This window comes from Protobothrops mucrosquamatus, unplaced genomic scaffold (genome assembly GCF_001527695.2).
Source record: "Protobothrops mucrosquamatus isolate PMUCROS unplaced genomic scaffold, P.Mucros_1.0 scaffold2149, whole genome shotgun sequence".
In the NCBI taxonomy this organism is placed as follows: Eukaryota; Metazoa; Chordata; class Lepidosauria; order Squamata; family Viperidae; genus Protobothrops; species Protobothrops mucrosquamatus.
Genome location: NW_015388247.1, coordinates 57,808 through 173,563, shown reverse-complemented (window position 1 = coordinate 173,563; position 115,756 = coordinate 57,808). Strand labels below are relative to the sequence as shown.

The 115,756-nt window shown below is 36.7% G+C and overlaps 3 protein-coding genes across 5 annotated transcripts in view; 1 reads left to right on the top strand and 2 right to left on the bottom strand.

Annotated features, from left to right (window-relative positions):
• The first annotated feature begins 6,977 nt into the window (after positions 1–6,977).
• Positions 6,978–95,911, top strand: GNAL (G protein subunit alpha L). 2 transcript variants are annotated; one of them, XM_029285734.1, is made up of 12 exons: positions 6,978–7,542; positions 46,366–46,438; positions 47,189–47,243; positions 47,384–47,503; positions 78,181–78,278; positions 90,904–90,958; positions 91,475–91,548; positions 92,561–92,619; positions 92,849–92,969; positions 93,456–93,586; positions 94,309–94,376; positions 95,026–95,911. In XM_029285734.1, the coding sequence occupies exons 1-12, from the start codon at positions 6,978–6,980 to the stop codon at positions 95,170–95,172; spliced, it is 1,566 nt and encodes a 521-aa protein (XP_029141567.1). In that variant the 3' UTR covers positions 95,173–95,911. The 2 variants fall into 2 exon arrangements, with proteins under 2 accessions (XP_029141567.1, XP_015679666.1); XM_015824180.1 differs by lacking the exon at positions 6,978–7,542 and adding an exon at positions 45,823–46,072.
• A 2,307-nt stretch (positions 95,912–98,218) lies between these two features.
• MPPE1 (metallophosphoesterase 1) lies at positions 98,219–109,141 on the bottom strand. Of its 2 annotated transcripts, none has more exons than XM_015824177.1 (10): positions 109,104–109,141; positions 107,746–108,137; positions 104,889–104,997; positions 103,464–103,567; positions 103,246–103,326; positions 102,383–102,491; positions 101,207–101,278; positions 100,980–101,102; positions 99,881–100,021; positions 98,219–98,687 (listed from the first exon to the last, which is right to left on the bottom strand). In XM_015824177.1, the coding sequence occupies exons 2-10, from the start codon at positions 108,018–108,020 to the stop codon at positions 98,505–98,507; spliced, it is 1,197 nt and encodes a 398-aa protein (XP_015679663.1). In that variant the 5' UTR covers positions 108,021–108,137; positions 109,104–109,141; the 3' UTR covers positions 98,219–98,504. The 2 variants fall into 2 exon arrangements, with proteins under 2 accessions (XP_015679663.1, XP_015679664.1); XM_015824178.1 differs by lacking the exon at positions 109,104–109,141 and adding an exon at positions 108,996–109,095.
• Positions 109,142–113,055: 3,914 nt separating this feature from the next.
• The window catches only part of LOC107294906 (centrosomal protein of 290 kDa), an 18,334-nt gene continuing 15,633 nt past the window's right edge, over positions 113,056–115,756 (bottom strand). Inside the window, exons 7-8 of the mRNA XM_029285735.1 lie at positions 114,151–114,248; positions 113,056–113,317 (exon numbers count right to left, since the gene is read on the bottom strand). Of these exons, the coding sequence (XP_029141568.1) occupies positions 113,156–113,317; positions 114,151–114,248 (260 nt within the window). The 3' untranslated portion in view covers positions 113,056–113,155. The remainder of the gene's footprint in view (positions 113,318–114,150; positions 114,249–115,756) is intronic.

Below are 115,756 nucleotides of genomic sequence, written 5' to 3'. Positions count from 1 at the left end.
AGGAAGGGAGATCAGGAATCACCCTGATCTCTGGGGGCAGTTCGTTCCAGAGGGTGGGAGCTCCCACAGAGAAGGCCCTCCCCCTTGGGGTCGCCAGCCGGCACTGTCTGGCCGACGGTACCCTGAGGAGACCCACTCTGTGAGAGCGTACAGGTCGGTGGGGGGTAATCTGTGGCAGGAGGCGGTCTCGAAGGTAACCTTAAGGAATAGATAAAACAGTGGGGAAAAAAGAAAGGAGAGCAAGAGTAAAGAAACATAAAAAATAACATACTACTTAAAAGTATATATCCCTCCTAAGCTAATAAATATTTATTTCCTAAATTTTTTATTATTTTTAACCATAATTAAAAATATGTTTAATCTTTAAACATTCCATTTAATACATCTAGTCATCTAGCCCTTTAACTCTTATTCAAAATATTTTTATCCATTATAATTTTCTTAAATTCAATCACATTTAAATATCTAAAACATTTCCTTTAAGTCATTTCAACTTTTTTATATTACTCATATCAAGAAAGAGAACAAAAAAGGGAAAAAAGCATACTATATTATTTAGGGAATTCATCCCTCTTAGAATGACATATATATTCCAAAAGTTTTCTATTTATTTAACCATATTCAAACAAATGTTTCTTTTTTAAGTGTTCTCTCTGGTAAGTCCCATCATCTACTTTCTTAGTTTCTACTTTAGTCTTTTTCTTTTGCCCAGTATCTTTCTTAATCAAAAAGTTGATTCAGCAAGTTGCTGAATCAAAAAGTTTTTCTGTATATTCGTAAATGTTGCTGTAGATATAAAAAGTAAATCAGGAGAAGTGTCTTTGTACGGGGCTTCTGCCTTTCCATGTTTGTTGAAAATCTTTTTCTTTTTCTTTCTCTCCGCTTCTCTTATTATTTCCTTTCTCTCCGATGTTCCTGACATCTCTACAGTCCATTTTATCCAATCTGTTTTCTTGCCCTCAGATTTATTTTGTAGTCTTAAGGGATAAGTTGTTTTTTCCAATTCTTGTGAATTTTTTCCCACTAGGATTAAATCATGTTTCCTTGTTTTGTTAAGTTCCATCTTTAAGTCTCTATTCTCAATTCTACATCCATTTATCTGTTTTATTTGCTCCTCTGTTGTTGTTTTCTGGGAATATTTTTGTTGTAGAGTTAACTTGGAAATAGATTGATTTATATTTTCAAAGTTGTTTTGGATTTCTTTGTGGTTTAAAATCATTGTTGTTTGAATTAGTTGCAGTATACTATATATCTCCTCCTGTGAAGTATTTATGTTTTCTTGATATGTTCTTTCTACATATCTCTGATCCATGATGGCCAAGAATTTGAGGTTTTCTCTTCCTTTCTTTTCTCTGCAAATAGCTTTAGAGTCCCAATTAAATAGATATTTGTAATCCAAATAGTTCAAAAAAGATTTTTTTCCTGAAATTTATAATTCTCTCTTTGTCTACAGCCCAGATTATTGTCTTTTTTTGTCACAGCTGTTCTTTGTTGTTAAAGCTTTGAAGGTCACAAACACAGATTAGTTTTCCCAGGTTTTGCTAAATATTATATTAAAGTCATAGCTGTCATAGTCTTCATCAGCTACTAGGTGTCAGCAACTATTTGTTTTTCAATTTCCAAAATTAAAAATTATCTTTAGAATGAGAGTCTTAACCATTCAAACAATTTTAGATTTATCCAGATTTAAGTTTTAAGTTTCAGGTTTTATATTTATTTCACTTCCATATATTTTGATCCTCCATAAAAAGATTAATTTGCCGCTTCCATTAGTATAAGGGTGGGGCGGAAATCCCCCTCCTTCCTTTTCGGAGGTATTTTGCTTATTGGGGATCTTTTCCAGGAAATTAAATGTAGAATAGAAAATAGAAGATCGAATTCCTCACCCAGTTTCAAGCACGCTGTTCACAGTTGTGCTGATTAGTGCTTTTGGACTTCGGTTACTAATAGCTTTGACTGGTCGATGCAATACAGCCAGCCTTTCTCCTGTCGGGTTAGAAGGCTTTCCCCAAGTCGAACGGAACGGCTGCTGTTGTTCCAGAATCGCTGGAGCACCCTTCTTTCTTCGTTGCCTCTCTGGGGCAACTTAGACCCATTTAGGATTCCCTGGCAGGGCAAAATTACCCACGGGGGTGTGGAGAATCCGCAAGCCCACAATAGATCGCTACTGCGCAAAACCAGAAGTCCCTATATTTTGATAGCCAAGATAGATTTCAAATTTTGGAAGTTCACTAGGTGACAGTGGTCTCATCATACTCCCTTTATCAATCCAACGTAATTAATATATAGGAATAAATTGTGAAGAGAAACTATTTTCTATGCAACATGCAGTTCAATGAAGGAAGACATAAATCAAATGAATAAATTAAATATATGATGTTCAATCTGCTAATTTCCTCTGGATTATATTTCTGATTTCTTCAAACAGATCACATGCATCATAATTTTAAAAAGATCTGTCCAAAATACCTTTATTTGGAATTTAACCTCATATATTTATATACAGTTTACAGGGAGTATGTTACAAATGGAAGTCTAAACAATTAGGAATGTTACTGTACATTGTTAACATTAGTCATTAGTAACTTGTTATAAAAAACTGGGTTATTTTGTAAAAATATATTCTGATTTTAGGAAGACTAGACAAAAATTCCCAGGAAGTCAAACAAAGGTATGCTTAGTGGGGAACATGCACTTTTTAGCTCTAAAATTAGTTGGGCAGTGGAGGGAATCTTGAAAAAACACATCACCCTCCATTCAAGTAACTGCAAAAGCATGTAGGTTTTGCAGGTAGTCCTTGATGTACAACCATTCATTTACTGGGAGTGACCGTTCAAAGTTACAGTGGCACTGAAAAAAGTGACTTATGACCTGTTTTCATACTTATGACCATTGCAGCATCCCCATGGTCATATGATCAAAATTTGCTTGGCAATTGGCATATATATTTATGACAAATGCATTGTCCTGGGATCATGTGATCATCATCTGTAACATTCCCAGGCAGCTTCCAACAAGCAGAGTCCTTGAGGGAAACCATATTCGCATAACGACTGTAAGATTCACTTAAAAATTGTAGCTGAAAGTCGTAAAATGGGGCAAAACTCACTTAACAATTGCCTTGCTTAGCAATGGAAATTTGGGGTCAATTGTGGCTGTAAGTTGAGGACTACCTGTATTTCTTTACACCCTTGTTATTAACAACATTGATTTGGCAGCTCCTGCTTAGTTTAATGCTGAATCGCATCTTAAAAATACTTTTAATATTATTATTTGTGAAACATTACCTGTTAAATGCCCTTTCTCAAATATTTATGTCAGTTACTAATTTCTTATGTTTTCCCTCACTTTTTGTCATTGTTTCCTCGAATGAGCTGCAATTTCTGAAATCTTAACCTTCAAAAGGTTGAATTGGCTCTACTGATTCAGTGAGCAATTGAAAAAGTTGTGGGTTTTTTTGTAAAGGTAATAAATGACAAAAATTGACAGAAGAAATATTTTTACTCACTTGCCTTAACCAATGAACAAGCACAACTTTTAATTATTTTTTTTACAGCTGGATTGTAAAGAATTCATGGGAAACATAGTGTTATAAAATAATAATTAAAACAAGTCAACAACAAAATAATCACTTTATCATATGTTAAAGTAATTCCTCTGGGGAAAAAATCTAGAATTAAATGTTTGAGGGAAATTTTACACCCATCTTTTTTTTTTACTGGAGCACACAGCAATAATTCCCATGTAAAGAAGAAGCATCTCTATCTGCTTAGAAATATATTTGCTTTACTGGATCAGAATAAATAAATCTGATTCTTCCAGAGAAAAAATATGAGAGATAATATGTCTTCTCCAAGAAAAATAAATCAAATATAGAATCTGGGTGGGTTTAATGGCAAATTGATACATTCATATGTGTATGCATACCTACAATTCACACAATAGCAAATGAGTGCATTTCATGTATTGTATATAAGAAAAACTTCCATAAATATTCCTTAAATTTGAGATGCCCAAATGTGCCCAGAGATATATGCCTAGATTCCTGCCCCACCTCTTTAAGAAAAGTAGTTTAGAAAAATTGGAAGTTGGTCTGCTACATAGCAAACTAATAGTGTCAATATGATTTCTTTATTTCTAAGACCATCCAAATGGCCCAGGTGAATTGTGTTAAATAATAGAAATATCAGTGTCTTTGGAAGTGTGCACATTTGTCCAAAGAGCAAAAATAAACAAAAGAACATTTTAAAGGATGAGTTGGCCTGCAGACTGACATTTTAGTGCAGTGTTTCTCAACCTTGGCAATTTTAAGATGAGTGGACTCCAATTCAAGAACCCCCCACCCCTCAGCCAATTTAAAATTGCTGAGAAACACTATTCTAGTACATCAGTGCTTCATAACTGGTTATGTCTCAGAGAAGCTTCTAATGAGAAATGTCCTGTGGTTTGGAGGAAACATTTTGGATGAAAAGGAAATTAAATGCTGGATCTGGACCACTGAAAATCTTTCTGGAGAAAGAGAGACCTTGAGATGACTCACACATATACCTGACAGCTATTTTTTTGTCTGAGTATATGGCAGAAACTGATGTTTTTGTAGTCTTTTGCAAGTAGCTGGGAATCACAGGATTCCATCAAGTTCATAGCAGTTAATAGAGCCTTTTATGAACTTAAAGTTTCTACTAAACCTTGTGTTTTAATCACCATGGAGCTTACATTTTTTTCTTTTTTTACTGCTTGTTAAAATTTTCAGTCTGTTCTAGTCATATTTACTGGGTTAGTTTTCCTTCAACTCTTTAAGAAAGAAAATTATGATTTTAACATTTTTAATAATTTTTTATATAAAGCAAAAGGAAGATTACAGTGTTGATTTTAGAAAGTTTTAAACAGTGAAAGGGTTTAGATGGACTTCAAATACTTAAATAAGGTCTTTGGAGTTAATTAAAAGAATTAATTTAATTCTTAATTTAAATTAAGAATCAAATGATAGCCAATAAGAATTAATAAGAAAGAGATGGAAGTTCCAATAGATTTACAAATGAAACTGGATGATTTAATAATTACAAAAGACATACAAATATTAAACCAGAAGAGTGATGTAGATAACTTCTCCACATGAGATTAGGAAAGGATTTGCTGAAGCTTCAAATATTTCAGGAGAAGAAAGAGTGAGAATATGAACAGTGATGTGGATAACTTTCTTTTATTGGAATTACAAAAGGTGCTTATGAAAGATTTCAAGGATTCTGAGAGAAGAGACAAACATAGATTGTGAAAGCAAAGTCTTTTGGGGAACTAAATATTATTGGGGGAAAGAATACAAAACGCTATTTTGGTAATCTTTATTGGGTTTTTGTTGATTAGGATTGCATGATGAAGTGTTAAAGATTTTGCTTATTTGAAGAGAGGAAATAGGGGAGATATGTTTGGACAAAAAGGAAGATATAAATATAAAAGGAAAGATTCAAATTGGGTTTTAGTGGATATAATTTGTAAAACGTATGCTGTTATTTCTGATAACTCTTAATGGACATTTGTTAATTAAGATGAAGAGATGGTTTTAGTTTTAGAGATAATGATATTTTTTTCATGTTGATTATCCATGATGAGATGGAGAGGTTTCTTTTCTTTTTTTTCCTCCTTTTTCTGCGTTTTCATTTGTAAGGTTTTTTTTCTTTTTTAATATATTTTTATTTTATGTAGATTGTATTAATTTTATTTGTATAATGTATTCTTTAATAAAATTATTATTAAAAGTAATTGGTTATGTCTCCTTTATTAGACAATTGGTGAATCAGCGAAACCCATAAACTTCCTAAGTGACCAACCAAACCCAAAATATCAGAGACTACTATCTTAAGATCTGTCAGGTCTGGCTTTGATTAACACTTGATTATTTGATATTACTTGGATAAGCACTATTAAAAAAGAAGACATAGACAGAAAAGGATGTTTATTTGTTTATACACAGTACTGTTGAACAAAACTAGCACAGTTCCTGGGGTTCAGCAGTAAAGGACCTTTACTGAAATATTTAAAAGCTGGCAGCACATGCAAAAATTCACACAAAATATCTTCATTTTTTACGCTCCTGGAATCTATGAAAGAAGTATAGTATTGGTAGTTCTAAATCAGTATTAGAATATCCATAAAATGACTGAGAATTCTGGGTGTGCTAATCGTACATACATGGAAGGCAACGGGTGAAGAAATCGCGCGGTGTGTGTGTGTGTGTGTGTGTGAGAAATACTGACTTTGGGGGGGGGGGATAAGATTAAGCAATTCGCATGTGTCATTTGATAGTAGGAAGCGAAGGAGAACATTGTATATCTGTTTATTCTTCCTAAGATTTGTTGGCTGGGAAGAGCCACAGGGTGTGAAGCCTTTTGCACGGCAATGATTGCTTGGGAAAGGAGCCGCACTTAAGCATGGAAGAAAGACAAGGTTGTCCTCAAGGAACCAGCTGCTTTCGATAGATAACAGCTCCGTCTCTGTGGGATAACACAATTTGGCCTACTAGGTCTGCGGGCGCGCGCGTGTATGTGAAGGACGACCCCTCCTTGAACGAGAGGTCTGCGCGCGAGTTAACTACCCACACGTGTACACATCAGGTCTCCCCCCCCCTCCAATTCTTCTGTAGCCCGCGGCTCTTTTAGTTACGCGGTGGGCTCGCACCGGCGTATTTACGGTAAGGTGGAGTGGACCCGACGGCCAGTCCGTGTCAGGTGATCTGAGGCAAGGAACTATCGCCGCCGCCGCCCAACACCGCCGCAGCTGCTCCAGCTCTTGTCCGGAGGGGAGGAAAATGCAAAATGGCCCAGCAGAAGCTGCAGCGGGCTTATGAGGAGGGGCTGCCAGGCGGCGCCCCCCCCCCGGCCCTGACGCGCGGGGACAACGCTAAGCGTTGAGTCCCTCCTTTCCCGCCGCCAGCCCAGACGTGCGCCCGCTTCCTTCGCTCTCCGAAGGGCCATCCAGACATGGGGCTCTGCTACAGCCTACGCCCGCGGCTCTTTGGCGAATCCGGCACAGCAGCAGGCGGCGGCGGCGGCGGCGGCGGCTCCATCTCCAGCGCTGCCGCCACGACCACCTCGGAGACCGAACAACAGCCATCGCCACCGCCCTCGGCAGAACCCTCGGCCCGGGCGCCGCCTCTCCTGCCCGGAGCTCAGGCCGGGAAATCGAGAGGCAGAAGCGCAGGGAAAGGAAGCGGCAGCAGCAGCATCAGCGGCGAGAGCGAAGGAGCCGGTGGAAAGCCGCGCGTGGGGGAGGCGGACGGGACCCTGCTGCTCCTGCAGAACGGAGAGGGGAACGGGGCGGCTCCCCGGGAGAAAGAACGGGAATCGCCGCAGGGGCCGCCGGCATCTCAGGCCAAGCCCGCCGCTGGCAAACAACAGTCTCTGACGCTGCAGAGACCCTGGGAGAAGGGGCGCTTGGAGGAGCGGGAGGCGGAGAAGGAAGCCAGGCGAGTCAGCAAGAGCATTGACCGGGCGCTAAAGGAGCAGAAGCGGGAATACAAGCAAACGCACCGCCTGCTGCTGTTGGGTACGTAACTGCCCCGCCTCGCCTCGCCTTAGCGCACAGGTGGCGCTGGCTGCTTCCAAAGATGACACATGACAGTGTAAAAAAAAAAATTAATTAAAAATCAGCGGGTGCCCGAGTTGGGGGTGTTGCTTTGTGATGGGATGGTATTTAAACCCCAATTGCCTGCCCTCGCGCGGTTCACGCTTTGAACAAAGCACCTTTCTGTCATGCCTCGTCGAGTCGAAACTGCATTCTCGGTATTCATGCAGTTTCTTCAATCGGGTCATTCTTCCAGCCTTGTCCCCCCACTTCTGTGTATTATTTCCGGGTCTCCGGTTTCTTTTCTCCTCCAAATGACCTGATGCTTTTATTTCTGTCCAGCTAGAAAAATGGTATTATATGATGAAACTGTAGGTGTCCTAACCCAGCAGCACAAGAGAAAAGATGTCCCAGTTTATTATTGTTAGCATAAAAGTATATGGTCTATGGCAACCTTATTGATCAGACATGTAAAGAATCCCTGTGCTGTCACTTTGAGAATATAAGCACATATGATTGTTAATAAGAATGGGATTTTTTTAGTGTAAAATCTTAAATATGTTTTCCATCACAATTGGTTATGCCCTTTTGAGAAAATATGCATTTATAATGGATAAGTGAAGCATGGAAATGTTAGGATATAAATGGAATAATTAAGTGAAATAATAGTCATGTTTATTGTGGAAATGTGAGGAATTGATGAGCATAAAAAAATTCAAACTAAGATTTAAACCAGACCTGTTCAGCGTTTTGGACCTCATTCCAAAAAAGGATTTTGTACTAGAGGGGATGAAAATGTAGCCCCTGTGTGCATTAAGTCAGCCATATTTTTCTTTCAGGTTGACTTGGCAGCTGTCACATCCTAAAAAGAGAGATACAGTGGTACCTCAGTACTCACTGTTAATTGGTTTTGGGAGGCATGATGAAATACCAAAAATGATGAGTATGATGAGTACTAAATAGATTTTTCCCATACGGAATAATGTAGTGAGTCACAAGGTAGCCAATACCGACAGGTTCTAGCTTGTGCATCAAGTACCAAACAAACGATGAGTACTGGGACAAAATGTTCGCATCAAATTGCACTGAGTACCAAATTTGATGAGTTTCAAAGCAGTACCCCACTGTAGTTGCTTTAAAGAGCACCATTCTAGAGGTGTTATGCTTGCAATTTTGTGCACTCCAAAGCATCTTTTCCAAATTATTTCCAAAGCACTAAGCAGCCCTAAATTATTGCAGGTTTTTTACATAAAAGTATTTAAAGTGTTTTATATAAAGCATTTAAAAGCCTTATTGAGGACTGGAGAATCCATGTACAGTATGTCCAATTGGTTTAATAATATTCAGGTTAAACTATGTAATCAATCAATTCAAATTAATTTGGATACTTAGTAGTAGAAAATAGTTTTATAGTACTGTTTTTGAGAGGAATCTTTCAGATAAGTATCAAATACCTATCATTGGTTTGCTTCCTATAAGGCAATTTGCAACTCCCAGAAAATTGACAAGAAACATGACCTACTTTGAGATGCTTCCTCCTCAACATGTGTTGTAATGGTATCTTTAATAGGGAAGGACTTTTTTTTAAACAAGGGCTTTCACCAAAGAAGTAAGGGTAAAAGAGATTTTTTTGAGTATAGAAATCATCCAGTATTTTAAAGTTATAAAAGGTAAACTATTTTTCTATAATTAGCTTGTTGATACATTTTAATTAATAATTAAACTCTCTAGGAAGCTCATTATGCATGCTGCTTTTACAGCATGAATGCTACAGGGACAGTTAAATGAAGCATCTGATTTCCCTGAAGAAATAAATTGCAATCACATGTGTTTGATTTGTTCATTTTCAGTGGCTGTGTGTTCCAAAGTAAGATCAGATCAGACATTTTTCACACTCATTATTTTATTGAAAAATTGTTAAAATATCATTTTTTGTTCTCCAAAATTCCCTCGTATGTCTAAAAGAAAGTTAAAATAATTTGTTATGGTGCCTAACCATAATTGTTTCCCAGTTATAGTCTCTGTAACTGGTTGGACATAATCCTACATTATTAGGTGGCAGTAAGGGAGCAAATGGAAGCCTTATAGCAGACCTTGGCGTGATAGTGACAATTTCAAATGCAATTTTCAATGCAAGTGAAATATATTAAAAATGGAGACAATAGTTGCTTTGGATAAATAGGGCAGTATGTGATAGAGCTAGCAAGGAGGACTTCAGCTATAGTAAATAATTGCAGAAGTAGAGAGCTGTTCGCTTGTATAATTAAGAGTTGCCCCAAGGTTACTAACCAAATCTAATTCTAAAAGGCTAATAACTCCTTAAGATTAAGTGGGGGAAGAAGACATCTTAAGTGTGTATTGAAACAAGACTGCAGTCTGTCATCAGTAAAATCCATCTCATAATATGGGGGAAAGGTACATTTTAAACTGTCTCTTTAGAACTCATCTTGTTTATCTGAAGGATGGGTCCAGGGCCATTAGAGACTATTTATTTCTTTTAGAGTGCATTCCTCTTCAACACAGAGATTATGCTATGAAGGCCATCTAAGACCATTAATAGATGTTACTATACTATGCTGGCAGCTACTGATCTTTATTCCTTGTACCTTGTCATGAGATTTGTGTGGCTGTGGTCAGAAGGACCAGTCATTTTAAAAATGGATGATTTAGAGACAAGAATTGGGAAATAGTGAGGAGGTTCACTGGGGAATGGATTCAGTTGAATATGGTAATTCTGAGGGGTATGCAGTATTGTAAAATAGATATGGACATATACCGTGTTTCTCCGAAAATAAGACCCGATCTTATTTTTTTATTACTTTTTTTGCCTCCAAAAGAGGCACCAGGTATTATTTTCGGGGGGGTGTCTTTTCCACTCACCTAGCGATGGCAGAACCAACAGCCCCGCCCAGCCAACCCACTTCTTCTGCGGCTGAAGAAGTAGCTTCATTCTGCAGCTGAAAATGGAGCTCCGGCCTGCATTTTGCCGTCAGAGACCTTCTGGAAAGTGGGCCGGTGAGGAGAGGCAGGTGTCAATTCATGGGAGGCCTGGTAAATGGGTGCGGGGCACCTGGGGTGGCTCCACCCCCCTCCTGTCCTAGCTTGATTTTTAAGTGTGCACCTCGCCCCACAATAGGGCTTATTTGGGGGGGGGGGCTTATATTAGGCCTATCCCCAAAAATCAAGCTAGGGCTTATTTTCAGGGTAGGTCTTACTTTCAGGAAAACACAGTATTCATGCTTCAAGACTACTACTAATTCTCCTCTTTGGATTCAAATCCTCCAAATCTGTGTCAAAGGACTGAGGGGGCCTCTGGAGGAAGCTTTCAGGGTATGGAAACTTACATGGAGAAAGCTAGATTGTTTCTCTTCTATTCTGGGTACAAAGTTGGCTTCCATTCTCATAAGTATATTGTTTCTTTCTACCCTAATTAATCTTATTTTATGATTGCTCTAGAATATGAAAATTGCCCTATAATGTGATTGTGTTCCTTTGCTTTATTGTTATGAATTGTGTGTATGGGTGGAGCCATTTTAATTTCTTAAGGCAGTTATTTGGAGAACTGAATTCACTATTAGTATAGTTGATGATCAGAAGGCATAGCGGTGCATATAGTGTAAAGAATATTTTACATTTTAGATAGCAGAATAAGGATTATTTTATACTTCATCTGAGAAGAGACTGAGGGAGAACAGTATAAGGTATTTAAATGCTCACATCATAAAGTACATTGCCTTGTGATCATGTTTATAGTTAGCAATTCATTTATTGTGTGAATAATACTCTCTCCCTTCACTGGGTGCCTCTGTAAACATTTCTGCCAAAGTTGAATCTTGTAAATTTTAATTAAACTTTTCCATGGAGGGAGTTACCTTCTAAAGCCTACCTACAGTTTACTTACATTATTTCATGAAGTTTATTTCCATGAATAGATACACATATCTATTTATCTAACAATTTAAATATAAAACAAATGTATTTGTATTTTGTCTGTTCATTTGTTGCCTTAAACACATTATTTTGTACAAAATATGTACAGATTCAAAATAATTTCTAAAAATCAGTTCTGAAAAAATGGTTAAACTACAGGCTAATATAAATACTATATTGTTTCTCTGTTGTTTACAGTAATGTAGTTTGCTTATAGGATGTCATAGGTTACTCTTATAAACCACTGTTTTAATGGTATGCTGTATGCATACCATTCTTAGCGGTGTTACTATATTGTGGGATAGTACATATCTCATTGACTTCCTTATGGATAGATATAATTGTTCACATAGTAAAAAAAAGAAAAGTCTCAATGAACATAATTAACTTGAAAAAAATGTAATCTCTCAAGTACATTTTATTCTAAAAAGAAGCCAAACTGTACATTTTTGTACTGATGCATGGTTTAAAGTGGCACATCAATTAGCAAGTCTGCTTGCATTTTGTAAAAATTGACAAATGTATCCTGTTCTACAAATATTTGAGACTCACAAAAACTTGGAAAAAGATCAAATATTTGGAGGATGCTAATAATGGTAAAAGCAGCAAATGTATTTATTCCGTTTATTTAGCTGCCCAACTCTCATGTGTGACTGCTTGTAATTAAAACATATCAAACAAATCAAAAAGTAAAACTGCTATAGAAGCAATTCAAACATTAAAAACAAAATCATATAATACCATACCACAGAGATTTACTTATATAAAAATAAAAATAAAAATATTGAAAATTCCTCTCTTCAGGAGACACAATGAGGGGCACTGGAGCACAAGACTGCAGGGAAAGGCTTTCTGGGAAATAATGGTCTACTTGGATGTTGCTGTTATTTCAGAACAGACCGGAATGCTGATCTGAGTAAACGCAACCTATCTGGTTAGAATAGAACTTGAGATGTAAGCTTTCATTTAGACGTAATTCAGTTCTGGAAGCAATTTTTGAATGGGTGTTTTATGATTGATTGCTAGAATTCCAATTTCATAAGCTAGGACTGATTACTTAGACCAGATCTAATTTCTGCCCTGTTTACTCGTTTCTTCTATTTGATGATAGTATTTGAAATTTTCTTGATTCCCAACTGGCAGATCTTCTTTCTGCTATGCTCCTTGGCTGGAGGATGCTTAGCTAAAATAAGATCTCAAAATTAGCAAATCCTGATATAATATAAGTTTCTTTATAGGAATAGGATGAATTCAAAAACACACAAACCACACTACAGTTTAATGAGATGACTGAACCAATCCAAATTGCCTTTCTTTTGAAGGCATAATCTGAACTTCATCTTACAATTGTTGGTTATATTCTCAGAGGTCTGGGGATCATGAAGCTTTGGCAGAAGTAAATTGCATTAGACATAAAATAATAGAACGGGATCTTTAATATTCTGTGCTGGGGTGTATTTATAACTTTAGAAATATATTGCAGAAAGGCTACTGGCAGGGTTATCCATTTGATTTATAAAATACATACAGTAAACCTCTGAAAGTTGGCCACCCAAGGGACTGAACGAAAGTGGTCAACATACGGAACTGTACTATACGGAACTGTCAACATGCTGTACTCATACGTGCCTCATTTTACAGTACAGCTTTTATTAGAGAATGTCATACAGAAAAACACATAGAGAAAACACCGGAAAATCATTCATACAATACTGTATCATACAAAATCAATACATTTACATATGTATTGTTTTCTCATGGTTTGATCATTGTTTCTGAAAAAAAGAGTCAATTTTAGTCTGTTTCTTATTCTTTTTATGAAGGTAAGCAGAGAAAGACTTTAACTGCATTATCAAATGACTGACATCCTTTTATTTTGGAATATATGCAATTTCTGTGTCCTCCTCACTTAATTCTTTGGCTTCATCAGTTCCTTTCAACACTTTTCCTCTGGGTTGTACCTTGGTCAGTACTGATTGAAAAATTGCTTCTGGGTCAGAGTTAGGGTTAGGATTTTGCTTCTGCAGATAGACCAGTGATGGTGAACCTTTTAGAGACTGAGTGCCCAAACTGCAACCCAAAAACCACTTATGCATTGTCGAGTGCCGGGTGGGTGTGGCCCATTGGCTGGGGTATGGCCCATTGGGTGGGCGTGGCTGCAGTGGGTAACCCGCCCATTGGGTGGGACTAAAAAGTTCAATCAATCAATTCCAACTTTGCAAGATCTTTTTTTTCCCGCGAGAAGTTGAAATTGACTGATTGAACCTTTTTTTTTGCACATGGCGGAGGCCTAAAGTGAAAAGGTTTTATAAAACCCAGCTGAAGGCCTAGGAGAGGGCTCTGAGTGCCGCCTCTGGCACCCGTGCCATAGGTTCGCCATCACTGAGATAGACCATAGGTTTGCGTTTTGGCAATGACCCGCTGCAGAAGCTGGGCTTGGAAGTGCATTTTGAATGTTTTGATTATGGCTTGGTCGAGAGATTGAAATTTTGATGTAGTGTTTAGAGGCATAATTTTCAATTTCACATTTGTAAGATGATTCATTTGGGGATGGCTAGGATAATTGGCCACTACAAGGAAAATGGACTGTTTCTTCTTCTTCATTTCTCGGTCAATATCTCTTATCCACTCCTCAAAGAGCGTACCAGTCATCCATGCAAATTTGTTAGATTTCCAGGTGACGGGAAGGTCTTTGGGCTGCAGGTTCTTGAATGAGTGTGACTTTGCTGATTTACCAATCACCAAAAGTTTTAGCTTCTCTTCAGTTAAGCTATCACACAGCAGAACTATGAAACGTTATATAGAAAGTTTTCCATTCTTATATTTGTCACCCCTCATACCGAGGCTCCTGTCAGACATCACCTTGAAAAAGAGTCCACACTTGTCAGTTAAAGATATTGTCAGCTTTACTGCCCAATCAAAGTCAAAAATATTGTATTATTTGATATTCTTCTTGAAAGAAATTCATTGCTACCAATTCTGGAGTTCACTTTTTTGGCCCTTGGTGCAGACTCGACTCAACTGGTCAAGTTATATAGACATTAAATTAATACTGTCTGTCAAGATCCAGCTGGTCAAGATGCAACTTACAGGGATGGTCAATATAAAGAGGTTGGCTTTCTATTGTGTACATAATGTATATCCAGTCTACAAAAATTAGGTCAACTTAGGGAGGTGGTCAATGTAGGCTACAAAAATTAGGTCAACTTAGGGAGGTGGTCAATGTAGGGAGGTGGTCAATGTAGGGAGGTGGTCAACTATGGAGGTTTTACTGTATACTGTAGGACATAACTAATAAAATAGTATCATTTTAGCTGAATTCTATCTGCCATCACTTACAGTACCCATCCTGAAAGATTATTTCAATTACTCCTTTTTTATCATTTTATTCCACTTTTTTTTAGGCAAGTGTGTAGACATTAACAGTAAGTTATATTAGCCTTTCTTTTCTTTTTTGCATTTTTAAGAATTCTTATGGGGCCATTTGGGAGAAAGATGATGCTGAAAGTTGGCCAAATTTCCCTTTTTAAATTTTGTTTTAATGTAGAAGGTTGTATGGTGTCAAAAACCTGACAAACATTAAGGAAAATGTTTGGGCACCTATAAATCCATTCTCCATATTGTAATGGTAGGTAGAATAATATTTTGACAGAACAATATTTTTAAAGGAACTTGCCGGTCATATGATAAATTCATCCATAAGTATGCAATACAGGCAGTCCTCAATGTATGACCACAATTGAGTCCAAAATTTATGTTGTTAAATGATAAATTTGTTAAGTGAGTTTTGCCCCATTTTACAACTTTTCAGGTCACATTTGTTAAACAAATCACTGAAATTGTTAAATTAGTAACACAGTTGTTATGTGAATCTGGCTTCCCCATTGTCTTTGCTTGTAGGAGGTCGCCAAAGGTGATCACATGACTCCGGGACACTGCAACCGTCATAAAAATGAACTAGTTGTCATGCATCCGAATGTAAATCATGTGACCATAGGAATGCTGCAACAGTCATAAGTATGAAAAATGGTCATAAGTCAACTTTTTTCAGCACTGTTGTAACTTCGAATGGTCACTGAATGAACTGTTGTAACTTGAGGACTACCTGTAACTACTAGTCATAATGCCAAATAATGTTTATTTAAAGAACCTGAAGCTACCAGATAAATTGACATAGCCTTCTTGTTCTAGAATGAAGATAGACTACTAAGCTTTTTCAAAGGACATGTGTAGGTGCCACTGCCTGTATTTCATCATCTCTTGGCAAATCAGATAGTCTGCGGTTGGCTTTAGGTGCCTGTTTTAGTGTTTTTGGTCTTATCCTGCCTTCAGATGTTATATGTGGACAAGCATACAATATGATTTGAAACGATGTTATGTTGGCAGGCTTGTGGCTCCAATTGGTTCCAGTGGAACTATTCTTACCTGGTTCCTGAACTGTTCTCTCACCCCTAGTCTTCTGTGAGGGCTACAGTCACTTATGAGTTGGTTTATTGGCATCTGATTAACATAAAGCACAATGGTGAACCTATAACAGGTGTCAAAGTGACACACCATGATCCAATCCAAATGCAGCAAGCTATAAGGCTGCATGATTTCCTGCAGGCTTTGGAATAGGAGGGAGCTTAGCAAAGAAACAGCAGCTGTGCCCAGGAAGGTCTTTGCACGGCTTCATCTGGTGTGTCAGTTGCTTTATTTTCTGACTCGGGACCCTTCAATATCACAGTCCTCACAATTGCAGTGGAACTGCCCTTGAAAGACTACCCAGAACAGAGGTCCCCAACCTTTGGGGCACCAGGGACCAGTTACGTGGAAAGAGGTTTTTCTGTGGATTGGAGGGGGTACGGTTTTGTGTGCTACCTGCATCCTGCAGATGGGGCTTTGCTTATTTGTGCAGACCGATTGCTGGCATGCTGCGGCCCGGTACTGGTCCATGGACTGGGGGTTGGGGACTCCCAACCCAGAAGATTCATACAGAATGCAGCAGTAAGGGCAGAGATGGCCATGCCTTAATATGTCCATGCAGTACCTCTGCTTTGCAAACTTGTTTGCTAGTTAGCTTCCAGATGTGATTCAAGATCCTGGTCACTACTTATAAAGTTCTACATGGCAATAGGGGTCCACTTACAAGAGTGCCTGACTCCATAGTATTTTCTGCCTATTCAATCTTAAGGGTCAGCATGCTTTTAATTAAACAATTCCATTTATCAGGACCTCAAAATCCAGAGCTCTTCTAGATGGCAGCGGGCTGAGACTGTTGGTATCCAAGAAGGTGACAGCAGCAAGTAAGCATGCATGCATGACCTGCATCTAGCAGTAGTCTGAAACTGCTCTAGCCTGGCAGCCAGGTAGGCAGTGGGGACATGCATGCATGCATGACTCCTGGCTAGCACCAGGCTAAGACTCTGAAACAGGGTAGGCCAGCCAGGAGCCCAGTGACCAGGGTAGTGACAACTAGGTAGCAGTAGAGAGCCCAGCACCAACCTTGGTGTGGGGTTTGAACCCGTCTGGTGGAAGCAAGCCCAGGAGAGGGGAGGCGAGTGAAAAAGATGAAGGTTACCTGGGATCAGCTGCAGCAGGTATACAACAGCAGAACAGAGTAGCCTCTTCATCTTGACCATGCTGTCCAGGGTAGCAAAAGGTCAGAGTTGGTGGGGGAGATGGGTGTGGGTACAGTGGAGACAGTTCATGTAGGGTCGGAAATATGACTGTGGGATGCTGCAATGGTTGTAAAAGTGAGAACTGGTCATAAGTGCATTTTTCAGCAGTGTCCTAACTTCAAATGGTCACTGAAGAAGCGCTCATAATTTGAGGACTACCTGGATATTAAAAAGTGCTACATGATACAAATATCTGGAGTTAGGCGTTTGGGTGGGGGGTATGAAATAGAATGCATGCTGGATTAATTTAGTGAAAGAGAATGTGAGTGTGGAAAGATGCATATTAGGGAATTCATTGTTTCACAACTGAGGATGAAAGATATTGCACAATGTCTATAGTGAGAAAAATATAGCTTCCAAGAGGTAATTTCATCAAGAAAATTATGAAAGAATTTGAGAGGAAACTGAAGTGAAGCAACACTGAATAGAGAATTTTAGAAATGTGTATGGGAAATATAGTAATATGTTGAAGAACTGAATTAAATAGAACATAGAATCATAGGGCTGGATGGGGGTCAGAGGTCTTCCAATCCAACCCTCTGCTCAAGCAGGAGACCTTCTACCATCCAGTCACATGGCTGTTTAGTCTATTTTGGAAAACCTCCAGGGATGGAGCAGCAACAACTCCATGAGGCTAGCTATTCCATTGATTAATTGTTAGAAAATCTCTCCTTAGTTCTAGGCTGGATCTCTTTTTAATAAACTTCCATCTAATACTTCTTGTCCTACCTTCTGGTGCTTTGAAGAATAAGTCAATCCCCTCTTCTCTGTGACAGCCCCTCAAATACTGGAAGACAGTTATCATGTTCTCCCTAATCCTTTTCTTTGATAGGCTAGACCAGGGGTCTGCAACTTGGACAACTTTTAAGACTTGTGGACTTCAGCTTCCAGAATTCCTCAGCCAGTTGTCAAGGTTGGAGATCCCTGGGCTAGACATACCTAGCTCCCTCAGCTGTTCATCATGTGATATAACCTTCAAACCCTTTATCATCTTTGCTGCTCTTCTCAGCACACTTTCTGGAGTGTCAGCATCTTTTTTGTATCATGGCGACCCGAACAGGGCATAGTACCGATATTGCAAGCGTGCCCTCACTAGTATGTTACAAAGCAGTATTATCACTTCTTGTGATCTTGATGCTATCCCTCTGTTGATGTAGCCCAGGACTGCATTGGCTTTTTTTGGCAGCTGCAGCACACTGCAGGCTAATACTTAAGTGGTAGTTCCCTAAGACACTTAGATCCCTCTTGTAGTTATTACTAGTGAGCCAACTACCACCTATTCTATACCTGTGCATTTAGTTTTTCCTGCCAAAGTGCAGGACCTTACTTCTCTTACCACTGAACCGCATCTTGTTGGATAAGGCCGGTGGTCAAGTCTGTCAAGATCCTTCTGAATCTTGAGTCTATCTTCCAAAGTGTTAGCAATTCCCCCCAGTTTGATATCTGCAAATCAGAGTTCCTCTTCTATCCCTTTGCCTAGATCATTTAGGAATATGTTGAAGAGTAATGAGCTTAAAACAGAATCTGAAGGAACTTGACTGCACACTTCCCTCCATGTAGATTTAGTCCCATTAATGACTATACACTGGGTGCAGTTGATCAGACAAATATTAGCATCCAAGATAAATTTGATGTAAGGAAATGATATAGACTATGACAATGTTGAAAAATAGTCATTATTGATGCATTTATTTTATGCTGCAAAACAGCCCTAGTCTAATATTGATTACATTAATATTCTGCCTTTCCTTCAGGAAATCAAGGCAAATTACATGGGGCTGTCCTTCCATTTTATCCCCACAAACACACCAGCGTGGAAGGCTGGTTTAAGTGAGAGTGATCAGCTCAAAATCATATCAGTAACCTAGTCCAGGGGTAGGCAACCTTGGCTCTTTTATGACTCGTGGACTTCAACTCCCAGAATTCCTGAGCCAGCCATGGGAGTTGAAGTCCATGAGTCATAAAAGAGCCAAGGTTGCCTATCCCTGACCTAGTCCAACAGTTTAACTTTAAGCTTAAAGTAGCCTTGAAAATTAGCCCACAGGATAACTACTAACCAGCACATTTTTCAGTAACCTCCTAAGAAGTTTTTTTTATGCTGACTAGGGAGTAGATGGTAATAATTTGTTCTCTCTATTCAAAAGTCCTGCATGAAATTTGTTAGTTGTTTATAGCTATAAGCCACATTTTAATTAACATTCCTTTAAAAGGTTTTGTGCCTTTAAATTGTTAATGTTTTTAAATTTATTAGGAAGCAATAAAATGGGCTGAACACACATTTTGAAATGATCAAAATCAGTTTCTGTACCCATGGTGATAAAGCTTGAATAGTTATCCCCAGCTACTTCTTTTCATTTTTAACAACAACCTCCTGCCATTTCATTATAAAAATGGAAAGAACAAAATTAGAGTACAGTGCAATCATCTGCACGCCAAAACAGAATAAGCCTCGCCAAACTCTGTGTTTTTTACTCCCATGAAAATAAAAATAGAATTAAAAGAAAATAAATTAATTTAAGTCAACCCTTGCTGGAACAGCATCTTAATTTTAGGATTATTAAAAGGAGGTACTCATCTGAAACTAATGTTTATTTTTATTGTGTGGCTTCACACTTTGCTTTTCAGAAACAACGAAATGAAGTAAGGACCCTGTCATTAACACTTCTGACAACTTTTGCTAAACATGACGTACTTAATAATGAAAGCTATCCAGAGATAGGGATGGGGAGGATTATTTATTTATTTAACAATTATCTGTCCCACTGCAATCAAAACCTTCTCAGTGGCTTATATAGAATCAATTAAACTATCCATGGTGCAAACTTCCATCAAAGCCATGAAGTAATAGCACCAAAAATGAAAAAAAATGTAGAGGTGACGTGATAAACTCGGAGGAAATGATGTTCACATGTTCAGCTTCCACTTTAGTCCTGCTTGTAGGCAATTGTGAACTCCAGCAGCACTAAAAGTCATCTCTTTCTTTTCTGTTATATATATTATACAGGCATTTTTTCTCTTATATTTATTCTATCTTCTTAACTTTGAAATAATAGAAAATACTTGTAGCTCAGGTTTTAGATTTTGGCAGTGGTTTGTTCTCCTAGCTTGTTTTAATATAGTTTCTGAACGTTTTGTTACCAAACTAGGTAACATCATCAACAGGATTTTCTTGTCCTATTCCTCTTTAGCTTATAAATATCTTGTGTGCCAGTGTGGTCAGTTGGTGGTGCGATTGGTTGTTCGTTTGGAGCTATATTTAAATTCTGAGCAGCTAATTATTTTTTCTTAAGTCTAGAACAGGGGTCTTCAAACTTGGCCCTTTTATGACTTGTGGACTTCAACTCCCAGAATTCCTCAGCTAGGCATGCTGGCTGAGGAATTCTGGGAGTTGAAGTCCACAAGTCATAAAAGGGCCAATTGTGAAGACCCCTGGTCTAGAATAATAATGATTATGCTGTTTTATAATTCTCTTACTTTTCCTTAGTTTTTTCCATTATTAAAATAAAGTATATTGATTTTGTATTGCTGCTATTTGCAAAAAAAGCTTTTCTCATTTCAGTATATTAAAAATGTAAGTGCATTCATGTTTTCAATACTACAATATGCGTTAATATATCTGTAAGATGCAGAGACAGCTTACCATTTATATGTATTACAGGCAAAGCATTTTTGAAAGCTACCAAATGAAATAGTTTAATCTATGAAATTAAGCTAGTTTGCTTATATTTTATGCTTTTAGTTTTGCCTTATTAATTAGGTCCTGATGGTGGCAGCACTTGTTAAGATATAAAGATCATGTAGTATAGTCCCACTTGGAGAAATGCTAATGTAATGTTCTATTACTCAGAAATGTAGATAAACTAAAAATCCTCCAAATATGAATAAGGTACTTTTCTTTTTCTTTCAACAATTACTGTCACCCTGAAGATTTAATTAGAAATTCTAACTAAGTAGGTATAATGTGAACATTAAAATATGTCATGCAATATTAGCATAACCTTTGAATTTTGATCCATAAAACCATATTCATTTTTGTGTTGTTTTTAAGAATTGTAGATGCGAAGTTAAGAAACCATATTTTCAAATACGGACTGTTTGATGAACTAAATAACATAAGATTAGCTCTGAAAACAGCTAAGAGCCCTATTTTTTTTACCAAGTGTTTGTTCAGGAAAGCTTAAGATACCTCGACAGAGAAGGTGCAGGACAGATACACATATCCTTTGTGCCAGACAAGCCTTTTGGGCATCTTCAGAATGGTCTTTCCTTTAATATTCTTTCAGCTTAATAATAATAATAATGAGTCCCTCGTAGAATTAGATCCCGTTAGGAATTTTAAATTTAATTAAATTGTATTCAGATAATACAATTTATTGCCAAGTAATACAGATCTTTTATTACATTGTAGATATCAAATGCCGTTCTTGGGTTTTGTACTATTTAATAGCTTAGCTATAATTTTGTGTTAACTACACTTTTCAAAGGGAACCCCTATAAAACATGAAGCAGTGAAGATGAGGTGTGACCAAAACACAGATAATTATTGCCAAATCCATGCAGTTGAGGAACACTCACTATCTACACATCAGTTGTATTTGTGAAAATATACCCTTTGCCATAGCCACCACCTGTAAACCAAATAAAGAATAAACAAAGAGCATTCCCAAATTGTTTCCTTGCTTTTTTATGAGGAATACAACCATTCCAGAACAGAATCTCAGTTCCCGAGTCTATGTATATGATATGTATATATATTATATGTATATATGGGTATGTATAAAATCACATTAAAATTGCAATAAAATACATATTATAACTAATTAACTAACACATTAGCATAATGTGAAGCAAACAGTATTTCTGTATTTTGCCATCATAAGTTTTCTAAGTAACGATAGCCTTTTGAAAAATTTATCATTTATGAATGATAAATCAATCTTAAAACTAAGGAACATATTAGAAAACAATGATGTATCTGTTTAATATAGTGTGAAGTACTGTATAAGCTTGAGGAAAGGAGATGTGCAGTTATTGAAATATTTACTTGTAGTTATTGCTGCCCAAGAAGGAAACACCAAATATTGAAAGCAAAGGTTCACATACTTTTGCCACATATAAAAATATTATTTAGGACCATATTGATTTGGCAAGTGTGAATTTGTTTGCATTAAAATGTGAATTAGTCTAATTTGTATTTAACTTGCATTTAACCAAGCTCTGAAATTAATTTTCAAGTTTTATAATATATCACAAAAATGCTGCTTTGGCTTGCTTTAAAAAACAACAACAAAGTAGTAGGCAGCTTGCATAGACATGTTTGAAATAGGCAAAAGGAAAGTGGAAGAGAAAATTATGAATGAATTCCATTAAAACCTGGCAGTTGAGAAAGTTTTGTACTGAGAAGGTTAAAAAGAACGCATTCTAACACCTTTTTCTGCATCTTTTTCTTGGAATTAGTTATAGCAAAAGCAATAACACTTAGATTTATATAGTGCTTTTACAGTCCTCTCTAAGCGGTTTACAGAGTCAGCATATTGTCCCCAACAATCTGGGTCCTCATTTTACTGACCTCGGAAGGATGGAAGACTGAGTCAACCTTGACCCTGTCAAGATCGAACTCTTGGCCGTGGGCCGAGTCAGGCTGTGTACTGCAATCTAACCATTATGCCACCATGGCTCTTACAGTTTTATCCTTGTTCGGTTCTTTAATTTGATGTCTTATATTTCAAAATAATTTTTGTTCTGCTTCATAATGTAGTCCTATTTCCCTGAAGCTACATGTAGCAAAGCAATTTTTTCCCTTATTATGTCATGTAATACTGTTGCTGTAAAAGTCCAGGTAATTCAGATATTATTTTACCAGTTGCTCCAGTGATTGTCTCAGGGTCAGTTCATCTCGTCTGGGGCTAGACATGATTGACTTGGAAATAATTTGGAGTTTCACTTCTCTTTTTCACAAGCTATAAATAAGATTAACTACCTTTGTTTTAATAATTTCCCTTTGCATACATTATTAAAATTGTTTCTTTTTTCAATTGTACTGTGCAAACATAAGTCCAGTGCTTAATGTTCTGCTGTTCCACATTCATGTGGTTTTTAAGATTGCAACTGCTATTTAAACTTAGATGTTGCATGATAAATAGTTGCATGTATTTTATTAAAACAATACTTGTACTGATGTGATCTTGTATAGTCTTCAGTATAAATTGATTATGTTTACTAGAAATGTTTCTTATAGATAGGTATTATTATGATACAACAGTGTTAGGGTTTATCTCCAAGGGGGATGAGTCTGCCTACCGGGATGAGGTGGAGCGGTTGCTCTTGTGGTGCAGAGACAATAATTTGGTTCTCAACACAACTAAGACCAAGGAGCTCATAGTAGATTACAGGAGGAATAGATCAGACATCCAGCCCCTGATCATCAGCGGAGACTGTGTGGAGCGGGTGGCAAGCTTTAGGTTTCTGGGTGTTACCATAAAGGAGAACCTGACCTGGAGTGCTCATGTTATAGCATTGGTTAAAAAGGCCCAGCAGAGATTATATTTCTTGAGTCTTCTCAGGAAACAACAACTGAATGAAAAACTGCTAGTGACCTTCTACCGTTGCTCCATAGACATCATTCTAACCTATTGCATTTGTGTGTGGTTTGCTTGCTGCACAGTAGCAGATAGACAAACGCTCCAGAGGGTCATTACCATCGCCCAGAGGATTATTAGCTGCCCTCTCTTCCCCCCCCCGGACATACTGTACAGTTCCCGTTGTCTTAGGAAAGCTCAAAATATTCTTAAAGACTCATCTCATCCCGGACATTCTTTTTTTGAACTATTACCATCTGGCAGACGGTACAGGATAATAAAAACAAAGACAAATAGGCTGAAGAATAGTTTTTATCCCAGAGCTGTAACCATATTAAATACCACAGTATAGTGCAACATTGAAGTGCAATATTAGGGGCAGCACAATGGTGAATAGAATGTGCAGGATGTGTGTATATAATGTATGTTCTTATTTGTGGTTTTTACTTATGTGTAGCATGCACTGTGGACAGCACTTAATTTAGTTCTGAGTTATACAATGATGATAAAGATATTCTATTCTATTCTATTCTATTCTATTCTATTCTATTCTATTCTATTCTATTCTATTCTATTCTATTCTTAATAAAAAGTGGCAAGAATTGGGCTGGATAAAAAGAACACCTGGAGTTTTTCAGTATATTTTAAGTCTCTGTAAACAAATTTCTGACGGTTAATTTCTAAAAAGCAATAATAGTTTAACATATGGCCTTTTGATCTGACTTTCCTTATCAACATCATTTTCTATCATCTAGGTTTGTCTATCCACATGTAAAATTTCAGAATCCAGTCCAAGATCTACATTTGAAATCTACTCAGCTGTGGATAAACATATCTTCCTAGCATCACAATATTGTCATAAGTCCAAAATTATACAAACACCAGTGTTGTATTATAAGAATTATTATAGGAAAACTATCAATTCTCTCAGAAGGTACAGTTATGATTCACAAGACATTTATTTATTTTGAAATTCTGATTTTTACTTCTAGAGGAGATTAAACTATTTAGAATACAATAATTAAAACAATTCTAACAAACATAAAAAATAAATATCAAAATTAAAAGAAAAATTTATTTTAACAAACCAGAAATGCAAAATAAAACCAATCTAAAACACAGCTAGGATCTGGTATGCTTGTTAGCTACAAGTGATTGTGTGAACAAGCAAGTATTTAGTTGTTTTCTGAAGGAAGAGCCAAGCTTCCCTAGAAAGAGAAAGATTCATGTTTGATGTGCTGTCAGAAAAAAAGTCAACTCGCCACTGCACCATGATCTAAATCCAACAATGGAAACATAAGCTGTGCTTCCCTAGATAATCTGAGTGCATCAGTTGGATGGTGTTGGGCAAAAGCAATGTTTAAATATAGTAGTTGAGTCCTATATTATATAATATTAAATAGATGTGAATCTTAAATTGGGTTTAGTATCTTATAAGCAACTAATACAAAACTTTCAAGATTATTGTTAAAATATACCACTTATACTTTCCAAACCATCATCAAAATAGTTCCATATAAGATGCATTGCTGTAATGCAATTGTGAAAGTATTACTAAAATTAGATGGAACCATAGTTTGCATACCAATTGAACGGTATAATCAGGGCTTTTTTTCTCAGAGAAAAGGTGGTGGAACTCACCTCCCTCCCCTGGCCACGCCCCCACCCAAACCTGGCCACGCCCTCATCAAACCCTAGGACCGCCCCTTTAGAGAACAGGAATGCAAGTAAAATTTGGGAGGGGCTCGCGCTTGGTGGGAAACCCCGCCCTCCTCTGCTCCAGTCCGCCTGCTGATTGGCGCCCGAACGGCAGCATGTTGGCCAGCGTCCTCTTCTCCGCCTTCAGCTTTTGCTCTGAGAAGCCGCGCGCGTTTGGCTTTGAGGGCGCCGGCGTGAGAGCCTCTGGATTCTCTGCCGCTTCTTGCTGCCCGTCCCAGCGGATCCTAACGGGCCAGGGGCGCGCCGACCGAGCCTCCCTATGGCCGCGGTTGTGAGCCAGGCAGGGGCAGAGAGCTGCGAGTGCGAGCGCGCCCCCCCAGATGTTGCGCCCGGTGCGGCCGGCCCGGAAAAAGGTGCCGGAACGCGGTTCCGCCGCGTTCCGGCTGAAAAAAAGCCCTGGGTATAATGGCCTAGAGGTGAAGACGCTTGTCTCCCACTTGGAAGGTTGAGGGTTCAATCCTAGGCAGCAGCAGATATTTTGCTATCAGGACGCAAAGAGAAAATATCTACTGCGAACTCCGCGTAGACATCAGGAAGGGCTTCTGGCTAGTAAATGCTCAGGTCCACTTAGTCGCCTTGACACCACCCTGAAGCAAGGGATTAAAAGGTCGTTAAAAAAAAGTTTTTGCACAGATTGAAAATGGTCCTGACATGCTACTTTACCTATGCATCTAGTGAGAAATGAAAAACAATAAGATACTCCAAGCTCTGCAACTGATACTTCAGGCAGAATGCTACATTTTTAGAACAAATCAGGGAGGGAGGGAGGGAGGGAGGGAGGGAAGGAAGGAAGGAAGGAAGGAAATTCATGGGCTTCTGCAACTCGTATCATATGACTGAACAAAAAATATCCCACTAAAAGTCTCTGGTGGTGATTCTCTATAGGGGAATAAAAATGCCATAATGCTCATTTCAGTTCAAAATCCACGGAGTCACTTTGGCAATATCCCATCTGTGGTGTCAAAGGATGCTCAGAAATCCAGGAATATCAGCACAGTAGAACTGTCCATTTCCTGTCTTACAGTAGAGGTCACGGCAACCAAGGCTGATTCTGTGTTAAATCTGGGCTTGGAAATGGTTCAAAATAATTGGTTTATTCCAATCAGGATTGTAGCTGTATGATTGCCACTCCCTTCTAACACCTGGTCCATTTTTTTTAAAGCACTGCACCCCTACCCATAAATAAATATTTCATTCAAAAGGTAAGATCATCAACACGTGCTGAAATCTTTTAAGATTGCTATACATTATTCTCATGAAAAGCCTATGAGAGAATGCCAAGATACCTGTGAATCTCATTTATTGGAAGGTGTCTCAACTTTTTAAAAAAAGTTTTGGAAATTCCAAAGCTATTGTGCATGTCCTGGCTCTCTCCTTAACACCTAGATTAAAGGCATGCTAAATGATAACATTAGCTAATGCAATGTTTTATTTAGAAACACAGATATGTATTGTGCAGTATATTGACTTTTCGTGATCTTTGTCATGTTAATTTCCAGTGCACTCTGTTGATATTCTTATGATCAATTAAGGTATTTTTAGGTTCATTTTTAGTCCACCTTCTCTTTTGTGTATTTGTTTCTAGAGTTATTTTCCCAATACTGAATTAAGTATTTTGTAGTAAGCGCAGTATAATACCATCTTTTCTTTATAGAACATTTTAGTTTCAGATTAAACAATGAACTCCATTGTAAAGCTAAGATCTCAAAGTAATGGAAATGCATTGTTGTGCAAGACAGATGCTGCTGCTATTCCGTTGCTGGGTAACAGGTGCTTGGTTACATAGTTGATGATTGTCATACATTCTCTCTCCCCCCCTCCCTCCCTCTCACCATTTTATTTCTAGTATATAAGATTTATGAATATAATTGACATGATCTCAGTGGCAATTTGCAGGCCTATAATCATTTTAAAACTCAGACTTTGCTCAGGTTAAATGTAACTGTAAGTGATAATGGTCTGGGAGCTGTTGCAAAAAAGAGAACAATCCTTTTCCCCCTCTATACCCTGTGTTTCAAATTACAATAAACAGAAAAATAAGATAGTTGAAATAAATTTTCATTCATTTTTATTATAGAATATACAGACATTTGTTCTTTAATAACGTTAAAAACAAGAATCCCAGGCAGTAACGTGGCAGTAATAAAAGTATCCGAACACCAGGATAAAAATCTTAAACCAAAGCTGTTTAATCTACAAAGTACTAAGCTTTCGTCGGCCAAACTACCGACATCATCAGAGTGTAAAAACGCCGGATCCGGGAGTTCGTTTATATAACTGGCCGCTCTAACCCTTGAACGGGTTATTGGTCCACTCATTAGTACCAGCCGTGCTGTACTACAAATGCAGACATTTGTTCAAATAAAAAATGCATGCTTTCATTAATTTAACTTTTATTTTCACTCAATTGCATTTTAAGGCTTTTCAGAGTAAAGTTAGATGTATTCAGAATTAGAGATGATAGTTTGATGTTTGATAGTTAGGAAGCACATGCCAAGTAGAGTTCCCAAAATAGAACTAGTGTGATTGTTTTCATTTACTTCAGTTACACTAATACATATCCTAAATATTGATATATCAAATATTTACTGTGACAACAATACTTCCATGTTTCACTGCTTGATCAGCTGGCCAAGAATGTGGCACATTCCTTCCCTTGGATGTTCGTTTTTTGTGATATGGAATCGGAATGAGCATGTATTTGTTTTTAATTCTGATGGTTAGTTTGACTATTTTTAATGAGTTTTATAGCTACATCTTGTGTCTGTGCAGTTTTCTGCTTGTGCAGTGACATTTTCCTATCAGTCCTCACCTCCCCCGTATTCTCCTGCAGTACTTCACCAATTGGTACTCTTCAGTTAATGGGAAGTTACAATTTGATGTCAGCACACACACACACACACACACACAAATTTTTGCATTCTTAACCACACTTTTTATTCTTTCCTCATTGTATCAATTGATAAACTGATATTCATTGATAAATTTATTTCCATTAAGTACATTTAGAATATCTTTTCTTCCAATTTTGCATTTATTTGTTAGAGATTCCTAAGAGAATAAAGGACCCTCAGTTTAGAGCAGACATGTCGAACTCACGACATCACGTGACGTGCAATGTATCGGGACGGTTTTGCCATTGCCAGCAATGGGGTGGGCGCGGCTTCCGGATGATGCGTCCGGCCCGTGGGCTGGTAGTTTGACAACCCTGGTTTAGAGGGTTCTAATTAAAACATCTAATTAAAAGGATAAAAAGGCTTTTCTGATGTACCGAAATATAACCTATGCGTCTGCCTTTCTGTATGTTGCTCTAGCTTTAACTAATCACTAGACCAGGGATAGGCAACCTTGGCTCTTTTGTGACTCGTGGACTTCAACTCCCAGAATTCCTGAGCCAGGAATTCTGGGATTTGAAGTCACGAGTCACAAAAGAGCCAAGGTTGCCTACCCCTGCACTAGACAAACCATGGGGTCATTTTTCTTTTCACACATAGTACAGGCTTGTGCCATTTCGTCTCTCCTCACAACTCTTGGAGAGCCCCAGTGAAGCTGTCACCTCTTCCTGAACTCAAAACTGCCTGCTACTTTGCTGGGAGAGGGACAACTAAAGGAGCAGCAGACCACAAGGAAAACTGTATCCCTGTTCCAGGATGTACCAAGGGCCCCCTCTCTCCATAGAGGAAAAGGGCTCACCAATTGACTGCTGGCAGCCCCAGCCCAGCCCTACCTTGCCAGCAGGCATCTGAGTCACTCCCTTGTTCTGCCCAGGCCAGCCACCCACCATTAAAAGATTTCAGATTTTGGCCTCTGTTCCAAAGCAACCAATGACTGGTCACCCATTGAGCCTTGCTGCCAGCCAATTGGGCACAGGAGCCGGAGAGAGGATGGGGATATTTCCCCTCTTTCCTTGCACCACACAATCTATAGATTTCTGGGAAGTCTAGCCCGGAAGGCGTGGCGCAACAATTTTGCCAAATTTCAATTCCACAGAAATTATGGGTCTTGGATTTGGGATTCATTCAACAAGTTAGGCTATTTGAGGGCAAATTGATTCAAAAATTGTTGCTCTGTGATAATCATTTCACTCACTCAAAGGTTACAAAGTATCAAACACACAAATGCTTTAGTGCAGTAGTATATTGACAACAAGTGCTTAGGTAAATATTTTTCTGTTTTTTCCTTCCATTTGAGGAAAAGCTCTCGCTTTAAGGGTTTGTTCCCAAGGAAAAATAACATTTTAAGGAGATTTATGTAGTCCACGAGGAGGCGGAAAAGTGTCTGTATCTGTCTTTCATCACACATGACACTGCTCATCTGCGGCCTCTGATTTCCCATGCACTAATTAAATCCCAAAGAAAGATTTTGTGAGGGAAGTCTTCCCACAGAAGTTGCTTCATATAAAGAGCAAGAGCAATCAGGGACGCCTAGAGAGATGTATAACAAAAAAAGTATCTTTCAAGAATTGGAGGACAAATTTAAGATAACATTAATTTAATAAGTTTAAAGTTAATCTCAAAGCTTAATTCTCTGAGCACTCCTATTCTATAAAGAACCTATCTAGACATGCAGGAAAAGTTATAATGAAGATGCCCCATCTTTGTAGACCAGTATTACTTATCTTTTCATTCTTTTTTTAAATAAAAAATTATTAAAAATTTTACAGAACACACATAAAAACTAACACAAACTAATAAAGTGCAGAAGCAGTCATGAAAGAAATAAGAAAAGCAAAAGTGCAGAAAAAAGAATCAAAAAGAAAAATAGAAAGAAGCTTCCAATTGCAGCAAGTATAAATATATTTACAAAATTATCTCTTATACTGTTCATTAATCAGGTTTGTATAGTTGCCCATCCTATAAAAAGTGACTGAGTGGTATACGATAATCAAATAAAATGACAGATATAAAAACTACAAATATAAAGATATAAAAATCCATATTTGAAAGATAAATATTATAAAATATTTATCTTTTATACAAACCCTAGACCAGGGCTAGGCAACCTTGGCTCTTTCATAAAAGAGCCAAGGTTGCCTACCCTTGCCCTAGACAAAGAGAGGATAAAATTGGCCACCAATAAAGCCATTGAAGCATGTCGGTGATTCCCTGGGAGCCCCAAGCCGGATAATAATAGAACCAGGTCTTGAGGGACTTCTGGAATATCAAAAGGGAGGGAGCGAATCTAATCTTTGGGGGAGGGGAGAAAGAACATTCCAAAAGGTGAGAACCACACAGCAGAGAAGGCACATCTTCTGGGACCCTCCAAATGTAGCTTCCAATCTGATGGTACCTGCAGCAGGCCTTCTCTGCCAGATCTAATGTAACTGGGGAGAGGCAATCCTTCATCCTTTAAAAGTTCAAAGCAGCACCTTGGTTTGTTTCCAGAAGCAAACCGGCAACCAATGCAGCTTGTATAACATGTATTGTTCTGGGAGCGCACGTAACTGATTGCGCCGCTCCATCCTGTGCCAGCTGAAGTTTCCAGATACTCTTCAAGGGCGGCCCCACGTAGAACACATTGCAGTAGTCCAATCTGAAAGTGATTAGGGCCTGAGTGACTGTAAGCACACCCTTGGCCACATGCAGGTGTTAAAGAGGAGAGGAGAAAGCACCTAACCCAGTTGCACATCACATTGTAAAGGCCAAGGGCATGTGCTTTTAATACATTTAGGATAAGCTTTTTCTGGGGTCACCCTTAAGCTGCCGTGCTCTGTTTGAGGAATCATCCTCAAATAAGGAAGATTACCATGACAAGGAAGTTAGGGAGCTGGGTAAAGAAAGCTCAAGCTGAGACAACAGTGGGCATGGTAATAGATATGCTCAAACCAAACAGCGGACCCTGGTTCAATTGATTCAGACGTCACCAAATATTCAGTTGGATGCAGGCTGGGTATTTCATTTATTCAAGAAAATGGCTGATTGCTATACAGTGCTGGGACAATTCTATGTGATGGGCCAATCTTCTGTTCTTGCACCATTTTTTGAATATGAAAACGTCTTTAGACATTTCAACCTTGCCTGACGGTGCTGTTTGCTTGCCTCTTGGACCTTGATTTTCAGTGACAGTTCTGATTTCTTGTAAATGTGGACTCTTTGTAATGGTATGTGGAAATGGGAATCAGGAGGAAGAGCCAGAGACTGGACAATCATCATGTAACAGCCTGATTGTTTTATTATTTGAATTGCTTGAATTGCTTCTAGCCTCCAGCTAGAAGGCCAGGTCACAGGATGTGAAGTACATTTCCTTGGTCTGCATTCTGTTTTAGATCTGACTGACAAGATGTTAGGTATTAAATGTTTAATTTCATTGAAATTGTTTTCTAATGTTCATTTTGCAGTGTATATTTTAATTATTGTTAGCTATTTTGAAACTTGATTGAGTAGAGAAATAATGAAAATCAAATCTAATAATTTAAAGATAGACTATTATGTGCTCCATGTGAACAGATGTTACATCTTCTCTGTATTATCTAAATATTTGTTTTTCGAGCTTGTTGTGAAAGCTCTGATAGGGCTTCTTATTTTTCAATCAGGTGGGCACATTTGGAATTTTGAGACAGCTACAGTGGATATAGTCAGTCACAAGACTTTCATTTCTCCGAAAAGCGGATCTAATGAAGCTAAGTGACAAGCAGCTTATCTAATTACTTGAATATAAAGCACCATTGGAATCTAAATTCACTCCATATATCCCAATACACTCCCAAACACATACTGTAGCAAGCAATATTTCCACTGCACAATGTCCACTTCTCTTATTTCTTCATCTTTTCTAGGTTGATTTTTTTTCCCAATGATTATCTCATTTTCTCTGTCATTTCTCCTTTCCTAGCCATAACTCTTTCTACCACTTCTGTCTTTAACTTTCTCCATGTCATCTTGCTCTCCTCATCCTAGTCTTGGTCTCCCTACTTCCTGTTCCCATTTCTTCAAGTCTGTCCAGGCCCTCAAAATTGGCAGCAGTAATCAATTCTAGGTATCTATTTGTTCTTCCTGTTGATTGAGCCATCCTCTTTTTCAAGCAACTGGGAACAATTCAAAGCAAAATAATGTCAGCAATTATTTTGCATTATCTAAATGTCTGTTGATCCATCTGGAGACCAAAGACAATCCCAAGAATGGAAAGGATGTTTGAGACACGGACTTTACTTTGAAAAGCTCGTTTTAGAATACTTTTTTAAAAAATAAAACCTACAGAGATTAGCAGGGTGCCCCTCAGAAGCAAGGGGGAAATGTTTTTGCACCTGCAGCACCATATAGCTCTTAATTATTTAAAGTTGTTATTGTTGCATTCTTTTATATTTGTACATCATGCTGGAATCACAAGATGAACAAATAATTATATAGTTTTTTTAAAAAAATATTTATTGCATTACTGTTAGCAGCAGTAGAATACAAGGAACATTTATATGGTGCAAGTTTACTAATCATTGGATTAGTAGTTGTTTTTCCTGCTACCAAACTTTGTAGTACCAATTAGTGGGAAGGTTGCTAAACATTTCATAAAGAGGTATTGTGCATCCATTTCTTAATCTGCCTCACAAATCTTTCAATTAGCGAAAGAAAAGCAGCACATTTTAATAAAATCATAACATCTGGGAGGGAGGAAGAGCTTTATGTGCAATGCTGAGCGTGTTATAAGAAGAGTGAAGTCCTGGTACTAAAAGCCAAAAAAAACAAACAACAACAAAAAACCCCATGCTTTCACTACTTACATTTTGCTGAGCATGTTGACTCAGAGAGAAAGTCCTCAGACAATTTGTTTGTTGTGCTTCCATCATCACGGGTCTATTAGATCATTTTAATTGAAAAAACCTACTTTGTTATGCTGGCATCTTTCCAGTAATTGTTCATGCTAGTGCCAAAAACCCCTCTTTTCCTGTAACACAAAGGTCTACTGAATTCTATTGTTGGAATGGGTCAAATATAACAGGTTATATCTGTTAACCTTAGACCTGTATACTTCCAGGGTTTGATTCTGGAACTGGATCTTTTGCAAGTCCAGGAGTAAAGCATACTTTCATATTAAATGAAATCACTATCGTATTTTTTTAGAACATACTGTATACAGGAAGTTTAAATAGTTTCTTCTGAATTGGAGGTAGTTGTTAAAGTCTTCCAATTCAATTCCTTTCCACTTACTATAGCCAGAGAATTAGGAAATGCTGTTTTGTTAGGATTTTTTTTTTTAAAAAATTAAGTCGGTATTTTTCTTTTGCATTCATATTAACTAGTTTATCGTTTGTTGAAGACTTCTCTAACAGAGGCAAAATGGTCTTTATTGGGGGGGGGGAAGAACAGGAGATTTAATTGTCCTAGTAAGAAGAAACAAATCTCTAAATGATCAGGTTTCTCTCAAGATCAATTTTCCCATTTTGACTACTGTTAAAATAGAGTACTAATGTTTTGCAAAGACTTTCATATCATTCTGAAAAATTACATCCTTGTTAGTTATTTTTTAATTCGCGTTTTATTTAATCCCAAATGTTTTTTTTTATTTTAATGGGTAAAAATATATCAGAAATATCATTTATGTATAAATTTCATTTAGTTCCACCCTGACATGATGGGAAATTATTTTTAATTTAACATTTGCAAATATACCAGAAGCATAATCATGTGGTACAATCTGGAAATCAAATCATTGAATTACCTATGAGTAATTGCACAGTTTATTCCCTTACTTTCTTTCCCTTCTCTTTATTCCCTATAATACAGTTAAAAAGTTCATGTGGGCCAACTACTTGCTCTGTGCAGGAGTCCAAATTATAACATTCCCAACAAATGCTTGTGTACTCAACATCTGTGTGGATAATTGGCCTGCCAAAATTCTCGCCCCCCCCCAAGATTTTGTCAATTAGATTTTCCCTTTGCTTTCATTTGAGAGTCTCATAGACAGAAAGTGCTGTTTGCAGGCTTACAGCTGACCTCGATTTAACAACCATTACTTTAGTGACCGTTCAAAGTTGCAATGGCATTGAAAGATGTAATTTATGATTGGTTTTCACAGTTCCGACCATTGCAGCATCCCCATGGTTCATGATCAAAATTTGGGTGCTTGGCAATTGGCATGTATTTATGAGAGTGGCAGTGTCCTGGGGTCATGTGATCACTATTTGTAATCTTCCCAGCTGGCTTCTGACAAGCAAAATCCATGGAGGAAGCCAGATTCACTTAACAAACATATGATTCACGTAACAACCGCAGTGATTTGCTTAACAACGGTGGCAAAAAAAGTCATAAAATTGGGCACAGCTCACTTAACAACTGTCTTGCTTAACAGTGTAAATTTTGGACTCAATTGTGGTCGTAAGTCGAGGACTACTTGTACCATAACAATCATCTGCCCAAGAGGGATTCCACACAAAATTGTTCTTTTCTGTGGTAAAAGACGTATTGGATGGACGGTATGGGGCAAGCATAGTGGCCTGTTTCTTTACATTACTGGTGTGCCACACGGATAATGCTGATCTTCGATCAGTTGCACATATGATAAAAGAGCTTATCTAATAATTCCTAAATTAAACATAGTAAATAGCAGACACTCCTCTAAAGTGGCTAAAACCTGTACAAAATGAGGAAGTGGTGACTAATCATTCTTCCGTGAGAACATGGAGAAGGGAAATGAATTGGGAGTAAAGTTGATAATTGTTCCTACTTCCTTGCTTTTTAAACAAAAGCCTGCATTTCTATAAACAGGGACCTCTGTTTCAAGCAATGAGGATTAAAGAATAAACCTAGCTAAATGTGTTTAAAAAATTCTGCTGGATTTAAAAAAATTAGTTACAAAAGTTAAAATGCTGTAACTTGACATAATGTATACACAATGTATGCAAGTATAGAATGTTAGCGTATTTACATAGTTCACAGCCAGCTGCGATACAGTGTAATATATTCCTTTATGCAACTCTATTGTTTGGTATTCAAATAGGAAAATAAGCATATTGTATTTAAGCTATTTGTAATGTGTTTACTTTTTTTCATCGCATATACAGTAATTCCTAGGGCCTAGGATATAGAAATACACATGAAGTAGTGGTAGGGAATCATTGCAGCATAATGAAAATGCATATAGACAATGAATCATTTGAACACTGTTATCAAAAAAATTCTTTAAAAGATTAAAAATGTAAAAAAAATTGTAGGCACTAGCTTAAAAACAAAATAATGCTTCAGAATTAGCTACTCTACTCTGTAGAAGGATGATACGGTATCCTTTTTTGTTTTGAATGCTAGAGATTAGAATATAAAATAGTTGCTTTTAAATATGAACATTTTATGCATAAGTTTAGCGATGTATTCCAGAAAGAAAAAAATGGTAAGATGGGCGACCAATACATTTTATAAATAAATAAATTTGGGGTTTTAAAGGACATTTTAAGTGGTGCTTGGTAAGCAGTCATCAAACTCAGGGCTGCTTTTTCAGTAGAGGCATCGTTGTACTTTGAAAGCACTAACTGGCCCATTTTTCACCATTTACAGTTCCAGGCTAATTTTCAAGAATAGTCCCACATAGAGTGTACTGTTGGGAAATATGGACAATTCTAATCTGTCTCTGGATAGTCATAGCTGGTGAACTAACAATTTTTCAGATGTACTCCTTGCCATAACTGCCATCTACAGAACCAGTAACAAGTGAGGATCCAGACTATACAAAGAGACTGCAACCTCATTCAAAGCAGGTTGAAATGCAAGCTCCAAGTCCAGTTGTTTCCCGCCTTTAATTGTCTTGGGTTACATATTCTATATCCTTTTGTGTGTTGTGTAATGTTGCCTATCCAAAAGGCATTGAATAATAGTTTTGTGTGTGTAAGTGAGTGAGTGTGTGTGTGTGTGTGTGTAAATGTCTGCTGGAAGGGATTCTGAAGCTGCTGACCCTTATCTACATGTCAGAAATATGTTTTAACAAGATACCACTATTCTGCACTTTGAGGAAAATCATATTTATATACAGTAGCAGTTACTCAAATAACAAAATTAAATGTTCCTATTACGATTAACAAAAGGATTACCTTGTAATGTTCACATTTAGAGTCGTCATATAAAAACATTGGCAGGTGGAGGCCAAAAAAAATAAAGATGGTGTGCCTCTGGTCCACTTCTTTTTTAGATACATATGATGTATGTATTTGGGTTATGCTGGCCTTTAAATGGGCAAACCTATTCTTCAGAACTCTCCCCTCCCAACCCCCCCTTCACGTTTTAGAAGGATTGAAGTGAAGTGGACATATTATTATGTACCATGAATGTCCAACAGCTAATAGGAAGGGAAATGTTATCCTTTCCAAGGCAGATGGATTCTAACACCCTGTAATTTGTAAAGTGTTCCTGTGTGCTAATTCCAAAATGGTCCTTGAGGACAGTAAATAAGATTTGCCGCTCATTAACAGGACAAAGTAGATCTGCCTTATGATGTAAACATAAATCATTGGACTTCATAATAATAGCTGCCTGTGGGTGGGGGAATCTTTAGCTCTGACACACTCCACTTACCAAGGTTAACCATTGGTTTTGTTCTAGACAGTAATGAGTGTAAATCATGCTTTGCTTACTCAGCAGGTCAATCTGAATGCTAGCTTGTTTGGTCTTGCTTTTGCTTTGCCTCTTTCTTTGTCCTTTGACATCAGTTCCTCTTTTGTTTTGATCTCTGGTTCTCCTATCTTCCAATTTGTCTTCTGAACCTAACTTTTTTCCAATTCCTGTCAGGGTTAATTCCCACATCTAGTTTTGACACCATCTTAAGTCTTATTTACTGCTCTGAATGCCAAATCCGTAAGAGAAATATGTTTGAAAAAATATTTGAAAATTTTTTTATCAGCAGCAAGGGGAACAACTACTTCTCCCAACTGTCCTAGGTCAGGAAACAATTGGTTGTTTGTTAGTTTGCTTATCTTAGATGGAGTTTGTTCACTTATTTTAATTTCTTTGTCAGACTGATTGGACTTTCACTGTGATGATTGAAAGGAAACAAGTCCAGAATAATCAATAGTATAATTTTCATCATATCTTCCTGGCTCTGTCTTAGCAGAGATCTTCCCACAGAATGTATCAAGCAAATTCCAAGCCAAATGTATAAGTGAATTGAATCCAGTTAAATCCAGGATAATCAGGTTCAGTGAGAAGGACTTGGAGTTGTCTGGCAACCACCTGTTCAAGTCTCTTGCCCACAAAGGGAATATTATCAATCTGATAGTAGTTAGATCTTCTGGTCCATAAAATGATTCTTCAAAATTATAGATGAAAAGAAAGAAGAGTTATGCATTCATATAATGCAGGTAACTAATATGCATTTTGTATTACATATATTAGTTATCTAATTTAATAAATTTAAATTTTAAAATTAATTACATGTCCTCATCATTTCTTGATTAGATTCCTAGAGCGTGCTCTACATTGAGTTGATTTTGAACATCTGGAAATTTTGAACATACAAATACAGCAGCCTTGTTACTGATGGGCATTATCAGAAAAGAGCACCCATTTGTGCTTCTGACCTTGCATTGGTTACCAGTAGATTAATAAACATAATTCAGAGTCCTGGTTTTGACATATAAAGTCCAATATAACTTGGTGTTTAAGAACCTTCAGGATTGCTTTCTTCTGTTTGAATCAGCCCATTCAGTAAATTGGCAGAAGGTTTTGAGCTGAACCTACTTTTGTGAAGTAATAAATTGGAAGCCAGGAGGTGATAAGTTTAGTTGCTGCTTCAGTCCTGTGGAAAACCTCCTTTTGGAATTTTGACTTCTTCCATCATTTCTAATGTTCAGGGTCTTATTGATGTTGGAATATTTCTGAAGAGGGCTTGATTGAATTGTTTGGTCTCATCTTTATTTTATTTCAAGAGTTTTTTTTAGTTTTTTGTTTGTTTGATATTAGTTTATTTGTTTGTGCTGTGATGTTATAATTATTTTTCATTTTCATGAGAAATGATAATTTCCAATTCCAGGCTGAGCAAACATACCAGCTCAATTTTTAAGTGGTTTACTGATGAATAATACTGCAGTCAATTACAAAGGGAGGCAGAGAGCCTACTGTGCAAATGCATACATGTGTACTTCAGAAATACAGAGAAATGAAGTCTTGTCTGATAAATGGGCACAACATTGGTAATGTATACGTTCAGTCCAGAAGCATGCTATAGGAGGCAAGTGGAGTATAGGTTCAGAGAAATGGTCACTCAGCCACAGAGAAGCATAGTCCACAAAAATCCAGGAGTCAAACACCAGAGAGGTTAATCAGCCTGTTGGAATTGAAGGGACGAGAATAAAGGAATATAGCATTACATACTTTCTCTCCATGTAGACATAGTTCCATTGAGGACTACCTGCTGAATACAGTTGGTCAGCCAATTGAGAATCCATCAAATGGTAGTATTAACTATATCATATTATTCTATCTTACCAAGAAGGAGGTTGTAGTCGACTTTGTCAAATGTCTCCTAAGTCTAAGTGTATTATGTCCACAGCATTCTGGTCCACAAATTTATGTACTTTATCAAAACAAGTAATAAGACTTGTTTGGCATGACTTGTTTATAACAAAGCCATGCTGGTGTCTAGTAATCACCTTGTTTGTTTCTAGGTGCTCATGAATCCTTTGCTTATTTTTTCCATGATTTTCCCAGATATTGATACTATATCAAGCTGATTGGCCTATAATTTCCTCAAAGTTCGGTCTTGGTCCCAGTAATCTTCAACATATTCATAAATGATCTAGACAAGAGGATAGAAAGGGAACTCATCAAATTTGCAGTCAACAACAAGCTGGGGGGAATAGCTAATACTTGGGAAGATAAGGTCAAGATGCATAACGATCTTGACAGATGAGCATTGGGCCCTATCCAATAAGATGCAAATCGTGCAGTGAGAAAAATAAGGTTCTGCATTTAAGCAAGAAATGCCAAATGCATAGGTATAGAATAGGTGATCCCTGGCTCTTCAGTAGTTACTGTGAGAGGGATCTAGGTATCATAGTGGGCCATCATTTAAGTATGACGCAGCAGTGTGCTGCAGCTGCCAAATGCAGCCCTAAACTGTATCAACAGAGGGGTAGCATCAAGACAGCTAGAAGTGATTTGAAGTTACCAGAACCTTGGGCGAGAGTGACCACATCATATTGGAATTCAATATAATGCAAACACAAACAATAGAATATAATCCAACCACTGTCTTAAACTTTAAAAGAGCTGCTTTTAACAAACTCAGAACTAAGAAAAATCCCATGGATAAAAATCCTAAAGGGGAAAACAACTCAAGAAGCATGGGAAACACTGAAAAATATGTTCAGAAAAGCCCAGTCCAACACAATATCACTGAAAAAGAAAAACAAGAAATCCAAGAAGAAACCAGCATGGTTGCACAAAGATGTCTCTGATAAACTGAAAGACAAAAAGGATAAAAACAAAAAATAGAAAGAGAGACACATAACTAAGGCAGAATATCAGCAGATAGCCCAAATCTACAAAGATGAAAGCAAAGTTTCAGAATGAACAAAGACCTGCAACAAAAGTCAGAGATAATTAAAAATATATATTTTTTTCAAAAGCACGGACATGGAAGACAATTTGGCAAAGAAAAAGCTAGAATAAGACTGAAGAAAATTGGGGTTTTGACTTATTAGTGAGAATTAAAATAGAATATACTTAAATAGATAAGATGTGTATTTGGAATACTAGATATTATGAGTGGAGATAAAGAAAATTTTGGTTATTTAAAACTTGAAAGTAGAAATATTAACAGTTGAATTTGAACCTTGATTTGCTTATAAAAATTAACTGTAAAGGTAATTAAGATATATATATAAGTTAAAAAATTATCAAATGTAATAAATATGTTCTTATTTAGCGCAATAAAAAAAATTACTAGCTTAAATATGAGATAGTAGATATTAATAGAAGAAGAGAGGAAGTATTAAATGTTGAAATAAGAGAAATTTTGGTTACTAAATTTAAGATATTTGGAAATTATCAGAAAATAAGAATATTATATTGTATTATTAATTGGTTGATGTAAGATGGTGAGAATTCAAATAGATAAAACATGTATCCTGAACATTAGATCTTGAGATGAATTGTGATAAAAGGAATTGGGATTATTTAAAACTTGGAAATTATAAATACTAAACGTTAAATTTAAATATTAATGGAAAAATTAAAATTGGAAAAAACTAACCAGGACATTGATTGTCTAGAAAGATTGAATGTTAAAACAACTAGGATATGTATAAACAAAATTATTGATAAATGTAAGAAAGTTATTTTTATTTAATCGATATAATAAGAATTGTATTAATTTAAATATGAGACAATAAATACCAAGGGGAAAAGAGAGGAAACATTTAATGTAATAGTTTGAAATCTGTACTAAAGATATTTGTATGTTATTAAATTATTGATCAACTCAGCCGCTACGTTGCTTTTCAAATATTTAAATGTGAAATTAGAAAATCAATAAAAAAAATTCAAAACAAAATATTTTAGTATATAAGTAACAAGAAAAAAGTCAAGGAAACTGTTGGTCCACTAAAGAGAGAAGATGACAAGGAAGTAATAGGCAGTAGAGAGAAAGCAGAGCTGCTTAACTCATTCTTTGCATCAGTCTTTAGGCAAAAAGAAACTATAGCCCAACCTACCAAAAACATAACTGTAAAAGACAGACTAGAAATAAAAATTAAAATAAGCAAGAAAATGGTAAGAGAACTCCTTTCTGATCTTGATGAATATAAATCACCGGGACCTGATGGATTACATCTCAGAGTTCTGAAGGAACTGGCAGATGCTATCTCAGAACCATTGTACCTTATCTTTAAAAAATCCTGGAACACGGGGGAACTACCAGAGGATTGAAAAAGAGCTGATGTGGTTCCCATCTTCAAAAAGAAGGGGGAAGGAAACAGACCCAGGAAATTACAGACCAATCAGCCAATCAGTACCTGGGAAGATACTAGAAAAAAAATAAAAAAACCAGATCTGCGAACAGCTAGAAACAAATAAAGTTATAACTAGTAGCCAGCACGGGTTTGTTAAAAACAGATTATGCCAAACCAATCTTATTTCATTCTTTGACCAAGTGACTAAATTAGTAGACCAGCGAAATGCTGTGGACATAATATGCTTAGACTTCAGCAAGGCATTCAACAAAATAGACCTCAACCTATTTTTTGGTACACTAGAAAAATGTGAGATAGACAGCATCACCACCAGATGGATTTGTAACTTGCTGACAAACCGTACTCAACAAGTAGTCCTTAATGGTACTATATCTACCTGGAGGGACGTAAACAGTGAGGTACCACAAGGTTCCATCTTAGGCCCAGTACTCTTCAATATCTTCATAAATGACTTAGATGAAGGAATAGAAGGGGAACTCATAAAATTTGCATATGACACTAAGCTGGCAGGAATAGCCAACAGAAGACAAGTTCAGAATCCAAAAAGATCATGACAGACTTGAACAATGGACCCTATCCAACAACATGAAATTTAATCTGGAGAAAAGCAAGGTTTTACACCTATACAGGAAAAATCCAAGGTGCCAGTACAGATCAGACGAAACCTGGCTCAAAAACAATAACTGTGAAAGGGACCTTGGAGTCCTAGTGGACAATCACTTAAACATGAGCCAGTAGTGTGCGGCAGCAGCCAAAAAAGCTAACACAATCCTTGGTTGTATAAACACGCATAGAATCAAAATCACATGAAGTATTGGTACTATTTTATAAATCCTTAGTAAGACCACATCTGGAATACTGTATCCAGTTTTGGTCACCACATTATAAAAAAGATATTGAGACTTTGGAAAAAGTGCAAAGAAGAGCAACTAAGATGATAAAGTTCTGAAGACAAAAACATATGACGAACAGTTGCAGGAATTGGGTATGGTCAGTTTAGAGAAAAGAAGAACTAGGGGTGACATGATAGTAGTATTCCAGTATTTGAGAGCCTGCCACAAAGAAGAGGGGGTCAACTTATTTTCCAAAGTACCAGACAGCGAGGCAAAAAACAATGGATGGAAACTAATTACGGAGACAAGCAACCTGGAGTTAAGGAGAAACTTCCTAACAGTGAGTACAATAAACTAGTGGAACAGCTTGCCTTCAGAAGTTGTAGATGCTTCATCACTGGAGGTTTTTAAGAAAAGACTGGACAGCCAACTATCTGAAACGGTATAGGGTCTCCTGCTTGAGCAGGGGATTGGACTTGAAGACCTCCAAGGTCCCTTCCAGCTCTATTCTGATTGATTGATAGCACCACTTTACACTGCCCTGGTGAGACCACACTTGGAATACTGCATCCGGTTCTAGTCACCACAATACAAAAATTATGTTGAGATCCAGAAAGGGTGCAGAGGAGAGCAAAAAACAACAACGATAAGGGGTCTGGAGGCTAATTCATATGATGAATGGTTGAGGGACCTAAGTATATATAGCCTATCGAAAAAAAGAATTAGACGAGACCTGATAACTGTCTTCCAGTTTTTGAGGGGCTGCTGCAAAAAGAGGGGATTGACTTATTATCTAGGGCAGTGGTCCCCAACCCCTGGTCCGTGGACCAATACCAGGCCGTGGCATGCCAGCAACCGGTCCGCACAAACAAGCAAAGCGAGATACAGGCAGCACACAAAACCATGCCCCCTCCGGTCGACGGAAAAAACTCTCTCCAGGGAACCAGTCCCTGGCGCCAAAAGGTTGGGGACCTCTCATCTAGGGCACCAGAAGTCAGGACAAAAGGCAACAGGTGGAAACTTGTCAAGGAGAGATCCAACTGAGAAGTAAGCAGAAATTTTTTGACAGTGAGAGCAATTTATCAATGGAATAGCTTTCCTCCTGGGGTTGTGGGTGCTCCATCACTGGAGGATTTCAAAAAAATAGGCTGGATATCTACGTATTTACCTCCGAGACCGCCTTCTGCCACAGATTTCCTCCCATAGACTGGTACGCTCCCACAGAGTGGGTCTCCTCAGGGTGCCGTCGGCCAAACAATGTCGGCTGGCGACCCCCAGGGGGAGGGCCTTCTCTGTGGGTTCCCCCACCCTCTGGAACGAACTACCCCCCGAGATCCGGACGATTCCGGATCTCCTTACTTTCCACCGCGCCCTCAAGACATGGCTTTTCCAGCAAGCGGGCCTGACCTAGGGAGGATTTTACTTAGGGATGATTTTAAGAATAATTTTAATAGGAATAACAGCTTCTAATATTTGGTTTTTAATTTGGTTTTACAGGGGTCTATATTTTTTGTATTTTGTATTTGTACTTGTTTTAATATGCTGTGCACCGCCCTGAGTCCTGCGGGAGAAGGGCGGTATATAAATTAATAATAATAATAATAATAATAATAATAATAATAATAATAATAATAATAAGGCTCCTGCCTTCAGCAGGGTGTTGGACTAGAACAGTGGTGGTGAACCTATGGCACAGGTGCCAGAGGCGGCACTCAGAGCCCTCTCTGTGGGCACACGTGCTGTCGCCCCAGTCCTAGGCCTTCAGCTGGGTTTTATAAAACCTTTTTGCTTTAGGCCTCCGCCGCCGTGTGCAAAAAAAAAAAAAGGTTCAATCAGTCAATTTCAACTTCTTGCCGGAAAGAAAAAGATCTCGCCGGAAAGAAAAAGTTGGAACTGATTGATTGAACTTTTTAGTCCCACCCAGTCTGCCATTACCATCGCAGCCACGCCCACCCAATGGGCCACACCCACCCAATGGGCCACACCCACCCGGCACTCGACGATGCATACGTGGGTTTTGGGTTGCAGTTTGGGCACTCAGTCTCTAAAAGGTTCGCCATCACTGGACTAGAAGATCTCCAAGGTCCCTTCCAGCCATATGATTTCTGTGAACATGTACACAAAAATACAAGGTCATTTCCAATGGAGAGGCAATTACTGACAGATGTTCTTGAATAGTCCAGATGCAAGTATGGCTCAGTTATGGGCATTGCATCTTTGCTTCTTGAGGAGCCAAATAGTTTGTCTTTGTATGGTTCTCCAAAGGTGCCAATGCATCTTGTATTGGGCACCCTCTTCACTTGACCTTTTCTGCTGCTGCTGCTGCTGCTGATGATGATGATGATGATCTGCCGAGTCAACTTCCTTTGGTGCATTGACAACCAGTTCCTAAGACTAGCAACTCCTTTGAGATCCAGAGACTGAAGGGCCTGATCCAGCAAGTTGCCAGTCTTAGACTCCTTATGAGGGAGAGGAGTTCATAATTTATTAGTATAAATTATAATAAATAATAGTGTTATGGAGTCCATAAAAGTCACTTTTGTTATAATTTATATTTATAATATAACCTAAGGTTGTAAAATGTAAGAGCAGTTAAGATCTATGGCTTTGTCTTTATGTGAATTTGTTGTCATATTCTGCAAGATCTTACTATTTGATATTATCACAATTGATGCCTTTTATTCTCATTCCCTCCCTCCAAATGGTAAAGAAACAATTACAGTTTTCATTCTGACATTACTAGTAATGAGCTTAAAAATGAAATTATCTTTTTTATTTGGGAGTTTACATCCATTGCAGCACATTTACATTTGCCAGTAATCTGTTTAACTTGGGTGTTTAGAAATCTCATGCAGTCACATATCAGCTATTAACACCATCTATCATCTCCTAAAACATGAGAAGACACAGAAAGCAACTATAAAAGTGTCACTGTTTCTACAAAGGCCAACATGTAAAGATTGTAAATCTATAATCTGTGGTTATAGCTGGGTTCATCTTTTGCACGATGGAGAGGATGAATCTTAACTAGAACCACATGCCAGAAGCACATTTTTAAAATAACTATATGCATGATTCAGTATGGATTTTTTAAACAGTAATTCAGCTACAGTCAGTTTTTCTAATTCCCATTATCCCTTTTAAGGATTTGTTGTAAAGCCCAACCAAAAATCATCAGGAGTTAGAACAGATCATGCAGCTCTCTTCCCTCCTCCTTCCCTTCTTTCTGTCTTCATTTTGCAGTATTGTATTTCCACTATTTCCTGGTCTCACAGAAAGAGGCAGTGCTGAGTTAGAAAGACAAAAATAGACCTTTACAGAGAAATATAGGGATCGTAATTGTGTGTGTGTGTGTATGTGTGTGTGTGCGCGCGTCCCCGCGTCTTTATGTGTGTGCATGTTTGTGTGTGTGTGTATGTGTGTGTGTATGTATGTGTGCACGCGCATGCTGGTGAGAGGAAGACAGCATTAGGCTGATTTCCAGGAGGAGCCTTCTCTCTTTTCAGTGTGTGTTAGGCATTTTGTACAGATTTTCGTTCTGTTAAAAAACACTTACCTCTTCCGGAAGTTCTTTATATCTCTTTGGGGGAGGAAAAAGAAACCAACTGTGATCAGAAAACGGCCAGAAACCATTTTATTTGAACAACTGGTGGGAAGAAAAAGGAGAGATACCATCACAGGGATATAAATATCTTGTGATAAAAATATTTGTTTGAATAGAATTATATATCAGTAGTGCAGCCTGACGTCCACCCTGAGGGAGAGCAATGGGGTGTTTGGGCAACAGCAAAACAGAAGATCAGCGTATTGATGAGAAAGCGCAGCGAGAAGCCAACAAAAAAATAGAGAAGCAGTTGCAGAAAGAGCGACTGGCTTATAAAGCCACACACCGTTTGCTTCTGCTGGGTAAGAAGAATGGTTTCTGCAGGGTGGAGGGAGGAAGAACAGGGTGCAGTAGTGCAGTTAGTTTTTCCTGGGAGGCAGCAGATATTATAGACAAACTGCTATTTATGTGTAAGAGAAAATGAGATGGAAATAATAAAGAGTCCTGTTTTAACCAGAGTGGGTTTAAAATGGAGAGATTGACTAAAGTATATGTAACAATATTTTTGGGAGAAGAGAGATGCTTTCAACCTGTGTTTCCCATTTTCTCCTCTCCCCAATATATTTACAGCATGCATTTTTCTCTTCTTTTTCAGGGGCTGGTGAATCAGGAAAAAGCACTATTGTCAAGCAGATGAGGATCTTGCATGTAAATGGATTTAATTCAGAGTAAGAATTATTAATACGTACTGGGGTGGGGGGAGATTTAAAGAATCCAAATAGGCCATTTAGAACTCATTATCCCAAAGAGAAGAACTGATATTTGTACACATTTTGTCAGTGTTTCCATTACTCGATAAACATGGACTTTACAATGACGCATATATATTCCAAGAACCATGAATTTGTATTCTCCCCCCACACACACACACACATACATACACACACACAAAATCTGGTATTTCTACTGTATTTTACACTGTTGTTACTGCAGTGCTTAATAGGCCCTTGTGTAGCAACAACATGGCGACTACTTACAACAAATACTAAATATTGACTGTATGCATGATTAAAGATATATCATCCATTTGTTTGAAATAACTATTACCGAAAAAATGTAATAATTTTCATATTAAAATAACCATGGTTCATTCTTACTTGTGAGTAATATTTTACAGAGTATTTTAGAATTTAATAATAAGATAATTTAAATCGATTGAACCTCTGGAACTGAAGTCATAGAACAAGCAATCAGATGAAATGTTTCTGTCCTACAAAAATTCTTTCATATATAATTATTTGACTTACAATATATCATGTGACATTAATAATTTATTTTAGCTAACTTGTATGCCAAATTTTTTATCAAGAAATGAGTATAGTGATTAAAGAAAATAGTTTTTGGCATGGCAAATTATTACTTGGTGAACATGTCAGAAATAACTGGAGTAACCAATTGATTTTTGCTATTGTATACAGAGAAAAGAAACAAAAAATTCTGGATATTCGGAAAAATGTAAAAGATGCAATTGTGGTAAGAATATATTATTTGTTTTTTTATTATTTTTTTATATGCATATTCAGCAGTTGGATAGGGGGAAAATTGCCAGATAAGGCTAAATGAACTTCTATCAGTATTTAATATGTCCTGTTCTGATGTTATTTTTTTTCTAGACTATAGTTTCAGCAATGAGCACTTTAATACCTCCAGTTCCATTAGCTAACCAAGAAAACCAATTTCGAGCGGATTACATCAAAAGCATAGCTCCACTTTCTGATTTTGACTACACCCAGGTAACATTTCTTTTTCTTTCTCCTTCCCAATTCTCAAAAAGAGTAGGAGGGCTTATTTTCCATTTGTGAGGCCTGGACCTTGTGATAAAATTATAATTAAATTATTTGGTTTTGCAATTAGGAAAAAGAAGTTATTCTGATATAATGGTGCATTTTACTTTCCTAAAATATTTAAAATCAGTATAATGTTAATAACAGGTATGCAAAACTGTATCAGTTTTCAGTTTTATGGTTTGTAAAATTTGGAATTAGTTCTAACCTAGTGTAGAATTTTGGTGAAAATCAGTGCTGTTTTATTATCAGAAAGACTATTGCTTGTAGAAACTCCGTTTTCATCCTTATGAAAATGTTGATGCAATATTGTGATTTAGTTTGTGCTAGCCATTCTATAAGCCATTGTATAGCTTGTAAATAATTCATTTAGAGCAGAGGTTACTCACATGTATTACTTTGATACACACAAATGTTAAGGTTAAAATTTCTCAGTCCACTCCTTTCTTTTAGCCACCTACATCTATCAGTTTCCATCAGGGAGGTCTGCTAATAATTATATATAATGCATGAGCAAGATAAATTGATGATAAAAAGAGCAACATGTAGAATTCAGAGTACCAGATGTCATTTTCAGAAATTAGAGGGAGATCATAGATTTTTAGTAGGGAATGTATCTTCAAAGATTGTTGTTGTTTTTTAAGAGTATAGGAAAAGGCAGTATGGTGTAATGGGCATAAGACTGAAGTTCTGCAGGTTCCTATGCCCTGTTCCTCCTCCTGTTGTGTTCTGTAATACCATATACATGATTGTTTCCTTTTCATTTTGCATAATGAAAGGGAATAGAAAGGGACAGCTACTTCCTATTTCCTCATTGATGTCCTGCAGCCAATAAAAGTATTGAATGATTGACAGAAGTTTAAAATTGTTTGATTGTGCTCACAACTGGCAAATAGCAGTAAAATGTTCTTTTCTTTGTTGCACTCATTCTAATAATCCAAATATAACCTGAAAAAAATTACAGGCAGGATTACTTCTAGTATTGACGAAAATGAATTATGAGGATACCTCGGTAATAATGGAGATGTTTATGTGATTGTTTCTTTTCTTCTATATGTAACTGATGTTGTCACTAACTATGAATCCTGAACTTTTAGTCTATTTTTTCTGTTTTTCTTTTGGGGTAGCGTGGGGTTTATTACTAGTTTTGTTAAGAATCAGAAGTGGAATATGCATGTATGATTTTTGAAAGACACAAATTTGGTAGAGGATTATCTCTGGTTTAGGTTTGTGATATGGTACAGCTAGTATATTTCCAGATTTCAGTATATTTTTTGAAGAAATACAGCTTAGATGTTGTTATTTATTTGCATTAAATACAACTATTCAGAAAACTGTCCTCATATGCCTTGATTGTCTGTTACTTGAAATAATTTATTAAGAAAGATAAACTTTAGTTTAAGTTAGCTAATGTTTAACTACATAACTTTCAAAGCTTCAGTGTTGTACCAACTTTGAAAAAGCTATCACTGAATTCAGTGTGATACTATTTCTGTGGTATCAGTAATGTAGATTTGTCTTTTGTGTAATGCACAACTCTCTTACAAATGTAAAATGCCAGAGATACTAATTTGACTTTTAGTTGCAACAATGTTCTTCTGTCCTTTTATTTATTAAAGTTTGGTAAATACTATATGGACTTGATCATGTAATTCTTGTGAAGAGGCAGATTGGGAATGTCCCAATGTCAAATACTGCTACATCAGAAAATGAGAGATTTGGTTTAGACCTAATAATAGGAATGTTGCCATAAAGTGAACTTGTTGATTTTCTAACTTGGAAAAATCAACTATGCAGATTTAATAGACCTCTTTTGGATTGAAGAAACATAGAAGACCTTCTCAAAGATATGGCAAAGCATTTCTAAAAACATTCAAGCATAATAATATAGTACCCTGCTATTAAAAGCAGAGGCATCCGCAGGTGGTGGCTCAAAAAAGTCAAGATGTGACTGCATCATTAAAACCCCACCTCTTTTTTCTGTGTGTTATATTCATTGTATACATAGGAAAAGAGCCAGAGCTTTGATTGCACAGTTATATCTGTTGTCTTGACTTTTTTGACCCATACTGTGGATGCCCTGATTAAAAGTGGGAAAAGTCATACTTGTAAGCCCCTTGACTCAACTAACACTCTTAGGTTCTTAGCCAGTATATATTACATATAAACAAACACTGGCTGATATTTTTGGGAAGGAATTCCAGAATATCTTAACTTCAGCTTCTAATGCTGAATAACTGTTATGTGATGCTAACCTAGAATGTAGACAGTGTAATTTAAATGGGATAAATACATTCATTCTGTTCAACAACATCCTTAGGTTTAAAGCGGTGGTATCATTGATACAATGAACTTCCACCTTGACTCTGTTCCCTTCATTTTAGATCTTCAGTAGTGGAGGTGGTGGTGATACTACATTAATATCCTGGCTCTCCTTAGGGACCAAACAGCTTTCATGATGGAGTTACTTCATTTTATTCTTGCAACAACAGGCTTACAAGGTAGACTACCTCAAAGTCAATCCAGTTACACTAAAGTCGAGTGCACGCTGAAACCTGTCCCATTACCTTAATATTATTCAATACTGGTATTGTGCATAGAAACAGCCTTTTTGTATTTTAAGTGAGATGCTTAACTTAGCTTAACCACATATTTGTATAGGCACCAATATCCGTAAACTATGGGGAGTCAGATTTGAATTTCTATACCAGGAATGCTAATATATATATTTCCTTCTGTTATCTAATTGTGCTGTCTGAATGCATGTCCAGGGGAAAAGAGAAATCTCTGTTTATGGAACCTTCTGAATGCAATTGGATTTTCCCCCTACTAACATTATATAAGTCTACCACTACATAAATACAGATAGGATTTCAACCCTAATTGAAATTATATCTCATTTAAATCGGTTAAATTTAATTTAGAGTAAAATATGGTAAGGATCAGGCTGTAGGAATAATTATTTGAAAATGAAGCTCTCCTAAACCATCAAAATGTATTGGATATAGATTCAGGTTGTGTTACTAAGAAAACATTCATGTTAATATATAGAGAATTTCTATTCTATATAAACAGTAGTTTATATTAGTAAACTGCAGTAATTCTGACATCAGCTGCGGAATTAGCATTTCTTTATTGCCGCTGTGTGTTCACTTTATCAGATTATTATTCTGTTCTTAGATGATGCTCATTGCTTCTTACTTTGGAGTGATTAGTGAAGATATCTGAATATATTGAAAAGATGTTCTAATATGTTTTAATACAGAAATTATAACTTCAAATTACATCTGTATGTGTGTGGCTGTGTTTTCTATGCTATAAATCTTTAATTTTGCAAGTAACCATAGTTTGTTATGCTATACACAGCCCAGAGTCACATTGCTTGACTTGGGATGCCTTATCAATCTTATCAATAATTCAGTGTGTTATGATATGCAAAAATTTAACAAAGAAAATTGTATGAGCTATGGATTATAATAGATGAGTCATGATGGACTTGGATGGAGGCTGCCATTATTAAAGTCCTAGATTTTTTTGAAGCTTTTGATAGTGTTAGTAACATAGCCTCTGGCCTGCTTGCAAGTGTCGGGAACTGGAGACATAGTGTTGTGGTGGTTCTACTTCCACCTGAGTGGGCAGGTCCAGATGGTGGTATGGGATAAGAAGGTTGAACCAAAGGTACTTTATTATGGAGTGCCTGAAGATTCCTAATCTTATTCAATAGCCCTTGAAACCACTGAGAAAAGTTCTATTGGTTTTAGATGGGTGTGATAATTATACTGTATGCAACATTTCATTCACATGTCTCCACGCTTAGCCTATTGGGACATGTGATGGAAGTCATGACCCAATGTTTGAAGGCTATCAAGATCTGAATGGAGGAAAACAGACTCAAATTCAACTTAAAGAGCAAAATGTTATTGATTCCAAGGCTGACTGATTCCAATATTAATCAACCTTGGCTCTTGATAAGATTGTGCTTCCTCAGATAAAGCAGGCCCACAATCTGAGAGTCCTGGACTCAGCTCCCACTCAAAGAGTTGGTGGAGGCTATGACTAGGAAAACTTTTACACAGGTTTTGTTGGTGTGCCTGTTTTAGTCTTACAACAGGAACAGATTGCATTTGAGGTAATCATTCATACCCTTGTGATTTAAATATTAAATTACTGTAACTTGTTCCATGTAGGTTGTCCTTGAAGACCACTTGGAAACTTTAAATAGTCTAGAACATGGCAGCATGTACACCTCATGTGCAAGATCTACAATGATTACCAGTAATTCTCCAAGTGCAATTCAAGGTTCAGGTCATTCAGGGCTGGTTATCTTAGAAACTATCTTTCTCCAAGTGTTCTACCTACCATAAAAAACCATACAATATACTGAAAAACTAGGATATCCTGTTAAGGGTCCATAATTGTCAGGACATATGGCATGAATGTGTGTGTGATCATGAGCATTCTTTGTAGCTAGTCCCCTAATTTGGAATAGCTTCTCCTCTTGGATGAGTGTGGCCCCCACCCTCATGGCTTCCAGAAGTAGATAAAAACTTATCTTTTCTGGAATGGTTAATTAAAACTGTAGTGACATGTTAGCAGAAATATTTAAAGTAATGGTAATCATTTTAATATAGTGATCGTGTAAAAATAATTAGAAGGGGTTTACAGTTTCAATTAATTATTACATTGATTTATATGGTGTTTTATATGTAAGTTCTATAAGTCATCTAGAGTCCATTTGGTTATACTCTGATCTCAAACATAGATTGGAGAAGAGTGCCTCAGCCATAATTACATGCCTCAGCCATAATTAAAACTATGAATATAGTGGCTGAGTTCAGACATAAAGGAAATTCAAATTACATATCTTCTGGTATCTACATTACAGAAAGGAAATTGAGGAAGAGTATACAAGCCCAACATTTCAACAATATAATGTTGAACGTTGTATAGTGTATCTGCTAATAGGCCTGCAACTCTCTTGTGTGAATATTCCATCAAGCAAATTCAATTGGGATAAGTTTGTATTGCATCTTATTGAGTCACACTTTTAGTAGCATTAGATTTCTATCCCTCTGACTCTTCATAGCTTTGATTGGCAGATTCACCAATGGATGATTCCCCCTTTTCAGCCCCTACCACATTTTTCATTTCTTTCATCTTCCTTCCCCCCCCCCCCTAAATTTTCTACTTTTATTCTAAAATCTCTCTTTCTGCAAAGGAGAGCTAAAGCTGTCAACATGGGGAGCATATCTATAATCTTTTGATTTTTGGATAGCCTGAAAACAGTAAAAGTGCACTGGTTTGTTGCCTAGCAGCAGCTATGCATATCCATACACAGGTGCTTCTGCAAGTGGGAGAGGAGTGGGAAGAAGAGAAGGAAAAAGAACCACGAGATCAGGAGGGACTTCCTCTGTTTTTTGTTTCATAATACCAGTCTTTTTCCTAAATGTGCTGCCTTGAATATTTACTTATGAAAAATGGGGAAAGTGGAAACATGAACCTTTCTCTGAGGAATCTCTTAGCAATAACATTTATGGGTCAGGTTTGCTTTCTTAATCTCTGCTTCCATCCCTGGAGTCTAGTTCTTCCAGGAAGATGACAGTGCCACAATCTGTTCTCTGAAACTGGCTAGGGATATTGTTAATTTTTTTTTCAGATGGTGACATTTGGCTCATAAAAATTGCCTCTGGTCAGTTCCTGGTGGGGCCTAGATCTGATTCTTATTCAGATTCTTATTATATCTAGACCACAGAAATCCAGACAACCACTAGATGAAGACTTAGAAATACAGAAAATTCAAAGTTTTTGCTGCCATATAGTAGTGGAAATTTTTGTAGTCTTTCTTGATTTGATAGTCCTTTCTGAAAAATTAATGGCTTGTTTTCCATATAGAGGTACCTTCCAACCTCTTAGGTCTGTAAACCATATTCCCAGTTTCTTTGGGTTAACTGAATTGTTGCCTCAGGAATAAAGATAACACTGTTTGAAAGCAGTGAGAGTCACCTAAGAATTATGCCCATCCTCAGTGGTTCAGTTTTCCTAAAAGTTTCCTTCTTTATACCAATAGTAGGTAGATCAAAGTTAATGAATATGTTGGTGTAGGCAGAGAGTATTGGATATAGGTTTGTTTGTTTGTTTTTTTAAAAAAAGATCATTCTACTAAAGAGAGTCAAGTGCTCTGGAAGAGTGGATCCAGTACACCTGAATTATCTGGTTTACCTCCTTTGAAAGCATTCTTCAGCTTCAGATAACAAATCATTTGCTTTCTAGAGCAATTAACTCACCCCACCATTTTTAAGTCTTACAGGCTGTCACAAAGAAAGCATTCATATCTTGCTCCTGGAGATAGAGAGCAGGGCAATAAAAAAATGAACAAGGTTGGTGTGTGTGTATGTGTGTAAATCTAATGCTAATTAATATAAAGTAAGAAAAAGAAATCAAAGAAAGCTACAAATGCAAGAAAGAAAATAGTAAAAGAAAAATAGGAAGGAAAAAAGATACAAAGAAATAGCTTCCAATCTTCTTTACCGTAATATAATTATAAATTCTTATTCAATGGTTATAGTCTAATTTTCTTCTGTCTAATCATCAAAACCATATTTTTTAAAAGTTCTTTTTTGTTGTTTGCTTGTTTTACACACCAAAAATACATAAGTGGTTTCCAGTCAGTAACAAATGTAGATACTGCCTTTTCTCTGATCAAAGAAGTTAATCTAGCCATCTCAGCAACTTCCATCATCTTCACCAACCTTTCCTCCATTGTGGGTAGTGCCAAATTTTTCCATCTTTGTGCATATAGTAATCACAATAACAAGAGCCAGTTTGCTCTAATAGTTAAGACACCAGGCTAAAAGCAAGCTGTGAATGCTAGTTCTGTGTTAGGCATAAAAGCCACTTGGGTGACTGTGGTTCAGTAACTCTCTCAGCCCAACTCACCTCACAAGGTTGTTGTTGTGGGGAAAATAGGAGGAGCAAGTACTACTAGATATGTTTGTCACCTTGAGCTATTATAAAGAAATAAAAGTGGGATAAAAATCTAATAAATAAATTACATATTCATCTTTAAAACCCTCTGAATCAGTAAATGTATTTGTATCCACAATTTTCACTTTTTTACACTTTCACCAAACATGATAAAATGTCCTTTCTTGTTGCTCACATTTCCAACATAAATTTGAAGCCCCTTTATATATTCTAGATAATTTCTCTGTGACATATACCAATAGTACATTATTTTATAAGAAATGGATGAACTAGTGGTCAAGAGACAGAGAAATATTTATTTTTTAAAATGAAAAATAATTATTTCAAATATAAAGTTAATTTTACAAGCAGGAGGGAGGGAAGATGCTGAAGATTTAAGAGGTGAAAAAATAATGCACGGTGGGACATTGGTGGCCATAAGGGCAGCTGAGGGAAGAGAGGGAAAGAAAAGTGATGGGGAGCAGGTGACATGCCAGACTGGTACAAATTTTGTTTTATCAAAAGCCAGGAATAACCATATGTTCCCAGTTTCTGTTCTGTTGTTTTAAAGATTTGTATGTATATGGACTTAACATCTATAAGTGCTATATAAAGTTAGTTTAGAACAGAGGTCCCCTACCTTTTGGGCACCAGGGACCGGTGCCACGGAGAAAGGTTTTCCGCAGACCAGAAGGGGTGTGGTTTTGAATACTGCCTGCATCCCGAGGACGGAGCTTTGTTTGTTTGTGCGGCTCGCTTGCTGGCATGCTGCAGATCGGTGCCGGTCCATGGGCCGGAAGTTGAGGACCCCTGGTTTAGAACACTGGTGAGCTTCATATTTCCTGACTTCCAAACTCATAGGACAATATATGGGCTCTACATCAACAAGGGAATAGTGTCTAAATCATAGGAAATACAAGTAATGCTCAACGTACAACCACAATTGAGCCTAAAATTTCTGTTGCTAAGTGAGACAGTTGTTAAGTGAATCTTGCCCCATTTTACAATTTTCCCTGCCACAATTGTTAAGTGAATCACCACAGTTGTTAAATTAGTAACACGGTTGTTAAGTGAATCTGGCTTCCCCATTGATTTTGCTTGTCAGAAACATGCAAAAGGTGATTGCATGACCCCAGTACACTGCAACCGTCATAAATATGAGTCAGTTGACAAGCGTCTGAACTTTGATTACATGACCATGTGGATGCTACAATGGTCATAAGTGTGAAAAATGGTCATAAGTCTTTTTTTCTGTGCCATGATTATAACTTCAAACAGTCACTACCTGTGGTTGTTCCATTTTATTTTTCAGTTTAGATCTCAGCTCCAGTATGGTATCCAATTGTGAGTACCATTCAGATAGACCAGAACAGGGGTGTCAAACTTGCAATGTCACGTGACGTATCATGACTTTTTTCCCATTGCTAACGCAATGGAAAAAATGGGGTGAGCACGGTTTTGGCATGATGCATCCGGCCCGTGGGCCGGCAGTTTGACACTCCTGGACTAGAACAAGAGGGTGCCAAGGATGATCTAGAACAGTGTTTCTCAACCTTGACAATTTTAAGGCATGTGGACTTCAACTCCCAGAATTCCACAGCCAGCAATGCAGCAATGCTGGCTGTGGAATTCTGGGAGTTGAAGTCCACATGCCTTAAAATTGTCAAGGTTGAGAAACACTGATCTAGAAGTTAATTTCTATGGAGTCATAGCCAAGAAATTTGAAATGTCTACCCTTCACAAGAGAAAATGCAAGATAGCCGAAATATATTATACAAAAGAAAATCAGAAATGGGTGTTTTCCATACTGATGTGCTGAACATGAAGCAATGAATTGCTAATATAGGAAGCCTGATCCCAGCTGACTGATGGAGGGAAAAATAACAGTAAGAGCAGTTCAGTGGTAAAAATATTCAGAGTAGTTATGGGTGTGTTCATTGGTTATATTCATGCAGAATCTGAATATCTCAGGGCTGCTTTAATTTGGATTCATGCACTTAGCAGATGATTGAACTTGATGGTATCTCTGGCCTCTTCTACTTTATGATATCATATCTCATCACTTCTCCATTGGCCTGGAAGGCAAATATTGTTATATCCAATCAGTGTTTGAGAGGTACTGTATGTTGACAGTTTCTCTGCAGCTTCTTGGAAGACTAGGTAGGCAATAAAGATTTAGTTGGCTGGATTTAAGTGTTCCAAAAACATGAGAGTGTGTAATGAATGTAATCTGTACAATTATGAATCTGTTTTGGTTAAATTCAACTATTGGAGATTTAGTTGATTGAGTTAATTAATCCCTTTTTGAGTGTTTCCATAACCCTCTCCCTAATGAAATGTATTTCAGAAATAAATTTACTCTGGAATTTCTTTTGCTAGTTATTTTAACTTTTGGTCCATTATTAGAGCTGTTTTAAAAAATAATCACAATTGATGCACAATACTGGGAAACGTAAAACTTTCAAATTCTTTTTTTAAGGATATTTATAAACATTCACTTGTAAAGTTAGCAAAAGTGCAGTATGATACTGGATACCCAATTAATATTGCTTTGTTAAAATTTTGTAATGCAAAATTTATGTTCCCAAGGTTCCTACGAAGCACCTTTTCCATTTTTGCAGTAAGTGCTTTTCTGTGATTTTGTGTGTTGATGGGTAAAGTTATTTTTCAACCTGTTTCTCCATTTGTAGTTGTTGCAAAGCAACTGTTCATGTCAACAACTTGTTCTGCATTTCTTCCTCATGTGCCCTCGGTGCTCTACCATGGTAACATTGTTAGGGCTCTTCCACTTGAATTCTAGTGTAGCAGCTGGGGAGCACTATTGTTTAATAAATGGTGTTCACTAGAGAAACAGTGACGATATCAGCTGCTAATACATTTACATGGGAATTTTCAAGTACACAGTGCTCTTTTATTTTAAAGCTAAACAGGTCTCATTATTCCCCAGGCAGAAGATTGCCTATCATCAACCTGTAGAGTTTCCAGAGAAGGGTAAGATAGAAGTGGAATATATAGCACAGGTTGTTTTTTCTATTTAAGCTCAAATTGGATTTATTTATTTATACGATTTATAGCATATTATAACCAATTCTAGGCAGCTTCAATCTATATAAATAAAAATGTAAATGTTCGTTTGTTCAAAACCTTAAATCTCCGAAAGTTCTTCACAGATTGCTTTGAAATTTTGACACAACGTTGCATTCGAATACGCGCATGTTTTTATATACCTACTATTATATAGATGTCACACCTGTGGCAGGTAAAACCATGCTTTTTTTGAAAAACAGCGTCATCTGTTGGACGTAAAAGCATACCCACAAGCATTGTGAAATTAAACATATTACAAACGTGCGCTTTCTCTTTTCTTTCTTTTCCATTTAACCAGACTGAGCCACAGCAACGCGTGGCCAGGTACAGCTAGTCTAAAATAAAACATAAAAACCATAATAAAACTATAAAACTAAGCACATCAAAAACATCAAAGGGATAATCATCTACAGCAGGGGTAGTCAACCTTGGCTCTTTTATGACTCGTGGACTTCAACTCCCAGAATTCTTGAGCCAGCTGGCTCAGGAATTCTGGGAGTTGAAGTCCACGAGTCATAAAAGAGCCAAGGTTGACTACCCCTGATCTACAGAGATTCTCAGTCATCCGGGTCATGGTTGCCCCAAAGGTGCTTTTCAAAAGGCAACTGGACTTCCTTGGGATTTTTTTCTTTGAAAATGTTTTGCTTCCTATCCAAGAAGCTTCTTCAGTTCAAAAAGCACCTTCAGAAGCACATTTGGGACAAAGGGATAATCAGGAACTGAAAGCAAGAAACTTTGATACAATTAACTATGGATTTGATTCAAATGCTGTTCAAAAGTTTTGGAGGTCATTAAAAAAGGTCTCTAGGTTGTCTTTGAAACCCTAACAGTTGGACTATATATAAAACCATTTCTATAGAAGTAGTCTTCATTCATTTAACAACCGTACAAAATTAACATCAGTGCTGAAAACAGTGACTTCTGGCAAGCAGTCAATGGGGGAAACTGATTTTGCTTAACAGTTGTGTAATTCACCTAACGGCTGTGGTGATTCATTTAATGACCATGGCAAAAGAGGTCATGAAATTGGGTGTGACTCACTTAAAGACCACATCCCTTACCAATGGAAGTTCCAGTCCCAGTTGTGGTTGTAAGTTGAGGACTTCCTGTATTTGCCAGTAATCTTGCAAGATCCCATTCCTAGTAAAGGTTATCTTTAAAATCCAACAAGTTTCCAAAGAGATTAATTAAAGGGAAACCTACACCAAGATAGCTTTTAGACTTTGATGAATTACAACTGTCAACAATTTCAATCAGCCAGAAAATGGCTTAGCAGGGGTCAGCAAACAGATCCAGCCTGCTGCCTGTTTTTGGACAGCCCACAAGCTAGAAATGGAAAAGCATGCAAAAAGTAGAACACCAGGCCTCACCTTTCCTGTTCCTGGATGAAGAGTGGGGCCAAGATGTCCTGGGTGGTAGCCTATCAACAGTCTTCATCTTGGTGGTCCAGTGCACTCCAATGGCTGCCGTGCTACTTAGCCTGCAGACCTGCAAGCTGTCCCATGGAAGTAAAAGAACAGTAGGATCTGCCCCTTTATAGAAATAGTTTGCTGGCTCCTAGTAGAATTTCTCACCTAGTAGTCACTGAGAATTGAACATGGAAAACAGGATTTTCTTAATCATGCTTGTCTCGCTGTGGATTTATTTCTCTAGGACAGGCATGTCAAACTCGGATACATCACGACGAAAACGCGTCCACCCCAGTGCCAGCAATGGGGGAAAAGTCGCGATCCGTCGGGCGACATCACGTGACGTCGCGAGTTTGACATGCCTGCTGTAGGAGAATCACTTTTGCTCTTGTTGTATGAATGTGTCTTAGTGACCTGGTTAGCCAAAGCTATCCCAATAAAAGCAACAATTGGGGAGCTCCAAAGTTCAAATTTAGTGGCATGCTAGTGATTTAAGATGGATTACAGACAGTCAAGCCACTCTCTATGAAAGGAACAGGATTTCCAAATGATGTGCACAAATAACTTGAATTGATGCAAATAGAAACAAGTAGTCCTTGGTTTGAGCATCTTCACATAAATAGTCTAATATTAAAAGAACTGCAGAAACAAGGAAGGATATTTCAAGATTTAATTGAATTTGAAAAATCTTAAAACACTCAGAAGGTTTTCTAGAGCTTATTTGTAATTATAGATGAAGCAAGATTCAGAAACTCAATTAGCTCTATGTATCGTAAATGCTGTGAGGATATTTTCTGCCTCCTATTGCAAACAAAGTTTAATTTCTTCAATGGAAGAATGACTAACCATTGTTGGAGTGTGGTTTTGTGATCAGGATAGTTTCGTATTTTAAAATAAATCTGACATAGAATTTAATTGAAATTGGAAACAATTACTAGATTACAATTTAATACAGGTTCATTTTATAATTAACAATTTCATATTTATATTGTGTCTAGTTTACAATAATTATGAATTTTTGGATTTTTAAAAAATGATATAATTAGTTATTTACAATTAACTAATGATATATTGAAAAACAAAATTTCTGTAATACATGTAAAACCCTTGTTTTCTAACCTTTTTTTGTTTTTTTTTGTTTATATTTTTCCCTTAAAATTGTCACTAAAAATATATTAGAAATAAAATATAATCTAAGGATATGCGTAAACTATAGTATTTTGTTCATAACTTTGTTTTATCCAAAACCAACCAACTACTATAAGTACTCAACTTATAATCACAATTGGGACCAGGACTGCTGTTGTTAAGCAAAGTGGATGTTGAGTTACCTGATTTTATGATCTTTTTTGCTATGATTGTTAAGCAAATCATTGTAGTTGTTAAGTGAATTGTGCAGTCATTAAATAAATCTGGGTTTTCCCATTGACTTCATCAGAAGCCAGCTAGTAAGGTTGGAAATAGTAATCACATAATCCTGGGACACTGCAATAAACCTACATTGGTTGCTAAGTGCTTCAAACTTGATCACATGACCAGTGGGGATGCTGCAACAATTGTAAGAGTGAGAAACAACTTTATATTTTTTCCTATCTGAATTGCTGAATAATTTCAATGGAGTATACCAAATTTTACAAAAAAAATGGGAATCTAATCTTTTTATCTGATATAACCAAAAAAAAACAAACCCTGCAGAAAAATCCCTTCTTATTATTAGAACTAGTTTGATAAATTGGGAAAAAAATGTACTTTTACACTGCTTCCTCATCCATTTTTGTTTATGAAGGGTTTATCATACACTTGTAGCTAAATTTTGTTTTTGCTATTTATATTTTTATAAAGTAATGAATGGATTGTTGTGTTTTATTAAGATAGAAGGGATACAATATTATTACTTAAACACTGAACCAAAGCGGGATTTTATGAATAGTAATTCCCACAAACAGAAACCTTTGTCCTATGTGGTATCACCAGCTCCCAGTCAAAGAGTGATCAGGTGATAGAAAAACTTTCCATCCATGTGGTTAGTGGATACAGTTATTATTGCAACTTTGTTGAAAGAAATGTAAAAAGGACAACTCTATTGACTAGTCCAGGGGTAGGCAACCTTGGCTCTTTTATGACTCGTGGACTTCAATTCCCAGAATTCCTGAGCCAGCTTGGCTGGCTCAGGAATTCTGGGAGTTGAAGTCCACGAGTCATAAAAGAGCCAAGGTTGCCTACCCCTGAACTAGGACATAAAATTGACTCCATGTAATTTACCTGTTTCCAGTATTTAGAGTATTGTTACCCACTGATTCTATAATACGAACATGTTATCTATAATATGCACAGAGAAGAACAAACGTCAGAGTTATAATTGTAAACCCCCTTCCTCGTTTAGTAGAAAGTCTCTGTCATGAAGATTTATAGTAAAGTCTGTGAATTTGCATGCATGCAGCTTCGGTTTGCACATTTGGTTTTATGGTTTAGGAAAGGTCAGTGTCACATACATTTCTGCATTATGTTGCAAGATCCTGGAAAATAATAAGCTTCATCTTAACATTTCATTAGATGTGACAGTACTTTTCCCCCTGGAATAGTTTGTTTTTCAAAACAAGCTCTTCAGGGAAGGAAGTTTAAAGCAGTTGGTAATTGTTCCTGTGGATACCAACGAACTTTGCCCAACACATAATATATTGTACTACTACTTGTTTAGAAACTTTTATTGCACCGTGTTTTCATGAAGCTTGATCAGAATACCGGAATGTGGCAGACTAATCATCATTACTATGGTGCTAGCAAATCTGAATTGAATTTGATAAACTACTTCGTATGAGCCTTGAATTATTAATCTAAGTTTGGGCAGAGTGGGAGAAGGGAAAACAATTTATATAATATATGACTTTAAGGGCCTTGAAACATTTTATAATAAAACAGATTATATACATAAATGTGGATGTTTTCTAGAACCTAAATTGTAACGTTTCTACATATTCATACGTAGTGGATATGAGTAAACTCAATTATTTGAGTCATGAGCTAAATAACCAACAGTGTTTAAGTGTGCAAAAACTTTTAGGTCTAAAGGCTGAACATGCAGAAAGCTCCACTCAGTTCAGGATTGAGGATTCCATGGCTATAATCCAAGATAAGAGGTTTACCCATCCCTTTCAGGCTTGTATGACTGCTGCCAGCAGCACCTATATGACATACACAAAGGGAGATGCTTTAAAGCAGACATGTCAAACCTGCGATGGCTTTTTCCCCATTGCCAGCAATGGGGTGGGCGCAGTTGTGACATGTCCGGCCTGCGGGCCAGCAGTTTGACACCCCTGCTTTAAAGAATCACAAGTTAAACATGAGTCAGGAATGTGATACCACTGTTAAAAAGGCATTTGCTATCTTAGGACATTAACAAAAAAGTTAATAGAATGCAACTCATGGGAAATAATTGTTCCACTCTATTCTGCTTTGATCAGACCCTGCCTGAAATAGTATGTCCAGTTCTAGTCACCATAGCTGGAAAGGAAGGGTGACACATTAGAGCAAGTTCAGAGGAGGACTTCCAAAATTATGGGAGGACTACAAAATCAAGCCTTGTAAGGAAAGCTGGGAGGATATGAGTAAAGATGTCTAAGAGGTGATATGGTAGCAGTCTGCAGATACTTGAAGAACTGTCAGCTGGAGAAGGACAAGATCTGAACCAGTGGGCTAAAAGTACAGGATGATTCAGGAGAGATGTTGGGAGGAGCTTCCTCACTGTTGGAGATATCAAGCAGTGGAACATAAAGTGCTGAGTTTCTCCTTTGCTGGAGATCTTTAAGCAAAGCTTTGATGGTCATTTATGAGAATGCTCAGGTGGATCTTGCACTGAATAAGGGATTGGACTAGAATGACATTTAAAGCCCTTTGCAACTCTTTGACATTATTACTTTGTTAAGTTCCCAACTTTCTTATTGAATTTACCCATTTCCATAATACCATAATTGGGCTGCAACTGGTTGCATATTCCAGTGTACTATGTGAGAACCTAGAATTTAATCCTCCAAAATAACAGATTTTAACCCAAAGATCTTCAATTATGCTAGCATTGCCAGTCTTGTGCAACATTTAATCTTTGGACTCTACTGCTCTCACTGAATTTATAGCTTTCTAGTTAAATGCCTAAGTGAAGTGAAAAAAAATACTTTCTGGAAAATATTGGGGGGAAATAGTAGGAATGATTGAAGCTACTTGTTCTATTGCCTTAGATTCTTATTGGGTGAACAAATAATGCTAAAAAAGCAGATCAGGGTTTTAGTCCATCTATTAAAACATTAATAGGCTAACTAAAGCAGATAAAACAAATAATAATTTCCCTGGATTACAGGAAGCATAGCAACTGGTTGTCAATATATCACCACTTCAGTGTTATGTCCCCTACAGGCCTGGAAATTACATAAAACTACCTCTGATACTAATACTGAGTATACAATTAGCACATTTTCAGTCAACTCCTGTAATAAAATCTTTTATATGGTGAGATCACAATCTTATTGGAAAGCATTTTATGGTAGTAAAAGGAGTTGTAATTTGAAATTCAACCAAAGGTAAACAATTATGAATGAAATGGATTTTTATAAGAATGTTATAAAAACAAGCATTATAACATGAGATAATATAACTTCTTACCTCCGGCTAAAATTTGCACAATATTTATTTAGATAGTAGTATCTGGGAAAGATTTGAAAACATCATGTAAACCACTACACCCAAAATTTTATTAAAATTTTCCTTACCATATTTTGAAGTTTGTAATGAGTAGTATGAAAACAAGTAGAATGTAATTGTAAATGATCAGTTAAATAACTGTCCTGGCATTAGCCTCAGTCAAGTATGAACAAGTTTATAGCTGGTTAGTGATATGTTATGTCTAAAAATAAGGAGGCAGAATGCTTACACATATTCAGATGTTATTCAGTAAGACAATAGACAAAATTAGGCCTACATCCTGATAAACTATCTTTGTGGTAATTTTTTGTTAAGCTTTGGGATTTTCAATGTGCACTTTTTAATAAACTAACTGATTGGATTATCTGGGATTCTCTTTAGCCAATGGACTCCAATTAAGTGGATAATAGTAATAATAATAATAATAATAATAATAATAATAATAATAATAATAATAATAATAATAATAATAATAATAATAATAATAAAAGTTGGAAGGGACCTTGGAGGTCATCTAGTCCAACCCCCTGCTCAGGCAGGAAACCCTATACCATTTCGGAAAAATGGCTGTCCAGTTTCTTCTTAAAAACTTCCAGTGTTGGAGCATTCACCATCATGGGATGGTCTCTAGTAGGACTCCTGCCGTTTATAGGCATATTTCATGTCCCTCTTTGCTCTAATATGGGGCCTGGGTGCGTGTGATGACCTGGATTGGGACAAAGCCATTGTCCCAAAGGTGCTTTTCAAAAGGCAACTGGACTTTCTTAGTTTCTTTTTTCCTTGAAAACATTTCGCTTCTCAATCCAAGAAGCTTCTTCTTTGCTTCTTTCCTTGCTTCTCTTTAAGATGGGGTGACGCTGTTAGCCTCGAAAGAGATTGTGGTATGTCTTCTCCTTAAGGGGTTCTCTTCAGTGTTTAATAATGATTGCACAGTCCCCACACTGTGTCTTATAGTCTCTGCTCAACCCACCAGGGAAGACATAGACATAGAAGTCCATTTTGTAAAACAATGTCATCTAATCGGATCCAGCAGACTCTAGTAAGGTCCCTGACCTAGGGAACAGCCTCCTTTGAAATCTGGATGGTTTCAACACTATCTGCCTTCTGGAAAGCTGCAAAGGCCTGGCTTTTTCCCATATGTTAGGGTCAGGTTGCTAATGGAACCTTATGTGTGTATTAGTGTTGTGAGTTGGTTCTTAACGCCTCATGATGTTATCTTTGAATTGCATTTTTGGGCCTTGTTTCATATTTGTTTTATAATATGGTTGTTGTGAGTACTGTTAACCACCCAAAGTCATTTGTTTAAGATGGATGCCTATAAATATAAATATAAATAAGATCTTCCCTAATGGGAATTCAGCTGAAGAATACTCTAAAATCAGGTTTCAGGTTTGTGCATGAATGGAGGCAGCTGGCTAGTCTTATGAATTACTTTTGCAGGACCTTGTTAAAGTTAGAACACAAGTCTTGGCCTTGTTCAATCCTGTCCAAAAGATCCAGTTGGAGATTCCTCCTGTCTTGCTGTCGAGGGACTGTTGGGATTTGAATCAGATGAAGCAAGCTGAAAATGAACACCAGGAAGATGGAGTTACTATTCATTCACTGTGGTTTTCTCTCAATCTCCAGTTTTGCTCTTAAGTGAATGACATAGCCCCTGAAGGAGCAGGCCAGGTAACTACTCCATAATTATTGCTAGAAACCAAGTGGATGTCTTGGCCAGGAAGGCCTTCATCCAGTTTTGACTAGTGTCATAGTTGTAAGCATGCTTAGAAGTATAAGCTACAATGACTCACAGTTATTACCCCATGGTTTAACTTTTGCAATGTGTTGTACATGAAACTGGCTTTGAAGACTACTCAGACATTACATTGGTAATGGCCTTTATATTGATTGGTTACTATGGTCATATTACACCTGTTATATAGGCCCTACTTTGATGCCAGTCGAATTTGGGATAACATTCAAAGTACTAGTTTTTACTAAAAAGCACCTAGGCATGTTTAGGACTGTTCCTCCAATAGAGTTGACCCCTCTGAGATCTTTCAGGAGAAACGTCTGCTTATAGTACCAAAATTTCAGAAAGTTGGAGAATGGTGGACTGAACCTAAGAAATACTGTTTTTCCATAATGGCACCTATATTCTGGAATAGGATCCCTTCACAAGCTAAGCTACTATCCTTGATAATGGCCTTCTGGGAAATAGTGAAAATTGAAGTCCTCCTTCAAGGAATGATTATGTGTCATCTGAAATTAAATTTTATTAGTGTATTGGCCTTGTGTATTACTTATGTACTACTAAAACAGTTATGTCTATAATCTTTAACTAAGCAAAACAGTGCATCGTAAGGCAGCAGTTTTTAAACCAAGGTACCTCAAATGGGTCTCCTGTGGAATTGACATTTGGTAAATTGTTATGACACAGAAATTATCATAAAGCATTTATGGCAGCATACAAAATGTCATAAACATTTCCTGTAATCAGCTTCTGATGTTTGACTGCTATGCAGTTCAGCATAGACTACTTTCAAGGCAGTTACACCTGTGAATATCTTCCTGAATGTTTAAGAACGCTTCATTAGAAGCTCTGCCATTCTTGAAGCCATTGAGGAATCTGATCAGGAACTATCTCCTCAACAATGACCCAAGGGGTCATGGGCCATCAAGTTTATTATAGTTTTTTTATTCTGAAATTGTAAACAGTATAGTGTAGTGTACTATTCTGTAGTGTAGCATAGGTGTAGTGTTTTGTATTATTTATATTGTAAGTAAATACCTAATATTTTGCTTCCATTTTGCATTCAGTAGGCTGTTATTGGTCTTTACACTTTCCCAGAATGCTGAGGGTAGATTGCTGATACCCTAGATATATCATTCATTATGAACAAAGCTAATCCCATCCATCTCAATTTGGACTTTAATGTTAGGGCAGGATATGGTGATGTATCCTTGATAACCAGTTTTTTTGTTCTTTGAGCTCAGCTTGTGAATTTTGAAAATAATTATAGGATGTCTGGAAAGTGAGGAGTACTAGCTGTTTGTTTGATATTTTCCCCTCCTGGCTTATCCAATAGTGACTGTTTTTTGTTCTTGAGAAAGGGTTGCTTTTATTTCTGCTTTAAGTCCATTGTTAAAGAAACCTTTTTCTTGCTCAAAAAGGTTGGGAAATTATCAGTCAGTGTCAAAATATATAATTTCTGGTTATGATAATCTGGAAAGCAGCAATTTTATATTTTTTTCCTGAATCTGAATTCTGTAAGAAAGCACCACCAACCTTTTCCTACTTTCTGGTGCTCTCCAATTTCTAGTGAGAATTTTCATTGACTTGACATTCTGGGAGTAGAGTCCAGCACATTTGGAGGACACCAAGTTAATCTAGACATAGATTAACAGAGTTTTCAGTCAGGAAATGGGACTACTAGGTGTTCCTTTGCTGGAATTGAATAGAGGAGTCCATGCTACAATTTACATACTTCTGTCAGACCTCAAGATGCAGGTTCATGTAATGAAATGTCTAACCATCTGTAAAATAACAGGAAAAAGAATTGTTACAAAAGAGAGGAGTTTAATCATGTGACCATGGAAGTGCTGTGACAACGGTTGTAAATACAAGGACTGGTTGTAAGTAATTTGTCTCAGTACTGTTGTAATTTGAATCATCCTAAATGAATGGTTGTAAATCAGTAACCACCTGCATATGACATGAGACAATTAAACACATATTTCTGCTCATTTAAATGCCTACTTACTATTTATGTGAAGTTGTTTCCAGATTCAAAATAAGGAAACAGATGCAGTGGTTCGAACATCCTTTCTTAAGTCACTAATAACACTTCCTCTGGCAGAAATAAATAATAAAACTTGCAAAATGTGTCTTGTAATCAGCTAAGGGCTTTTCTATTCTTGCTCTTGGAAATTTTTTGTCACTCATCCTTGAATAACTTTTTACTTCAGAAATATTTTTGGGTGAATTGGCATGCCCTGCATGTTTGAAATCTCCTAATGGATTTTTAATAATATTCATAATTGGCTACCCTGAAAGCCATTCCAAAATATTTATTTTTCTTTTCTGTAGGGACTTCTTGGTTGATCTTAAAGTTTGTTTTGGATTGTCCTGCTCAAATATTTGACTTCTTTTCATCTTCAATTGTGTCACTGTCTCCAGATATTAGCTTCTAGAATAGGTTAATAAAGCTATTATTCCTTTTATTCAGATCATATTTCATATGTCACTGGCTACTACATACCAAATAGTATAGAGCAGGGATGTCAAACTGCTGGCCCACAGGCCGGACGCGTCATGAGGAAACCGCACCGACCCCATTGTCGGAAATGGGGAAAAAGTTCCAATACATCGCACGAAGTCACGTGAAGTTGCAAGTTTGACATGTCTGGTATAGAGCGATCCTCACATTTAATAATTAGGAAATATTCTTTTCTTCAAATGTTGCACTCTTTTCCTCCAAAAGTAACTAGTGTACTTGTGGGCAACAGTCCAATGTTTGTTTCATCAGCTCAAAGCACTTCTTCAAAAATAGAGCTTATTAAGGTTTTCTTTTGCATACATTAGATAAGGGATTTTGTGATAAGATCAGATAAAAGGCTTCTTTCTGACCAGTTCCCCATACAGTTGTTTGTTGTATAAGCAATAGTATACTGTGAACCTGTGGAAAAATGTCAGCTAAACTTTTCAGCAAGTTGTTTGCAGTGATCCATGGTTCTGTTTTGCAGTTCTGAGCAGTTTTCAGGCAATTTTAGGAGAAGTGTTTTTATTTTGGGATTTGTGTCCCCCCCCCCTTTTTTTTTTTTTTGGTCTTCCAGATATTGCCTTGAATTCAACAGTCTCACATAACTTTCTCACAGTTGAAATTGCAATCTGTAAGGATTTTGAGATTTGTTTATAGCCTTTTCTTTATTTGTTATAGTGAATTGTTTTCATTTTTATATGCTCAAGTGGCTTCTTAAGAGCCCTTGTTTGTTAAAAGTAAACAAAACAACACAGCCAGAGAACTCAAAGGATCAGAGTATTTACTCACCTGTGGAATTATCTTCTCCTAGCTAATGGTAGTGAATCACCTTTTTGAGCATTATCAGTATTTTTACAAGTGGCTATTAATCACTGGGAGATTATTGCCATTGTTTTATTTTGAATCTGTACATAATTGCATACAATAAAGCCAGCATTTGGGGGCTGGGAACAGCCTTTTCAAGATTAGCCTTCCTGAGGCATATCAGAAATTACACAGTTGACCTTTTTGAACCATATTTTTGGGAGGAATTTTTGGTTTAAAAGTGAAACAAAAATAGAAAATTACTCTATTGAATTTCTTTTTGTAAATTGTGACAGTGCAAACTTAGGGGGTTCAGGGGATAAAGAGATGAATAAGCAGCAATATCATGAGGTAACAATATCGCTGTTCTCAAATCACTTAGCAGACCATCTTGGAGCCAACTCTAACTCAAGTATGAAAAATACAGTAGCACTAATTTGTTGAGATAGGTAGGAGTGTATTGTGTACATATATTAAAATATAAACCAATGCATGGAAAAATACTTTCTAAATAGGCTGATACAAATTATTTTAACTGTTCTTCACAGGATTTAATCACCAAGCACTTCACAATCCTTGTTTTTTCTTCTCTGCCATCATTCCAGTTTTTCAGGGGCATTTTTGTATTATGGTGATTAAACTGGACACAGTATTCCAGGTATGGCATGGCCAGTGCATCATGAAGCAGTCCTATCATTTTTAGTAATTTTGACACTATATCTCTGTTGAGGTACACCAAAACTGCATTGACTCTCTTGGCAACTGTGATAGATTGCTGGCTCATGTTTAACCTGACAGTCTTTTCACAAGTACTATTGCGAACCAGGTACTATCTCTTTGTACCTGTGCATTTGGTTTCTCCTGCTCAAGTGCATAATCTTATATTTCTCAGAACTGAACAATATTTTGTTGGATAAGACCCAATGTTCCACATTAGGGGTGTCAAACTGCTGGCCCGTGGGCCGGATGCATCATGGCGAAACCACGCCCACCCCATTGCCGGCAATGGAAAAAAAGTCACGATACATCACGACACGTCACGTGACATTGTGAGTTTGACACCCCTGTTCTAGATTATCATTATCTTTTTGAGCCTACCTTTTGGATGATAGCAAGCCCCTCCTCCAACTCTGTATTATCCACAAATTTTATGAGCATCCCTCATTTATGAAGGTGTTGAAGAATAATGGATCCAGGATAGAATCCTGGCACCCCACTTTATACTCCCTCCATGTGGATATAGACCTATTAAGGTTCACATATTGGCTATTTTTATTCAGCCAAGTGTGATAATGGGACTATCTATCCCACGCTGTTCTAGTTTATCAAAAAGGAGAGTATAGTGTGCTTTATCAAATGCCTCACTAACGTCTGTCTACTGCATGCATAGCATTGCTTGGTCCAGTAAGCTAATAATTTTGTCAAAGAAAACAATAAGATTTGTCTGGCACAACCTGATCTTAACAAAATCATGCTGGTTCCTGGTAATAATCATGTTAGTTTCTCAGTGCTCACAAGTCCAGTACTTGATTATCTTTTCCAAGATTTTGCCAGAATTGATGTGAAGCTCATTGATCTGTAGTTTCCCGTGTCCACTTTTTTCCTTTTTTAAAAAACATTGACACTGGCTCTTCTACACTCTTCTGGCACATCTCCTATGCTCCAGGATTTCTCAAAGACTTCAGGGAATTTCCCTGACACCTGCTAATTCCTTTAACACCTTGAGATGTAATCCATCCAATCCAGGATGTCTCCATATAATGATGGAAAGGATTACTTTGCTGTGTAATTTTGCCAAATTGTTTGGAAGGGTACACGTATTGTGGTGCTGCTGGATCTTTGGAAGGTCCTTGATCACAGTAAAGACCTACTGATAAGCTTGGTCAATTTCAAATCACTTTCTGGTTCTGTGGAAACCTAACTCTACAAAAATTATTTTTACTTATAATCCTGCTAGTCTGGGTATGTCTGAATTTATAGGATGATTAAAATTTTCCAGCATACTTTTGAAATTATATTGCTATTATTTCTAAAAGAACAGTGTGAAAATAAATAATTCATAAGGATGAAGAACATAATTGATTATACAGAATTATATAAACCAAACATATAAAGGTTTAGAATAGTTTGTCGTCTACATTAGGTAAACGAGGCATGATCAGTATTGTTTCCCTGTTTCCCTTTTTGTAGTTCATTTACTACCTAGTATTGTTTGGTGATTGCTATGTTGAATTAAGTGGTTTCATGTAGGCAGAAGAATTGGAGAAGTAGCAAAAATTTAGAAATGCTAATCATAGCTGGTGACCACAGAGAACTTGGTCATTAATTGAAATATTAAATTAAATGCTTTATTTAAATAATATTATCCACTGAAAAACAGTACCCTTTTATTGAACTATTGTGTATGAAATATTGTTGAAAATGTAGTTATTCTTAAATCTTACTAAGCAAATATTAAATGGCTTGCATCAGTATCTTCACTAATATAAATAATTGTACGTGAATGCTAGCTGTATTTTATCTAGAAAATAAAATGAAGTCCCAATCAAATCTGCTTGTTGGAAAAAGAATGTAAAAGCTCTTAAATGGAGTGTAATGAAATCACCAAAAATGTTTTGAGTATTGTTTCTGAAAAAGTATTTAGTATCTAGAAAATAGTTTTATTGTGCACCTGGTGTCATGGTGTAGAAAAATATTTTGTTAACTTTATAAAAGATTACATCATACAATTCTCTAGGAGCTGTGGAATATATCTGAAATAGGAGGAAGTGATGTTTACCAATTCTCTATATTAAACAATGTGTTTTGCTACATAAATAGTACAATTACATCCCCCCAAATCAGTGATGAATAATCAAATAAAATTGGAAAAATGTTTTCCCTTTTTTTGAAAATAGGAAAAACTGCTCCTATGAAAGTAAATAACCGTTAGTAATTAGCAAAGTAATTGGATGCTTATTGCATACTTAGAAATTATAGTAGAAAAAATATCTGGCTGGTGACAAATATTATTTTCTCCCAAGGGTTACTGTCTTAATTAAGTGTACACTAAAGCAGGTGTACAGTGAGACTTTGAACATAATACTAAGCATGTCCCATGGCTGCTAAGTTGGCTATTCCTAAATGGATTTTAATGACTGTTATGCCTTAGGCTTCGTGCTAATGAAGCTTTTGTTGTAAGTTAGAGAGAGAGAAAGAGAGAGAGAGAGAGACTCTACCCTTGCGAGAGATTTATTTGTGTATTAGAGTCCTCTTTGTCTTTGTTGCTAGTTTAGCACAACAAGCTGCTGTTCCCAATAGCAAAATAATCTCCTTCTTTGAACAAATCCATGTACACAGCATGGAGAGATGCAAGTGTTAGAGCCATAAGGGTATATCCAGTCCCCTCAACAAAACGTGATTATCATGGAACTAAAGTTGCTTATTTGAGCTTCAAGTGTACAGATTTTTATTTTAGATTATGTTTAACTTAGTGTTAAGCAAATAATCTTAACATTTAGAATGATTGTGTATTTTTCTGATGAGAATGCCTAAATCGATATCAGTATTACTCACAAGTTGTTATATCCTGTTTTAATAATGTTCATTCCATTCTGTTCATGTTGTCATATAATTTAGTCAAATTCCTGTCCACATTAATACTGCATATGTTTGAGACAATTGAATAAACTTGATAAGTTAAAGTAGATTTTTTTTATTTCAAGCTATTCTCAGCTAAATAGCTACTAAAGAAAAAAATGAAGAAAAAAATAACACAAAATACTTGCATGATTCCACTTTTCTTAAAGCTATCAGTGATAGCTTTACTTTTGAAATTATTTCATAATTATTAAAATACGTTTTGCTATTTTTAAGAGTAAGTTTCTACATTTATCCTCCCTTCATTAATGTCAGAGCAAGAGAGAGAAACTCCTACAGGAATAACAACAATCTGACTCTTTTGGATTATGGCACTTTTAAATAAAAAACAAAGTTAATTCCTGTGAATCACATGTAATGCTGTTTGTTTTAGAAAGCTGATACAAACAGTCACACAAAGATACTAGCTTAATCAATTTTCCAGTCAGAGAGAAGAATATGATACTGTATAGCCAAAAATAGACTACTAAAGAAAACCCTAGAGAGGATTAGAAAGACGGGTTCAAAATACAAATTTGACAAAGTGCATTCAAAAATTCTGCAAAATTGAACTTTAGGGTAATTTCTTAAATTATTAAAGAGAGTTAGAATATATTTCATGTGCCATTTTTTTTAAATTTTGAACCAACTTTCTCCTAGTTATGAGAAGGAGCTGTACTAGAGATATTTATAAACTACATCACTTACAAAATTCCTGACTATATTCATTACTCAAGGATTCTACTTGAGACTGAAAAAGTTTAGTGGCAGTACTAAAATATCTTTTGCAGCAAGTCTATATTAGGAAAATTCATGGTTCCATTTCCTCCACTGTATTTATCAAACCTCTCAGTCCAGAGTTATAATAAATAGTAGAGCGGTTGCCATTATCTACATGATTTGAGATAGTTTGTTGCATGAACTTAAGCTTATGAGAGTCAATTAAAGAGCTGTTTCCAAACATTTGGTTATCTCTTAAATAATGGAACAAATGACTTATAAGAAAAAAAAGATTTAAGACTAATCACTACGAAGAATTTCCTGAGGTTATGAGCTGTTCAATAGTGGATAAGAATTTCTTGAAAGGAAGTAAATAGTGATTAGAGGTTTTTAAGTAGAAACTAGATGACTATCTATCAATTCTTGCCTAATAATGGATTTCCTGTACTGGCAAGGTGTTGGATTAAGTGACTTCCAGCGTGATCATAAAATGTTATCCTGTTGATCTCAGAAATGTACATTTCTGAATAAAAAATAGACAGCATGCATCTTTCCTGATGGATCTTCATGAGTTTTAAAAAGTAAAAAAAGAAAAAGCATTTCTAGAATTGCATTCCTTGATTCTAATACCAGTTTTCTTGTCACACTGCATAGATTGTATTTCAAATATTGAGGGTTTCCCCATCTCTCCCTATGAATCTGTGTGATCAGTTCCACCCGTTTATATAGTTTTTGTTGGGACATTCTTCTCTTCTGAATATTTTTAGCTACATTAAGTATTGATAGCTTTCCTAGAACTAAAAGTTTTTTGCTCAAGCCTACTTCTGTATAATATATATTCTGTATATATATTCCTTTCAGACACATTAAAAGTGATATTTTTGTGACAAATTGGGAATAGTTCTACCCCAAGACTTTTGAAAGCAGTGTTTAGAAAATCTCATGCTGTGCTTTCTAATTTTACCCATTCTTCTCACACCAACATATGAGACATGGTGGCTCGGCAGTTAGGACTCAGCCACTCAGCGGTCCTCAGTTAGGACACTGAGTCTTAGACAGTTAAAGATGTCCAACTTGGCAGTTTGAGACCCAAGTGCCGGGAGACGGAGTGAGCTCCTATCACTTGTCCCAGCTCCTGCCAACCTAGCAGTTTGAAAAATGCAAATGCAAGTAGATGAATAGGTATTGCATATGAGCATGGGAAATGTAACAGTCTTCTGTGTTTCACCATACGCTTTGTGTTGTGGCATGAAGTTATACCGGCCACATGACCACAAAAACATCTCTGGACAACGCTAGCTCTTTGACTTAAGAAACGGAGATGAGAACGGCCCCCTAAAGTCGGTCACAACTAAAACCTGCAGGGAGACCTTTTCTTACATCAGCTGCTAGAGTGTGTGGTGGAATTTTTTTACATTCTTCATCTAATATTTTTATTCATTTCTCATTTTATAACCAGTTTTAAAGCAATTACTGTCTCCTGTTCCCTCAGTAAGCTATGTTTCTTATTTTCATTTGTTGGCCTTTAACTTTCAACTTTTGCTGTTTGTCTCAAAATTTTTCTTCTGTACTTCGATTTATAGGTAGACCTTGAAAAAACAGAGAATGTGCATTTCATGTAGTTAGTTTATATAATTTATCATCATCATCAAATCTTTATTTGGTCAAAAACCAGCATGTTATGTAATTTATGACTTTGTGATTTCATTCTAGTTCATTTTCATAATTGCATAATTGACATTTATAGGTCTTTGGTGTCAGTTTACATAATTTGCATAAATAAATTGACATAGATGGCATAAAATGTAAATTATGTAATTATACAAATTACATCTATGTAAATTCAAAGATATTTGTATTGAACGAATAAACATTCCCCCACTGTCTATTAAATCAAGATTGAGGGACTTGTAAAATAAGCTGGCGGAAGAGATTTGTAAAATAAGCTGGCGGAAGAACTTCTGTCTTCAAGCTAAATTATGGGGAAGAATCCTTTGTAGTTGCTTTGAAGCCTTAAAATTGATAATGTCTTCTTGGAAAGTCTCAAAACTATGCTTTAGAATTCTGCTATAAACAAAGGATACATTTTATTTTCTTTGCATCTGTACTGCCTGGCAGCTAAACTGATTGAAGGTTCATTATTTTAGATGCTCTACAAATTCAGGAAAATATAATACCTGGACTTGTTCACCTGTGTGATACATCCCTATCCATCTTGTATTATAAGTCCACTCCTGAGAATATTGCCTCCATAAATGCTAAGTGTGACCTCACAGAACAAAATATTGCCCATCCTTATGTTAATTTTCAAGCCTACCTTTATTTCTTGTTTCATTTCTTGTTGTGTTTTATCTGTAGATTTTCATTTGCAAATATTCTATGAAGTTTAGCTAAAAGCTAACCTTTTTAATTTCCCAGACAGTTTAGTTCTTTTTGTTTTATTTTGTAACAGTCTTTTCTGATGTTGGCTCTACACTAGTGTAATACACACACACACACACACACACACACACACACACACACATACATACATACATGTGTGTGTGTGTGTGTCTGAATATATATATATTTCAAGGTTTTTACCTTTTAAATTGCTTATATCCCTTTTTATTATTGCTGTATTACATAAGTATTCAAAATTAAATTTAAAGGAATTAACTTAAACCCAAAGGTGCTTTTCAAAAGGCAAGTAGACTTTCTTGGTTTTTTTTCCTTGAAGATGTTTCACTTTTCATCTAAGAAGCTTCTTCAGTTCCGGTGAACAGTGGAGAATGGAAGGATTTATATTCCTTAGCAGTCCTGTGGTTACGAGCACTCTGAAGGTCAATGGTTACCTCTCTGAAAGTTGTTGAAGCCATTTTGGGATTTATTTGTACCCTCAAGGTCACCTGAATAAGAGTGCAAATGGTGTGCAACCTTCTTGGAAGGACTGTCTTGGCACACAAGACATATATAAGCTAATGAGGAATAAGACAAGAAAATTCTGTTGATGATGTTACCTAGTCTGGTAACAAAACATTCAGAAACTAAATTGAAACAAGCTTGGAGAGCAAACCACTGCCAAAATGCTGAAAGGACTGTATTGTAGACAGGGGATAGGTGATGTCATATCCCTCCCCCTTTGTTGAGAGAGGGCTGTTCAATTTTAATACAGATTGCCTCTTTGACCCCTCTTTCAAACTTCTGGTCCTCTCTGTCCAGGATATGGACTTTGCTGTCTTCAAAAGAATGACCTTTGTCTTTCAGATGCAGATGGACTGCTAAGTCTTGTCCTGATGGGTTTGTTCTCCTATGTTGTGCCATGTGTTTGTGAAGTTGTTGTTTGTTCCACAATGTACAGATCTGCACATGTCTCACTGCATTCCACAGCATATACCACATCACTCAATTTGTGTTTTATCCTTGGGGTGGACAGGCTTCTGCCTTTATAGATTATTGGGTTTAAAATGTGTACGTATGTTGTGTTGAAAATCCTCCTGAGCTTTTCAGATATTCCTGCAACGTATGGAATGACAGCGTTGCTTCGTTTGTTGTTTTCTTCTTTCCTTCCATTCCCCACTATTCAGCCAGAACTGAAGAAGCTTCTTGGGTGAGAAGCAAAACGTCTTCAAGGAAAAAAAACCAAGAAAGTCCAGTTGCCTTTTGAAAAGCACCTTTGGGACAGCCATGACCTGATGATTGAGAATCTCCATAGGCAGAATTAAACTTAAGTTAGTAAGAATTTGGGATTAAAGTTTCAAAGCAAATATATCATGGCATGTGGCAAACTTTTAAAACTTTTTTTTTAAAAAAAAATCTGATACTGGAAATAAATAATTCCCTGAAATGTGGTAAAGGGTGGTAAAGGGTTTAAAAACATTGGTCTAAAATTGTCACTTCATGCTGCTGAAACGAGCACTATATAAATCAAATAAATAAACAAAATTCCATTAAATTAAGATAACTTCAATTGCAAACTAATTAAGTACTTTAGATTTTCCTTAGAATTTTTTTTAAAAAATTCAATTTTCCTCAGTTAAATACTCTGATTTATTTCAATTGAGACTTATTTGAAAATATAACTGTAACTTACATTAAGGTACAGCTGTCATTGTAATTAAGATTAGTATACAATAAACCAGGGGTTTATTGGCTCTTTTATGACTCGTGGACTGACTCAGGAATTCTGGGAGTTGAAGTCCACGAGTCATAAAAGAGCCAAGGTTGCCTACCCCTGCAATAAACTAACATTTGTAGCAGAATTCTGTGCTGGAAAAAGGCACATTGTATTTTTACATAAAATTTTATAATATTTGTAAAAACTACATTGTCATCCAGACATTCTGTTACTATTATGCGCTTTTGAATAGAATGTTTCACTGCTATTTTCATTTTCTGTACATTTTAAAAAATATATGCTAGCTTCCTAGATCATGTCATAAAAAACTAATTTCAGTCTTTTAGAGTATTTTTAATAGCAACATTTATACGTACTTCCTATTTTCACTTTCATATGCTTTGAGGCAGGCAAAGTAATTTTGGAGGTGATAGTATTATATTACATTCTTGGACGCCCTGAACCAATGAATAATACTATATATGAAAATAACATTTCCTTTTTTTTAAAATGAACATTTATTTTCTCCCTTTTCCAACAACATTACATTTAAAATGTAATGTAAAAAGTCCCATTCGTGACTCAGGGAGAAGTTAACATTCTAAATGGGAATTGTGATACATAAAATCTATCATTAAAACAGTCTTTATCCAAATTGAACTATCAAAATCATCATCAAATACATTACATACTAAAGATTATACATGAAATTCATAAAATAATATATCAGCAATTTACAGAATCTCTATTTAAAACATAGATATATACCTAACATCTTTTAATAGAAATTTTAATAAAAATCTTTTCTTTTTTGAAATAAAGTTAAAATAACATTTGAGAGGCAACATCCTACAAGGCTCCTTTTGAGTGTTAAAGATGCTACATGCTTGTTTGCATAGAGTGCTAATGAAGCTTCCTCCTCAAATGTTTTATAATAGTGGAATGATTATTTAAATACTTTATAAAATATATTATTAAATTTCCAATTTTCAGGAATTCTTTGAACATGCAAAAAAGCTCTGGGATGATGAAGGAGTAAAGGCATGCTTTGAGAGATCAAATGAATATCAACTTATTGACTGTGCACAATAGTAAGTAGCACTTCTAGGAAAATCTTTCTAAAATTGTGTTCTGTGTTTTATTACTGGAAGCCAGTGGAAATATGCATAAAGTGTTTCTGTGTCTGGGATTCTGTCTTGAAAGGCAAAAGAAAATAATCTACATTGTAATTTTGTCTGAATCATTCATTTAACTAAAAAGTCCATTAACCCCCTTTGTTAATAATAACTGTTATTGATACTAGCAGTATAGTATATAAATTGTAATGTGTTTTATTTACATAACATAGATTAAGTTTTCAGTTATATACCACTATTCAAAGTCCCTGAGTTTAAATAAGATTGCATATATATGTGTAATAGGTTTGGTTTCTTTTCTTTCAGCTGATTTGAAATTTTAAGTTGTATAGGAAGGCATGTTAGTATATAATAGAGGATTCATGATGGATGGAAAAAACCTGCAGTCCACCAAGATACTTTATTATATGTGCTTTAGATATACATCTAATAAAAACATGACACACTTTTTCCTTCTAAATAAGACAATTAGGTAGTTTGATTTTATTGAACACTGGAAAATATCCAGTTCTCTGCATGGACGCCACTTCCGGAAGTCCATTCTGAGCCTTGGAAGCCTGGGGGAAGCCTCCCAGGCTCAGAACGGACTTCTGGAAGTGGCATCCACGCACTTCCGGTGGGCTGTTCTGGGCCTGGGAGGCCTCCCCGACTCAGAACAGGCTTCTGAAGTGGCGTCCATGCACTTCCAGCGGTCCGTTCTGGGTCTTGCGAAAAAGGGCTATGGCATCAGCCAGTTCGCCAAAGTCAACAAAAAATTAGCTACGGATTCTACTGAACCAGTGCGAACCGGCTGAATCCCACCACTGAAAATATCTAATACAACATATAAGCTGTAAAATATACTGAAATCTTTTAAGGGGAAAAATAACGAAAAACATACAATAACGTGGTTGCTTCAAGATGCACATCCTTAAACTAATACTTTGTTGAAGTTTTAGTTTCCCTTGTTTCAGAGATGAAAAACAAATATAAATTTCTGATTAAAAAATAAATTTTCCACAATACTATTGTCATCACTTCTGTTGTTGCTAATTACTGCAAGAACTATCTGATATAGTTTAAACTAAAATAAGCATAAACTATGGTTTATGCTTATTTAGGTCTCATTGTAGTGACTAAATAATGGATTGTTTGCATAGCTGGAGGAGTACCTTTTAAGATATATTATCCCCTACTACTAATATTACTGTAAGGTAGTATGCTTTCTTAAAATGTTACGTGTGTTATGAACATGCAGATTTGTTACTGTTGTGAATACCAGAGATTTCAAATTGATCACAGTTGCAATTCTCATTTGTTGCTTAATTGTTCATTTAACAATCTATAGATATACTGTAGGGATTAAAAATATGTAAGTATTTTAACACTTTCCATTTCCCTGCATAATGGTAAAAAACATTGCTTCGGTTTGGTTCTACCAATTTTCAGGAACATTAACATTACCTTAAAAAAAAAAAGTTTTCTCACTTCCCAGTCTAAACTACAGCTCTGGAATTCATGTGAACCTTTATCAACTCTGCTTATATTTCAGAGCATCCAACTTTGGCCCGCCCATTATCCAGAAACTCATGTAACAAGATAAGGTTCATAAAACTGAAATAAAACAATATAACCACAATTATTCTGATTGAGCAACCACAATAGAGAGAGAAACTAAAGTGATAAAAAGCATAGTGAAGCTGTGGTCACTGTGTTCTAAATATGAATTTTTAAAAAAAACAAACCTTCCCCAGTGCGAAAAAACAAAATGTCAGAGCCACCCTGGCCTCAAGGAGAGGTCATCTGAAAGTTAGATGACAAAGAAGTCTTTTGCCACTCCCCAACAAAGCACATCTCTCACAGTCATAGAGTGATGACATAGCCTCTGAATACTTGGGCATGTTATAGTGGGAACGAAGCTGTCTGAAATATTAAGGTTTAAACTTTTAAGGGTTTTAAATATTACTAAAACTTAAAGCCCAACGAGTAGTACAGGTAGTCCTTAATATACAACAGTTCATTTAGTGGCCGTTCGAAGTTATAACGGCACTGAAAAAAGTGACTTATGACCATTTTTCACACTTATGACCGTTGCAGCATCCCCAAGGTCATGTGATCAGAATTAAAATGCCTGGCAACTGACTCATATTTAGGATGGTTGCAGTGCCTTGGGGTCATGTGATCAGCTTCTGTGACCTGATAAGCAAAGTCAGTGGGGAAACTAGATTCACGTTAACAACTGTCTTACTAACTTAACAACTGCAACAATTCACTTAACAACCGTGGCAAGAAAGGTCATAAAATGGGACAAAATTCACTTAACAAATATTTCACTTAGCAACATAAATTTTGGGCTCAATTATCGACATAAGTTGAGGACTGCCTGTATATAAGATGTGAGTACAATTTATTTAGGACAGATGCTCCTTCAACGGTATCGGGATAGCCCTCCCATTGTTGCATTCTACAGTACCATTCTCCATGTTGTGCTCCTTCAATTTCCTACTTATCTTCAAGGACAGAGACCCTCTTACAACATGTTGCAGTAATGCACCCAGAAGGATACCAGAGTATGAGTTATGTAAGCAGGCCATCCCATTGATGAAGATCCACAGCTGCCATACCAATCACAAATGTCTCGAATGTTGTCTGGCATACCCACTTGGATTTCAAGTGATAGAGATTAATCTTGGAGTGCTCCAAGTGTATGAAATTCAGTTTTATGGGAGAATTCTCAATCTGTTTGAAGTTATAATCTACCTGAAAAGGTGAACTTATGATCTGATCCAAAATTCCGATGATGATTGCAGTTCGGGTAGTCGGCAACATAGCCACATTTATGGCCATTTGCAGCATCCTGTGGTCACATGACTATGTTTTTACAATGGTTTTGCCAAAAACCTGCACTTCTGTTTTTGGGCAAAACCAGACCATGGTGAACAATAGGCTCACTTAATAACCATGACATTCACTTAATGACCACAGCATTCACATGCCTTCCACGTTCACTTAAAAACCACCACTAAGTAACCCATTTTATGTTTGTTAATGACTTATGACTGTAACAGGCAGGGTCTATTACAGCCCTAACTGGAAGAATACCTGTTCCAGTTAGGATAACACAAACAGCAGCTGGAACTGAATGTCTATTAAATACTGAGATTACACATCAGTAGAATATGCATAAACTCTTCATAATGTAGACACTGTGGGCAAAACTTGTATTAAAATGTACAGTACATTATGTATAAAAATGTATCTTAAGTATAAAATGTACAAACATTGTCCAGACTAATTCACCAAGTGAATTGAAACAAAGTCTATTATTGTCTGAAATCCAGATTTTTTTCCCATAACATTCAAAATCCACTGATTCAAGATCCATATAATTGAAGGTTTACTGTGTATTCAATTGGAGATTTCACATTAAAGGTCCCTTTGCTCTTGTTTATTCTATACACCTTATACTAATACTAATAATTGTCCATTAGGTAATGAGGTGACACCATCTTGATTTTAGCCATTAATTAAAGGTGGTGATCTCAACTTTGTTTATGCTTTCTAAAGCATGTATGATTTTGAAGATAGCATTCACCTTGAACAGCGTCCTTAAGTATTTAAATTGAACAGAAAATAGCAAAATGAATATATGGACTGAATTAAACTCACTATGCATATACATTCATAAATTGCTTGATTGTTTAATTATTAAATAGTAGGTTGTTTGGTTGGTTGGTTGTGTGCCATCTTGCAATTGAATCACCTTGCTGTGGTCCATCCTCTTCATCTTTCACCTTCCACTTTTGTATTTGCTATAGGACAACTCAATTTCTAGGTCCACTCTTAAACAGCCAGATAATATTTCCAGTATCTGAAAACTAGATGCTAGTTTCATTTTAGACTATTCATTATAATGCCCATGCCAGGATCCTTGGACTGCTGGCATGACACATAGCATAGTACACATTTAAGTACTTGTACATCTGTATTTAAAAGTTACTAATGAAGACCAGATTCCATTGTCATTACAGGTGCATTGTATTCTTGCATTGAATATTCAGTAAGCATATTTTAGAAAACACCCACACAGCCACCCTTTTGAATAGTGGAAAGGAGGAGAAAGATAACCAGGCTCTATGCCTTCTGCCATGAGAGCTAAAATCCAGTTCGCTTGATTGAAAAACTGAACAGCAACCTAATTTTTTCTGAAAAACTGCTGGTTAAGATTTTAGATGACAAAACATTTGCAGTTTTTTTGCATGGGCTATCTATTTATTAACTTTTGAACTTCTGCTTTAAAGAAAATTGTATTTTCTTCATTTCTTATACTGTCTATATAATTTGTATTATTTTAGCTAGCAATAAAGCATAACAGCTTACAGGCTATGTTATTGTGATAACTGCATGTTGTGTTTTAGTATAAGTTTGCTGTGGTATTATAAGGCTGATTTGCACTATATATGATTGATTTTGTGTTCCCAGTATACATCCTCCCCATTTAAATTCAGTTTAAGCAGCAGAAAAGGGCATTGCAGGAAAAGGGAAGCTGGTTGATGGGTCCCATTTATTTATTCCTCACTTTACGTACTTTATAAGTTACTTCTGCTCTTGAATTGTGCAGAAACAAGGTAGAGAAAAGGTTGTGAGACATGCAGAGATCTCCTATTCCTTGCAATGCCAGTGCCCCTTCATGCTGCTGAGATGGAAGTAAAGAAAACCAGTCCTTAAGCCCTGCAGCAGAACGGCTAGTCTGCATAGCCACTGCATTAAAAGCCTCAAGCAGTTTAATTTTATAGCATTCAGTGTATTACAATAATACAGTGTTGGTTCTATTTTTATATGCATTCTGAATAATGAGATGAGAATCAAACAGTTTAAGAACCTAAGGAATCATTTCAGAAGAGAGGCAGAGAAAATCTGTTTAAATTTATATTAGAGATATCTTTAATGATTCTTGCTTTTGTGCCATAATCAGCTGCATTGCATCAACTAGCACAAACTTATGTTTACCTTCTAGTATTACAAACTGGGCTTTTTTCTCTTCCCTTGCATGTGAACATATGCCAGAAAATTTTGCAGTAGGAACATCAGAACACCAAAATATTCCATGTGAACAGATATGTATTTTAAACTTAATACCGTGGGAGTCTGCTAAATTTGTTTTTATGTGGCAGTACTGCAGATATAAATCTTAATATTGTTTGCACTAGAACAAGGGTTAATTATTTGACTTAGAAGCCAAAAATATCTCTTGAACTAAAATATAGTTCATACACTACTGTATTTACCTGGCACAAAGACAATCCTGAATGAAGACAGTTTCTACCAAAACAAATTTATATTGCCTGGTCCTTAATAAATCCAAGAAGATTTTCTCATTTCTAAGTTAAATTATTTGAAAAACAAACCCTCATCTTCCTTTCACGTAAATATAGTTAAGAAAACTAATTTTCCTCAAAATCTAGACTGCTTATTGATGATACACTTCACTTCTTAAGAACATAATTTAATCTTCTGGATGCGGTCTTAATTATATTCTCTCAAATCTGTGGGAAATTTATAGCTTGGGATACATATTAACTCTTCTGTCTTGTGTCTGTAAATATTTTGTACATTATCTAATACTTAGGGAATGTCAAGCAACTGATAAATATGCATCAAAATATACATCTGGCTACCATTTATATTCACATGATTTCTAACCCTTCAAGACAAGCTGAACATAGAAATCATTTTGGTGCAAATTGTGTTCATTGCTTAAATAGCTTTAAAATCAGAATACGTTTGACTAATAACTGCTGAAATTACCAAAGGACAAGGAAATATTGCTCTTGTTGTAACAGTTCCTATACCAGTGATGGTGAACCTTTTAGAGACTGAGTGCCCAAAAACTGGCCCCGTCCCCGCTCCACCCCCCTGCCCCGCCTCTGCTCTGTCCCCCCATCCCCCACCCCGCCTGCCCACAGGACCACTCACCGCCTCCAGGGCCCGCCACAGATTGCCCAGGCAGCCCAGCAGCGCTATGGTGGCCACACCCTCTGCCCGCGCCCTGCAGCATCAACTGCATGATGGGGTGTGAGGGCAGAGTCTTGTCTATGCTGCCTGGCTGCCATGTCCTTGGCTGCGCTGCTCCGTGTGGGCCACGCTCGAAGGTGACTCTCCTTCAGGGGGGCTGCTGGAGAGGAGGGGGTCACGGGGGGAGGCAAGGCTGGGGCAACGGCACGTGTGCCCACAGAGAGGGCTCCGAGTGCCGCCTCTGGCACCCGTGCCATAGGTTTGCCACCACTGTCCTATACAGATCGACCATTTAAGCATTGGAAGTACAGGTATGAAGTATTCAAATGTGAAGTGGAGAAGGATGCTTCAGAGCTGGTGTGAGCACCCTCACTATACCTATTGGCTGCTGCTTAAAGGAGCCACACATTTTCCTCGGCTTATGTGATTATTATGAGAATTCGGGAACATACAAAATTGAGTTGAGGAGGTAGCAACAGAGTGCAATCTTGTGTCACCAAGATCTTAAACTGTAACATATATTTCCTAAATCTGTGCAGCTACTATGTTAGCCCAGAAAAAAACATGGCTCCTTTAAGGAGCAGCTAACCCAGTGTCTATCCTTTTTATATCTATATCTATAAAACCTTTTTTTGTTTTGAATCTAGATACTGCATACCACATATATGAATTTGGGGGTCCTCCTGGACTTGCAGATACTGCTTAGAGAACAGGAGGTAGTCATGGCCTGGAGAGCCTTTACACAGTTGTACATTTTCGTCAACAACAAAAGAAGCCCTTCAGTTAGCCACTCATGCCCTAGTGATCTGATAATGAACTCTACATGGGGCTGCCCTCTAAGACATTCACTTAACAACCATAGTAATTAGCTGAACAAATGCTGCAAAAAAGGACGTAAAATCAACTCAGTCAATTGATACCCCACTTTATGACTAACTTACACGACTTACAATTGTAATGGGGATCAGTCGAAGACTACCTGTAATTCAGTTCAGTTGCCTACAAAATAAGGTACTGGTTTAATAAAAATTGCCTCTCATTTGCATATATCACACATTTTCTCTCTCATGTATATTATATGTCCCTTTTCCCTTAGCAAGACACACACTTACATACTCCTTTGAGCAGAAACAGCCAGAATAAGAAGAAAAAAACAAGCTAAGGATGGAATTTAAAATAATATGAGAGGGGTAGTAAATAAGGAAAACAAAACTTGGAAAAAAATAGGAGAAGGGAAGAAAAAAAGAGACAAAAGTTATGTTTAGGCATTACAAAATAGTTGAATTTAACCATGGAAGCAATAGGGATTAGTCACCTCATAAATTGGATGGCAACAGCTAATAGCATTCTTAGATGCTTATTTTCAAAAGCATCTGTGCTATAGTTGTTTGCAGCCATTTGTTCCTTTTCAGCAGTAATTATTTGAAGAAAATCCTCATCTTTCTAGCAGGTAAATAGGATAATGCCAACCAACTGGCATTTCTAAGTCTGATGCTTATGTCTGTGGATAAAAATTCATGACAGTTTTCATGAGTGCTCTTAAGCTGGTCTTTCAAATGTCTTAGCACTATCTCCAAGCACATGCATCAAGTTCCTATTTTGTTCAAATTACAAGCAAGAAAAATACACAGGAGAAGAAGCTGCTTAGAACACTTTCCCCAAATTTAGTAGCCTCACTATTTACTAGGACAGCGGTTCTCAATCTATGGGGCGCGACCCCATTTGGGGTCGATCGACCATTTCACGGGGGTCGCCAAGCAAGGCTGTTCGCCATTTTTTCCCCCTTTTCTGGCGGGTGCCTTACCTCCCTTGAGCTGGGCCATCTGGTGGTCGGCCTGCTCCGTCTCTGCCGCTTGCCAGCTACGCCTCGGCCGGCGCAGGGGGCGGAACCACGCATGTGCAGCGCTCCCGGGCAGGGAAAGTCCTCGAATTACGACCGGTTGGGTAGTCCTCGACTTACGACTGGCTTAGTCCTCGACTTACGACCGGTTTAGTCCTCGACTTACGACCGGTTGGGGGTTGCGGCATTAAAAAGGTTGAGAACCACTGGACTAGGAAGTATACAGTTTGTAGCCCAACACATTTCCCCTGGTTGGGGGAAAACTACAAGCAGTCTTCAATTAAGAATGATAATTGGAACTGGCAACTCTGTCACTAAGCGATGTGGTTGCAAAACGCAACATTATGTGATTGCACCCCATTACAGCATCATTTGCAGCAGTTCCAGTGCCATCATTGGGGAAATCCTGCACAGTCACAATGTTCCCATTGACTTTGCTTGTCAGATACCAGCACTGAAGGTCACAAAAACTAATCATGTCATCACAGGACAATCGGAAGCTGGTCACCAGGTGCCCATATTGTGTTCACATGCCTCCAGGGATGCTGCAACGCCACAACTATAAGGATCCATCACAATTTCCCCATATTCAGCAGGAACCTAACTACAAACAGTTGCTGAAGGAGTGGTCATTCATCCAGGACTACCTGTACTTTAGTACCTCTGCAGTAAGTCCAGAAAGTACAGGCTTTCCTTGTTACTGGTACCAAACTGGGGCCATGTCCTCGTAGACATGACTTAATAGGCTGGAAATTTTGGTGCAGTAAGTAGCACCGAAGGGAACCAAGAAAATATTCTGAAAATCAGGCATGTAAGGCGAATATCATGCCTGGGCAAGATGATCAACAGCAGATTTGTAGAAAGATGGAGGGGGGGACTGCATACTTTTACATGAAGCAAATAATGGGCAGATTTAACAGACATTCATGTAAGGAGGTTGATGTCTTCTAAAAAAAATTAAAAACATGTATAATAGGAAAATGATCCTGTCTGAAGGAAAATATCAAAGTTCCCTTAAATAGCTTTCACTATTTCCTTATGTCCTTTGCATAAGTCCCCTGTTTTTCAACCATTGAAATTTGTTTTTAATATAGATTTTCTTTCAGCATTCCACAAATTTCTAGGTTTCCCCACATTTCTAAATAAATAACTACATAGGTTTGTATATCAGTGGTTCTCAACCTTTTTAATGCCGCGACCCCAACCGGTCGTAAGTCGAGGACTAAACCGGTCGTAAGTCGAGGACTAAACCAGTCGTAAGTCGAGGACTACCCAACCGGTCGTAAGTCGAGGACTTTCCCTGCCCGGGAGCGCTGCGCATGCGTGGTTCCGCCCCCTGCGCCGGCCGAGGCCTAGCTGGCAAGCGGCAGAGACGGAGCAGGCCGACCACCAGCTGGCCCAGCCCAAGGGAGGTAAGGCACCCGCCGGAAAAGGGGAAAAAATGGCAGACAAAAAAAATGGCGGACACCCTTGCTTGGCGACCCCCATGAAATGGTCGATCGACCCCAAATGGGGTCCCGACCCACAGGTTGAGAACCACTGTTGTATATAGTACCTGTCAGTTAACGTAATCAAGTGATAGATATGACATCACTTTCAAAAGCCAAGGCCATGTACCCTGAGATTTCTCTCTCTAGCTATTTATATATTAAGTTTTAATGACTGAATTTCAAAATGACAGTATTTTCTCAGTTCATGGATCAAAACTCATGAAATATATAAACTTTGGGTCACTTGCATACATTGCTTCGAAACAAAAAAAAACTTTCAACAAAATGGGTTAATTTTTAAACAGTTGTTGGAAAGTAAAATCCCTTTAAGGCCTCTGTTAATCTTGCCATTCCATGTGAACTGTTTGGAATACTGAATGATTCTTAATCATTGGCCCACAGATTATGTCATCTATTATAGTACATCCAGTGTTCTCTGCCCTCTGCAGGCTGTTTCAGTCATATTGAAAAGGCAGTTAACAAAAGATGCAAAACATTTTTCTGGCAAGGCAAGTTTCAAAAAAAAAAAAAGGTCTACCACTTAAAACAGGGTGCTGCTTATACAAATCACTGTTCTTGAACTGTAATTTGAAAGTTATTGAACAGCATGATAATCTGCTGATAATGCTGGAAATACCATATTAAAAACTAATAATTATGTGCCATGAAATGAAATCATGGATTGTATTGTATTGTATTGATCACACAGGTTAACAGAAATAAATAAATAAAATTAATTAATTGAGAAGAACACTGAAGATGGCCATAAAGTGCTTATATTTTTTTTCCTAAAATATCCAAAGTTATTTTTAAAAACTGCTAATTAAAGGCCAAAGCTAAGGCTGGCTCAAGCTCTACAAAGCTAGGAAATGATGTTTAACATTAGTGCTCCATGATCAGTAAACATCAGTGAGCAGAGTCATAAATTGTACTTGCTTACAATCTCCCTAGCTCCTATTTTTTTCTTGGCTTTTAAGACTAAAATATAAGTAGAGAAAAGTTGATATTTGGTCCTATATGAAGAATCTGAGCAATTTGAGTAATCAACATTATTTTAGGATGCAAATCATCAGTCTTGGTTTTCATTTTCCTTTCTTCTTAGAATTTGAATCAACACTAAGTAACCTTAATTAACTATGGATCAACAAGCTTTTTAAGCAATACATTTGTAAAACTCCTGATGTTATGGGTTTTCACTCTACAAAGACTTACATTGCATTCATCTTGCACTCAGTAGTTTTCAGGTTAATGTGAATCCCACATTTATCAAGATACTGGTTTATACAAAATAATATTTCAAGAAAGTATACTAATGAGTGGATAAAACAGTTTTGTCCTGGCAGCAGAAAAAGTGGTCTTGGGTTTGCTTTTTTGGTTTACACAACATTATTGTTCAAAAGCAATCAAGCAGTTAACATTTTGTAATCAATTTGGGGAAAAATAGAACAAGGAAGAGGAAAAACATAGAAGACTAAGAAACATCTAGCCTATACCAAATCCTTCATATTATTATATAATGAGTTTCATAACAAAGGTTGTAGTCACTGCAGGACATGGTTCTGCTGAGAACTTCCTTTAAAAATAATCTTTAAAAAGCACTAAGAATCTGAAGATAATTTGATGTATTTACTAGCATTTGAATGTTGTGGTATATCTAATTGCCAAAGAAGCAGTTGTTTAATAGTTCTTTTTTTAAAAAAATTGAGTATGAAAAAAGTTGCTCAGATAAATATATTGTGGGGTGGGGAGGTCCTAACAGTTATACTCAGCAACAGCATTTCTATGAACCTTCCAAGAAAAAAAAAATGGCACAAAGACGTCAAAGAATATTCAGTACCTGCCTGGCTTCCTGTGAAAAAGTGTATTTCACAGCAGAGATCCAGATTGCTGGGCTTTGCACAAAGGTGTCAGAAAGATCAGTTAAAGTAGTTGGACATTTTGATTGCTGTTGAGTCTCAGTGTGGCATGAAAGATGGCGTTTCTTATTAGTGGATTTTTTTTCCTAGCATTTTTCCCACAAGTGCACTATTTGCGCTTGGAGCCTCTAGGAGCTGCAGGGATCAGCACACACCCTTTGCAGTCGTCCTCCTACAACGTGCAGCCTCTCCCTGTAAGCAATCTGGCTCACCCAGGGTCAGGTTGGCCATCGCGGGAGGCTCATCCTGCATGTACGGTGGAACTGGAGGATGGGGATGGGCCACGCCTCCCGCAATGGCCAATCTGGCCCTGGATGAGATTGCTTCAGCTGCGAAGAGCCTGGCCTAAGGTTTCCATTGCCCAGGCTTCCTGAAGGTGATGGGAACTGTGACCCACTGCAGCTGAAGAGTTTAGCTGAGCCACAAAGTTGAATGCACCTGTAAAGCAGAGGTGTACCCCGAGCAGGAAGCGTGAGCTTTGAGAGTGCGAGTGTTTGTATTTCCATGGCTCATGAGTAGAATTCACACGGTGCCTTCCCATTGACATTCAAGGAGGCTAATCGTGGTAAATACAAATCATTTTTTTGAAAATAAAGGGACAGATTACAATATTGATGATGAATTTAAATGAAAAGGCAGTTTCCAAAGCCTTCCTGACCCACGGAGGGAAACCTGAATCACCTGGGGGGCACACCAGCTGGGCTGGGCCTTGTGATGAAAAAATAAGACATCCCCAAAAAATAAGCCCTATTGGGCTTATTTTGGTGGACCAAAAATAAATATAAGACCCGGGCTTATTTTCGGGGAAACATGGTACTAGAGCACTCTTTCCTGCTCAATGCCCTACAGTTCGTTAAGTCTTGTTATCCATCTTATTGCCATGGAAATAGCTTTTGCATACTTAGGTAAATCAGATTCACAGCTGATCCTACTGGTTCTTACATCTCCTCTAAGAATTTAGCACAGTACCACTTCCCTAATGGACCTATATATTTTAGATTAGAAAATAAGCATGAGCAAAACCTCGTGAGAGTCAATTATACCTAATATTTTGTCTGGACAGTGTTTAAAAGAGAACATTGGCTCCCTGGAAGATATTGATTGGTTGCATCAACATAGATACATAATCTGTCAATATAAAAAAACTCTTTAGTATATAATGTATGTCAAGTAGAACGGCGCTTTTGTGATTTATTGTGTTTGTCCATTTTAGCTGCAACCTTAATGTAATTCATAAAACTGCTCTTAATCTATAAAAATATGAATGGAGATGGAACTGCAGTTTTTGACTGTTTTCAGTGTTGGGTTTGTTATGGTTAAAATTGTATATTTTCTTTCAGCTTCCTAGAAAGAATAGACAGTGTCGGTCTTCCTGATTACACGCCCACAGATCAGGTGAATAAAACGGCGTAACAAATGTGAATTAGTGTGGTAGTCACCTTTAATAAATTATATGAATTCAAGCAGGCTTAAATTGGGAAATATGTTGAATTCAATAATGCTTTTATTCATTTATCCCACCCACAGTTTTAACAAGTCATATATGTTGTTCTTGTTAAAAATGCTCTTTCTGGTTCCAGTAGAAAAGTAATTTTGAGAGTAGCTTTCCATATTGTGTGTCAAGTTGCTTTTGAAATTGAGGAAAGGTTTAAGAGGTTTGTGCAGTGGGAAAGAAAATCAGCTATTATGTGAACAAAAAGTGAAATAATTCTGCTGTCCCATTATAATTTTTTCTAATACTTAAATAATTGTTCAGAATTACATTTTACATTGTCTGATTTGAATACATACAGTAGCATGTGCTCACTGCATTCGTTATATGAAATTGTTGATATATCATGTTTTTTTGCAGGCCAAATTTGCTGCATTAAAATGGAAAATTTCACAGGTGCAATTGTTTTTCATTTCCAGGATCTCTTAAGATGCCGGGTTTTGACTTCTGGGATTTTTGAGACAAGATTCCAAGTAGACAAAGTAAATTTTCAGTAAGTACAGTAATAATGACCTTTAATTTGTGTCATGTTTTATAAAACTGGAAACAATTAAATGCAGACATAATTAACTTTTTTAATTATGAGGTTTTCTAAAATATTTGCTCATTTATCACATAAGGGGTAATGGATCAAGACATATACAGTATAAATTAGTCTATGCTGTCCAGGATGTTTCTAACTTAAGACATTATCTGATAAGTATTTTTGTTTGATGTATTAGTCTGTGGGCCTTAAATTTAGTATAGAACATTAGTATAGTAGAGAACATTAATATAGAAACTAATGTTTCTATTAGTTCATAGATAATGAGTTAAGGAGTATTAGTTAATAGAACTAATTTAATGGACAACTTTAAATTTTTACTAAATAAAGCTCTTTCATAAATAATATAGTGCACACAGAATATTGTTACTAATATTTTTATCTTTTGGCTTGCCTAATAATTTTAATATATCAAAGCTGCTTATTAGTTTTAGTGTAGAATATTCTCAAGGACAGTCACCTCTGAGGATTATATTATTATATATTACAATTGTTGCTTATATCATCCTAATAAGACTGAATACATGGCAAAAATTGCTAAAATTGTTGCTGAAATTGAAAAGCTCATCCATCGTTCCTTACACATGGAATTCCCATCTCTATAAGTTGGTTTGCCCAATTCTTTTTATTTAGCTTTGTATATAGCTAAATTGCTAATTGTAAATTGCTGTTACATTTGTACTCAGCCACACTATTCCCCCTATTTTCAGCTGAGCTTAGCAACACTAAACGGCTACCTAGTTTTTAGTCTGCCCTTTCCTAAATTTGACCAAAACGTAGTCATAGCTACATTTTGATCAAATGAGATTTAACTAAAGTTTGACAGCAGATATTGCAAAAGAATGTTCCAGTTTGCTTTCATGCAGTATTTATTGCATTTTCATTTCCATTTTCAAAAGTTAAGTGCACATTAGGCAAATATGAAATTCACAAAGAATAATAGCCTCTGGCTTTTCAACAGCATGTTTGATGTAGGTGGTCAGAGAGATGAAAGAAGAAAATGGATCCAATGCTTTAATGGTAAGAAATATTTTCACGTTCTGTATTTGGTCTGAATGCTCGTTGTTTGTTTCTTATTGTAAATATGCATTATTTTGATTTATCGGGGCTTATTGTTTCATCCTTTATAAAATCTCATAATTTTGTTTATATGTGTAATTACATTGCATTTATCATTATACATGGGACACATGGTGTTTCTGATTAAGTCTTACTCTTTATGTTCTATCTATGATATGTTCTTCCTTAGATGTCACAGCTATTATCTTCGTTGTGGCCTGTAGCAGCTACAATATGGTCATAAGAGAAGACAACAACACAAACAGATTGCGGGAGTCCTTAGATCTCTTCAAAAGCATCTGGAACAATAGGCAAGATATCCATTCATAAATCAGCTGCATTAGTTTGGTAAAAATGTATCTGGGAAGGGCGGAGGGTTTTTGTGAAAAATCTGTTAGGAACAAATCAAGATGCCTATTCTGATTTTAATGATTATTGCAATCTTCAGATAAGTACCTAGTTTTCTTAGCATCATTATAAACAGAGGCTGATAAGGTGCAGTAAAACCTTGACTTAATGGACTTCTTATTCTAAAGCAGTTTGGACAATTGACTCAATGTACAGCGATTGCATCAGTTTATAATGTTTTTATGCCAATGAGCTTATCTCAAAGAATATCAATTCAGATTAAATAGATATTTGGTTTCAGTGGATATCTCGTAACTCCCAGTTGGTCTGATAAAAGATTTTCCTCCTTAGATGGCTGTTTTATCTTAGAGAATATAAAAGTTAGCAGGTATGTAGCAGGTATATGTCCAACTGTGTTGGACTCTGAATTATTTTTTGGGTCTTCACAGATGGTTACGGACAATTTCTATCATTTTGTTCTTGAACAAACAAGATATGCTTGCTGAAAAAGTCTTGGCAGGAAAATCTAAAATCGAAGATTATTTTCCCGAATTTACACGTTACACTGTACCTGAAGATGGTAAGTTTCTTAATTATGATTAAATAATTTGAATGTTTATGAGATCGATTACTTTTGTGCCATCAAGTTGGTATGAGTTCATAGTGATTAGATAGATAATTTTTTCGACATGATGTTCTGTCCCTAAGCTGGTCTTTCAGGTCTTCCAGTAATACATTCATTGACACTACCCACCTTGCTGCTTGTCTTTCCCTTCTCTTTCCTTCCATTTCCTAGCATTAGAGTGTTCTCTAGAGAGCTACATCTTCCTATAATTTATGCCTTATTTGTTCAATAATCAGTGTATTGCTTGTTCATAATATTCTTAGGCGTGTAGTCCAACATCAAAGTTCAAAAGTGTCAAGAGTCTGTCCTGCTTCTTCAAAGTTCAACTTCTGTTTCCGTTCATAGGAAATACCAATTGCTCTTCTGCAGTTTTGCGTATCAGACTAATATCATCAACATAGCTGGATTATTGATCTTTCTTTCTTTAATATTACAATCACACTCATCTTCTCTGAATCCAGCTTTTCTTAATATAGATGGCAGCAAATAGATTGAATAAATAAGGGGAGGGTATTGTTTCACTTTTTTGCCAACCAGGACCCAGTCTGCTTAACTATATTCTGTCCATATTGTGGCTTCCTGATCTATATATTGGTTTTGCATGACAATAAGATGCTGTGCATGCATTTTTTAAAATTTATATTGCATAGATTTGAATGGGTCTATGTTCATTACAGCAACACCAGATGCAGGAGAAGATCCCAAAGTTACAAGAGCAAAGTTTTTTATTCGGGATGAATTTTTAGTAAGTATTGATGATTTTTGAGACATTGTATTAACTTATAAATTTATTTGAATACCAATATGTTTGATTTTTATGTAAGCTTTAATTGTTATAAAAGCAATTCTATCTTGAAACCTTTCTTCATTTAAATTACAAATTATAGTCCATTTTTTAAAAAATTGTCACCTCTCTTTATAAGCTGTGCGAAGCATGCAAAAAAAAAAAAAAGAAGCACCATGCTATCATAAAACCCTACTTTTCTTACCCTCAACATCTTGATTATGGCCATATGTGAAACATTACCGTAACTCCTCGTGTAGTTTTCTGTGTGTTTTTTAGCTGTGAGTTTTAATAAGCTGCAATGAAAGAAACCTGTAGTACGATATCACTTTTTAGTGGAAAATCAGGCTAAGCTTACTTGGTGAGTAGGTTGCAAAGTTAATATATTCAACTTACTGTCTGGTTATTTATTCAGTTTTACACAAGACACTTGGGGGCTTTATCTTTGGAACATCCAGGTATTCCTTGAATAAACAGGTTTAATGCATAATTTTTTGACATTAGTTTGAGATGGTGCTAGACTGACCAGTCTTCCCGCATCTTGTTGTCATTTCCCAGAAGTGCTTTTATCCAACTCTGTTTTCAGCGACTTTTTCATTATCTCTTACAGCGATTAAGTACGGCAACCGGAGATGGAAAGCATTATTGCTATCCACATTTCACATGTGCAATTGACACAGAAAATATTCGGAGAGTGTTCAATGATTGTAGAGACATCATTCAGAGAATGCATCTTCGCCAGTATGAACTATTGTAATTAAGGACACCCTGGAGTCCGTGGTTTTAAGCATCTTTCTTTCTTGGCTTCCTCAGATGAAGTAGAGGAAGAGATATTAGATCCATCTGCCTCCTCAGTTCGTTTGCTTTTATTAGCTTTTCTAGCCCAGCCCATGCTTTAGGGACAATATGTGTGCTTTATTTTTATATGCCACTTCTTTGTCATTCCACTGAAGTCTTTGGCTACCTCTGTTTCCTTTGGTTCGGTTGTAAATTTTTGTTTATGTTTAATTAATTGGACATAGTCTGCTAATTTTTTTTCAGCAGACTTGTTACTTCAAGCTGGTATCTGCTAGTTAGATGACACTGTGTCATACCTAGAATGTTTGTGGAGGGTTCCTTTTGTATCATGACACTGAAGAGTACTTGATAGACAGAAAGGGAATAATGCACTTTGCTTCAGAATTAGAAAATACTGTTGGAGATGTATACATGCATGATGTAGCAGCACTATGATATTTATTACACTGAGTTTTTAACGAACTGAGTTGCAGGTCAACTGATGAAGTGACCTCCTCTTCTAAGCCATTGCTGGCCCAGGAATAGAGTAGGTAAGCAATTTTGGGAGGTTTGGAGCTAAGAGTCTCTTTACACCTCAGGCTTTTGAATTTAGAGCTACTTTTTCAGCCTATTGCATTTAGGCAGAAAATTCACCTTCACATACCATATTTCTTCTGTCCACAAATGATTCAATTAATTTAGATCATTTTGGGGCATCAGTCTTCTATAAAAATATAAATATATATATATAATATATATATAATATATATAATATATATTTTTTTTTGTTTTACTGCTGGTTTATTATATTGTACAGACTGTAAAGTGTAATATTATTTTGTACAATTTTATTGAAGAAAATACTTGTAGAAGATCTTTGTGCCTTGATTATGGCTGTACCTGTAAAATGAGCTAAGATGTAAGTATGTTTTTGATTGCGCTGTACAGCTTGATGTCAACTCTACCTACAGCAGTGACTGGAGGTTTGAAAAAAACTCTGTAGAGTTTAGGTTTTTTTTTCTGATTTATATAAAATGTTCTTTAGTATAAAAAGTATAAATTATGCAAATTTTAGTCATATTACCTTTCCAAGTAAGTAATTGCTGCTACTATGGCAGCAATAGCCTTTCAGACTCAGCTTTAAAAATTGATTTAAGTGTCCAAATTGCAACCTGGTGTTAGTTTTCTGGGAATATCTTGTTTTACCTTTAAAACTATGTTCAGTAATTCTTTGGTCATTCATAAACCGTTCACAGTTGCAAATTGTGAATGTGTAAAGGCACCATTAGATAAGGTTGTTTTTTTTCAATCTTTGTTGCAACAGCTGCTTTTATTGTGCAAATTGCAAGAAAGAAAAAAAGGTGTAATCCTTGTGTTTGGCCTAAGAGAATTACAAAATGACGTATTTATTTCTCTAAATAAACAGATCTTAGAAAATGGTTTTATTTTAAATATTGTAGAAGCATAATGTTTTTCAAACTTGAATAATTTATGCAAATGACATTCACAAAATAAGTTGTGGTACAGTTCAGCATAAAAGCAAGAATTGGTGTAGCAATAAGGCATGCCTTTCTCGGTAACTATGAGATTGTTTTATATTTTATACATAGGCATTATGTCAGAGTACAGTTTCCAGTGCCTGAGAAAATCTGTACAAATATTTAAAATTTGTAGATGCAATAACAAATTCAGAACTTCATAAATTATAATACTTGGATTATCTCTGCCTTTTGCTATGAAGATAAATTACTCTTAAAATATTTTGATGGCATAATGTGAAACTATTTTTAAATTAGGAAGGCATGTTTATTGCATATATTATCCCAGATCACTTTTGGAAACTGAGAAACAATTGTATCTCTGCAAAAGAATCAGGCTAGTAATCTGTCAAGATACTCTGATTTTGAAGCATTTTAGATCTACTCTGAAACTGGTACTTTGACATACTGTATTCAGTCATAACCTTGTTATGTTTCCAAGATGATTGAAAGAAACTAATTTTGATATGATGAAGACATACCAGTCTAAAGATTCATATTTCCTCTAAAACCGTAGCAGTGAAAATGTAAACTACTACCTGTTTAAAAAAAGTGGATGGTTCTGTTATTGATAAGAATGGGGTAGAGTTATTGTAATTCTGTCCCTTCTTTTTTGTTTGCTGCAAATGTCAGATTATATTCTGTCATTCAGACAATTTTAATCTAATGCCCTCCAAATGGATTCTTGTTTACAACTTCCAGAACTCTTTCCAGCATGCCTGGAAATTTTGGGATCTGTTGTCTCCATACATAGGTGGCCATCAGGAAGAGGAAGGCTAACCTAAACCTTTACTGAATAAAATTCTCTTTAAAATTTATTTAAGTAGATGAAGAAAACCAAGTCTACAAATTTCTGCAGCTTAATTTATAATGCCTTTTTAAGTTGCATACAAGCACTTTTTTAATGCTATTAATCAGATAGGACTTAAACATGTAGGAATGGAATGCCAAGTTTTTTGGTAAGGTTTTATCTCTCTTGGGGGGGAAATAGTCACGCAAACTGAGTCATACCATAAAAACTCTGTGTGAATCTAATAGTAGTTGTTTACATCTTATTCCAGGGGAAAATGTTCAACCAAGCTTCAGTCCATATGTTCATGGATACAGAGTGCACACCCTAATTCTAAATGTGCAAGGGGCTTCTCAGTTTTCTACCTGGTTTGCCAGTACTCTGCAAACTTATTAGCAAAGTTTTTTGTTGATGCTGTCACACGACTACCATCTAAAACTATTTGCATCTAATTTAAAAGTGACTCGTGAGAGTAGAAAATTATGTCACCTATTATAATTATGTTTTGCTTCTGTTTTGGTAATACCTTGCTGTAAAATAACTACATCTTGTATTGCTGGTATCAAGGAAATGAACTACCACTTCAGATGGTCACGCAGCAATAACACTTTAAAATTCTTTTTCTATTACAAAGACTGAGCCTCTGACAGCGTAGGGCACTAGTGCAGACACAAAAGGAGGCTTGTAGAACTTAGTGTACAGTTACAAACTTTTAATATACATATTTGATACAAAAAAACTTTAGCAAGAAAACCATTCATTTGATTGTAGATTACAATATTTTTGTACAGCATGAAGCAGTTACTTTAACCTGTAGTAAAAAAAAAAAAAAAAGTCCTATCAACTGTCTAGAGCTTTCTGTCTGTAAGAGCAGTTTGCCTTTGGGCTAGCAATTCAAGTACGCGTTTGCTGGCATGAATGTAGTCTGATGGATTGTTCTTTAGCTTTGGTGTGTCAGTGACTGATTCCAAGTGTCTGACTTTTTCATAGTGCTTTATACTTAGTGATTAAACGCTGAACAAAATGGTAAGGGGAAAGAAGGGGCTGAAAGTGAGCCAGAATGAGGACCACCAGCACAGATCCTGCTGTACAGTAAATGGTTATTACTGTGTTCTCGTATGGAAGAAAGCACTTGTAGAGTGAGGCCTCTGTTGATGTTATGCTGCCCTGAAAAATGAAAGCAAGAGTTTAGAAGGTCTGAGGCAAATGGCTGTAGATATTGAAGGTTCTATTACGGAAGAGGGAAGCTGAGTTCTTAAAGTAGCACTACTTTCAATTGTTCATGGTTCAAGAGATGCAGACAACTCTGAAACTTCTAATGGTAGTTATTTTGCAATTAAGCACTGAACTGCCCTGTGTGAACATTTTGTGCCATGTGAAAAAGGACCTTCCAGAACACAACAGCTGTTGTTTGACCGGAGAAGGGAAGACTTATATAGTTAACAGCTTAAAACCCTTAATTATACTAATGGTTGCTGTATAATTGGGGGAACCAAGCATTTGAAATTGCATGAAATAAAATACAACATAGCTCTCTGTTCTTATAGAATTGGGAAGGGATTGGGATTATGGATAATCTAGCCCCATAGATAAGCATCCACATGTCAAGAGTGCTAGAAACATGACCTCCTAGATTGTTAAATAAGGACTTTAAACAAAATATAGGTGAAACTATGCTTCTCAAGGAGAACAATTTAAAATCATGTTACCTAAAATGAGACAGATCTATGAATTAAAAAGTACAATAGAGCTATAATCGCTTTGCCTTTCCTGAAGCTCAAGGAGCTGAAAAAGTAAAGTTAGCATAGAACCAATTTTGAAGATAGCATCATTTAAAACAAGGCTTAGAACCACGAAATGTTTTGTGCTCCGGGTTTATTAAGAATTGTAATCTAGTATACCCCAAGTAAACTGTGAATTAGATTCCTCTGAATAGAATTTTGCTGCCCTATGATATAATTTGCACTTTTGAAAGCAAAGAATCCCAGAGGGAAAAGGTGGTCTTGTGAATAAATCAGTCAAGCAAAAACAAGTCTCAATACTGTTTGTTGCAGACTACTGACAATTGTAGTCAGATTGTTTACACTGCATCCTCTTTATAGAAACGTACTAAATATGCTTGCATTTAGAATTGTAAATCATAAACCTTACTTTGCACTCTACAAGCTAGATGGCTCTCCGTGTATGTGCTTTATAAAGCGGGTGCTTTGTATTCAACTTAAGTGTACTTTTGGAGAGGATGGAAGAAGCTGTTCTGTTTTGCTTTTTTTTACAGGTAGCATCAGTCTGAGAAAATAGCTGATTGCTATGTTGATTTATATTATGAAAAAATATCTGATAAAATAAACATTTAAATTTACCATTATGAAACTAGGATTGTTTCTGTTCCTCCAACTGAATGATGGAACACTGATTTCATGAATGTTACCATTATGAAGCACTTCACAGGCACTGTGGGTATGACCACTCAGAATCAGTCGAGGATGAAACCACCATAATAGCTATAAAGTGGAATAAAACATCACTGTTACCATTTCTGATTTAAGAAATAACTCCTCCACACAGCACATCTTTCTTTCAGTTTCCCCTCAGTCATTTTAATCAGTGCTAATTTATTAGAGTTGTTATCCATCCATCCATAAAGTACTATCAAATTAGCCCAGTAATACCAGAAGTAACTCAGTTTTGACGCAGAGCTTATTCCAAAGCTCCTGTCCACCACATCTTTGGGAGAAGTGTGGTTCGGCGTTACACAGGAATCTTTGACTTAATAGGGCCCAGGGAACCACTACATAACGCTTGAATTCACTGTGATATATCATTAACAAATAAGCATGCTAGGGGTGATATGCTTGATGATTTCCACTGCCAAGCTAAAATACCTTTTGCTTTATGGCATTCCTCAAATATATTGGATCTCAGATTTCAAACTTTCCCACCCAGCAAGGCTTTGAGCCACAAAGACTGAGACGGAACTGCAAAACAGGTACATCACCTGCAATCCAACTCAGAACAGAGGTGTACAATTTTGACTCCTAGTACACCTGGTTGCAAAATAGGTTCTACACTGCACCTAGGTCTTCTTTACAACAGATTTATATCACTGAAAACTAGTGAATTTATTGTAAGCAAATACAGTAAAAGGCGAAACTTCCCACATACAGTACTGCTTCTTTCTTTAACAATGCAACAATATGCTGTCATTTTTCATAAGAGAGAAAGAATGTCTCCCAAACTCCAGATGTCTTGAAGACGAAGGAAAGTTCCCTTTGCATTGGTTACTTTGTCACTGTATTTATAGCACTGTGTGCTATAAATATTGTGCGTAAAATATTTCCTAAAAGAAATAAGTTCCGCTGTGCAACTTTTAAGAATAAAACATTCACATTTTTCTTTATTAATACAACTCCACAAGTTCACACTTAAGTAATGTAAAGCCTCTGGTCAAAACAAAAATACCTTCTGGGAAGCTTCTTGAGAAAGCACATCGTATTTCTCTCGAAAGAGGTCATTCTTTTTCTCCAGGGGAGCAGAATCTTCCCCTGTACATTCTGAATCACTTCTTCTATAAAGAGGATAATGCTGAGAAGAATTAAAAGCACAAAATAGTTCCAAATAAAGTTTCTCAATATGTCCATGCTAAATAAAGTGCAGAGATCTCATTCTATCATAGTCTTCCAACTTACCTGCAACAGAATTGGAGCCGAGGCTGGGAGTTTATTCACATTACTGCAGCTTTTCTTATATTGATTTTGTTCCTGTCCACAAAAATAAGAAATGATTTAATATATACCTTACACAGAGCAACAAATAGAAAAGTCATCGTGGTTTTTAAGGAAAACTTCTAGTATTTCATTAGAATTGAGGGAATGGTGCAGCTATATAAAACTGGATTTTCTAAAAAACACTACTCTTATGTTCAAAGAATGGATGAGTCAGTTTTTAGGCACCCCTTGAGTTAGAGAGAGGCAAAAAATGTCTGCAAGATATATTAGAATATTTTAGCAGAACCACCCAGGATTTTTTAGAACAATGTCTATGCACACAATACACAAAAAAGAAAACAGTCATACAGTAAGTACTGAGGGTGTCAGTCCTTCAAGATGGATCAGACTAGGAACCAAATTTTTGAATGCTAATTCTACTTTTATTATGAGGTTACAGTAATAGAATCTGCAAGTGTGAATATGCTTCCCCTCCCCTCCCTTTATCATCAAGGGAACTGGGGAAGGGGGTCAAGCCTGAGGTGCTTTCTTAAATTACAATTCTGCCTCTAGCTCAAATTTCTTTTCTCTGACAGTAGACTCAATTACTGCTTTTCCTTCTGCTCAAAGTTATTCTCTCAACCCATTACAGAGGAAGGAGCACTAAGTATGCCACCTTCAGTTTTTATATGTGGTATAAATCTAACAAATATCAAACTATCAGATTTAATTAATTTAAAGAGCAGGTAAGCCCTGCTATATCAAGAGTTTATAAGTGCTGTAGGATTGAGGAATCCATAAATAAATTACTATAGTTTAAAAGGACTCTCTCTCTCCATTTACTAAATTCAGACACAAAAGGGACTTCTGAAGATGATTACAATACTAAAAAGAACAGATTTGATAGTGCTGCTGCTTTATTCATATCCATAATTTCATCCTGGTTTTCCCAATGCCCAAGGACAGAAACCTTCACCCCATACGGGCTTTCTCATTCATTTTAATGAACTGAACATATAATTTTTAGAGGAAAAGACAGATTGCTGAAAGATTGAGTGCACAAGAATAATAATTTGGGAAGGGCTTAGTTTGAAATAATTCTGGAGAGGAGTTATTCTTTACGTTGATAAGCTTTCCCAAAAATCATTATATGCCTACCTTCCATGAGCAATTCAGTTGGTGGGAAAGTTCAATGAGTTTGGCTTCTGCTGTTCTGCAAATCATACAGTTGTCACCTTCAAGAGCAACACTGTTCACTATAAGAAAGCTAAAAATATAAGAAGGAAATATGCAAGTTACAGCCAATAAATTAGAAGATCCCATATTCTTAACTTGGAAAGAAAACAAAGTAGCATAAGAAGACTTCCCCACTGAATATACTTCTAATGTGCTGAAGATTACAACAGACAAAGAGGGCCATGTCACAAATAAGTGGAGAATTCTCCCTGGGTTTGCAGAGAACCTGCCCAAGGTAATAAATGATCAGGAAGTGGATATATAATCATAAATATTGATCTTAATACTGAAGCTGTCATAATATGATTCTCTGTCTTAAATGTTAACTTGGCAAAAACCAATCAATGTATCATTGGTTACTAGATATTAACACTGATACAAAAATGGAGTTTAAACAATGCAGAATCTTAAGATATTGTTTATAGTATCAGGAAATGAATACATGTTTCTGTATAATGGGCTGCAGTTAAATTAAAATGCAAATGTTAAAAGCAGAATTAGAACAAATTTAATAAATATTATTTTTTTATGTGGCTAAGAAGCTAATACCAAATAGGAAAAAAAACAGATAACAAGCAACAATTCTTATCCTTTCAGCAGAAATATATTAAAAAGTATTTTCTGGAGAGCCAAAAATTAATCTTAAAAAATCTATAATTTACTTTTTAATAAAATGTAATGTGACGCCATCGTTGTGAAACTAATATTTTGCTGTAAATGCCAAAGTACAAAGACTAGCTACAATAATAAAACCCCCAGTAAATTTAAAAAAAAGTTATACTCACTTTATCCCTTTCCGAGTTATTACTTTTTCAGAAGAGAAGTTGAAACTTTTAGAGAAACGTTCCAGTTTGAATGATGTCATCCTAGGAGCGTATAATAAAAGACACAGCATTTCATTATACCGTAATAAACAATGTAACTCCCAGCATGGAGAAAACATAACTGAATTAGAGCATCCAATATTTCAATCTGTATTCCACAATTTTAAAACAATGCTCACTCATAATGAAAGCCGATGTCATGATTGCCAACAATACCAAATACTTCTGTGTGGTCCGGATGCCGAAATATTTTTTGATAGCGTCTTACATCATCTGACCAAGCCTGCAGAAAAATATATTTAAAAATTTAAAAACTAGAAATCTTGTTTAAATAAAACTAAATACTATTAGTTTTAAGCTTTTCTGTTTTGATTATCCTTGCCTTTGCCTAGAATAAATGGTCAGCAGACAATACATTGAGCTAAGGCAGGGGTAGGCAGCCTTGGCTCTTTTATGACTCGTGGACTCCACTAGTCATAAAAGAGCCAAGGTTGCCTACCCCTGAGCTAAGGCAATCAACTGCATTATATTTATATTAAAATTCATTTTTATATATTAAAAATGAAAACAAACTATTTTCTACATTATATTCAGAAAAAAAAATCTTAAAAGAAGATAAAGGGCACCAGTGCATTTCTTTAAACACAGCAGCTTGCATTATGTTATTTTTCCCCACCTAGGGCTGTTGAGTGTTTAGATACTAATATATTATAATTATTCTTAGAATCATAAAAAACCTTTCCAAACCAACACAGATTTCTACATATTTTATTTTTATTTATCAGCCCTATTTGTCCATAATGTGTCCAATTTACCCCAACCCACAGTTCATTTTTGTAAGAGTGTTCTGAATATAAATTTGGCTTTAATACCATAGAAATAATCTACCCAAGACATCTACTGAATTTTACACTAATCACTGGGGGAAAACTGCAGTGTGTTTCATTTTAGAAGACACTTGGTCTATAACTTATGGGTAACCTCTTGCTAATTGAAGAATTTAATCACTACTACCCTGGTAGGAGACGCAAATCTGTCAAATTCAATTTCGTACAGTTGCTCTTTTTTCTCATTTTTCATTCTGCTCTATTTCTTCATCAATTTGTTTTCTTCTTCTCACAAGCCTACACAAACAATCTGCGTTTTTCTTTGTCCACATTTTCCTAATACACACACACACACACACACACACACACCATATATATTTGTATACGGATTTTCTGAATACTTTAGCAAACTGGTTAATTTAGAAAAAATATTTCAGTTGCATTTTAGTCGGTGTATAGGACCAGAAAATGGGAATTGTTAAGGTTCATTTTAAAATGCAACTTATAGGAACTTACAGGAACTAGCAACAATACACAAAAGTTATCTGTGCTAAAAGGTCTGCTGCCAACACTGCCAATATTGTCTCAGTTGGCATATCTGTTGTGCAAAGTACCATCTATAAATACAAACTTAAATTCTAACAGTGCTGCAATATTCATAAACAGCTTCCATTTAGTAATTAAGATTCTAAGAACTGAAACTACTCCTGGCCTTGAACTTTTATTCACTTATTAAAAGCATCTCTTTTGCTCGGAGACCCGTTCAGGGGCACAAACCTGGGAAGAGCTCCATTTCCCTTCATCAAAGATATCGCCCAGGATGAAAACTATTTCCGGCTGCAGAAGCCAGAGGGCAGTTTGGAAGGCCCTCTCCATCTGCCATTCCCTATCAGGGGAAAAAGTACAAAACATATTTCAATTAACATTACAAATATTATGAAGCAATTATAAAATCTGGATTAAAAGTAGCTGGGTACAGAGTGGCCTTCTCTTTTAACATTGTGTGGAATATCATGTTTAATAATCTGGAGCAAACATCTACATTTTAGAACTGCCAGGGCTGTACAAAAGAGCCACCATTAGAAATCCTTATCACCCAGGAACCAATATAGGTGGTTTCACTAGATTTTAGCCTAATTTTGAAGCTTTTCCAACTCTTCAACTGCTTAGAATTATCCACAACACATGCTACCAAAAATCAGCTCAAGGAAAGGATGAACTGAATAAACTGTTTAGAGTTACAATCAACTATCACAAAGCCTTGACTATGTAACGTTACTCCAAACTATACATACAGTACAAAAAGCAGGCTAAGCTTCATTTTCCACTTGATCAAAATACTGGTGGCATAGATTAAGGGAAGAAGAAAATCAAGAATAGTCTCAGAATGTAAGAAGTGGAACTATCTCTTTGTGGTGCATATTAAACAAAGAAGGATTTCCTGGTGGGCATCTATCCCTCCCATTATAATTAAAAAATCAGGAGGGCAAAATAAAACAGCAAACACTTGCTGTTCAACAGCAGCCTCAAGGTTGTTGGCCACCATCTCTCCATCCTCCACAGTTGCAATTAACTGGTTTTACTATTCCCTCTCCCTTTTGTTTTTCTTTCTCTGCAAAGAAACTTCAGTAAACGAAGAACAAAGAAATTGGTAAAGTACCAATTCATTGCCATTTTTATTGCTCCCCATCAGTTATCAGCAAGAAGGCCTGGTTGGCAAAAGAGGAGAAAATGAAGACAATTGCTATCCTTGGCAACAACAGAAATGTTGCTTACATTGGAGGAGAACAACAAGGGCCACTCAAAAATTGCTGTTCTGAATGTTCTAACAGAAGGTTGGGAAAATCCCATTTGCCAAATAAGAAATAGAAGAAGGTACTTTGGAAATGACATGGTACATCCAAAACCAGTAAAATTGCTAAGCTATAAAGGTGGAATATATATATATTTTAGAGAAAAGAAATAATCAGAGCGTAAATTATTATAATCCCAAAGTAAAAAAGAATTATCCTTGATTAGTCAGAAAGCAGAAAAAAATACTATGACTGAAAGTTATATAAAAATTTCCATTATTACGACACAAATTTCAATAGAGAGCAAACATTCTGAAGTCACTCATGAATTCCTGACATTATCCAAAAACAGCAGACCACCCACTTAGACTCTGTGACTTACAGCAAGAATGGGAAGACTGAAGAAAAGTTTATTAGAGAAACCTCAGCACATGAAATGGAAACAACTTTTTTGGACCTTGAAGACACCAGAGAAATTAACAATGTAATAAAAAGATTGAGGACAGCCAAAATTACATATCTTGGTGACAGGATACTGTAACAACAACAACAACAACAATAATAATAGAGTTGGAAGGGACCTTGGAGGTCTTCTAATCCAACCCCCTGCTCAGGCAGGAAACCCTATACCGTTTCAGACAAATGTTTGTCCAGTTTTTTCTTAAAAACTTCCAGTGTTGGAGCATTCACAACTTTTGGAGGTAGGTTGTTCCACTGATTAATTGTTCTAACTGTCAGGAAATTTCTCCTTAATTCCAGGTTGCCTCTCCCCTTGATTAGTTTCCATCTATTGCTTCTTGTCCTGCCTTCAGGTGCTCTGGAGAATAGCTTTTCCCTCTTCCATGTGGCAGCCCCTGAGATATTGGAACACTGCTATCATGTCACCCCCAGTCACCTCTTCATTAAGCTAGACATACCCAATTCCAGCAACCGTTCCCCACATGTTCTAGCCTCTAGTCCCCCAATCATTTGTTCTTTAGGAAAATATATAACAACATGAATGACGACAACATGCTGGTAAATATAGTCTTTGATATACAACAATTGGGACTGGAAATTTGATCATTAAGTGAAGCAGTCATTAAGATGTGATTGCTTTGCTTGTTAAGCCCATGTAACTTTCACTCAACAACCACAGTTTCTAACTCTGGGCTCTGATTACGAGGCTGAGCACAAGGAATTGGAAGACAACTTTGATACTAAACCTCAAGGCTCTTTTCCCAGAGAGCAGCTGCCCTTTGCCTCCTGAATAACTCTTATCTCCTTCCTTTCAACTTTTATAGAACAAGAAAAAATTCTGCGTATATAAACTATTGTAAAATTAAGATAAACAACAGTATTTTATTATGCAACATGTATATTAAATATTTTCTTGGCTGTACTGAGGGCTTTTTTATGAAGCTGCTATGTGTATAAATCTTTGTTTTAATGTGAGCTGCTCTGAGACATGTTTTGAGATGGGTGACTATACTGTATAAATCAACTAAATAAATAATTTTTTAAATCACAGTATTAAACTGATTCAAACATTGCAGAACACTTGTACTCTTGAACACTATTTTGGTTTTAATGTGTTAGACCAACATGCAGTGAATAAGATGATGATTGTTCCTTCAAATAATGAGTGGGAAATTTTGCTCAATGAATTATAAGATTCATTATTCCTTTCTTATGAGAAGCAACTACACTGAGATTTTAGCAATGTTAAACATCAACATTCAATAAGTTAGAAAGTAGACGCTCAGTTTATAAATTTTTAGATTTGTAACTTTAATTCTTCAACATGCAAGAAATGCTTCCACAAATCAAGAGCAACAATTTATTGATACTTTGGCACCTACCTCCTTAACTTGTCCAACCAATGTCCATTGATTCTACCAAGCAAATGAGGATCTGATAAAAAGATGGTTTTCAAGACAGAATGTGAATTCTGTTTGTTAGTCCCCAGACTCTGATTTTTCAATTCCGGCCAATGACACTGAATTATAACTACATAATAAATTAAAAATTCACAGAAAATGAATACAGTCAGAGTAAAACAAATAAGTTTCAGCATAAAAATGCCTCTTTTTCTCAAAGAATAATAGTTCATAGGTTTTAAGCCTTGAATCGCCATCTCAGCCTACAGCAGCACTTTTTCCATAGAAGTATCACCAATGTCTCTTTTTTCATACCCTGAATCAAATGTACATTACTGTGTATTTCATGTGGTTCTTCTCATCAGCTAAAAGACCTATAAAAGACACAGAAATAAATTTTATAGGGCCTGTACTGGATACAAACTACATTATCAGCCTCGTTCACATATAAACCCCAATTCAACAATGTGATAAATAAGAATGTATGGCAGTTGCTTAAAAGTGATTTGGTTATAAGCTCCACTGAACTCTTACAGCTTCATTCTTCTAACTAAACTGCATGGCATTGCTCTGTAACATTTTATAGTGACAGATTTTAAAAATTTACCAAATAAAATAACTGAATTGTAATAAAAGACAAATCTATCTCCAACATGTGTATTTAAAAAAAATACTGTATGAGAAGTAGTAATATTTGTGATACCTTTTTTTTTTTTAAACTGACATTTTTGGCTTCAGAATAACTATTCTGAATTGATCACAAGCTGATCAACTTCAAACCAGGGCATTCTGACCTCAAAATTGTTGTCTATAAATTGCTTTACATACCAGACATTTTCTGATTCTGTGCTGTAAACCTCCATCATGGGACCCCTTACTCTAGCTCTATGTCCATTTCTCTACCCAAAAGAGCCATCATTCATTTCACACTTTAAAGAGATTTTCACTGAAGGGCCTTTCAATGGTTTACCTACTCATCAATAGAACTGAAAGAGTAATATTTACTATTTCTGTATCTATCAAAAGAACACTTGTAAATCATTTACTATTTAAATTAATACAACACTGCAACAATAACCATTTAATTTCTATTCATTAGTATAGCTGTGGCACATTCCATTTCCTTTCCTTTCATTTTGTGCTTTTTATGTAGGTTGCAAGGATTTCAAGAGTCCAGCAAGTTGATAGTTATTTTCAGCTATAGTTATTTCCAGAGACCACCAAAAACTCACCTTATTTTCTAAGGCCATTCTTGCCCCATAATAATTAATCAAGATTAATAATGTAGCTTGGATGGAAGGCCAACAGAAAATGCCTTCTTCCTTTCTGAGCAGACTCACCTCCTTGATGCATTGCTTTGAACATTCTTTTGTGTGTGTGTGTGTGTGTGTGTGTGTGTGCGTGCTTTTAATACAGTGCTTTCCCTTTTCAGACAGCAGCATTCATGCCTGGAAGCCAGCTCTGCAGAGGGAATTGCAACAGAGGGGGAAGGGATTGATAAGCACCAAGCCAGACTGGCAGGAAATTGGCTGTAACTGTCACTGTCAGTGCAGCTACTCTGGGAATACTCCAAAAGCAACTTAGATCACGCCAGTGTTTTGCAAGCTGCAGCAGTTTAAGAGAACTGCTGATTCAAAGCAAACATCTTTTGCATGACCTTGGTGAATGAGAAGGGCTCTCCTGAGGGGAAACAAAACAAAACAAAATGAGAGATTTCAAGGAGTTAAGCAAAACTCAACAAATCCATTTTTTAAAAAAAAAATATTGGGAACTTTCGTTGGAAATTGTTTTCTAAAATTTATACCTTTATAGTATATACATATTAAGATGTAATTATTAAAAGTAAACAGCACGGTTTCTTTCCCAACTGTAAGCTCAGGAAACCCACTATTTTACGGGTGGGGGTGGGGGTGGGGGTTAGGTTACTGTATCATATTGAGAGATCCTGTGGGTAAACCTAGTTCAGGGGTAGGCAACCTTGGCTCTTTTATGACTCGTGGACTTCAACTCCCAGAATTCCTGAGCCAGCATGGCTGGCTCAGGAATTCTGGGAGTTGAAGTCCACGAGTCATAAAAGAGCCAAGGTTGCCTACCCCTGAACTAGTTCAATATTACCATAATTTTCATTAGGATCAGCTAAACAAAGGGGGGGGGGGTTCCAAGCTTGCCAACTTTAAGACCTGTGGACTTCAACTCCCAGAATTCTCCAAGTCCACAGATCTTAAAAGTTGCCAAGGTTGGATACCTCTCAACGAAACCCTCACAAAGTAGAGAGCACACTTTGGGGCTAAACACAGTTGTCTTCACAAAGGAAGGTCAAGGAGCACAAAGCGATGGCTGGGCACAATTTCCAACACCTTCAAAAGAGCAACAGCTCCTCATTTTGCCCCGCCTCACTTCGGGGTGGACGAACCGTCCCATCGAAAGCATTGTGCTAGACTCCAAAGCTTTCTCGTTTGTGACTTTTCAGGTGGTCGAAATCAAACGTGACAAAGAACACCCGTCTTCAACAATGATTTGTTTAGTTCCGCCGTGACGAACTGGGGCAAAGGCTTGGCAGTGCAAAAAATGCGTGACACCGACCCACGCAAATCACACCTCGGCGCAATGCAATGCACGAACCCGACCCATTTCTCGCTCGGAGGAGCAGCAGCAATAGGCTTCCTTCAGTTCTCCCAGCGCGGAAAGCTCGGAAGGCAAAACAGAAACCCTTTCGAATCGGAAGTCAAATCGATTTCAGCCAACGAGAATTCCTCTATTTTCCTTCCTTCCGACCCTGCAAACAAGGCAACCTTTCCGCGCTATTATTATTATTATTATTACTAGGTCCAATCTCTTTGCGCCCATCTCACTCTTCAAGACGACTCAGCGCGCTGCTGCAACTCACCGAGGAGGGGTGGGCGGTGGGGGGGAAGATCTTCCGCTCCAAAAACGAAACGCGCCAGTGGGGAAGCTTCGCCTCCGCGTCTATGGGAGGGAGGCCGCCGGGAGCAGCTGAGCCGCCCCTCCGCCAAACCCCGGAAGAAAAGAGAGGCGGCAATGCAGGAAGGCAGGGTCCACCCGCCAGGCACCTGTGTGCGCTCGCCGCGTCTACGACGAAGTCCTCGTTTTGCGGAAGGTATACAACGTCGGCTAGGGGTGGAGTCGAAGGGAGCCCTTTCGCTCCTTTCCGCGTCTCTCATTCGCCCTCTTGAGGAGATAGTGCAGGGATAGGCAACCTTGGCTCTTTTATGACTCGTGGACTTCAACTCCCAGAATTCCTGAGCCAGCACAGCTGGCTCAGGAATTCTGGGAGTTGAAGTCCACGAGTCATAAAAGAGCCAAGGTTGCCTACCCCTGAGATAGTGGGCCTGAGCGGGCATCGCCACTGACCTGCCTTACCCCTGGATCGCGCTGGCCTCGCGGAAAGTTGCGGCGGGGTGTTCGGATGAGTAATTATTGCTGCCTCCTCACATCCGCGTTGTGCTGGGTTGCTGCTCGGCAAGGTTCCTACCAGCAAAGCGTTTCCAAGGTGATCGCGACTTGTTGTTGGGCGATAATGGCATCCGGATGCAATCGACACAGCAATGTCGCGTTGGTCCAAAGAATCGTTCCAAAACCAGGCGGTACCGAGCACAACACTCACAGAAACGGTACTGTTTAAAATTAGCCTAAGGTACCGGAGGAGGTGGACCATACCCTTATTCAGGGTAGGAGAAAACCAGAGATCGATAGGCTTGCTTTCTGAGCAAAATCTTGTTTATTAAAGCAGGTCATGCAGAATCTTCAAGTTTTAGGTGCAGTCCATGGTGGACCTCCATCAGCTGCAACCAAACCGTCATTTTTAATATAATACACAGGATATTATTAGGTTCACCGGGGAAAAACTGTTTTAAATGTGTATAAAAAAAACAAGCAGAGCTTCAATTTGCAGATCTTTGTCCAGTGGCAGCTGCATATTTGCAGTGAGCTTTCCTCAAGCACACTTTATTCCTAAATATTTGAAACCTGTCACCTGCTCTTTCTTGTGACCGTTTCTATGAGTGAGCCTCAGCTTCTTGAATAAGAGCAGGAGTCTTATCTAGGACTTAACCCAGTCTAGGACTTAACCCAGTCATGAGTGACATGTGTGGTTTCTGCCCTGTGGTTGGACCTGAACTCCAAAAGAAAGAAATCTACTTCCTCTAGAATAGTCTGCAGCTGTAATGGAAGAACTGTCTTCACTAATTTAGATCAGCAATTCATTTATTTTGAAATATACTTTTAAGAGGATATATCTATAGAATATATGTATCAAAAAATAAAAGCTGTATCATTTACATTTTTAAAAAGATTCTTAGAATTTTATGTAACCCTTAAGAGTGTAATAAAGGACACTTATCAGTTCAAACAATTTATTAAAAATGCTTTTAAAAACTATTGGACGTTCTCTTCCTTTAACCCAAAATCCTAGATAACATGGGATGTTGTCACAGTCATATCATTGAGATTTGCCTCCGTGGAATCCAGACTTAAACACATATGATCTATTTTATAGGCAAAGTATTTAGCAAGTATATCGTAGGCTTACAGATAAATCATCCTGCTTATCTATCCCCAGCAAGACATAAATCACCTTAGCAGTTTAAGACGGGTCCCCAGGCCGCAGGCCACTACTGGGCTGTGGCCCATTTAGAACAGAGCTATGCAAGCAACTGGTGTGCACAGCTCAACTTGTGCAAGCGGCAGGCCGGCTGCATTTGCACAAGTGGTAGGCAGACACTCACACACTGGCCCACCACTTGCGCAGGCCAGTTCCCCTCTCCCCACCCTGCCGGGCCATCAAGCCATAAAGATTGGGGGCTGCTGGTTTAAGACCTGTTACATAATTTTTTTTCCTAATGTTATTCTCTCAATAACTCTGTAAGGAAAGATGGGATGAGAATTTAGCCCAAAGTTATTGTTTTAACAATGACTTCCTGGACATATCACACATTCATTTTCAAAAAAAGTTCCACACATCTAAGTTATAAAATGACCTTGAAATACCTTTGGATAGAACAACCATAGTTTGAACTAAACATTGGTCCCCAAGTTCAAACATAAGGAAGCTCTACAATTAGTTTAAAAATCAGAATCAATTACTTCTATTTTCCTCTTTTGAGATATGCCTCCAGAAGACAGAGAAAATGGAAGAGCTTAAGTACCTCATTCACCTTCACTTACTGAATGCCAAATCACAGTTAAGCATTGCATTTAAAGCCAGTCCCAAATTTATTAAAAATAGAGGAAGAATAAAAACTATACAAATGATGCAAAATGAAAAATGGATAAGAGTCATGATTTTATTGCACAAATTAAGAAGTTATTCTGTTGAGAGTTGATTTTTCTGTATATACTCAGTATACTTTAATAATAATATTGACTGATCACGTTATTTCCATAAAGTTGTACGAGGATTGCCAGCTGTCAACCCTGATGTAGAAGTGATTCCATAAGTGGAACTTAACTTTTTTAAACACTTTTCATAATGAGTATTCAGCTTTATGGCTTCTTGTAGAGCATATTTTAAATCTTCTATTTCATCAAAGAAATCCTGAAAAGTTATGACACAAAATGTTTTACTTAAATTCTACTTCTGAATTAGATACTTTGTCTCAAACTCTGTTTCTTTCTACAAAGAACATTCCTGCTTCAAATAATTACAAAATTTGCTAATTGAAGAAATTATTACAAATCCTACATTTGTAGTAATGAATAACCACTCCTGCCCTAGCACTAATCCTTCGTTATAGAATTCAGTGTTTTGTTTTTATAAATTGTACACATGTATATAAAATCAGTTAAAATAATGAATTCAACTGGCCATATTTCTAAGGTTCCAAATTTAATACAAACAATAGACATAAAACAAATTCCCTTTCTACAGATAAACATAGTGTCCAAATCAAATGCTGTATATAGTATCTCTAACAGATATATTACAATCTTAAAATAACAAGAAATTATTTGAAAATAGAATTGATTGCACATAAAGGATTATATACTGTATTTAGAACTTTTTATTATCCATCTTCGTATTATAATCTATAGCATGATTTCATCCTATACAGTATCACACCTGTACTTAGAAGTTTTCAAAGAACTGTCTTAAATACATAGAACAATACATTTAACAGACAACTGTATCTTCAACCCAAAGATACATATAAACAGGCAAAGAGCATTATACATTCTTAAATATGCCTCTGCTTGGAAGGGGGAGCATTACTTAACCTATCCCTATCCACTGATCAGCAAAGCCAAATCTTCTAGAGCACGCTCACAATGTAACAATGCATAAAACTTTATCTCCTATAGCAAACATTTTCCATTTGCAAATAGGAGCTTTTTCTACATTGCCTCAATATTTTTTTTTTAAAAACCCACCTTATCTAATGCAGCAAGCTCATTTTTTAACATTCTTCTTTCTTTGGAAAGCGTTTCATTTTCCATCTTCAGTCGCTGTGTCTCATAAAGCAGCTGGTCTAAAGTACATAAGTAATCTCTTTAAAGTCACTAAAAGATAAAAATTATGTTCTTATTCTTTTTTAACTGTACCTCAGAATTGTTTTCACTTCAGTAAAATCAGGTTTTCCTCTTAGAATGTGTCAGGTTTAAGGCCTGAGAATACAGTATTTCAATTTCAGTTTTACGGTCTTATCATCATCTCATTTTATTTTCTGAAGAGTCAAGGTATCTTACAGAGAATTCAGAATAATGAAACAGTCAAAGAAAAAGCAGCTGTGAAAAGAGAAAATCTCAAGGCTCTGGAAACTACAGATCTGCAAGCACTGGCATAAAGCAGTTGTCAGTCTAAGAAGTCAGTCTTGGTGAAAGAAGAAAATGTTAACAGTGTGGAGTTTAATGGTATAGTTAAGCAATCACACTGTAAACCAGGACATTGTAAATTCTAGTCCTGTCTTAGGCCCAAAGCTAAGTAGGTGACCATGGGCTAGTCTCTCCCTTTGTTTTATGGATTTATGGTCCAAGCACAGAAAACCATTTTGGCTGTATAGGGCAAGGAATTATCTACAGCAGCTAAGACCAGTTTATATAATGCAGGAGCCAGAGAAGTAGTATAGATAAAATATGGTAAAAAAAAATCTTTGCACAAGCCAAATACAGTAATCAATTTGAAAGAGGAAAATGTCACTCGGCGACAGCAGGTACAACATACTCAAATATATTGTAGAGAATATGTGCCAGACTAAAATTTAAAAATCTATTCAGAATTGCACATAATTTGGCAGCACTTTCTATAAGGTGATAACAGTAACACTTCTTCTCTTGTGATACACATCTCCTCTATCTACTCTCACTATAATATAGATTACACTGACAGAAATAAAGCCAGTAAACTTTATGACAAGTGATGGTCCATTTCCTGGTCCTAGTCTGAAAATAAACAGTACATACCATCAACTCTCCTTAAGGACCATAGTTCCCCATCTCTGATCTAAATAAAGGAGACTATAGAAAACATAATTATGATACTATTTCATTAATCAATGTTTGCATCTTAATAGGAAGTATTTTAATGTCTTTTTGGAATGGGAAGAAGTTAATTATATGCATTTTCAATGCAAGGGTACTCTAATATTCAAATTACTGGATTTCCATTTATAGACACAAACATATTATCTTGGGTCAGGAGCTACACATGGACTATCAAGGAATCAGATGCAGCTCCTTAAATCCTCTGAATTTTTCTGCCTTGCCCCTTCCTTTCTACGAATATACATTACATCTCACTGTACAATGTATGTATAAATGTATGAATGATTTTTTTCTGAAATATGACCACAGTGCATGTGCATATATACTAAGGCTCATATGCTGTCTCTACCAATTAATAAGACTAGAAGTTTTCCATTTCCCTTTTTTCTTTTAAACCATACTTAAAAATATCTCTACAGTACGGCACAGCAAAAATATCTGTAATCTATGTTTTTTTTTCTCCCTTATCACCGAGAGCTGGTATAAATCCCCCCCC

Bases quoted from the DNA above. Each gene is read 5' to 3' on its own strand.
- MPPE1 (XM_015824177.1), bottom strand. From the start codon at position 108,020: ATGGCGATTCAAGGCTTAAAACCTATGAACTATTATTCTTTGAGAAAA. The intron at 103,327-103,463 runs GTGAGCATTGTT...ATACGCTCCTAG, and splicing joins GACATCGGCTTTCATTATGA to GATGACATCATTCAAACTGG. The intron at 100,022-100,979 runs GTATTTTTGTTT...TCCACTTTATAG, and splicing joins CTCAAGAAGCTTCCCAGAAG to CTATTATGGTGGTTTCATCC.
- GNAL (XM_029285734.1), top strand. From the start codon at position 6,978: ATGGGGCTCTGCTACAGCCTACGCCCGCGGCTCTTTGGCGAATCCGGC. The intron at 47,244-47,383 runs GTAAGAATATAT...TTTTTTTTCTAG, and splicing joins ATGTAAAAGATGCAATTGTG to ACTATAGTTTCAGCAATGAG. The intron at 47,504-78,180 runs GTAACATTTCTT...TCCAATTTTCAG, and splicing joins CTGATTTTGACTACACCCAG to GAATTCTTTGAACATGCAAA.